The sequence below is a fragment of the Mytilus galloprovincialis genome, chromosome 8 (assembly GCF_965363235.1).
Source record: "Mytilus galloprovincialis chromosome 8, xbMytGall1.hap1.1, whole genome shotgun sequence".
Taxonomy (NCBI): Eukaryota; Metazoa; Mollusca; class Bivalvia; order Mytilida; family Mytilidae; genus Mytilus; species Mytilus galloprovincialis.
The window spans coordinates 45,578,439-45,722,617 of NC_134845.1; the positions used below are offsets into that span (position 1 = coordinate 45,578,439).

At 31.2% G+C, this 144,179-nt stretch overlaps 2 protein-coding genes across 10 annotated transcripts; one reads left to right on the forward strand and one right to left on the reverse strand.

Moving 5' to 3' along the window:
• Window positions 1-5,895: 5,895 nt before the first annotated feature.
• Window positions 5,896-87,699, reverse strand: LOC143042037 (transmembrane protein 131-like). Of its 6 annotated transcripts, XM_076214257.1 has the most exons (41): window positions 87,546-87,699; window positions 76,988-77,058; window positions 74,890-74,924; window positions 62,905-62,982; window positions 56,430-56,553; window positions 54,195-54,308; window positions 52,138-52,260; window positions 51,076-51,156; window positions 50,306-50,456; window positions 49,738-49,856; window positions 47,246-47,354; window positions 45,946-46,051; window positions 44,350-44,500; window positions 43,756-43,926; window positions 42,941-43,051; window positions 42,447-42,476; window positions 41,041-41,163; window positions 39,441-39,545; window positions 38,363-38,449; window positions 36,599-36,751; window positions 35,781-35,856; window positions 35,029-35,146; window positions 34,481-34,616; window positions 33,848-33,957; window positions 32,988-33,066; window positions 30,343-30,515; window positions 29,819-29,958; window positions 28,962-29,157; window positions 26,997-27,889; window positions 26,331-26,470; window positions 25,605-25,813; window positions 22,207-22,316; window positions 20,500-20,532; window positions 18,176-18,265; window positions 16,362-16,571; window positions 15,783-15,876; window positions 13,980-14,071; window positions 13,018-13,146; window positions 11,911-11,937; window positions 9,902-10,017; window positions 5,896-8,607 (listed from the first exon to the last, which is right to left on the reverse strand). In XM_076214257.1, exons 1-41 carry the CDS (start codon window positions 87,667-87,669, stop codon window positions 8,314-8,316), a joined length of 5,631 nt encoding a protein of 1,876 aa, XP_076070372.1. In that variant the 5' UTR covers window positions 87,670-87,699; the 3' UTR covers window positions 5,896-8,313. The 6 variants fall into 6 exon arrangements, with proteins under 6 accessions (XP_076070372.1, XP_076070374.1, XP_076070375.1 ...); XM_076214259.1 differs by lacking the exon at window positions 42,447-42,476; XM_076214260.1 differs by lacking the exon at window positions 20,500-20,532.
• Window positions 87,700-87,882: 183 nt separating this feature from the next.
• On the forward strand, window positions 87,883-108,794 carry LOC143042040 (ELMO domain-containing protein 2-like). Of its 4 annotated transcripts, none has more exons than XM_076214272.1 (8): window positions 87,883-87,970; window positions 92,129-92,302; window positions 92,816-92,942; window positions 93,973-94,102; window positions 97,380-97,513; window positions 98,437-98,505; window positions 100,307-100,440; window positions 104,465-108,794. In XM_076214272.1, exons 2-8 carry the CDS (start codon window positions 92,146-92,148, stop codon window positions 104,629-104,631), a joined length of 918 nt encoding a protein of 305 aa, XP_076070387.1. In that variant the 5' UTR covers window positions 87,883-87,970; window positions 92,129-92,145; the 3' UTR covers window positions 104,632-108,794. The 4 variants fall into 4 exon arrangements, with proteins under 4 accessions (XP_076070387.1, XP_076070386.1, XP_076070388.1 ...); XM_076214271.1 differs by lacking the exon at window positions 87,883-87,970 and adding an exon at window positions 88,129-88,202; XM_076214273.1 differs by lacking the exon at window positions 87,883-87,970 and adding an exon at window positions 88,210-88,230.
• Window positions 108,795-144,179: the final 35,385 nt, after the last annotated feature.

The following is a 144,179-nucleotide window of genomic DNA, read 5'->3' on the forward strand; positions in this document are numbered from 1 at the left end:
AAGTTTTATTGATATCCATATACTGGTAAGAAAATAAAAAATAATGTGTTTGTTGCTGCTTGAATTTCCTATACAAGAGGGCCAGCTTTTATTGGTGGAGGGAGACATAGTACCCTGAGACAACCACCCACCTTTGGAAAATAGTGTCTGCAAACACATGGTCTTCTAAATTGAACATGATTGAATTTATATTAAAGTGATACATAAACTATGTAATACTTTAATCAATTGATCCATTTAAATGAGGTTAAGGTACAATTGACCATGTTGGACAGAAATGCACACCTTGTTATAATTCTATAAACCAAATATGGTTTACCCTTTGCATATATAATCTGAAAACAAGACCTAATAAAAATACAAAGTATTGACCAATGAACTATGAAAATGAGGTCAAGGTCAGCTGAAGAACCTAGGCCTGTACACCTTGCAATTATTCAATATAGCTAAAATAGTTGACCTATTGCTTATAGTATATGAGAACTGAAATAACCACACTGAAAATCAGGTCAAGGTCAGATAAACCCTGCCAGACAGACATGTACAACTTGCAATCATTCCATACACCAAATATGGTTGACATTATGTTCATAGGAGTCTGAGATTGATGTCAAACAACTTATTCTGAACATTGAACAATGAACAATAAACATGAGTTTAAGGGAATATAAAACATACCAGATTGACATTTAGACCCAACTATTATTTCATACACAACATATAATGAACAGTTGTTTATGGTATATAAGATACAGATTTCATCAGACATCAGGAAACATTAACCTTGATTAATAAACCATGAGATCAAGGTCAGGTTAACTCAGCCTGAAAAACATGCAGGTTATTGCCATTATCAAATATAACAAAAATTGTTAACTTATAACAGATGAAAAATTCATGTGATATCAAGAAAGTGTCCATAGTACATGGATGCCCCACACGCATTATCATTTTCTATGTTCAGTGGACCTTGAAATTGACCTCAAAAATCTCATTTGGCATTTAAATTAGAAAGATCATATCATAGGGAACATGTGTACTAAGTTTCAACTTCAACTTTTTTAAAAACTACCTTGACCAAAAACTTTAACTTGAAGTGGGACAGACGAATGGACGAACGAACGGACGAACAGACGAACAGACCAGAAAACATAACTGAGTTCTTGGTATTTAGTAGCCATTTGCTAGATGAAAACTTCAGAACTCTGTTTGAATATTGCTTAAAATATATAAAATGATTCGTGGGTTCCTATTTAGCCCCATATTAACAATTTAACAATTTTTCATACATTTTAATGCATTGACTTTTACACCTAATAATGACGAAAGCTGACAAAATCTCTGGGTAATACTTCAATAAATGAGAGGTCACTGCACATCCAATTAGTCATGACAGTTATTAGGTGGTTAAAATAATACTGTAGGACTAAATTATCTCAAAATTCTAGTAGCATTCAAATTTTACAAATTCTTTAAATATCTTGTAAATTAAGGAATTACATGGGATCAAGTGCTGCATGAAACCCCTAAGTGAAGTTGTATGTAAAAATTATAGAACTAAAGGTGTGTTGTATATAAATTACATCACTTTAACACCAAAAACATTTTTCACCCCTTCTGGTGAAAGAATACAAGCACTTATATAATTAAATAACTGCATGAAGTTCAAAAGGTATTTGTAACAAATGGGCAAGTTCATATTCAACTAGAGGTACATCAGGTAAAGCTCACAAAATGATACACCCATCCACAAATAAAGCTATGACAAAGACAGATTTTCTTAGAAAAATTAACCCCAAGAATTATTCATATGAAAAAAAAATAAAGATAGAAGATGAACAAAACACACTTAGTATATCTAAGATTCTCTGAATGTTTCAATAACATTTTGATGGAATACAAGATCCAAAAGTAAAAAAAAATTCTGTCAAGCACGAAGGATCTGCTTACCCTTCCAGAGCACCTGATATCACCCCTAGTGTTTTGGTAGGGTTCATCTTGCTCATTCTTTAGTTTTCTATGTTTTGTCTTGTGTACTACAAAAATGTATTATTTGTCAGTGTCTTTCATTTTTAGCCATGGTGTTGTCAGTTTATTTTCAATCTATGAGTTTGATTGTCCCTGCGGTATCTTTCGCCCCTCTTCTAGCAGTAGTGGATACAATAGTGGGATGAAATGAGGAAGAGACACAAACCAAACCAATGTATACTAGGCTATATAAAAAAAAGTCAACCAAAGATTGATAGGCAGGAAAATGAGAATAGGTCATAAGGATTGTCATTGTAATTTGCTTGTAGAAAGTGAAGGAATCACATCCAACTATGATGGGAACTTTGCTTAACAGAGAAATCCTGCAAATAGTTATCTGTTCTACTCATACAATATACTGTTATACTCAATTACCATCTATGGACATATGTATCGGATTGTGAGGTAAACCTTTATCAAAAGCAGTACTATGCAAAGGGAAGCAACTCAACTTTCAATTTAGTATTTTTTATAATCCGAACCAATTTTACCATTCACACATATTTACAAATCCTTGTCTAATCAAATTGCAAACATTGCACTCAAAAGTATATATCATTCCATTGAATAACCATTACTTAACCCATTTCTAAAAGTTGTGTAATTTACTAGCTTTAACTGTTGCTTTGTAATCATGAAACAGTCTTACCTCATTCATCTACACAGGCACTTGTCTCAGAAAAAAAAATCTCCTATATACTTAACGTGTCATATTAAGGTATATAGGATTTTTTTGATTCTGAGACAAGTGCCTGTGGTCATCTATTATAAAGTTTACCCCATGGTACTTACTTTAAAAAAAAAAAAAATGAGAATGGAAATGGGGAATATGTTGAAGAGACAACACCAGACCATAAATAGACAACAACCGAAGGCCACCAATATATACTACAGGATTGTCAATTATTTTATATAGTGTCTATAACTTCAGGCAACCTAAGCTGATATTATTCAAATATTTTTAAGACTAGTTTTCCTGTCATTTAAAGAAAGGAAATCTTCAATATTATAAAAACTATAATGTCAAGTATGTCACACTGCAAATTACTATGTAACCCTTCATAAAAATTCTTTAAACAATTTACAAAGCTGATTTGAATAGGTTTTTTTTACCTATATTAAAACTTAAGTAAGCTAGAGTCTCTGTAGAATCTGTATGCATTTTCATGGCAATTAAATCTATCTTTCATACCTATTCAATCTTCTAAAGTACAAAAGCCTTTCTCCTTCCTTGACATATTTGTTTGTTTTTATAGCGATTATAACACAATGTACCCCAATTTTGGCTGGTTTGCTTTAGCACCAATTAGCATTTCATTTGGGCCAAAATAGAAAGAGACATTTCATAATAAAGATTTGGTTTGAATGATAATGAGACTATCCACCAAAGTTCAAATGGGGTGGTTGAAAGCAATTATTGTCAACCGTACGGTCTTCAAAAAAAACAAAAAAACTACACCTTATGGTCGGCTATAAACAGCTGACATGAACAATATGAAACAATCCAATTGAGAATGTTTCAGAATTGACAATGTCCATTTTGACACCTAAAACATGTGAATACTAGTTTTAAACCTAAGTGACTAATATTTAAATAAGAAACGAGTATGAACTTACTTAATTACCCAGGGGGAATACTCTTTAAAAAAACCATCTTGTCATAATGTAGCAATGACTATTTTTAAATTATTTGGTTTATATGTTACCTGTAAAATTGCATAAATGTAGTTTTCATTTCAGTTGACTGTCATGCAAGTGAGTGGTCTAGCTATCTATAAAACCAGGTTTAATCCACCATCGTCTACATGAAGAAATGCCTGTAACAAGTCTGTAATATGACTTGTTTTCCATTCATTTGATGTATTTCAGCTTTGAATTTTTCTTAGAGTTGGGTACTTTTGTTATTTTACTTTTTTTCAGAAATTTTTCTTAGCATTTTAATTAAGGAATGACTGTAATATTTTTTCTGTCTATGAAGAAATAGCATAAAAAATGTGGTGCACACTGAATAACGCGTGTAGCGGGTTATTTAACAGTGTGCACCACATTTTTTATGCTATTTCGAATAGACAGAAAAAATATTACAGTCATTCCTTAATTAAAATGCCAAGAAAAATTTCTGAAAAAAAAGTAAAATAACAAAACATTAACCAAGATAACTAAACAAAGACCAATGAACCTTGAAAATGAGGTCAAGGTCAGATGAACCATGCCAGGCAGACATGTACAGCTAACAATGCGTCTATACAACATATATAGTTGATCCATTACTTATAGTTTAAGAAAAATAGACCAAAACACAAAAACTTAACACTGTGCAATGAACCGTGAAATATAGTTGACCTATGGCATATAGTATTAGATAAAAAGACCAAAACTCAAACTCAACCTTGACCACTGAACCATGAAAATGAGGTCAAGGTCACATGACATCTGCTCGCTAGACATGTACACCTTACAATCATTCCATACAACAAATATAATAGACCTATTGCATTTAGTATGAGAAAAACAAACCAAAACACAAAAATTTAACTATAACCACTGAACCATGAAAATGAGGTCAAGGTCAGATGACACCTGCCAGTTGGACATGTACACCTTACAGTCCTTCTATACACCGAATATACTAGCCCTATTGCTTATAGTATCTGAGATATGGACTTGACCACCAAAACTTAACCTTGTTCACTGATACATGAAATGAGGTCGAGGTCAAGTGAAAACTGTCTGACAGACATGAGAACCTTGCAAGGTATGCACATATCAAATATAGTTATCCTATTACTTATAATAAGAGAGAATTCAACATTACAAAAAATTGGAACTTTTTTTTCAAGTGGTCACTGAACCATGAAAATGAGGTCAAGGACATTGGACATGTAACTGACGTAAACTTCGTAACATGAAGCATCTATATACAAAGTATGAAGCATCCAGGTCTTCCACCTTCTAAAATATAAAGCTTATAAGAAGTGAGCTAACGCCGCCGCCGATGCTGGATCACTATCCCTATGTCGAGATTTCTGCAACAAAAGTTGCAGGCTCGACAAAAATAACGTCAGCCAATCAGAAGACGCGTTACATCCAAAATTAAATTATATTCAGGATAGAGAGAAATTCTGGTTATGTTTTTCGGAGTGTCCTGTATTAAGCTGATTCAGACATGTGACAGAGTTGTCAAGCCACAACTGGAGATTTGGAAATTTTCAGCTGGAGTGATTGCACCATTGCTGCCATATTTGACCCAGTAGCAGGTTAAAATAAGAAAGCTTAGTCACATTCTAATTCATTACTTTTGAGCTACTGACCAAATAGGATATCATTCTGTTCAAAAAGCTTTGGAGAAATGCGAGATGATAAATCTTCAGTTCATTCAGTATATTGAAAAAATTCAAAGTATTGGCAAGCAGTTGACCAACAGATCAGAACATTGCTCACAGATAACAATTCATAAATTTCAAACTTATGATCAAATATAAAGTCATTCTGTTTAGGTGCATTCAGCAGTAATAGCAAAGACTGGATAGTGGAGTCAGAATAATGTGTCTGGGTAAGGTGACATGTCTTCCTGCCAACTGTTACCTGGTTAGCTAGCAAATTAAAAATAGGCTCAGCGATTCTGTCTAGTTTAAAGAAGGGTTAATCTTTATATTACATTAAAATGTTTTCGTCCTAAATATGTATATTAACTTGGCACTGGACTTTAAGCAGCCATCATCATTATCATTCTGTCTAGTAATTTGAGAAAAGTTCGAAAAAATATTTGTTAAACAAAGGGATGGAAAGACAAATGGACAACCAGTGTGATTTAAATATAACTCCAGTCCGTTAAAATTGGAAACATAATAAAATAAAAACAAGAAATTTTTCTGCAGATTTTTTAATTTTTCATGACAGTATAAAAGTGGTCTGTGAGAAAAGTAAAAAGAAAAACAATCCCACAGTTCCACAGTATCCTGGTATCAACTACCCTGACATAAAACGTTAGATAAAAGTCACATGACAACTCTAGGTTTCCATGACATGTTTCAAAATATCATTACCATGACAACATTATAAACATTCATTACATGACATCTCTGGTCTTATCAAAATCAAATTAGTAGAAAAAGAAAAATGACATCTTTTGTCCTGAAACTAGTCCATCTCAAATAATAATATTGTTGTTACAAACAGTACACTTGAAATTAAATCTTGATTATTCAAGGAAGAAGCAAAGTTTCTTTTTTAAGTACATTTTGCCTACAGCGGGACTGCTAAATCAGAGTTTCATTTCTAAGATCATAAAATTTTCTGTTATTTCCAAAACATACTTTGATGTTTTATTTTTTTTCTATTCATTTCTTAATTCAGTATTCCTGAAACCAGCTCATTAATCAGTTAAAAAACAGACCGAGGAATAAACCTGAATGTCTGAAAAAAGGCCTTTGTTTAAAAAAAAATATTTAGTAAAATACTGCATATTATAAATTTAAAGTATTTGGTATTTCTAAATGAAATCTCCGAATTGACACATGAGTTTTCTCCCTTGAATAATCACATAAAATATCCTTCCATAATAGATCCTACTCATATATAAAATATTTAAACTTAAGACTCTGGTCTTGTACATTCAACATAACTATACTAAAATCTCTTCTATCTTACACCTCTGTCCCTTAGCGTTGTTAGTAAAGTTTCCTTTTATGAAACACAACAGAAATTATTATAAAATAAACAAAAATTTCAGCTACTCGCTTCTACATAACTGAAAAGAAAAAAACGCTCATGTATGTACATTTTTCAATATCCAGTTGAAATTTCTTATCCTTGTAGTGAGGAGTTGCAACTCAACTCACGTTTCAAAAAGTCAAGTCCATGATTAGAGGAATTGTCATTAACACAACTCAACTCATAAAGTCTTAATCAGTATAATGAGTAAACAATGTTTAACTCGGTCATATTCGGGACTGTATGTCTATTCATACAATATATGATTCAATACTAAAACTATATCATTGTGATTTACTTGAAGGTTGCATTGTTAAACTGTCACAATCCATGTACCTTTTTATTGCTTTAAATTTACACCTTTTCAAACTGATATTTTTCTACTAATATTTTTAACATAGCATTATTGCTAAACATTATGAGGCCAGAAAAGGTACAGTTTAACAATGGAGCTCTACAACTAAATCAATGTATTTTTTTCACTCTACAATACACATTGCTAATCAGCTTGCCGTTATCAAAAATGAATTTAAAATATTTAATTTTGTAATGAAAACATAAACAAACTACTCACTCCTTAGCTTATAACAAATTCAATTCTGAAACCATAATTTTCAAAGCCAAAAAGTAACAGCTTATATTATAAAATGGCATAATTTTTTTGTTGATATATCAATATCCATTTTAAATTCATTCTGATATATTGAGACGCCTTTAACTAAATTTTAAGTCACACGGCTAGATTGTACACAATAACCTGAACTTCATACAATATCACAAAAATATAATAATTAAAAACTTGCACATCACACAGGGATATAAAAGAAAATAATTGGTGAAAAAATCATAATCTTAACACTACTGGCCCGTCTAAAAACATTTGCCACAAAAAAATGCGAACAGAAATAATCAATTTTCAAGCAAATTTTCAACAGTTAACAAAACAACTGCAATAAATATTAGGATTTCAGACTTTAAATTTTAGTTTTTAATGGCAAGTAATTTTACAGATTCATTTTGAAGTATACAAATAAACACAACGAAAATGAAAACTGTTGTATACCTTTTAAGATTCTGTAATTTTAAAAAGAAACTATTAAAGGGAACGGACATATTAAAATTCTTTTATTGTTTAAAACATTTAAAAACTGTTTCTGTAAATACAAGGGACCATAAAATTCACCATTCATAACAAAATTAAAATAAAAATAACAATTAAACATAGTAAGTTTGTGGTTTTATTTTAATAGAAAACTGCAAACAAAAACACAACAGATTATATACAATGATAAAAAAAAAAATCAACAATGAAATAAATACAGTTAAAAACAACTGATAAATAAAAAGAAGTTCAGGGTATTGTGTACTTTAAATCAAGGGAGATAATAAACATGATAATTATGTATTTTTCATAATTTCAATACATGTATAAATATATTTTTTTACAAATGCTTCAAAATGTATTTGATTTTTAAGTGTAAACAAATGATTTGTTAAAATTTTCCTGTTTGCTTTCTCATAAAAAAATAGATATAACAATGTATATTGTAGAGAGATACTTTAACAAGTCCTTTATTTTGAATCGGTAGTGTCAGTATTAGTTGGGATATTCCATCCAGAGGAGGAAATTGGAGCGTTAGGCCCCCAAATATTTGACATATTGTTGAAGGGACTGAAACTTTCAACAGACCCTGGGCTCCCTCCAATATTTGGTGCTTGTGCACTTCCAGATGGATCTGGGAAGATTCCACCATCAGCTTCAGAAAGGTTGGTTGCTGGGGTGTTAGATCCCCAACTGGAGGTCAAGGACACAAGAGAATTCCATCCACTGTTAGCGCCATTTGTAAGGGTACTCCACAGACTATTCTGAATCAGAAAAGAAAATCAGTCAATTCTGAAGTTAAGCAATGACTCATGTCAATTAACACCAAAATTTGGAAACTTTATCTAATCTGAATATTTTTCTCTATTGTTAAAATATGTTCTTGATGAGGACTGTTTAGGTCTAAATATTAGGTCTTAATCTTTAAAGGTGAAGTTTGTTTAATGGTTTGGTTGTTTCAACTTTCACAGGTATACACATTACACTTTTTTAACTTTTGTGTTCAATTTAATATCCATATCAATTTCAAGGCCAATATTTTTTTTCTTGATAAAAAACCATGTATTTTCTTTCAAATAAATAAGCCTAATATATAATTTTTCATGCATATTCACTATGAATACTGTAAATTCAGAGATTATTGTGAAGTGTTGTTTATGTAAATAATGCAAGTGGGTGAGTATTGCAATAACACGAACTCATTCTGAAATTCAATGCATATATCTGTCAGCAACTTTTCCAGAATTCACAAAAGTTAATCTAGCATTTGTGTTCACTTTTAAAAAATCACAACAATAAAGTGTGTTACTGTATATAATAAGTGGGGTTTCTTCATTGTATTGTAATGTATTGTACTTAAAACAAGCAGTTAGTTTTCTGGCTTGTGTTATTTTACATTTGTAATTTCAGAGACTTTTGTAGTTTCTTATAAGGTATGGGTTATGCTCATGGTTGAAGGTCATACAGCGACCTATAGTTCCTTATTTTCTATGTCATTTTGTCTCTGGTGGAGAGTTGCTTCATTTGGCAAACAAACCATATCTTCTAATTTATATACTGTAAGGGACGACATCAAAAGTTCAATGAAGGATAAAAAACTTAATTCACATAGTCTTTTCGCTGACCCCACAACCCCCTCTTAACTTAATTTGGGAAAAATAGATTGACCAATAGGGATATATGTAAAATCGATTTTAGATTAACAAAACTTGCAGCAATGTTGACCCCCCACCCCCAAACAATTTGATTTAAGTTTTTTATCCTACATCGATTTTTTGATGTCGACCCTAAATCAAGAAATAATTGTGATCTTTAAGGAAGAACAAAAATACCAGTTTTATTATTGTGATTTCAGGAATATCCTCATACAGATATATGTATCAGATATCAGTAGGGAGTTCCTATTATTGCCATTCTTTCCAAGCTGCACTGTTCACAATAATGAAACCTTGCAATCATTTCTGAATTGACAGCATATTCTTTTATTAATTGCTATCAATTCATTGAGGCTACAATATATCAATTGATGATGTGACATATCTGTTGATGAATACATACCCCTCCAGTTGGAGATGTGTCAGGACTTGTCCATCTGTTGCCTACAGGATTGTATTCAGAGTCCCACAGACTTTCACTTCTAACAGCTGGAACATCAAATCCGGGCCAATCTTCTCCTAAAAATAAAATAATACAGTTTGTACTATAAAATGGAGATATTTCTTTTTCTTAGTGAATTTCACCATCTATGGCAGAGTCTGATACAACATTTCTCATCTCTAGACAGTTGAATTTTTTAATTTTGAAACGCATGGCTTAGAATTTTATACTTAAAACCGTCAAGAAAGGTAACATAAGATTGCCCATGATCTAAAAGATTTTAAGAAGATATGTCAGAAACCATAACTGTATATCAATGATCTGCAAATAGATCTATGTGTCTTGCTTTGAATAAGTTATCAGTGGCAATTTTTCATGGCATCACAATAGCAAATTTGAGGATAGTCTCTTTATACAATTTTCACCAATTCCCTAGGTAACTAACTAATATGGAATTCAATGTTATTTTATGCCTTTATTTTATGTTTTAATTTTTCATGACCATTTAAAATGCATATTTCTTTTGTTGTAGGAATATCAAAGAAAATATGAAGCTGATATTTTTATCTTTTAACACAAATCCTTCAGAAAATTAAGAAAATTATTTAAAAAATCTTCTATTACAGTATTAAAATAAAAAAGAAAAGAACTCATGCATACTTGCTTTAGTTTTAAGAAGATAGTTCAAATGAAATGTTTTGATTCCTAGTAAAGTTTTGATATCATTCAAAGATTAAAGTTTATACAATTTCATACGAAAACATTACACATCTATCAACTTCTTCTTGTACAAGATCATGCAAAAATTACCCCTTGAATTTTAATGAAACAAGAATGCACAAGATGTCTTGCAAAGCAAACAACCCTTGTAATCTAAAGTATCTGAAAATAGGAAGTAATTGTCCTTGTAGATTCAAATACCACACACACATTACAACTTTTCATTGTTGAACTGCTGACTCAATATGGTGTCCATTTTGTTTAGTAGTACATTTGTAGTATAAAGTAAAATCACAAAAATACTGAACTCCAAGGAAAATTCAAAAAGGAAAGTCCCCAATATAAAAGATTGTGACAAAATATTTTTTGAGTTCAAGAAGTATATGTATCGGATGTGTTACAGATATCTTTGTAAAGTTTTTTATCAAATATGAAGTCAGTCTGTTTAGTACTTTCTAAAATAGCTTTTAAAGAACCAACAGACGAATGGATGAGGTGATTGCATTATAGAAAATATACCATGAGTATGGGTATAATTTTGAAAGGGTTGGGTAAACTCCAACACCTAGTTTTCAGCAGTAAATGCATCACATATACACTACATGAAGCTGCTAGCATGCTGTGAATGATAACTCCTGTTACCGGGAAACCACCAGTTCAAGTATTTTTCGTTGGCAATGGGCACAATTTCAGAACAACAAATTAAGTATTACTACAGTCAAAATTAAACCCAACCTATGTCTTATTAACCCTAAAATTTTTGCTTAATTTGAAATGTTTAATCCTGTGCTCACTCAACTTATTGTAAAATACTAAAAAAAAAAAATTCAGTTGTTTTCCAACTCTACAAAAGTTTTATTGTTTAAAACTTGATCTGAATCTGTTCTTAATTTTCCATTAGGAGATCCATAAATGTATTTTATTAATTCAACTGCCCAAGTTTTATGTTTCTGTCCTAGTCTGTTTTAATATGAGTTATAAACAGTTGTGATTTTAATATGAAACATATCACCAAGCGAAAACATGAAGTCATATTAGATAAAACATACATAGGTAGAAAAATATTATGTGAAGGGATTTCAATGAATAATGAAGCTTTTAGCTGATGATAAAGAGATCTTTGTAATGAGGAACATTCTCAATAGCGCAACCCTTGTGTCACGATGCAGGGAGTAAAGCTCTCCTAGACCAGCATGAAATTTAGATCAGACATAGACAGACAGTTAACAACATAATCTGTATCTACTGACCAACAGACAACTGTCTCGCTCGAAAAGCTGGAAAATTATTACAAATGATTGAAATAATGAAAAATTATCTAAAATTGTAATAAACAAGAATGCATGGTTGTTGTGCTTAGCATACGCCCTACACTTATTCAAATCAATCAGTAAACAGGAAGTAGGTGACTGACTGAATACACTCATTAATGCCAAACTTCTGACTAAAAATAAAGTCATTCTGCTCTGAATATCTTGAGAAAAGTGTGACGGTAATTTTTAAATTCTTTCAACATATCTAAAAATTTAAAGTATTGGCAGGTTTCTTGACAGCTCCAAAAAGGCGTTATAAGTTACAATTACAACTCAACACTGCAAGCTGCTTACCAAATATCAAGTCATTCTGTTCAGTTGTTCCTATGAAAATTGTGACACAAATATTTGTTGGACCAACTTACAAACAAGATAAATTCAATGAAGTGCCCCATTCAAAGAGTGCGGGTATATCAACATAAAAAAGTGAAAATATAAATAAAATATCTGTAACTTAAAAAAGAATAATAGCTATTATCTATATGGATTAAAACACAATAAATAAAAGTTTTAACTAAGATTGAAATGACAAAATAAATTATAAAATATATCTGATAATATAAATAATGCAATGTGAATCAAAGGTCTATATTCTATCTTTCAAATGCAATGTGAATCAAAGGTCTATTATCTATCTTCCAAATGCAATGTGAATCAAAGGTCTGTTTTCTATCTTTCAAATGCAATGTGAATCAAAGGTCTATTTTCTATCTTTCAAATGCAATGTGAATCAAAGGTCTATTTTCTATCTTTCAATGTGAATTAAAGGTCTATATTCTATCTTTCAATCTACTGTGAATTCACTTCATTCGTTGGATACCAACTGTTGTTTTCGTAGGTACAGTTAAACCATGGAATTAAATATTCCACAAATGACAAATTTTCTATAGGTTTGTATGCAGACTTCGGCAAACACCAAAATTAAATATCCATGAACATGTAAGTTTTCCTTAATCCATGAAACTTGGTACCCACTACCCACATAAATAAATAATTCCAGAATTCCAACTTTTGTAGGTGTTTATGTAAAAGTATTGTTTGTACCTTTCATGACTCTCATCTGGTGCTCTTGTATCTTCTTACGTCTGTCCATCTGTAATTTCTGCATCATAGTCAATGCTGGCTGTTGTTGGCTCTCAAATGGGGTATCATTTCCAAAGGCATAAACAGACTCTGTTTTTAGAATGTTGGTTTTTAATTATGATTTAAAGTAAATAAAAGATAAAAGTAGTAATTACATTTTTCTTACTACAAAAAAGAGAAAAGTTTTGAAGGCATGAATGGGTAATGCATTTGACTTATTGGTGTAATCTGTGTGTTTACTTGATTCCAATTAATTAAAATATGTGGTGAATTTGGGAGTAACAAGAATGTGTCCATAGTACACAAATGCCCCACTCGCACTATCATTTTCTATGTTCAGTGGACCGTGAAATTGGGATAAAAACTTTAATTTGGAATTAAAATTAGAAAGATCATATCATAGGGAACATTTGTACTAAGTTTCAAGTTAATGTAACTTTAACTTCATCAAAAACTACCTTGACCAAAAACTTTAACCTGAGCTTCGCACTGTCATTTTTTATGTTCAGTGGACCATGAAATTGGGGTCAAAACTATAATTTGGCATTAAAATTAGAAAGATCATATCATGGGGAACAAGTGTACTAAGTTTCAAGTTGATTGGACTTCAACTTCTTCAAAAACTACCTTGACCAAAAACTTTAACCTGAAGCGGACGGACGAACGGAGGCACAGACCAGAAAACATAATGCCCCTGTACTATCGTAGGTGGGGCATAAAAATGCTGATTTTCCATTTGTGTCAAAACTATTCAATCAAGATACATTAAACCAACCCTTTTAGTGATTGAATTAAATACAAATCACAAAAGCCAAATGTTTAACAATTAATCACATCATTTAATCATTAGGAACATAATCTAGGATTTCTTGTAAAAAATAAAATTAAAAATTTTAACATGGTACTTTACTATGTACACTTACCAAATGGAGCCTCTGGCGTGCCGAATGGGTCATTCTCTATGGTGGGGACTGGTCTGGATTCCTGGATAGTCTGTAGTCCAAAACTATTTCCACTAAAAAGAAATTAAAATTTTATAGTATGATTTTTTTCATGACAACCTTTATGTTAGTTATATATGTAGGACTCGGAGGTGCGATGGGGACGCTGAAGTGCGATGGTCATGCAATGGTCCACGCCGAAGTATGATGTCCATTCGCTGAAGTGCGATGGTTTTGCATGACGTTTGAATATTGTGACGATGTTATATACAACATGTATAACATTACATCAAATACAACATAGATTTGCAAGCAGGATTATAAACTGTAGATAAAAATTTCATGCGAACAAAAGAAATGAAAAATAATAAAGAAAGATTCAAGTCATGAACAGGTTTAAGCAATAGTGGCAGATATTACAAAAGTATTTAAAGCTATGTCAAAGTGACAAAAAGATGAACATGGTTTGTAGATGAGCTAATCAGTGTTCGGAAGAATGCAGCAAACATTTTGTACGACAAATAAAATGTATTGATCTAATTATTACTTTTAACTTCTCTTTAAGTATGCTTTACACGATTTTGTGTGGACAATTTAATGATGAAATCGCTTACTAGCATTAACAATATTTTTGCTATATCAAGTTGATTTGCAAGAATACCGTCAGTGTAGCCTTATTTATTGTGGTTACAGTGTTTAATTTAACTTCTACAACATGTTAGGCATTAACCTGACTGACCCATATGTGTACTTCCCTATATATTTTTTTTCTCCTCAGCGGCGAATCAACTAATTTCAGTTTTTGTGACTTAAGTACTATTCTCTAGACCTACACACTGTGATTATTATATTTTCTGACACCATATTACTGCGTATCTAATAATTGGCAAATTCAAAAATACATTAAAACAAAATGAAGACATTAAAAGTCTTTGGTTTGAATTGACAGAAATTAAAAAATATTTCAAATGCAAGGCTAGCAGCTACTTTGGACAAATCTGAATAATGATATTTCATTTAATCATCTTATGTACATTTTGCTTTTAACTCTATATCACAGACAGCTAGACCATAGCTCTTCAGCGTGACAGCCATCGCACTTCAGCGTTACCACCATCGCACTTCAGCGTATAGTTATCAACAAGTTAGCGTCATAATGTCACCATCGCACTTCAGCGTGACCATAGTGGTTCGGAGTACCATCACGGTTCTGAGTCCTACATATTCAATGCAGTAATCATACTCTTTCCCTTTTTTGGGTATTTTAAAATTGATATATTTAAACTAATCACAAGGTTTGTACTAACATGAGCAAAATGACAGGTGCCACATGGGGATAATTAATGATCTGCTTAACCCTCAGGAGCACCAAAGATCACCACCAGTGTTTTGTTCTCTATGTTGTGTTTTGTGTATTATTGTTTGTCTGCTGGTCTTATTCTTTTTTAGCCATGGTGATGATTGCGTTGTTGGTTTATTTTTTTAACTTGTGAGATTGAAAGTTCCTACTATATCCTTCACCTATCTTTTAAAGAAGTACTGTATCTATCTCTAATTACATAGGATCAGGAGTAGTAGGTGGGGTATTACTCCACACACTTCTGACCTTTCCACTTCCTACAGGGGGAGTGTGTACCTAAAGAAGTACTGTATCAGTATCTCTATATACTTACATTGGATCTGGAGTTGTAGGTGGGGTATTACTCCACACACTTCTGACCTTTCCACTTCCTACAGGAGCAGTGTGTTGACCTAAAGAAGTACTATGTATCTATCTATACTTACATAGGATCTGGAGTAGTAGGTGGGGTATTACTCCACACACTTCTGACCTTTCCACTTCCTACAGGGGGAGTCTTACACTTGGATCCAATAGTGCCTGGAAAATTAAACACAATTACTTTATTAAAATACCATAGATTGGCATAAAAGTATGTTTACTGGTTTTATATATCATAGATCTTCTACATGTTTGTTCATCCTAGTATGAAAGGAGAATTTGGAAAATCAAGACAATAAAAAAATTCTATAATTTCATTCTTATACAGACATTATATTTTTATGTCATTCAGACATTCTTGATTGACAGACAAAGCTATGAAATCATAATACACATACTGACACAGAACAAGATTATATACTATTGTGATTATAGTTATTTCTCACATGAACTACTTTTTATATTTGTGAAAATAAAAGCTGCTAAAAAATATATCATCCAAATCTATATTTTTCTTTTTCTTAACAAAAACACTAATCAAAGCTGTTATTAAGCTTTCTGCTTAAACTTTGCAAACCAACCTCAAGGTTTTCAATTTACATAAGTTAATAAACAAAGTTCTTGTATCTAATATATGAACAAACCTGGAGCTTCAGAATATGTCGGGAAAGGGGAGGTAAATCTCTTGTCATTCTTTGCCTTCTGGGTTTCATTACTACTGTTACTGACAATACTGCTGTAACTGCTAGAACGGCTACTACTGGTCAAGGTTTCTGGACTGAAGCTTCCGGTCACTGTCTTGTTAAACTTCTGTTCAAAGTTCGATGTCTGGATGGACAGTTCGCTTAAATCTCCTTAAACAGAAAATATCAACCTCACACTCTGAAGTCTTACATAAAGATCCAACTGGTGTCTTAAACATAAATCCATCTACTGTGGATTCATTAATATTCGTTGGATACCAATTTACGTGGGTTTCATGGGTACAGGTGAACCACAAATTCAAATGTTCAACAAATAACATATTTTAAATAGGCTTTGAATACAAAGATTGACAAAACCATGAAATCAAATATCCATGAATAAGCAAGTTTTCAGAATTCCAACGAAAATTGTTACCCACGAAAATAAAAATATCCACAGTAATTTGAAGACTGATTTACAACATTGAAAGTATTATTTAAAATTATTACCTCTGAAGATTCAGATATATGTTCTTTTGATCAATTAGCCTTGCACTGAAAACTAATATTACATCTAAATAGCCACCACTAGATAAAGACAAATGGCCTTCTAGCCTATATTGCAAGTTTAAATATTACCTTGAACTGTGTACAAAGTGATTATGACAAAAGATTGCTTCTGAATCAAAATGTGGGAAAACAAAAAATAAAACATTTTAACTGATTTCTTAGTGGAATTCACCTAAGCTTCCATTTTATCAGGAAATCCTTAACAATGTTATACTAGAGAACACTAGCAACTGACCTTAAGTACAGACTTCTTTTAACCTCAAGCATTTTAGGTTGAAAAGAAAATACTGTTGATAATGTAGTAGAAATTATTTGTTATACTTTATAGATTTATGCTTTAAAAAATTCTGGAAATTATTTTGTTGTTGTTGTTATCCCATCTCTGTTAATTGTATTCAGTATATCCACACCAAACAAGGGCAAGGTTAAAAAGCTATTTCGAATCAAGAAATATAGTGAAAACTTCTTTTAACAAAATTAAAGCAAGAGAATAAATGTTCCTCGGGTCATCATGCAGAATTGAATGTTAGTTAGGAATTAAAGGGAAATAACTTGTAATTCATGCAAAGGACGACATAGATAAGTTATAAATAAAACAAAACATACTATAAATTATAATTATTCTAGTGTGTATGGTGATCTATGTGTATTTATTGCAGAAAATATTCTATTTAGATTTATGTGTTTTATTAAAAGCAAAATTACCATAAGCATAGATGGGTTTGAACCTAGATTTATGGGGTTTAAAGTACGAATTTTAATTAAAACAGTTATTTCAAGACTGGGAAATATGAACTAAGGTACAACAAACCAATCTGTAAACACAGTGAACTTGTCATTTTTTATGCTCTTAATTCTAATATATTGTATTAAAGAAGTGTACCTGCAGTCAAGGTAAAAAAAAAAATCAAAATAATTTGACATTAAATTCAAAATAAAAGTGAAAGGCATCTTGTTTTCAGTTAAAGATAGCATTTTTTTCCACAGAAAAACAGAAACAAGTTTAATAAAAGCATTGAACCATTATCTGAACTAGGGCTAAAAATGTAGATATCCATTTAACAAAATTGCAATATACCTTTGAATTTCAGTTTTAAATAAAAGACGATTTTTTGGGGAGTAATATTATCAAACCCATCAAAGCTTTTAATTCTTATGTAGTGATTAACCATTATATGTGTGATTATAAGAATAGTAGAGCTAACCCGGTGATTCGTGACTCGGCATGTCCCAACTGGGCTGGGTGTCTTCCCGTTCACTCCCAGAAGAGCTGTCCTGTTGCCATTTGTTGACACCTATACACAAACACAATACATATAAAGCTTCCATGCCAAAAAAAAATATGAAAAGTTAAAAACTCAAAAATAAGAATAACAGGAAATTTGAAGATGAATAACAAAGGTTTAGCTACTGATGGCATTTGAAATGGAAAGTTATTTTTTTAAAATTCTAAAAATATAGACACATTTAGTGTCTAAATAATACCAAGTGCAATGACAGGTACCATTGGAACATCTGGACATAGAAAAGTTGAACAAGTGCAAATTAAAGACTTGAAACGTGAGTAATATATTTGACATGTTCCTTTGTGTTTCTTTGACTGTTTTTTTTATCAAACAAAACTTTTCTAGAAACTAACAATTATGCAATACAGCTCACAAACACTTAGAGAAATAATCAGGAATTATCTGGGGGGAATCTCTCCAAAAAAAACCAACCAAATTCTATTGAAAAGTGCAATTTTCAACCCCTTAGCTTTTCTATAGGCCATAAATTTTAACTTAAGAGCATATGCATTTAGTCTTGTTTGTATATTTTAGTTAAAATATTCTTCAATTCTGGGACATATGTTTTGTTGCAAGGTATATGTGTGGTGTGGTTACTAGGAGTGTGGGCAGGTGAGCAAAGGGTATATCAAGTTAAGATCTTCAACTCAGATAAAATATTGTAAATAGACAAATCCATCAGCAGCTAATAAACATTTATCCTTTCTTTTTTTAAACATTGACAATAATTTAATCTCTATAAAATTCAAGACATGCACACAAAAAAGATAGTACCGCCATAGGAAATTATATGAAATACATTAAACTTCAGATTACATTGAATATTTAGTATAAATAGGGGAGGAAGCAAAGCTAAGCAGAGATAGAGAACACAGTACAATCTAATTCTACTACAACCCTCCCCATTTCAATAATTCTACACTACTTGTATAATTTGCAAGTTTGCAAATTGCAATAAACAATAAAAGAAAATGAAGTGAAATAATTTTATATAGGTTTCAAAAATGTTTTTCAAGTTTTCAAGCATCTTATAAAGTGAAACATATAATTGATGATTTTGCAATATGCATTTAAAATTGTAAACACAATTTTTAAACACAATTTGATAGTTACTGCTTGCACAATGTGGGAGAAATTAAAGAATTGTAACTAAAGGCAAATATCTTGAGTAATATTCAAAAGCAGAACAAAAAAAAAGTTTTATCTCATATATTCTACTGAATATCCTTATGCTTTTACTTTTAAATGTAAGGACTTTTCAAGAAGATAAAAATACCACTCCAAAACTTGTGTCATATTTTGTTACTACATTGTAACCTGCCTAATCCGACACCTGTGTTTTCCAACATCTTGCTTTACCGACAAATTTTCATGGTCCCAAAATATGCTTATCTTTGCAGAAAAAACCTGAGTATTCCGACACCCTGCTTAATCCAACATTTTTTTCTGGTCCCCTTTAACCGACAAATTTTCATGGTCCCAAAATATGCCTATCTTTGCAGAAAAAACCTGAGTATTCCGACACCCTGCTTAATCCAACATTTTTTTCTGGTCCCCCAGTGTGTCTGATTAGGCAAGTTACACTATAAATCTTTTGGGACAATTATTTCTCATATCATATAAAGCTAATAATAGTATCAAATGTATCTAGAGAACAATGACTACCATCTAGAATTCAAGTCTCTAACTGGAAATGTTAATTCCTTTTTCATGTTGGACCTTATACATAAATAAACAGGCATACATTCCATAAGTTTTATTATTACTGTTTAAAAATCATGATGCCAGGAAGTAAAGTGACTTCACTTTTCCTGATGACCTCATTAAAAAAACAAAAAAAAGGCCCAAATTTGATTTACAGCAGAAGGCATTGAGTATGTAGGTAAAGGTAGAATCTTTGGTTAGCTTGCTTGCTAGCTGAACCCCAAAGTCATTATTAGGTTAGGAATACTACCCTCCTTTCTGAGTCTAGTCCTACAGACAAATATACCAGTTTATGTAGGACTAGTCTACTCTTAAAAGAGGATAGTTTAACTAACCTAATAATAACTTCATGGTTCAGCTAGCAAGCAAGCTAACCAAAGATATTACCTTTACCTTCACACTAAATGCATTCTGTTGTAACCTTTTCTAGTAGTTTCAGAGAAAGATTTGAGACACAGGTGTAGATCAAAGGTAACTGTGCATGAGTTTAGGACATGGAGAGTGCTTGTGTATATTTAGAGTGAAGTGTATGTTATTACCATCCAGTTTGTCAATATTTTCAAAACTTTTTTCTGAAAATTGGTAGAACGTTGTTATAAGTGTGCAGATAATAAACTGATTTTTTTCATGGAGCAAAATTTCCAATGTTATATTCATTTTATCGAATCATTTGCTATTTTGCATTGACAAAAACAAAACCACTTAAAAGATTATTGGATAACAAGCAGGAAAACTCATCTCTTTTGTTAATTTGTTGTTGTTAGGTTGCTGTCTAATTGATATAGACATAAGCTATACTTTCCTTCATAGAACTAGTTCAGAAGCTTATTTTAGAAATACCAGGAAATTCACTACTTCAGTTAAATTTTGCCCCAATTCAACACAACCTTATTCCAGTGGCAGTCCAAATTCATGTCCTTCATTCTGGACAACCTACCTGTTGTATTGTTAATTTGTTCTCCTGAATATTTATGGAGTATTTACCATTTGTCATTAAGCAAGCTATCAGTAATCAATTTATATGTATATAATCACTACTTCATATAATAATTGAGTTTGGATGTTGGAACACTTTATCTGTTATATTTGAAGTTTTTAATGTGAATTTGGAACCATTCTATTAATTGAAAAATGTATAAACATCCTCTTTTTCCTTGTTGAAATGTTTGCAAATTGAATGTATTTTACAGCACAAATTTACAGCTCTTCTACAAAAGTATGTTCAACAGCAATCTAGTTAGTTTGCAAGTTTCTTTGTTCGATCATGCATTAAAATTAAAATGAACACATCATTTGAATAATTCAAGCAAATCTTTCTTGAACATATAACTGTAGCATGGCTGTAAATCTTTACACTTCAAAACAAATAAAGAAAATCAACATCCAAACTCTTAGGCTATACTAGAAATCATTGTATTGAGAAAATCAAGGTGATAGATTGTGGTATAACATAATGAGAGGCTAGAGAAATAGCTCTACTTTCAGACAACAGACTTTTCGTTTATAAGAAGATAGCATGTCTATTTAGTAGCATATTCTTTGCTTTATAGTTAACTATAGGAAAAAGTTAAGGTGGTACCCAACACTTAAATTAAAATTAATTTGGCTCGTTTAATTTTCTTAAAATTTTGACAAAGTATTTACTATGACCCTTTAACAAAAATATAAAAAAATCAAAAAATTTGAACCAACAGTTTTATCAGAAAAATTACACTGGTTATATAGCAGTTTGACAAACACTTATTTTGATCATTGAGAAGCTTAATATTCCCTTCACAATACAACGTAATTAAATGTTAGCTGATTTTACAGAGTTATCTCCCTGTTGTGTTAGGTACCACCTTAATAAAACAACCAAAATCAGAAAAAGCATAAAGTTTATGACGGGATAATCCAACAGTTTGAAGGAGCTTCAAACTATTTCCAATTATTTCAGGGACAAGATCAAGAGCTGTTTTTTAATCAAAATTATTCATGAAGTGGTTCAAGAACAAAAAATTCATTTTGATTTGCCCACAAACTTTGTAAATTGGAAATATAATTCGGTACTGGTTTGTAACTGTACTAAAAGTTTTAAAAATTTGATTGTTGATTGAAAATCTACAATAAAAATGAACATATTGAAATTATTCTATAACCAAACATTGCTATAATCGACCAGACATTCCTATACAATCGTTTCTACTACTAGCCTTTAAAAAGATAAGGTAAATCTGCATTCTAGCTTGCCTAGCCCCTGCTCTTACCTTTCTTCTTGTTATTCTTATTTTTTGTCGATTTCTTGGATTTGTTGGCCATATCTAGGGCATTATTTTTCTCTTGTTTAGCATCGGGATTGTAATCCAACTCATATGTTCTGAAATAAAAACAAATCTTCCATATTAATATCAATTTTTTATTTAAAACAAAGTTATACTGGTGATTTATTTAAATGAATAATATCTGTTTAAAAAATTGTGATATATGAACATGATCTATGAAAACACATTTAGTATACAGTTTAATTCATGAAAACGACAGTGATAATTCACCTTGTTATCAGTTAAAATAAAAAACATGATGAGGTATCAAACAAATGAAGAATTCTGGAGTATAGAGTGATTAAGCTGTTGTTATATAACCTATAAAGGCCTCTGTTTTGAGAAAAAAGAAGCTCTTTCTTACAGTTTGCGTCCTAAAAATAATAATATTTAGTATCATACTGAATAGTTTATTTTGCAATACTTACACAATGTACTTTTTACTTAATTTTATGTATCTATTAGGGTAAAGACAGTCATTTGATTAATTTCTTGAATCTTCATGACCCAATGGAGCCAATAAGCAGGACATCATGTGCTTGTATAACAACAGTTCTAATACAAATTACAGCTCTTCTATAAAAGCATGCAAAGAAAACCTTTGATCAACTTGCTTGCTATGTTTGTTTGGATGTTTGTAAACAACAGGTAGGTAGTTTGTTTACTATATTCTGGAATTTAACTGAACAATTAACATTAACTTCATTTCATGTAAATTTTTATTTCCAATCAAATCCAAGTAAAAACAAGAGTGCACACACTGAAATGTCTCGCCTTCTTTACTAATCATTGATATTATGTTGATAGTCCTTAATATAAAGTAACTACAACTATCATATAAACTAAATATTAACCAAGAAAAAAAACATTGACCAATGAACCATGAAAATGAGGTCAAGGTCAGATGAACCATGCCAGTCAGACATGTACAGCTAACAATTCTTCCATACAATACATATAGTTAGTTGACCTATTGCTTATAGTTTAAGAAAAACAGACCAAAACACAAAAACTTAACACTGAGCAATGAACCATGAAATTGAGGTCAAGGTCAAATAAATCCTATGCTACTGACATATAGATCATTCCATACACCAAATATAGTTGATCTATTGCATATAGTATTAGAAAAAAAGACCAAAACTTAACTTTGACCATTGAACCATGAAAATGAGGTCAAGGTCAAATGACACCTGCCAGCTAGACAGGTACACCTTACAATCATTCCATACACCAAATATGTTAGACCTATTGCATACAGTGAAAGAAAAACAGACCAAAACACAAAAAACTTAACTATAACCACTGAACCATGAAAATGAGGTCAAGGTCAGATGACACCTGCCAGTTGCACATGTACACCTTACAGTCCTTCCATTCACTGAACATACTAGACCAACTGCTTATAGTATCTGAGATATGGACTTGACCACCAAAACTTAACCTTGTTCACTGATCCATGAAATGTGGTCGAGGTCAAGTGAAAACTGTCTGACGGGTATGAGGACCTTGCAAGGTACGCACATACCAAATATAGTTATCCTATTACTTATAATAAGAGAGAATTTAACATTACAAAAAATATTCACATTTTTTTCAAGTAGTCACTGAACCATGAAAATGAGGTCAAGGACATTGGACATGTGACTGACGGAAACTTCCTAACATGAGACATCTATATACAAAGTATGAAGCTTCCAGGTCTTCCACCTTCTGAAATATAAAGCTTTTAAGAAGTAAGGTAATGCCGCCGCCGCCCCCAGATCACTATCCCTATGTCAAGTTTTCTGCGACAAAAGTCACAGACTCGACAATAAAACAGACTGAAACTTCGCCTACCTATTGTTTGCAAACATCCAAGCAAACATAGCAAGCACGTTGATCAAAGGTTTGCTTTGCATGCTTTTATTGAAGAGCTGTAACAGTGCAAATTGCATAACTTTTAATAGCAATTTAGATGAAATAATGCAGAATTGAGTAAGAAATCAGTAATCCCCCCCTCCCCTGCAACCATCTGAATTTTTCATCAATTAGACTGTCATGCCTTAACATTGAGAAATGAAATGAAATGAATATTCTTAAACCATTTTTCAACTGACCACCTCAAGTTTTCTTTTTCTTCATGCATTCACTATCAGACAGAATGAACTTATCAAAACAAAGCTGCTTTAAAATACAGTTTCAACTTCAGGAATTATCATTTCACATTTACAAGTAAAGGCATCAAAAGTATAGAAATTGTGCAATCCATTAACATACATGGTCCCATATAAAGTGACCATTTTTGGCAGTTAAAAAATGAACAATGTTTTCATATGAAACAGAATAAAGCAAGGTGCGCTGAATAATTAACATCTAAATAAAAATGAACACTTTGGTTTTTTTAATTTATAAACCTGTGTAGTACAACAATTAACGTGGAACTGTATCCACCTTAGATAAGCAATAAGAAAATAAAATCCCACAGATAGATAGAAATGCCACTTTTACTTACAATAATATACCAAATTTGTTAATAATTTGTTCTACGCTGAAATAATACAATTTCATTTACAAATAAAACAACACAACAGAGTTCGACATTTTCTTGAACTGTTTTTACACACTAGAAGCAAACACATTATCTTAGGTTGAAATTTAAGTCAAGTAAAATCTGATAGCTTCTGGTACATAACATTAAATTTTGATTTTTATTGGGAATTAATTACTCAATACATTTGTTATATTCTGTGCTCAGAAGTGTTACTTTTTTTTGTTTAAAATTTGTATTCAACAGTTGAGATATTTCTTTTTTTTATGCTTTATGTATCTAAAAATTGATATGGTTGTATATCATCTTTTTTTGTCTTGTGGTGTCTTTCTTAAGTTTTCGGCATCCTTCACTATGTAATAATTGCAGCCAATTTTGTGCAATTGGTGGAGAAAGCTGGAGTGCCAAGAAGAAAACCAAATAAAAAATCAGTTTCAATTAAGATCCTAAGATCAGAGTTGTACACAACTCACATTGAGAAGTCTTGACTACTAACATCAAGAGTTGAAAGGCTAATGCATATAATGAACATGATAGATGAACAACTTAGACAACTTGCCAACAAGGCTCTGTATATTGTTAAATCTATTACCTTAAATTGGTTTAAATCTATTGAAAACTTACTAACTTCAAAGAAATTGTAAAGCAAAATATAAACAACATTTTCAATCATGCTAATTTAAACTTGATCTTTCTTTTATCACTTTTTCGTTGAAAATAACAAAAGAAATTTAAATTTTAAAAGTTACAAGTTATAAATAATCTGCAACAACACAGAAAATACAGAAAAGCCCAAAGTGTATTTGCTCCTTACCTAGGCTGTAAGATATTTCCACCATTACATGTAGCATCTTTAGTAGAGGATTTGATTCTGTTATAAGCCTTGGATTTAGATGTAAGTTCAAAGTCCTCATCATCGTCATCAATATGGCCGTGTGAATGGACTGGAGTCTTGGATTTTTTCTTTGATTTGGTTGGTTGAGGAGGAGGCGGTTCTGGTGTAGATTCTCTAGCACTTGAACTCTAGAAAAGTATCAAAATAAATCCAACATTTTATCTTTTTCGGCAAAGTTAAAAAAAGAGTATACAAGTTTTGGCATACAAATTATGTTGCTACTATAAATTCTGACATTACTGTATCTTTTATCGCAATAATAAAAACAGTGTTTTCAGTTAGGTCATCAGGTAAGGTTGAAAGTCTGATGTAAAATGAATTATAAAAATGTCAAAATGGCACAAACCTAAGTAGGGAAGCCTGCTCAGGACTTCAACGAACATGAATGCTGTCTATCTTATTTGTTTTCATCAAAATTGTTTAACATGTGTAATGTTTGGTTCTTTTATAGCAGACTAGACAGTATGAGTTTTGCTCATGGTTGGCTGTATAATGACCTACAGTTGCTTATATCTACATCATGTGAAATCTGTTGAAAATTTGTCTCATTGGCAATCATACCACATCTCCTTTTTTTTATAAAAATCTGAATAAATATTAATTCCAGACTCTAAAGACATAATCATAAGGTAAAAACCTAGATACCTTTTCATCCCCGTCACCATTAGACGATTCAGTGGTTGTAGAAGACGTATCGTCCTCCTGACTTATTCGGGAGACAAACACTGGTATATGTAAACTCAGTTCTGCCTTATTATTGTTCTTCTGTTTCTTCTTGGATTTTCCTACAAATTCAACATTCAAAATCAAGTAATTTATAAATAAATATATTTGAGACAGATAGATGATAGTTGTTGGTGTTTAAAGTCACTTTTATCATTATTGGCTATACATGTATAATGGAGGCCAGTAAGATAAATATAAAATATAAAATATAATATGTATGAATGTAAATAAGATTTTCCAGACTGTGAGACCCTATATCTAGCTTACCAGCTAATTAAGCTATTGCTCCACATTCGTAATTTTCAATTTTGGTCAAGTTGATGCTACAACAGTTTTTCACTTTTAATTTAAGTTAAGTACAGATAACAACAAAGAAACTCAGTGAAGACATTGCTTTGTAGATTAGTACATAAGAAAACTGTGAATGAAATCTTTGTTTGACAATCAAACAAACAAAGTGAATGCAATATAACCTCATTCTTAGAGTGGGTGCCTAGTATTGAATACTGCCATCATTTGTGGGATTATCTATTAGGAAATTTGCAAAAATTGATCATTTAAACATGAAATATAAGTAACACATACCTTCGTAACTGGATTGTTGTCTCAATTTTTCAGTTGTTTCTACATCTGTTGTCATGGTAACAGGTTGTTTATTTTTAGTATTGTTTTTGTTGTCATGGTTATTTAGTTTCGAGGAAACCTTTTTGTCAACATGGTTTAACTCCTTGCTAACTTTCCTGTCATGGGTAAGTTGAACCTCTTCAGCACTACTCTGACGTTTAGCTGCCTTTGTTCGCTTTGACTTCTGCTGCTCAATGGATTTCTCAGAAATTGGAGGGTCAACAGGTTTACTTCTATCGATAACACGTGTACTTTTGCTTTCGACATCTTTATCCCGAGAATTCTGACGGTTAATTTTAGGTCTGCCACGATTTGAAGGCTTCGGGGCAAAGAACCTTTTAGCAACTGTTAAAAATGTTGTGAAGAATGACTTCTCCTCTGTTAGCTGCTGTTTTTCTTCTGTAAATCTGTTTGTGTGTCCGTTTGATATTTCTTTGATTGGTAGAGTGATATCAGGTGGTTTAGTAGGAATTAAAACCTTCTTCGGTTGTACCGGAGTATTATTGTTATGATGTAATCCTGCGACTTGTTTTAAATCAAAAACTTTGGATTTATCGTAAGGATTTTGGTTAAGTGTACTATTTTTAACTTTTCGACGAATAATATCAGCAACAAAAATTCTATCAGCTTCAAAATAAGCAGCAACTAATATGCAGAATAAAAGGAAACCCATAACACAAGTTATTGAGTAATATAATACTGGTTCCCAGTTAGGTCTGGGTAAAGCAGCAGAACACTTGGACAGGGTATGAGGTGGAACGGTAGCTTGTAATGTATAATTAGCTGAACCACCCAGGCTTGTAAAAACTGTTAAACTCCGTCTTATTCTTGACATTGTAAAATCTGGAGTAAAACTGAAAAAGAAATAGATATACTTTAATTTATGTGTCAGGTAATTATTTTGCCTGATTAAATTACAACCTACAGAGTACTAAATCATTCTATAATAATCTGTGTGTTGTTGCCCATTGTGTTTCTTTTTTCTACATTAGCTAGAGGTATAAGGGGAAGGTTGAGATCTCACAAAACATGTTTAACCCTGCTGCAGAATTTTCTCACTGCATTGAAGACCAAGGGGTGGCCTTCAGTTATTATCCGCTCTTTGCTCTGGTTGTTGTCTCTCTGACATATACCACATTTCCATTTACAATTTTATTATCTAGAACATAAATAACTATGATAACATGCTTAACCCTTTCACCGATTGCTGCCCAGACAGAAGCTACTCTGAAACGATGGCTTCCCTGGCTACTGAAGTGGGAGATCTTCATAATAAATGTCAATAAAAACTTGTTTGTAGTTATTTGTGTATTTATTATCATTCACTGACACCATGTTCACAGTTTTGTTCATGTTTTGATAATTTTTTCTTCATAGAATATTCAAATTTTCGGCATAATCTAGGTGAAATTCTCAAAATTCTGCTCTTAGACCCCAAATTGTAATTTTTTAACCCAAAACGGCAAAATTTTGAAAAATTTTATGAGGCTGTACAAATTCATCACACTGAACGATGTCAATTCCAAGTGTTTTGTACATAAAACGACATTTAATGTCAAAAAAGTATACTAGTTTGGCTTCAATTCTTCCATATTCTTTCTAAAAAAAAGTTCCCTCATTTCAAATTCTCGTAAATTCCGTAAATTTCGTCAGATTTTGACACACAAACGGAAGCGCCATGTTTACACTTTCATCTGGGTATTCATCAAAGAAAGATAACTCATGTTTGCACGCTTTGAGCGGGAAATATAGAAGAGGTATTCCGATCCAGGTAAAACGGGACTCATCGTCAGCTGTCTGAAGTGTGAATCCTGGTAAACCGGGACTTATCGGCGAAAGGGTTAAGATGACCTAAAATTAAAGTCCTTGATAAAAGTTCCTGTTAATAGACAACTTCAAATTTGTTTTAACTCAAAGAATACTCACGCTATATCTATTTTTTTACTGGAATTCGGTAATAATTCAAAACCATCACAGTCTAAAACTTTATAACCATATCCTTCACAAGGAGAATTATTAATGGCATAACCATGCACATAAAATGGTAATTCTCCTGTATTTTTTAATGTAAATGATCTTCTTACTGTAAAATTAGGAATGGTATTTTTTGTTTGTTTCTTTCCTGAAATATAAAATGTAATTAAACATTTATGCTCTGTTTTGTTTTTTATTTAAACATCAACAGAAATTATATACAATCATAGAAAAGTCCATACATTTTTATGAAGAATATAAAATGTAGGGATCAAGTGATTCATTAACATAAAGAGGGTACCTATTCAATTATTAGAAAAATTTACAACAAATCTTTACACAATTTTTGTTGTCAAATCAATCTTTATCAACCATAGAGTGCTTGAGTAATTAATTGAAGATTATGTCACAGTAGGATTACCAACACCATGACATTAAATTGTTCATATACAATTCAAATGAGAGGAAAACGAATAAAACAAACATACGATAGATTTAATTGTTAAATCTTCAAACATCAATAAATATAGTTAACAACTAAAAGAGTTTGCCATCAATGATGATGTTTTAAAAGTAGTTTGTTTTAGAAATGAAAAGATTCTTTCTGTCCAGTGTTTTGTAGGATGCAGTTAGGAAACTGTTAGCAATCGAATGTCTTTTTTGTGGAATTTATTTATCGTTTTTATGTTCAACTGTGACAAGTGTAGAATAACTCTTTATATTGATCATACTTTTCAATACTACTGTCTGAAAACTTGAAATCATACTGGATGTTAAATTACAATGTAAAGTTTCCCTTAAAAACTTACGATCACAATTTTTTAAATGTTTTTCTGTCATATCAAACTGTAATGGTATTCCAGAGCCTGGTTTTTTATTACTAAGTTTCATTTCTCCTCTGCCACCCTGTCCTTGTACGACTATTGCATCTATTATTGTTAAATTATTTCTGAAAACAAAATATGAATTATCAAATTAGGCAGTTGACTAAAAAAACATATATAAGATATTCCAAAAATTAATTTTATACTGATGGGTTTAAAAAAAAAAACAACAATTTTCAAATTTATCAAATAATAAGATAAATCACATGTATTCCTTTTTATCATTTATAATAAATTCTGAAGTCCAATATTCTTGCAAGATATAATAATAAGATTTTTTCTATTATCTGTTCCCAAATACATAAATTTCACTTGTAACATAATTTCATGTTTGATATTTTATACCTCACATTCATACTTATAAGTCAAAGTAAATATGGATTTCTTTGAGAAAGATAAAATTCAGGAATATTGGTCATATTTTTTACCCTAATCTTTTAAATCCATACCTGATGAGTATTAAAGATGTCCTGGAGATGTCATCACGAGGCTGGAAACCAACTCTTACTTTGACTTTAACCCCAGGTTGTAGGACGGTAGTTATACTGTGTTTATGTGGTTTTACTCCTAGAGTACTTTCTATGTGTTTTCTAAAACCGGGAACAGGATTCTGTGGATTAGGCTAAAATGAAATTCATAAGGTGTTCATTTAATGATTTTCTAAAAAAAAAACTCTCTAGAGATAACTTCTTTTATGGGTGTCTTCTGAAAAACCTTCTTACAAAGTCCTTAGGCCAAATAAAAATATGTGTGTGGTTCCAGTAACCCTACCGTCCCTACTTTTTCATCTAAAAAATAGCTTACCCTAAAGATTTTATTGTCATTTTTCATTAAGCACTGTTAAAGTCAGAATGTTGCTCCCATAGACTCAATGTAAAAAAAAAAAAAAAAACATAAAATAAAAAAAAATCCCTACCTACCTACCCTAACTTTTTTTCAGATGTAACTGGAACCATTCATACTTTTTTATTTGGCCTTAAAGTGGGAAACTTCCTCTATTGTAAGCTCTTTTGAGAGAGGCCACACCACTTACAAATACTAAGTTTATAATGAACAATGTTCTAAAATAATTACTTTCAGGTAAGAAGCATTAACCGAATAAACTTTTTTCAAATTGGCAGTCACAAATAGATGTATTTACACTTGTATGCAAATCTGTTCGCCATAATGTAAAATCACACAAGTTCCAGTAAACTTTGACATCATAATTTTAAAAATTTGATGTCACAATTAAAAAGTGATTGTTGCTTGACATAAGGTTATTAGGAGTAGATCTAAGACAATACATATACCATCTAAAATGAAATATTGGTGTGGTTGGTCATACAAAATTTTGTTTTCTTATTTTGCCAAACCATCTTTGGCTGTTAAACTGATAAAAATTCCAATAAATCATGTCTTGAGGGAAATAATAACTCCTGTTTGGAATATTTCTCTATTTAGATAGTTAATAACAGTACATGATACTTAGAAAGAGTTAGAAGTGTATAGCTCTAATTAGCAAGATAGTTAACAGATTAATCAAATACTAGAATAACAGATTCTCCAATCTAGGCTTGAACCTTTACAACAGACCTGATAAACATATGCAATGTATATATCTGCAACCCAACAGTCCCTATAAGTGCACCTCTTTTCATAATAATATATCATCTTGTATAACTGGCAAGCAATAAAATATGTAAAAATCTAGCTTTTATTTTAATATTCGATAATAATACTAGAGTTTGTTTTTTACTATCTAGCTTTAAATCTGCTATGAAATTTTTTTTTCCCATGGATTTTACATGTTCCTTCTTAATCTACCACATCAGTAAGAAAAATGTTACATTTCTCTAAACAAATTTCTGTTCTCACACAAGTTTCAGAATTAAATGTTGAGAATGAGTAAATGTCATATTCCATGTGACACCCCTACATAATTTGTTTCTGAGATGATTTTTTTTATATATTTAATTGGTACCATTTTTTTGTGGATTTAAGAAATAAAAATTTTCATGGATTCTTGATTTCTTTGTTTGGACAAATTCTTAATACAAATGTGTCTGCATTTTGTATTTTGTATAACACTTTAATTTGTGGTTTTTCCTATTCCTAAATTAAGAATCCCACTAAGGGACAGTTCTACAACAACAAGGGGACCAAGGGAAGGCAAGGTTTTATTTGCAAATATGGGTTGGTTTGATATAAAATGCTGTACATATAACTTTTTAATGTGAGTATCCAAAATTTCTTTTATGGGTGGTCATTTAACTCTTTAATTGCCTTGTATTGGTACAGATTTTAAATGCAATACCCTAAAGCAGAATCTCATGAATAAAAGTAATTAATGTGTTGCAATAAACAGTAATGACATTTTACTATATGTTTAGAGGAATTGATTATAAAATAAGCACATTAATTTTTTATTTGAATCATGTTAACCCATGGAACATACTAAAATTTCATAGCTTTTCCCAGATAAAAGATTATAGCTTCTATCTGCCATAAACCAAATATAAGATCCTTTAAAATATGAGCACTTACTTTTTTCTTTCTATTCTATTTGAATTTAATGTCAAATCATTCAGTTAACAATAGTAGAAATTAATTATGTAATTCAAGATTTTTTTTTTATTATTACACATGCTAGAATTTCAAATGCATATTTCAAATATAACAGGTATTTCAGTTACACAATCAAACAAAGAGTCAAAAAAAAAAACAAAGCCTAAAGTTCAGAATAAATATTATCACTTTCAAAAAATTTGGAAAACAATTTCAAAGAAAGTTAACTGAGAATTGTTTCCAATTCAACCCAGACAACTATTTGTCAAACTGATTTTGTTTTGCAAAACATCTGACCCAAACGTTTTAAGTGATATTAACCAAATGTGTCTTAAGTCAAATCATTTTCTTGAAATATATTTCAAGTTTCATATTTGCCTTCATAAAATGAATTTCATTTAGAAATTAAGCCAATAGTTTCCTTGTCAGGGTTTGAGAATGTTTCAAGCAGTATAGTTGCTTTCAAAAACAGACTTCCATTTTCATATTCTTTTTTGTTCCTGAAATTATATACATCCACAAATAACTGTCTAAATATGATACTTACATTATATTGTTCTAAATCTGGGAGTGTAAAGATGTCTAAATCATCTGTTTCTATCATATCTGATATATCTGATGTTAATCTGAAATTGTCATTATTGAAATTAAGCATCTCATATGATTCTTCCTGTTCATGGCACTAGTGAAGGAGAATCTGCTTTCTCTTCCACAGTACCTAATATCATGAATATTAACAATTATTGTCTGTGGGTTTGGATAAAGAGATATTTATATATGTAACATACCTTTGACTAAGTATTTCTATTATTGTCTGTGGGTTTGGATAAAGAGACATTTATATATGTAACATACCTTTGACTAAGTAATTCTATTATTGTCTGTGGGTTTGGATAAAGAGATATTTATATGTAACATACCTTTGACTTAGTAATTCTATAATTGTCTGTGGGTTTGGATAAAGAGATATTTATATGTAACATACCTTTGACTAAGTAATTCTATTATTGTCTGTGGGTTTGGATAAAGAGATATTTATATGTCTGTGGGTTTGGATAAAGAGATATTTATATGTAACATACCTTTGACTAAGTAATTCTATTATTGTCTGTGGGTTTGGATAAAGAGATATTTATATGTAACATACCTTTGACTAAGTAATTCTATTATTGTCTGTGGGTTTGGATAAAGAGATATTTATATGTAACATACCTTTGACTAAGTAATTCTATTATTGTCTGTGGGTTTGGATAAAGAGATATTTATATGTAACATACCTTTGACTAAGTAATTCTATTATTGTCTGTGGGTTTGGATAAAGAGATATTTATATGTAACATAACTTTGACTAAGTAATTCTATTATTGTCTGTGGGTTTGAATAAAGAGATATTTATATGTAACATACCTTTGACTAAGTAATTCTATTATTGTCTGTGGGTTTGGATACAGAGATAGCGGGAGTATCTGTATTAAAACTGGAACATTCCCAGGATTTTCTACTATAAAATCTGACACCTATAAAAATAAAATATTTCATACAGAATATATAAGCATGAAGTGCTACCTTACATTTAAATATAACTAGCAGTTTATTAAGAAGTCTTCTCAGTAGAGGGAACTTCTCTTTTTAAGAAATTCTGTTGAAATAAGTAACATAGTAAGTGCTATATTTTATCTTTAAAGCATGAATCCAGCTGTCATACCCTTTATACTTGAAATAATGTAGTTTTAGAAAGCAGCTAGGTTCAAGTTGGGTTTCTTAATTTTGACAAATGGCGCAAAATTCTTGAACAATGCAATGTACTATAATGAATTCTGGAAAAAGTTCTATCTTTGTTACAAATGTTAAATGGCATGTAAGTGAAGACCCATTGGTGGCCTTCAGCTATTATCTGCTCTTTGGTCAGGTTGTCATCTCTTTAACATTTTCCCCATTTCCATTCTCAATTTAATGATTTTGACATTTAAGCATGTCAAACAAAAATGATTATGTTTATGAAAGTCTTACAAACAGACATTGAGTATAAAGAATACTTACAGAAGTATTACCAATCTGTGTCAGAGGGAATTTTATTTTCTGTTTTCTGAAGAGGGACGGCCAATGTAAATGTGATTGAGCTGAGAATAAAAAACCTCTCACTTCACTGGTATCTATTTCTATTGTAACATTGGCTCTGTAAAGACAAAAAAATATTGCCACTTTCTTTAAAGTTAACTTTGTCACGAAACATAGACAAAATCCTCTTACACTAGACAATACGAAAATATCTGTCTACATTTAATGATGGAAAAAGCTACAAAATCTTAAGATAAAAAACAAATAAAAAATCTGTTCTTTTTTTCATGATCAGAGTTTTATTTCAATTAAATTTTCAAGTATTCCACTGTTTTTAGGTAGTATGAGACTAAACATAGCCCCTTCATTTAACATACATGTTTTTCTACTAATTTTTCATACATTAAATGAAAGAAAAAAAAAGACCATATATGACCCAAAATAAATATTTCCTCCCTACCCTTTAACCTTTACTTTAATGCAATTTTCCGTTAGTTAAACTTTGTCATTTTAAAGTTTAGTATACTTACGTATTTTGCTCAGATTTTTCTAATTTATCCCACTTCTGTTGAAGTCTGGTAAAAAGATATTGATCTGTATCCGCTACTTCTTTATCTAAACCCAGGCCAGACAACCACTGCTGACCAGCTTAAAAATTATAATGGCAAATATTGTACAAATGCAGTAACCACTACAAAAATATGTAGAAATAAAGTATTACAACTTGCATGTAAATTGCATACATTATCCCATTCATAACAAGTAAAACATCTTGAATTCATAAGCATTTACTTATCATCACTATTTGCAAGTGAATGTGTTTGTTGTGTACAAACACTTGACAATAATCATAGGTGTGACTATTTTTAATTTCAGTTTCTTATACTGCTCTATACCAGATATGTCATATGGACATTTTTTTTTGCCTAATAAGTTTTAGGCTTAAAGCTATAACTATTAAGTTTGACATTTTTTTGTATGTTACTTGAAAATTAATTCATCTAGCGATTTTTTTTAGAGTGCATCTATATATATGCGCCTAACTATGTGAAAAATGTCCATCACTTCTTAGTCATTTGGTTTGTGGTAGAGGGTTTTCTCATAGCATTGACAACCACACCATTTTTTCTTATTTTTATAGGTTATTTTAAGCTTTATTGTTTTTCAAAAAGGACAATTGTAAAACTTCTTTTAACAAACAGAGAAAATTTAGTCCAGTACATGACTCCTTTTCTTTTCCTACACAGAGATCAAACCCTTTCTTTTAAACATCCTATCTTACCAGGTGTATTTGTCTGTAACCCAACATAACAATCTTCTTTACACTCCCTTTTGGAATCAAAATAAATATTTCCAACCTGAAAGAAAAAAATACATATTCTTGTTTAAATAGAAGATTAATTGAGTTTTCTGTGCTGATTTTCAAATTCATCTGTAACATTGTTTAAAATAATATAAAGATTTAACATAAATTTCTGTAAATCCAATTAGTCATGTACTTGTAAAAGAAGTTACAAGTTACTTTTTCCATATCATATACTGTAAATCAACATATTTTCGCGGATACTTAATTTCGCGTTTACACCTTTTTACTACACTTCACATCAATTTATTTTTATGATTTTCTTATATACTTGATGTATTTGATAAGTTATACATATTTTGCAATGATTTAAATATGCGTTATTTTTCTATCACGAAAGTCGCGAAAATAAAACATTCGTGAAAATTGATTGGTGTACAGTACATCTGAAGGAGGTAATTTCCCTTAAAATATTTGATCCACTCTGACCTGTTAACTTATCATTTATAATTGCTTATATACTTCACTAAAATCTGACAAGAAATACAGGCATGAGAGGGTTTACTAGATCAGACATATTGCTTTTAATATCTTATGTTTCAAGCTGTGCAGTTCAGATAGGGACAATACTGTTCCCTTGCTTTTATTAAGTGCATATCCAATCTTTTTCATTTACTTTTCACACAAGGTTTCCAAATATTGTGTAAATACCATTGAAGAGAACAAACATTGTCAGGGAAGTTCACTGATGTCAAATGATACTCAGTAAAATGAAGCAAAGTAACATATTTACTTACTATATTGTTTTTAAAAGGTTCTAATAAAATTCTTTCATTATTTGGTGGTTCAAAATAAAATCTTGTGTCTGATGGTTGAAATGAAACACTGGTAACTTCCATAAAATCTCTGAAAGAACTATAAATCTGCAGCACTTTATACGGATTTTTCCCCTGAAAAGAAAAATATCAATATTCATTCACATTGGTTGAAGCATTTCTTGCAAATACATAACTGTTATAAACTTTTAATAAAACAAAAGTTAAAGCTACACTATAGATATGAGTGCTATGAAATCATTTCAAAATTTATATCATTCTGTTCTTGTCAGCTTTGCTTGCTAATCATATTCTAACTCAATTTTGTTGACTTTATTTTGTAGTTCATCAAGAGGTACAACTAAAATGTGGCAAAAATGTGTTTTGAACAGATAAATGCATTGATGGAAGGTCAGTGATAGACCAGGGCTTCCAAAAAATATTTGAGCCAGCCGGACATTTCATATCTGATCCCGATTTCAATCCCTTAAGTCTTTAATAGTCACAAAAGGCAATTATGGTAATCAGATGGCCATTCCAATGATTGACATTACGTTAAAAATAAAAACGATTTTAAACTTTACTTTGATATGATATGAATTTGATGTTAGGATGTTACTGTTAAATTGGCAGTGCATCATTCAAAGTGTGCACATCAGCGTGCTCCTATCTGCCTTAGACTTTTTATTTGTGCAAAATGACATTGTCAAAAACTTTACTTTCGTTTTCAACCGGATGTTGACTTTACAATGGTAAAACATGGACCATAAACGATACGTAAAATCCGTGTACGTTTACAAAGCAAGATTGAGAGAAGAAGCTCTTTCCACGTTATTTCTTCAAAACAATACTTGAATTGAACGTTAGATACAGGTATCAATGATAATTTTAGCATTTTTAAAGAAATGTAGGATGCATTATTAAATTTCCCACCTGTGCACATGCGCACACGTGTTCCAGTTCATACCACGTAGTTCTGACGATTTTTTATTTAAAACCTTTTTAAATTTTTCATCAAATCATGTTGATAAACTAATTTCTAATAATTTTAATCTTTTGGACTAAATCAATTAGATACAAACTGCTGAAACGTAAGAAAATAATTGTGAATAAACCGATCAATTTATACGATGTCCGGTACTGAACATAGTTCACCTGTCACCTGAACAGGTAGATTTAACCTGTTCAACTACTAATTAGCCTTGATTAAAATGAGAATGTATTGAAGTAGGTGTTGTTTTGATAGTAATTAATCATCATGTCACATTTATGACAGGAAATGTGTTGATGTTAAAGGCAAAAGGTTGGGTCAAAAAAGATCGTGAATTATGTAAAAATGACCGAAAAAGCTTTGAAAACTAAAAATTATATGACCGTTTCATGCTTTGCTCAGCCGGACTTTTACTGGACTTTATACAAATGACCGGAATATATGACCGTTTTGGAAGCCATGTGATAGACCAGTATAAACTTCTTTAAAATCCAGGTTGTTTAGAAGGGTGAATATTGTAAGATCACATTGGAAACAAGTATATGGTATTTGAGATTCCAATTACTTTTCTTCCATAAAGCAAATACTTTAATAAATGTGTCTAAGAGCAAAGTCAAATCCAACCTCACTCCTATCAAGACACATGCAGAATCATTTTCAAGATCATCTTCTGAGACAGACTTTGCTAATCAAATTTGACTGATACATGTTCATAAATATGAATTAAAACTTTATAGACTGGACATCATACTTACAGGAAAAACTCTTTCAAAAATAAGTTTTTCAGGAATAGTATTTAAGCTACCATCTGAAGTTCTGAGGGTTACTGGAATCCAGATATCCTAAAACAGAAGAAAATATTTGAATAGGAAATATAAAGTGATGTAAGGTATATGATTGGTTTATATCTAATACTCTGGTAATATTAATTCGTATTGCATTCAATTATTTGTTCACAATATTCATCAATTGCAAACATTTCTAAATTATTTTTCTAGGCTTGCAAACCTGAACATTTTTTATTCTTTTCTGACAATGCAGGACATTTTTTCAAGAATCAATCAAAAGAAAGTTAACAACAAGAATGTGTCCATAGTACACGAATGCCCCACACCCACTATCATTTTCTATGTTCAGTGGACCGTGAAATTGGGGTCAAAACTTTAATTTGGAATTAAAATTAGAAAGATCATATCATAGGGAACATGTGTACTAAGTTTCAAGTTGATGTAACTTTAACTTCATCAAAAACTACCTTGACCAAAAACTTTAACCTGAACTTTGCACTATCATTTTCTATGTTCATTGGACCATGAAACTGGGGTCAAAACTATAATTTGGCATTAAAATTAGAAAGATCATATCATGGGGAACATGTGTATTAAGTTTCAAGTTGATTGGACTTCAGCTTCATCAAAAACTACCTCGACCAAAAACTTTAACCGGATGGACAAACGGAGGCACAGACCAGAAAACATAATGCCCCTCTACTATCGTAGGTGGGGCATAATAAAATGTAAGCAACTAAATAAATATATAATTATTCTTAATGGGTATGGATTATATATAGAAATACTTAAACTGAGTTATTTATTTAACCAAATTTTTATAAATATTCTACAACTTTCAACATTTCAAAATTCAGTAGTTTAACCCTTTGCTTTCAATGTTAGTACATGGCATCATCACTTAATAAATATGAAAAATCAAACAAGCCAGACATCCTTAAATGCTTAAATCCTCTTTATTTGAATACTTGTCTCAAAGGCAATCATACCACGTCTCCTAATTTTATATATTTTTGTCCTGGTTTCCCAGAAACAAAATAAATACCTCAAACTGTGTAGTTATGAGCATATCTGAAGCAAATATCCCCTCATAATCAGGAGCTGTTAAATTGACACTAAAAACAGCAAAATGGTATGGTGATATTTTTAACTGAAAAGTAAAGAAAAATATGACAGGCTTAACAAATTTATATCAATGCTGTTACTAAATTGCTACACATGCACCTACTGTGTAATACAATAAAAAAAATTAATGTTTAGTAAATACATGATTCCTATGTCATGTGTATGTATCATCCTCCTATCTATAACATATAATCAACATCATATTATTAAGGTGGCTTGTTTACACCTATCAAATTATAATCAACATCTTTTAAAGTGTATTAAACCTATAATCAACATCTTTTAAAGTGTATTAAAACTACCAACATCTCGTACAGTGTATTCTCTAGGTAAAACTTATCCAATTCCCAAAATTCTTTGCTTTTTTTTATTTTTGATCTGAGTTGTTTTTCATGCAATCTTCAAAATTATATTCTTTAAAGTGTCTCATTGGCAATTATACCACATCTCCATATTTTATGTTCTGTCATTGAATATCATGGGATTGGTCATTTTCCTATATGGAGTATGTAAATATTCTTGAAATAACACTGACGATCTTTACAAATACCATCCAATTACAATCAATATTATAGGGTTATTGCATGAATATTGGGGAATATTGTCCCGAGTAGAATTCTATATTGCACGAGCTTGCGAGTGCAATATATGTTCTGCGAGGGACAATATTCCACAATATTCATGCAATAACCCTATTATTGTATAGCAATACCATAGATGCCAACCCCCTTTTGACACAATCAGTAACAAACTATCAAATTTTCCGTATTTTTGAAAAGTTTTCAGTAATCATTTATAAACGTGCATTTACCAATCAAAATTACTGACGAGTGGTTGCAAAGTGATGTACACTAAAATTTGTCATTTAACATGTTGTCTGTAGTATGTATTCCATTCATTAATTGTTCAGATGTTCTCGACTCAAACATGTTTGTTTTGTCAAGGAGAGGTAGAGAAAGGGAAAAAGCTACTTAATAAAATGCAAGTTTGACTCTTCGGAGGTCAATTAGTTACCCAACAATAGGTTGATATCTCCCGAGAAACCGGAAGCATTAGATTGGCGTTTCCTAAATACTGGACCCGGACGGAAAAGTAATGATAAAAATTCGTGTTTTACAAAATTGAACGTCGATGATTGGGAATCCGTAATTATTCGACTTTGACCGTAATAGCGTAGTTTATATCGCAAAATCGGAAAAACTAAGGAATAATCGTAATAGTTGGCATCTATGCAATACATTTTTGAAAGTAAAACTTAGTTTAAACTAAGATTTTGTCGTTGATGACGATATGAATTTTAAAGATTTATAGCACTAGTGCAATATTAGAATTTATTGCACGCTAACTTTGTTTACTTTGTATGGGAAATATTATATTACTATGCAATAAAGGAAGGTATTGCACACAATTGTTTATACATAGATATAAAAAGATGTGGTATGAGTGCAAATGTGACAACTTCCATCCAAGTCACAACTTGTAAAAGTAAATCATTAAAGGTCAACTAAAGGTTAACATACCCAATTATAATCTACGTCTGATGTATTATGTTCTCTAGTTAACATTGTACCATTCCCTTTCTCCATTCCTAAAAAAGTCACTGTAGTACCATTCATGTCTGGTGTTATCTCCCCTATATGAACCTACAATAAAAGTTTAATTAGAATGGTACATAAAATCATCATCAATGAATTTGTACTTAATAAGTAAGACAATGGGTGTCAAAAGAGGAGCAGGAACTGCTTGTCCTTTCCGAGCAGCTGAGATCACTCCCATATTTTGATGGGTTTGGGTTGCTGGCTTTAGTGTTTAATAAAATGTTTTGTGTACTTGTTAGTCTATTCTGTTGTCTGTCCTTTTTTGACATTTTTCCTGCATCTTAATGTCACAACCTCATTATTTTGTGTAAATAATTCATTGTGTTTTGATAATGAGTTGAGCAAACAGTAACACATAATTTTCAATACAAAATTTTGTGATAAAAATTTCATTTTAAAAGATTAAATATTTTACGATGTGCTTGCATTGCTTAAAAACAAAATTTAGTAACCACACTGGGGAATTACAGTATTACGTAAGTTACTCACTGCCCAAATTTTACTTTGTCTGCAAGTTTTGGTACTTAGCATTGTGCACAAGTTTTATAAAATTTGGATGAGGAAAACATAAGTTATAGTGTGGAAACAAAATAGGATGGAGAGTAAAAAATAACACTTAATTCCACCCATTGACTATGGTGGGGCATTAAAGATACACTTTTGTTAAATAAGAAAACTGGTTGATATCACACATGTATCTGAACATTGTCTTCCCAAAATTCAATCCCACCATTCAGAATTTGTTTTGTACAAGTCTCTCTAACAGTATTCCTTTGGAAATTGTGTTAGCTATATTTATAATAAATGCACTTTGTCATAAAAAAAAAATCTTCAGATAATAAAAGATATAAACTAGACATTATTCCTATAGCATAAGCAGTGTTGTGTACTAAAAAAAAAGTCCTCATATAATACCTCACACCAATATAAAATATGTTAGAATACGTAGTGTACATTTTTATTTATTACAAGTATATACTCAAAGATGGCCTAGTATAAGCTTAAATAAATCACCACTTTGTCAAAAACAAAAAACAAATAATAAATGTTATAATTTCACTACAAAAGTTTAAAACTGTGAAATAAACTTCTAATGCAACTTTATAGGTCATTATTTCAATATACATTTTTTAAATAAATATATGTAATTTGTTCTGATGATAATTTTTGATAAATTGAAAACACTTTAAAATGTTTTTGTGATGTATTGTTTTTTTAATTTTTGAAAAACAATTTATTAAAATTAGGTGATAAAAATAATATTGTGTTTTGTCGCATTAGAAAGATATAATGTTAGTATGATGAGAACAGCAGAATGCAAAAAGTACCTCTGCTGAAGCATTTATTCTCACTTTCACCTGTAAAGGATACATCATTACATGCTTGGTGGGTTAATAAAAAAATAGTTTTATTTTGTATTCAACTGACAAAATGACAGAAAAAAGTATTATTTCATGCCCGTTTCATACATCTTCATCAGGAATACAGAATTCCCAAGAACAACAACCATATTTTGTTGGAGACTCAAGATCAGTAAAAATGCTTAATTGGCAGGGTTGGGGGATCATAGATATTTGAGGTATATTTTCTATATCATTTTAAAAATTATTTAACTAAGATTAATGAAAACATTTTTTTGACAGGAAAAGGCCTTATCAAAATTTTTGCAAATTTGTCATCTTTCAGAGGATAAATAAATTGCTACCAAAATAATGTGTGAAAACAGATAAAGATTATACGTCAAAATAATCCAAAGTAGCATTTCCATTATAAAGTACAATAATTATGGGTAATATTAATTTCTTTACTTATAACTACTTACATCCACAGGATTATCATTTCTGAGAGTAAACGTCATACATCGAGTTTCTGACATCCCCATCGTACCAAAGTCAAACTGACCTTTATATTTTTCTGGTCTATGTGGTATTACCTGAAATAAAGGCAGAATTATTGTTTACTTGCTATAAATAAACTCATCATAGATACCAGGACTAAATTTTATATATACGCCAGACGCGCATTTCGTCTACAAAAGACTCATCAGTGACGCTCAAATCCAAAAAAGTTAAAAAGGGCAAATAAAGTACGAAGTTGAAGAGCATTGAGGACCAAAATTCCTAAAAGTTTTGCCAAATACAGCTAAGGTAATCTATGCCTGAGGTAGAAAAGCCTTAAAAATTTTGTAAACAGTTAATTTATAAATATAACAATATCAATGATAATTCATGTCAGCACAAACAGTGCTGACTACTGGGCTTATGATACCCTCGGGGAAATAAATCTCCACCAGCAGTGGCATCACAATTTTAGACACATGAAGGCATGAAAAATTTCTACAAGATAATCCATTAGTATAATCAATATTCAAATAATTTTAAATAATTTTCGCAAAACAAATTCTTGCTGCCATGAAAACCAATTGCTTAACTTCCGCTGTTATCTGTTCTTTGATTGGGTTGTCATCTCTTTGACATATACCCGTTTCCATTCTCAATTTTATTGTTCAAAGGAACGATTTTTTAAAAATGCATATTGAAGTGATTTAAATTCTTTCCCAGTCATAAAATAATAATTAACACTTTGCATGTACTGAGTCACATTTGAAATTATAAGAAAGAATGTAGTTACACTTACTTGTAATAGACCATTGTATACTACTATAGGTATAACAAACTGTGAAGCGTTGGTATATAACGTCAAGTAGGTTGTAAAGTGGAGCTGTGTATCATTTGGATGAAATTTTAGTAAAAAAGCAGTTAATGTCTGTCTAGATTCAATACTGACAGGCTTGGTAAAATTTAAAATCTGAAAATAAAAAAGTTATTTGAATTCATTTTTTAAAAATACATTACATAAATACACAACAAATGACAATTTCTGGGGTTGTTAATTCCTATGTTTATGCATTATGCTTAATTTGGCAGATACAATTAATTGATAAAAAGTAATGAGTTGTTCCTCATTTAGGGTTGTCTTGAACTTGCAGTGAAGTACAAGATTTTGCTCTTTCATGAAAGCCTTGGTATTGCTTTGTTTTAGTAAAACCTAAAAATTGCATTCACCAAAACAAGAAGAATATATACTTAAGCCATCTAAAAGAGACTTGAAAGATGGCTATAACATTTTAATACCACTTTTCAGGTATTTCACAGTCACCTAATTCATAGTTTCTTTACTATATTTGCAATATCAAAGAAAATGAGAGTATGATGAAATAGTTATACTTACAGAAAAATACTGTTTGACAAGTGAAGGTATTGACACATTATAAACCACCACAGTAAAATTAAATGTGTTGGTAAACGTCATAAAACGTGTGTAATTCCATCTGTCTCTAGCACTAAAAAAATGGGTATTGTTGGCATTATATGCTAATGACCTGAAATAAGAAATTCAATATAAATTAATACCAGTGTTTCTGAAAACATTTTATTGAATATAAAATTAGTTCAATAAAAACATGCCTTATAATTTTTATTGTTTGTTCTTATGGTGTGCTGTTAGGCCACTGTCCTAGGTCAAGAGGAGGGTTAGACACCCACAAAGATATTTAATACTACTACACTTTTTATGTGCCTGTCCCAATTCAAAATCCTGTAATTCAATGATTGTAATCTATTGCTGTTAATCATAGGTGTTCTTGTTTATAGTTTTGTACATAAAATCAGCTCTTAGTTTTCTTGTATGAATTGTTTTACATCTGTCATCTGGGGACCTTATATAGCTTGCTCTTTGTTGAAGGTGGTACAGTGACCTATAGTTGCTAACTTCTATGTCATTGGGTCTCTGGGGGGAAGTTGTCTCATTGGCAATCATATTCCATCTTCTTGCTTCAAGCTGGTTTGTTTCTGGCCACAGATAAATTGTTAAAATGTGTGCTGTTTCTTTTCTTTATAATTAACTTGTTTAAAAAATTATTATATATATCACAATATAGTCAGTTTTTTGTTCATAATCCTACTATAATTACAAAATCATAAATGATGCAAAGATTTTACAACAACCATTGAATAGATGAATTAAAAGACTTCTTAGATCTAAAAAGCTGAATCTAAAAACTTCTTAGATCTTTTATAATATCAAATATTCTTTTTAGCAGCAATAAGCCAATATGGATTTTTTTCTTCAAATTAACCTCATCCTTATAAGCAAATGAAATACTGAAGAAAACTTTACTCTTTGCAGGATATATGTAAAATGGTAAAATAGTTTTTCTTCTAGTCAATTAAATTAGTAAATATTTGTTTTTTTAAACAGCAGAAATAAAACCTACTGCATACAGTGAAAACAATGTGTCACACTGAACAAAATTTAAGGGGGGGGGGGGGGGTCATATTTTCTTTTTGTAAAAAAGGACTAATATATACATACAAGCTTGATAGATTTCAATTTTAACATACTTTTTATTCAAGGAATACAATTAATTTACAGTAATTTTAACCACCTAAAGATGAAATGGTTAATTGAATATAAAGTCATTACATGAGGCAACCAAGCATGGATATGATTTTATGTGTTTTCCTTGATAAAAAGTATCTTAGATGGCATAAGTCGAACATTATCATAGGCATCGATTGACAATATATGAAATCAATTATTGATATGCCTTCATGTATATTGATCGACAACTAATTACTTTGAAGGCTTTAAAAAATTATATCTTGGAAGATTTTTTTTTATACATTAACATATACATAAAGTGGTATCTCATAAATTTCACCAATTTTTTGTAGAAAAAAAATTCTAATGGTGGTAACCCAAACAAAGATTGAAGTTCAGAAGCCTAATGCAACTTTTCCTCAGTTCATATAAAGACAAACTTACCCATGATAAACTGTTGCTTGGTATGGAATTATTATTTTTTGTTCACCATTTTTAGATTTTACTATAATTTTCCCCAACATCTGTTTTGGATGTAAGGCTTTTGATGCTAAAATATAAAAAGTTTTATCATGATATCTTTCCAAGTTGTCATATTAATTTGACCAAATAAACATATCTAAAGCAGCAAATTGACTCAAGGCCTTTTATATCTTACAATTTGGCCATTGATGAAAGCAGTACAGTGACATCCATGTATTTTGATCTTTAGTAGATAGTTGTCACATTGGAAATTTCCGGGCATCTCCTTATTTTCATGTATTGTAATTTCATTATACTTGATGCAAAATATCAAGGACAACTTGCTTAGACTTTAAAGGTGAAATAAGTGCCTCACTTTCCCATCCTCTAAATCTATTTTTAGCATCTAGTACTGTAGTATTCAAAGCAATCCTTACCTAGATAATTAGAGATTAGTTTTTTTTCTTCATTTAATGATGTAATACTCAACATCTTCCTGGTTAATTTGAATACTTTAGTAACACATGTTTAACCTAAATTTTATGTACAAATTACAAATATTTTTAATAGCTAAATCATAACAGAACAACAAGATCAATGGAAAACTGTTTAAATTACTAATTTGATTTGTACTTTTGATACGGTATTAATAACATAGTGTAGACAATCATACAACTTAATATGTGATAAAAATATGTCTATGTACCCATTATCAGGTTGTTAGCTTGTTGATATCGTAAAATATCAGTTGCCAGACATAATATGAAGCTTTTTGTTGAGTGAGAGAAGTGAACGAGATCAAAAAGCCTTCATATTGTGTCAAGTTGTATAAAAACTTTCATATTGTGTCGAGCAGCTGTATAAAAACTTTCATATTGTGTCGAGCAGCTGTATAAAAACTTTCATTTCGAATTTGAGAACATCTTTTTGCAAAATTGTATGTAGCATTCCCTGATATTGTAATAACTAAATTTGTCAACACTAGAATTGGCATATGCACACAAAACATTACTGAATCACAGTCAGTTAATGTGGTGACATGTTAGGTTATATGTGTACCTATAGGTCAACCTCTGATGTCCACTACATGTGTTTCAATGTATTTTTTATAGCAGTTGAAGGGACGCTTTCTTGAAGATTTGTTGTCAAATATTTAGGAAAAACCTTCAAGAAACTCAATTTCCCATAAAAAGATACCCTTTATAAACTCTTTTCATTGATCTCTTTACTCAAATCTAACTTATAAGTCTAAATATGGCTTCCATTCTGTGAAACGCTTTACCTTTGAATGTGACATGTGCTATCGTTGTATGCCGCACTATGTCTGGCTGTAATTTTGTTGGTCTAAACTCTATATTGATAGCATCGTTTGGTGGTGAAACTGATACACTCTGAAATTCAAAATTAACAACAAATTTAAAAAAAAAAAAATTCTTATCAAAGATTCCTCCTTTGAGCAATACATTTTTCATTGTTTTCTTGTAATATTTTCAGGTTTTTCAAGTTTTGTAAAAATTTTACAAATTATAAATTAATGTGCAATATGTATGCCTGAATGAATATGACAATAATATTAATTAAGATTGTAAATATAGTATCAATAATATATTACAAATGTCAACATATAGAACAACTTATCTAATATAGCTTCTGGACAAATAATTGCCTGCTGTCAAAAAGCCAGGAGTCTGTTATCAAGTTGCTGTCTTTTGTGCTGTCTGTCTCATTCATGTGTCATTTGCTTTTCGTTGCTCATTTTGTTATAAATAAGATTTTCTTGTTTGAATTGTATTTCATTTTGTTATGTCTAGGCTTTTTATAGCTGACTTTACTATATGGGTTTTACTCATTGTTGAAGACTGTATGACACCTTCTTGGCAGATAGCTGTCTCATTAGCATTTATACCACATCTCTTTTTGATCTTGTACAAAATTGTTATCTCAAAAGAATAATTGATTTTCATTTTTTGAAATTATATAAGTATTCATATGTAGACAAAGACAACATTTTGAAGTGCAATAATGACTATGTAGTAATATTATGACATTAAAACTTTATATTTTATTAACTAAAGATCAAGGAAAAACTTAAAAAATTATGATCATAAGATTAGCCATCTGCTCAAAATGATGAGAATTATATGAAAATCAGATAAATAAGTAGGAAATTTTAAGGATATAGGAAATCACCAATTTATGACAAGTGGGTGATTTTTTTAAAATAAAATTTATAGAAATTATGTGTTTTCATAACAAAAGAACTCATAACGCCAGAAATCTTAGGTTAAAACATTTAATTATTGTTTTTATATTTCACTGTATTATATAATATTTTGTGAAAAACACATGTCACTATAATAAACAATTTACTTACTTACTTACTTACTTAAAAAAAAAACCAACCAATTTTATGGCCACTTTACACATTAGTATATAATTTGAAAAATGAAATACATAACAGAGAGGAGGATGTGAAAAGAGCTGTCCATGAAGTCATTTTTGTCACTGTGACATCATAAACATGTTTTCCTCAAATTGTAATTTTTTAAATACATGAAGATTTACGACTTACAAATTGCGTATAATTTTTCCCTATATACAAACATTTGAAGGTAAATGGCACAAATATGACTCCAAGCTAAATTAATAAATACTGAAATCTGACTACGCAATGTCTTGTTAACATTAGAAGGATTTGAGTGGATAAATTTTTGTTGTTAATAAAGTGGTCTTAAAGTGGTAAGGGTGAGGGTTGGGATCCCGCTAACATGTTTAACCCCGCCACATTATTTATGTATGTGCCTGTCCCAAGTCAGGAGCCTGTAATTCAGTGGTTGTCGTTTGTTATGTGTAACATCTTTGTTTTTCGTTCTTTTTTTACATAAATAAGGCCGTTAGTTTTCTCGTTTGAATTGTTTTACATTGTCTTATCAGGGCTTTTTATAGCTGACTATGCGGTATGGGCTTTGCTCATTGTTGAAGGCCGTACGGTGACCTATAGTTGTTGATGTCTGTGTCATTTTGGTCTTTTGTGGATAGTTGTCTCATTGGCAATAATATAGGGTTATTGCATGAATATTGGGGAATATTGTCCTGAGTAGAATTTTATATTGCACGAGCTTGCGAGTGCAATATATTTTCTACGAGGGACAATATTCCCCAATATTCATGCAATAACCATTTTATTGTATAGCAATATAATATTTGAAAGTAAAAATTGGTTTAAACTATGATTTTAACATTGATGACGTCATGAATTTTGAAGATTTATTGCACTAGTGCAATATTAGAATTTATTGCACGCTAACTTTTGGTTACGTTCTGTGGGAAATATTATATTGCTATACAATAATACCACATCTTCTTTTTTATATTACCATATCTTTGTCATGCAACAGAGTTTCATGTGATCACATTTAATAGAAAGATATACAACAAGAATGTGTCCTCAGTACACGAATGCCCCACTCGCACTATCATTTTCTAAGTTCAGTGGACCGTGAAATTCGGGTAAAATCTCTAATTTGGCATTAAAATTAGAAAGATCATATCATAGGGAACATGTGTACCAAGTTTGAAGTCAGTTGAAGTCAAGTCGATTGGACTTCAACTTCATCAAAAACTACCTTGACCAAAAACTTTAACCTGAAGCGGGACAGACGGACGAACGAACGGACGAACGAACGAACGGACGAACGGACGCACAGACCAGAAAACATAATGCCCCTCTATTATCGTAGGTGGGGCATAAAAATATCAGTAGTCTTTACTTACAACAATATGCATGGGTTTAGACCCTGTATTCATAAGCTTTAACTGTACTGTGGCAGGATCATCTAACGTTCTCATAATACCAAAATCTATCATTTCTGAGGGAGAATATATACCAGGAGCTACAAATATATATAAGATTTATCATAAAACAATGATCATATACATAAATAAAAACATTTTTTTATGTCATTAACTTTCAACCAGATACAGTTCTGAAAGGTACACAGTAGACTGAAGAATGATTGGTCACTGATATTTATAGAAGAGATGAATTCAAATAAAAAGTTATACAGGTCATATATATTGGAGAAATGTGTGATTTAAAAAAAAGTATAATCAACAAATTGAAAGAAAAATATATCCATCTACAGGAAGTAGAGGTTAAACAGATCTGAAAAGTACAGAAAGGTTACAAGGTGTCACTGTCACAGCTGGGGACCAAAATATGATTCTTTCTTCTGCAGTACTTTATGAGAAAAATGTGACGAAAATATTTGTTACAGGAATGGAAAAACAAGGTGATTGCAATGCAGTCAAAACTCCTAGAGGGGGTATATAAACATCTTACATGATGAAACTTCTACTTCCACTGGTAATATTAAAAGGTGACTTCTCTGTTCTTGATTTGTTTTTATTCTTATGAAGGCTGTATGATTATTGACTACCCTCCCTACGAAGTTTGCCTTCATTACTGCTTTTGTTTCGTAAGGAGGGATCTCCTGAAATAAGATATATTAGTGTAAATAGAATCATACTCATTAGCATTATATACAGTTAAACATGTTGTGTAGCATATTTTTTTTAGTTCTTTATTTTGTATATAAATCAGGCCATTGTTTTCTCTTTTGAAGGTGTTTTAAATTTGTCATTTCAGGGCCTTTTACAGCTGACTATGCGGTATTATAAGATTTGCTCATTTTTCAAGGCCATATGGTGATCTATAGTTGTTTAAAATTTCTGAGACAATTTTATATTTATAGTGGTCTCATTGGCAATCATACCACATCTTCTTTTTATATTTAAACACCAGACACTTGTCTAGTCAGAATTCTTGTCCAATGACTTTTTCAGATTTTTGTCAATAAGCTGACATCTGTATTATTTCATATTATGCTTATGGTCCAGAGAAAATGGACTATTAAAACAAATTTCAAAAAGCAGTTTGGTTAGGACAGTCAGAGGATTCCTAATTATGATAATCAAATAAGAATTAAAATCTGTGTTCTCAATGGCATAAATTCAGTCATATCATGGTTTTTTTATTCAAAAATATTATCAATTTTAGTTCCAAACATATCACATGTACATGTATCAAACATGGGTTTGTTATGTACTTACCCATAAATTTTTAGGTGCATCTAAATCACCTGTTGGTAATTCCAGGTGTAAATCACCTTCACTTGCAAACATTTCTAAAATCTACAATTACAAAATAATGACATTAAAGATAAGAGAAATGTGCATTAATTCTAGCTATAATCCTTCAGTTGTAATAGTTCTTTTACCGGTAGTTTGAAAAACAAACTTTTATACAAGTACTTTTACAAATGTGTTACCATATATACATTATGCTCCATTTATAGTCATTTTGTTTTTCAGTATGTATGCATGTTAATTTTCTCGTTTAAATTGTTTTACATTTGAGATTTCCAGGCCATTTACAGCTGACTATGCAGTATTATAGAAGGCTTATTGTTGAAGGCCATAGTGACTTATAGCTGATAATTTCTGTGTCATTTGGTAGCTTGCAGAGTTGTCTCATTGGCAATCACACTACATCTTCTTTTTACATATTTATAAGTGCATTTTATTATTATCATCCTGCACTTACAGATCAACCCAAATATGAAAACTGTGTAAGAAATAAAACTCCAATGTAGTTTTAATACATTTTGTATAATACAAAAATTCAAATGATGATGAATATGATCAATCGCTGTTACACACATTTTTGTACTTCATAGGGTAACAGTTTACAGGAAGAATTGTCCCCCTATTCTGAATCTAGGCAGACAGTCTCTGCTCTTTTTCTAAATGATGGGTGCTCATTAGAGTAGCAGCAAATATATATTTTTAAGTCTGGTTTGAAATGACTAGTGATCAAACACATGACATCCAGCACTCAAGGCAAGCATACTACCACCAAACCATGAGGCAGAAAAGATCGAAAAAGAAAATAATTTTAACAACAGAATAGTCACTCTGTCGAGAAAAAAAAAATGGATCTACTATCACTTTATGCAGCAACTCATTTTTTTATGATTTATCCTTTATCTTTATTTGTCAAATATGAGTACATAATTTGAACTTTTAAATATGATAGTAATATTTTTTATTTGATATTTGCACTCTATGTAAAAGATATATAAGCTTTCATGAATTATTATGCAGTAAACTTACCTGTAAAGTTGATCCATGCGGATTATGGATCTTTATTAAAGGTGAATAACTACTATTTAATGGAACTTTTGCTCCTAAATACGGCCGGAGCCTATAAGGATTTGGAATACCGACTCCAAAAACCTGAAAAATACAACAATAATTATTAATTCTAATAATACATCTACAGTTCTTGTATTTAACTGCAGGCAGAGCATTTTATCATATTATTTCTTCTTTATTTCAATCTTTTTCAAGGTAAAAACTATGCCTAGATTTTGATATCACAATATGTTAATAATTGATTGATTGTTTGTTGCTTAGTGTCCAGTGGCAATTATTTCATGCATATTCATGACAATAAAATGTTTAAGAAAATAACTTAAAAACTTTTTTAAATTAAAATAAATGGGATCCTTAAATTAAGTGCTTCCAAATACTTTCTTTGTCAAAACGTTTTAGGCATTGAACTATGTATAGCACTGTTATGTTTCAGACTATCTTGAAGTGGTACTTTCAAATTATAATGCATGCAACATGCTTAAAGAACTTCTAGGGTAACTTCCCAATTTGCAAAGTACTTTTCCTTTAAAGAAAATATATTGTTATGGAACTGTCCACAATATTTACCAGAATAAGAATAATGTAATTCACAAAATTCACAACCATAATTAATAGACATAATTTCATAAGGTTGTTCATTATTTCAATGAATGGAAAGTGAAAGGTGGAGAGGCACAAAAGGGGGCATCAATATGAAACATTTTTTTATCTATTGGTAAACAAGATTCAATCAGAGTGTTGTTCATTGGTAAAAAATATACGTTTTAACAGTCAGTGTTCACACACATCCAACTAAAGCTACGATTTCACTCAGATATAATCTCAAGATATTTATCTATTTTTACATAATTACTACCCCTTAAAGTTATGCTAATGCTTTCCTGTCTATACTTGTTGTTCAAGTGCTTAAAATAATACAAATCATTAAACTTCCTGCTCAAAGTATATACATATATCAAAATTATTCATTTATCATATATAGATATATATGCACATTTTCTTCCTTCTTCCGACAGGTCATGTTTCACATCAATTCAACATCCATCTCCAGATGTTAATTAATTTTTAGTCATTTTTTATATACCAATGTAAAAAAGAAGATGTGGTATGATTGTCAATGAAACAACTCTCCACAAGAGACCAAATTACACATAAATTAACAAGACTGTTTAAATAAAAAATATAACATTTGTTTTAAGACTTGGTTCAATAGACCTCTGAGTGTAGTCATTTTCTGCAGTTCAATTAATGTATCGTTAATTAGTAAATAGCCTCCCCTTCTTTAAAAGGTACTAAGGTATTAACATATGATGTTTCACATAAATCAGTGTATATAATGTGGTAAAGATTTAACCTTTAACGCAAATTAGTATCCTATGTGGTTCCGGTTTAAAAGTAAAATTGAAGAGGTATTAAATGCATTGTTCTCATTTGCTTCGTAAACAATAGACGGAATAACTCTTTGACACAAAAATGGGTTGAAATATCTTTTACATATTATATTATTGACTTAAATAGAGGTTTCCATCAGTTCATGGCTGATTTAACCTTGGCTGATTCACCAACAAATTAAATAATGTCTGTTGCACTTTATATAAACTTTAAGAATGAAAGGCCTAGTTTACATTCAAGAATGGAATTTATTGATTTGTGATGTTTTCAATGATCAACAAATTAGTCACATTTTTCAAATACAAATCTTCTTTTTGACACCTTCAAGTTGGACCAAGAAAATAAAGTTTTTAAGAACAATTTTAAATTTGAATATAATGTTTGGAAATGCAAAACAAAAAAAGATTTACATTTACATTTTTGAAGTTATGACATCACAATTACATCATAAAATGCATTGTGTTAATGAAAACAAGGTATACTGCTCCAAACTATCTTAACTGGTCTAAATATCAAATCATAATGTAACGAATCATTTAAAAAGAATGCCAAGAGTCAACAAATCCATGACAGGCTATTTTTTCGTAAGCACACATATTTTGATATAACTTTTTTTTACTTACATGAAATGTAAAGGAGCCATGTGATGTATGTATATATAAAGTATTTTCTACATTGCCCTCCTGTCTCGCTAAAAACACAACATCAAATGTCGTATTCCCACCAGGTGGAACCATCTGAAATAAAAATACAAAAACTGTTTTATATATTCCTAACTTAATTCCAATTTTACATGTCCTGTGATACTAATTTTCAAGGATTTCGTGGGAAAAGGTAAACCTCATATTGAAAGCACCGACTTTCTGACTTGTACGCAAACTTTGACAAAATCTTATTTAAAAAAAAAAAAAAATCAAATATGAAAGATCAAGGAAAATAGAAATTTTCTTAATTTATGAAAATCTGTTCATCATGAAAACAAATGAATATACTGTATGTGCAATGAGACTCTTAGTCGTCTAATAACAATAGACAACTTTCGAGTTCAATGCATTTTCGTCAAAAACTTCGGTTTTAGTGAACGTTACTCATGTGTTTAGGGGCATCGTCACTTGCGTTCCAATGTTGAGCGAGTGGTTGGAAAACTATAAAGCTATATTGCACGAATAATTCGGCAAATTAAATTCTCATAATTTATAATCAGCACCGCTGTCATTAGGGAATTGTGATTAAGTACCTTAGCAGAACAAACATTATTTCTAGTTTATCCTGCACAACGACAATCACTTAGACGCTTGATGAACATTCATAGTGCAGGGATACAGGCGATCCCCTGTGGTAAATGACGTCACAAAGGCGTGCATAATTGACGAATTTTTTTCCGGTGACGGATGAACTCAAAAGTGGTCTATTAAACATCAGGCATGGCAACTAAAGGGAAGGAACTCTTGCTCAAACTCAATTGAAACCTTTTTATATTGCTTTTAATATCTATACTAGAAATCACCTTGAAGTACTTTTCTCTTGATGATCTAACATTGACATTATAAGTTTGGAACTGTGGGAGAGTATCATAATAAAACAAATATCAGGAGCAAACTTTGCAAAATATTTAATACTTTTTTTAAGGATTTGTTAAATATGTGATACTGGTAAATAGATAATTGTTAACATGTCATTTCCATATTAGCCATGGTCTCATCCATTGACCAATTAGAGTCTTTTAACTTGCACCTTGAGCTGAAAAGAGTCTCCTGATGTTACCTATATGTAAAGGGTGAGTTATAATAATTAATCTTAAAGCAAAAAATTGAGTGTTACTATCTTGCTATTGATAAAAGATCATATATAATTTTAATCAAATAATTAGATAACCTTTTAATCCTTTATTTCTACCTACTAACTTGCTAGCAGCAAAGTTATCTGACAAGGAAATTAACTTCTGTTAAAGCCAGAATTTACTGATTAAAAAATTTCCACTATGCATGATTGGTTTAAAAAATGACCATACAAATGTATCAAATTTGGTTATGAATGGCATAATCGATTATATATTTCAATCTTAAATTTCCTTCGTGTATTCCACTCAACTTGAATATCAAAGTATTGAATTATTTTGTACTTTTCCAATGACTATCTCAATATGAGACAATCAAAATGTAATGGGAAATATTCAATTTACGTTATAATTTTGATATTTTAATTTGTAGAAGCAATCACAGGTTTCAGATTTTTTTTTCAATCAACAAGAAATGTAAATTACTATCTGTCTGGCAGTTTAGTAAAATTAAACAATTATTTTATAATTAATATGCCTTTGTTATCGTTAAAAGTGGCAATACAATTTCTCTAAATATTCTGATTCTGTAGCCCTTCCATTTCAAATTGCTAAAATGAATAGTTCATACATAATGAGAGAGGTACAGGAATAAAAGTAGTAAAGGTTCAAGTAACCTCAAGTCTGATAATCATTTCTTTAGGTTATCCTTTTCATATTGTTAAAATAAATAACCAGCTTTGTATATAAATACTGCAGATCAAAACAGTGTATTTCAGACTTTGAATTGGTACATTAACCTGACGGGTGCCACAAGTGAAGCAGGATCTGTTTACCCTTCAGATGATACCTGAATTCACCCTAAATTTTTGGTTGGGTTCATGAATTTCTGTCTTCAGTTTTCTATGTTGTTTTTTGGTCATAGCCTTGTTAGTTTATTTTCAACTTCTGTGTTTGAATGTCTCGTCGGTATCTTTCGCCTCTTTTTAAAAGGATATTTAGTAGGCTTCAAGTTTTGAGTAACACAGTTACAGTTATAAGAAAGTATAAGAACAACAAACTTCATGTATTGCATACTTACTTTTTCTTGAAAAAATGAGCAATGGAAATGAACAGTACTGCCCGATATGGACAGTAAATGTAAATTATTTTTAGTATCTGTGTTTTGTACTAAAACTTGCTGCATTATTGGCATTCCAACTGGTCTGAAATGGACAAGAAATATACATGAAAAGATGTTCACATCTATACCCATTTCAATATCAATGACATTAACAGTAAATTCCAACTCCAGTGGACATAATAAGTGTCAAATCATAATTGAAATCAATTATAACATTAAATTTTATAGTCAGTCACATATGGACCATAATTTGCTTAGTATTGGGTTCGTTTCCTATAACGATAGAAAAGTGATAAAAATCTGTATTACTGTAAGAAAAGTTGTAACTACATTTAAAGATGCCTTTATTTTTATCAACATACAAGTGTTTGCTACTCTTCCCTAGAAAAAAATTGAAATTAACAAATTTCAAAGATTATACGACCATATTTTTATGTCGTTTCTCGCGTTACTTTTCGCTTCCGAAGTGCATAACGCTGACTGATTTATAGATAATCGTCACCGGCAAATTCGTAACTTTTGCTTTCAAATAATAAAGAACATCGACCAATAAGAATAGTCAGAAGAAAATGCCGAGTATTTCTGTAGCAGGTGTAAGAACACTAGCGTTACTAAATTAAAATTGGTTTCCGATTTCGTAACGCAAATTTTAGATGATGTAATCTGCTTTGTTGTAATAGAATTCTTTATAACAATATGTAAATATGAACTCTCGCGAGATGTTCAAACAGGTAAATCAGAAATGATTTACATTCTAGTTTTGTTCTTCGTAATAATTAAGTAAGAAAATGACGTTATTGTTATGCGTTACATTTCACACGAAACAGAAGTCGAGTTATTTCCTTTTTTTTTTATTAAAATTGTTTTTGTCGTTAAGTTCTAATCATTTCCGGTCATACGTGAAACATGTGACTAACATGTGATCACGCCCTTACGGCCGGATAGATGAAATACTAGGTATAAACATTGTTTTTGTTTCAAACGGGATGTTAGCAAACATAATCTGTAGACTTGTTTCGTCTTGTTTATAAAAGGAAAATACATTTTTTCAAAGAGATTGCGACGGGGGCCTATTATTTTTCCTATGTGCATAATGTTACATACCATCTTGTGTGAAAATAAATGCCCAATGACTTGACAAAATCAATTTCAGATTTGACAGACGTTATAACACACTTTGTTTCCAGATAACGATGTAAAGGGTCCTTGGAAAATTCAATCGACATATACGTCTCTTATCATTGTGCCGATGCTCGTTGGATTGAGTTTGCTTCAGCAGTAAATATTACTGGATATTTTAGGTGAATAAAGATAATTTAATAAAAAAATACATGTTAATATACTTTTACACTTGGAATGTACAAAGTTGGTATCTTTGTCACAATTTTTAATTATTTTTTTTTATTCATGTTCTGCTAACACTTTTCAGAAACGCAATAAACTTGTCAAAGGAGAAGAAAACTTTTACCATGCATGACTTGAAAGGAAGTACTTTATTGATTTTAGCCCACTAAAGTAGGTTAAAATGTGGAAACCATGTAGATGGTGTACAGGTCACAAATATCACATGGTGCCTAATTACAAGTTAAAAGTTTTTTTCTTTACTGGATTTAAAGAATTTTACATTGCCAATGATTTGGAATAAATTGTATATAACTGGAATTTCAAAACCAAATATAAATACATTTTTTTGGCAAAAACATCAAGATACAACGATTATGGTATCCTGTATCAATGAAGAAAATATGGAAATTTCTGAATAAATTGTACTAATTCTTTTCAAAACAAGCACATATTTAGGAGTTTTATAATACTGTTACATTTAAGATGGATTTTAAGAAAAAGTATACTGTTCAGATTATTTTGAGCAGATTTTGCAATAAAATAAAACTAAAAAAATGCTTTTGGTTTCTTATGGTTTCCTGTCGCGTTTAAAAAAAACTTTCATTTAACATTGAAAATAGATTTTAAATATTAACATGAAGCAAGTAACACTAGTAATGGTGTTCATTTATGTCTTTTGAAATATATTGTGCAAAATAAAGAAAATAAAGATTGGTTTCCTGTCACGTAAACGGTGAATCAAAATGTATTAATTTTTTCTTGAAAAACTCAATTGTTCCATTAATACTATTCTAACACCAACACAACACACAGAATAAAAGTTAAAAGTTTTAGAACTTATAAAAAAGGATACAAATAGAAACCAAAGGTCGAATACCAAATTATGGTCCATATTTGTAATGTTGGTCCTCATATTAGTCACAATATTCTAATATCGCATTAAAGCCATAAATTGTCACTTTCAATGCCGAACATCTATACAACTTGTGTAATGTTCAATTTAAAATGAAAACTATTTTGTCAATGCAAAGTTCACTTTCGAAATCAGTAGTATCCAGGCATGGATCCAGCCATTTTAAAAAATGGGGGTTCCTAAACCAGAGTAAAAAGGGGGGGGGGGGGTTACCATACCAGAGTAAAAGGGGGTGGGTTCCAACTATATGCTCCCATTCAAATGCATTGATCGGCCAAAAAAAGGGGGTTCTAGCCCCCAGAACCCCCCCCCCCCCCCTGGATCCGTCACTGGCATTAATAGTATGCCTTATTTTCAATGTACTCACATTTAGAGAAACTCATCAGCATACATGTAACACTGTTTTTTTTTTAATCAATGCTATTTTTTTAATTAAACTGAAACACTCAAAACCAAATTAAAAAAATTTACTAACAAAAACTTTTAAATTTCAACAATTTATTACAACTTAATTATAATGAGACAATGTTTAACCTTTAGAACAATGGATAGTTTGCTTTGGAATATTGGAAACACAATGTGTTTTCCCCTGATTATTAAAAATGATTATAAATCTCTCAAAAAAAGATATTTTTTTTTTGGTTCTGTGCAAAACAAAAACCAGACCAATCAAGGTAAATTGGATAAAAGTTATAACTTGTTATCTATTGACTTTAACAGCATTTCAATTGATCCTTAATTCATTTTAAGTCCAAAAATAAAAACATAGTTTGTTGACTTTAATACCTAACCAAGAAAGTTATTGATTTGATACATTGTCCTTAAATCTATAAATAGATTATGATTTACATAGTAAAGTTAAACCTTTCCTATGTATTTGTTATAAAAAAAAAATCAGTATTATACTTAACATTCTAAACAGCAAACTTAATTCCAGGTTCAAACTTCTCATTCTTATTGGAGTAATACATAATAGCATGTTGAACCTCCTGAGTAGTTTATGCTGAGAAATGAATGCATAGAAAAAATGACCCAACAAAAACCATGATGAGCGATGAATAATTAACTGATATTACTAAAGATTTGCCATCAAAACCGAGTTCTTTAAAAGACATAAACACTGGAATTTAGCACAATTATTACCATACATGCAGCCGAGTTCAGATGATTTCTTTTTTAAAGTATTGACTTCTTTACAATCCAATGGTAAATGAGAATTTTTTTCAATATAAACTAAAAGATGAAGTCAAAAGATGAATACACCTATTATAAAATCATCAAGTCAAAAAGAAATGAAACCTTACTGGTGAAATGTATGACCAACTGTTTTTATGTAGTTTTGTTGTTTGTTTTTTAAATATTGATCAACCTTTAACTGTTTAATATGAGATGTGTTAACTTCACTTTTCTTCATACAAAGAAGGCCTTTTCAGAAGAAACTTCTGAAATAAAAGATTATTGAAGATTCAGTTATATTAAGTGACAGTTCTACAGCAAGTGAATATTGTAAAAAAAAATTGATAAAAATGTAAGAATGTTGATAGGAGGAACAATAGAATATTGCTAAATAAAAAAATCTTTAAATTAAGATAGGACACAAAATGTAAAAGCGATTTTCATAAATAACAAGAAGCCAAATGTTATTTTTACACAGGTTTCAAAACTTCTAAAAACTTACGAACTTAGAAATTTCATCTGAGTCAATATGGGACCCATGCCACAGCTAATTTTTTAGCCTATCATTTTATTGTACAGTATTCCAAGATTGCAGTGATGTCCTTTAAAATTCAGACTAATGATTCAGATACCTTTTGCATTTATATTTTTAATATTTTTAAAAATGTCTAGATACTTAATAAAGAATTTCCAAAAATATGTTAAAAGTATGAATTGAAATCTAAAATAGATAGGTCACAACAAGAAACACAACTTTATTTTGTTTTGGCCTAAAAAGACTTCCTTCAATTACCTTGAAAGGTGACAGATATATGCATTTTTAAAGGGGTAGTTGAGGTGTTCAGAAAAGCTTAATTTATTATGTAACATCAGACATGTACAAGACATGCATCCTGATCATATTACAAGGAGAGATAACCTATTGGGGTTATCAAATTATTTAAAGCCAAACATTCTAATTATAGTAACAATCTCTACATTAGTAAAGATTAGGTGTAAGATTTACAATTAGTCCATTAATCACGGGAGACAGTTACTAATCAATGGAATCCTAGAAAGCTACAAAGTTCCTAAAATAATTTAATTGATGGTCTTTAATTGGAAATCTGTGCTATGATATTATTATTATACAAAGCAAAATTGTCAATCAAAATTTAGTGAGGTTCCTACAATCACAGTGGAAACAAAGGCGAGCCAAGTATAAGCTTTAATGGTATTCAACTGACCACCAGTTAGACATTACTTATGTGTCTGCAACCCTTCATTTAAAACATCTGTTTCAATATTACTCATTACAGGCTCAATTGTAGTGAATATTAAACCATACTACTGTTGTATTTATGATGATTTTGTAGGTAGACAGGCAGTCAAATACAAATATGCTGTACAATTAGAATTTCTGTGAAGCCAAAATGGAAAATGATTACAGGGGGAACTTTATCAACTTGTTTAAATATGAAGGACATCACATTGCACAGTCATGTTTAAAACATTCTTTAGACTGCTATAAATATAATTGGTTTTAAAACTGATTTTTTGTTGTTGAAAATTTATTAGACCAGCAATGTCTTCTTTAAAGACCTTAAATTAAGTTTAAATGACTTTTCTCTCCTATAAGTTAATGTCATTTTTTCTGGTACAATTCAAATTTAATAAAATATTAATAAATTGCTTCACTGAGAGCAGCCTGATACGACAGCAGATGTTAAACCCTGAACAGTTGGGGCAAATTTGGACACAATATTCAAGCTTGATACTGTCTGAATTTGGATCAAACTTTTTAGAGTATAGGTTTCTGACAAAATATATGTCAAGATCTTACAAATCTATTGCGCAATACTTTGCAGTTAAAGATTCTTCTTGTAAATTTTCAAAAATTTGAAATTTGAAAAATATTGAAAAAAAATTTTGAACCCCTTAAAAAAATTAGACCCCCCCCCCAAATTTTTGAATCCCCCCTTGGAGCAATTACCTCCACACTGAAACCCACCCTTTCCTTTGTAGTATGGAACCTTGAAGTACAATTTCAGAGAGATCCACACTCTTAAACACAAGTTATTGTCTAGAAACTAGAAAAATGCTAGTTTTTTGCCCTTTTTTTTACCCCTAATTCCTGCATGAAATGGTCAATTACCCCCAAACTCAATCCCAGCCTTCCTTTTGTGATATGGAACCTTGTTGTACATTGTCAGAGAGATCCATAAACTTACACACAAGTTATTGTCCAGAAACTACAAAAATGCTTGCTTTTGGCCCCTTTTTGGTCATTAATTCCTAAACTGTTGGCACCATAACCCCCAAAATGAATCTAAACCTTCTACTTGTGGTATCAAACAATGTGGTACACTTTCAGAGCAATTGAAATACTTATACACAAGTTATTAACCTGAAAGTAGAAAAATGCCTTATTTGGCCCCTTTTTTCCTAAACAATTGGAACCATCATCCCGAAATCAATCCCAACCTTCCTTTTGTAGTATTGATTTTTCTTCATAAGTCCATATACATAAACTTAAGTTATTGTCCGGAAACCAAATGTGTCTTTAGACAACAACGACGACGCAGACGACGACATCATACCATCATACCATTCCAAATACTTTTTTGCGGTCGTATAAAAACTGCTATTCCCAAAATTAATTCCCAAAGGTAATTTTATTACTGACATTTCTTCCGAAGAAGAGTTTGTTTTGATCATGCAAAATTAAGTCACCATACAGTTCATGATCAAATTTTAATCAATTTGTATTTTTTTTTTGGCTCATTTGTTATAAAAGCTGAAACTGAGACAAAAACAAATTCCAAGCAATTTGCCCCCTCTTGATGAACATGTGGATTAAAAAGCAGCTGTGCCAAATTTCTCAGGATTCCTATTTTTACTGAAGAAAAAATCAAGCTCACAAAAAAAAAAAAAAGCCACCCCAATAGAATGATAAATATAGGTATACAACAGAGGGTATGACGAAATATATGTATGTGTAAACTTATAAATCATACTCACTGTTGTTGGAAATCTAACCATGATGGTTCAAATTTTACTGTATTACTTTTAAAAATATCTTTATTTTCTTGTTCTATTCTGTAAAGATACAAAAATAACAAAATATAAGCACAATTTAACGTATCAATCACAATAAATTCTTGTTTCTGTTGTTATATATTGTTTCATGCATCTAGTATTCCAAAAAACAACTGAAATTTTAAATTAAAATACAATAAATGCTTCGATTAAATTAATTTTCTTAACTTCAAAACAGAATATCAACTAAAACTAGACCTTAAGAACCTTACAAAAATCAAGCTATTTCCAACCTCCCAGTCTTCACGACGAGTGGCAGCCCAGGCAGGTAAAATTGCTCTAGGGCCTGTAAAAATCAGACCTACAGGCCAACAGAATCTAACTAAAAATTTTCAAAAATTGAGCTGCGGGCCTGTAGATTTAGCAGTTCAGCGTGAAGACTGACCTCCTCTCTCTGAATATGGGATTTCATTTCACTATTATGCCCAAGATAACATTAAGAACAAGAGTGAGACAGGGTTTTATATTGGCTGTACCTTTCATCTTCCTTAATGTGTTTGTGGAAAACATACAACTAAGAAGGAGCCAATGACAACATACAAATCAGGTGTAGCCATTTCCAAAAAGACTGATGTTCTTTGAAGGACCTTTTTAAGACTGCACCCTTCTGTTTTTATTTTTTTTAACCTATCATTTAGAAAAATCTGGAAATTTCTATATATATATGCACGAAGTTTTGTGTCATTTTAAAGTTGGTGTCATCATTTGCAATATAAATTTTGAACACAATTGATCTTATACTCAAAGAAAATTTAATTTAATTCTATACTCCTTTTTTTCCAATTTCAATCTACTTAACATTTCATTTTCAGTATTAATTTGATGTGAGATAAAATGATGCTAAATGTAAGCATTTTTAAATATTTAACAGACCTTATCAGCTAAAACATGACTAAATTGGAACAGTATGAACTATCATGGCATAAAACTGGCTGTTGGGTTTTCTTGTCTCAGTTGTTACACATTTTGTGACCTTTTATAGCTTAATATTATTGTATGGCTTTTGTATTTTGTTGAAGGTAGTTTTATAAGTTAACCTTGAGTTGCTACATCCAGGTAGGCAATATAGGAAAGGTATACTGACATTAGTGGTCTCTAAACATATTAACTCCAAATGGAGCTTTCGTTAGTAGAAGCCATATAAACTATGTGTATCAGTGAGAAAAATGTAAAAGCATAAAAATATAGTATATATACCAATACACATAATTAACAGCGCCTGGTCATGTTTCATAGCCTGACTACATCCAGGTACTTTGGTCTCAGGTGGGTAGTTATCTCATTGGCAATTATATCACATCACCTTAATTTTATCTACTACTGGTAGCCTTCACAATTTTAAATATTTAGTTTATAAGAAATTGATAATAAAATGTAATAAATAGTGAGCTGCACAGTAGCATTAACAAGAAGTTAGTTTCTCTTTACATACATGTAATACATTTTTGGTATCAAATTGTATGTAACATAGATAATATATAAAACGATTCAGATCAAGATTCAATTTGTCACATGTTAAGTATTTTTCTATGACATAAAAAAACAATTATTCTAAACCATATCTACTTAAAATTTAGAGTAGTATAAAATGAGCTCTTCATCTTTTTTTATTAACAATTTGCAATTGAATGGCTATCAGTATCATGCAAATTGAATTAAATGTGTATGTCTGATTTAGTGCAAGTAATTTTTTATGAATCGAGGTAATTATTGAATTTTCAGAATTCCCAAGTTATTTTTTCTACTACTATTTAGTTCAAATCTGAATTAGCTCAAGAACCTCAAGAACTTCATTATACAGAACATGACCAATTACAAAAAAATTTCCAGCACTAAAATCCATACAAGGTTAATTTGTTTATGTTTTACTGAACAGATGTTGAATATAAATTTTTAACAGTTTAGTGTAGTTTTAACTGAATGTATCATTCATCTGTTGTTAATTTAACAAACCCTAAGGATGAAAATCTATAAACACCCATTAATATACTTAAATTAATTAATAATTAACTAATCCAGGTAAAAATCACCAATATCAAGGAACACTTGATATGACAATGCAGGAACCAATCAATTCATTGTTTATTTTGTGTGTAAAGGCTTCTGAAACCTTTCTATTCTATGTGTTAATGTGTTTTTAATGTGGAAAAAAAAAATAATGTTTGCCTTGGTTAATAAAACTGACATTAAAAAATAGGTTTTGAAGTTTACTAACAAATTCAAATGAAATCAGGAAAACTTTGGAAATTTTCCTTCAGCAGGAAATTTTTACTTAAAGCAAATCAATAATAAATATTCTCATTTGGAAAAGTTTATTACAGAGACAACAATCAGTGATCTTTAACTGCTTGTGGTATTGGGTCAAAGATAAAATAAAGAGCAGGTGTACTAGGCAGAGTTCAGGAAAAGTGGTGGTCAAAAAAGGACCGACACAATTTTGGTATTTTGTTATAGAAATAGTAGTGAGAACCAGCAGTTTTTCTTCAGGGACCTGACACCAGACATTATTTTATTCTTAGAGAACTCTGGTGCTTGGTTGCCTATTATTGCTAACATGCACTTCATTTGAATTTTGGTGGATAGTTGTCTCATTGGCAATCATACCACATCTCATTATTTTTATATAAGAAGTAGGTTTTAATAGACCCAGTTTAAAGGTGAACATCCTCCTCCTCCTCCTCCTCCTCCTCCTCCTCCTCCTCCTCCTCCTCCTCCTCCTCCTCCTCCTCCTCCTCCTCCTCCTCCTCCTCCTCCTCCTCCTCCTCCTCCTCCTCCTCCTCCTCCTCCTCCTCCTCCTCCTCCTCCTCCTCCTCCTCCTCCTCCTCCTCCTCCTCCTCCTCCTCCTCCTCCTCCTCCTCCTCATCATCATCCTCATCATCATCATCATCATCATCATCATCATCATCATCATCATCATCATCATCATCATCATCATCATCATCATCATCATCATCATCATCATCATCATCATCATCATCATCATCATCATCATCATCATCATCCATCATTCAAAAGGTTCATAGAAAAATTTGAACAAATCAAATCAACAGATACAATATGACTTCTACATCCTTCAATCACCAGGAACATTAATACCTATGGAGTATGACAACACATTTGTTAAGGAAAATGCTCCAATCATTATACTTCCCAGGTCATAGCTATCAGAAAATATTCTAGGTTATACTCAAGAAATTGACTGAAGCAAGTACACACTTGCTCATTGTAATTTAACGAGTTTGGTTTGAGTTACTACGTGATTGTTATTTCCTGTGACATGAAAATAAATTTCAGAATAAAGTGTAAGCCATTATTTCCTCCTACAACAAGATTTTATGGCTAACGATTGATCTTAGCTAATTTGTTACATTTTGTTCCGATAATGGCCTCAACATTACACAATTGGGATTCTACATTCTACAATTACTGGTGATGCAAATATTGATATTTATCTTGACCTTCCATCAATAATTGTTGATCTCCTATTTATCATTTTCCCTGTTCTTTATTATGGTAGTTATACTTTGGTGTAAAGTGATGATTTACAATCAGAACTGTATGCACCGTCAATGGGTGCAAATTTTGCTTCGAACACACAACTATATCCTTATCAAACTTGATTTCTCAGTTCATCATGAACATTGACTATTTTAGCATTTTTGTACATGTTTCTCAAAATTAAGCCTTTGATTAAAGTTTGTTACTGTCATGTCTTGAACTGATGCTGGCATTTTCAACTATAACTTATATTTAAGCAATTCAAACATGTATACATGTTTCCTGTCCAATGTCAGACAACAAGGTAGGTTAAGGAAGCTAAAATCATTTGCTTTTGCCATTAAAAATATTTTATGACTCTTGCGAGATCTTCTGGAATTAAACAGTGCTTGACCAAAAATGTTGATAAAATGTCTTAAGATAAGCAAGAAAATTTAAAGTAGGTTCTGAGAGGCAGGACATATTACCATATTTGTTTTAGTCTTATATCATTTTCTTATCCATTCATTGGCAGATACAGGGGGGTTCCTGGGGTTGGAACCCCCCTTTTTTTTGGACGATCAATGCATTTGAATGAGGACATATAATTGGAACCCCCCTTTGTCCTGGGTTGGGAACACCCCCCCCCTTTTTTTTAAATGGTTGGATCCGCCCCTGCCATTTATACACATTATCATTCTGATGTCTTAATGGCCAATGCTTTAGACAAAGCTATAATGATATAACCTTTGTCAATATGTAAGTTAGACCTAATTACAGGGTAAATAGAGACCAAGAGAAAAGCCATATAACCAAGGAAGAAAGACCCCTCATATATACTGGTACCTTTATGTGGGAAATGACACACCACCTGAGCTCTTAAAATACATTATGCAACCTTTCACAATCAAGCTTCTATCACAGCAAATATAAGTTCCAAAAACAAACCTTTATATTATACATAGATTGATTTTTACTTTTTAAAATAAAATTTAATATCCAATATTTAAAACACATTATCTAAGCTTTATGATGTGTAGTATCAATACTTCAAAATGCATTTTACTGAAAGTTAAATAGAAAGTTACATGTTAAAAACAATCTGACATAATGAAAGACTCTATAAAAATCTACTTGTGAAAACTGCCATACTGACAAGAAATATTTTATGCAATGCTGATTACATTGCTATTCTATTCTACATCAACAGATCTCTTGTTGTGGGCCTAATCCATAATTTTATACGATAAGGAGAAAATCTTTGATACATCATGTAGAATTGAAATATTTACATGGAGATTAATCTTTTATATATCATTGTTAACTATGTGCATTCCCGAGGATTACATTCTCACTTTAACATTGTTTTTTTAGTTCTTTTTTTTTTTTATCTTTTAATCACATTTCATTGAATTTTTAGAATGTTTGATAATAAAAATTGAAAGTATAAAAGTGAAAAAATGTCCTAGAAGATTATGAAAAGTGATCCAGAAGCCAATTTATGGAGCCGTCTGCCAGTATCATATTGACATAGTGAGAATATTAGAACCTGATCATTAAACAACATGAAAAGCACTTGATAATGTGTATGTATAATCAATACTGGCATAACTGACAAGGATTCTACCTATAAAACTAACATGGTCCTATACCAAGTAACTGATCTAGATGATTCCATCTTTGGTTATAGGTTAATCAGGTTGTTGATTCCAACAAATATCACACAAGGGACATAATTTGGCTTTATTAAAGGAAAATAGTCTTCACTAAATTCTGTTATTCAAATTCTACATAGGAAAATTTATCTGTAATTTAATTCTTGTCTGTAGCATGGATTTTCTTTGTTACTGAATTGAAAGAAATTCTTTTCAAAAGCTTCTTAAATGTTTTTAACTCTGTTCAGGTTAACTTATTAAAGACTACTTATTTTTTTTTAAATGCTGCTTGAATTGATGCATGAATCCATCATATTTTTTTTTATATACATGTATATACATATCCTCCTTATGATATATGCAGATTTACTATATCCTGATAGAGTTGCCATATAATAATAGGTTTCATTTTCATGATGCACCTAGGCCTGCAATCAGTGAGCAACCTGAGGTCAATATAACCTAATGACATCTAGAGGGCAACATGACCAAAAGACATCTAGAGGGCAACATGACCAAAAGACAACTTGAGGGCTACATGACCAAAAGACATCTAGAGGGCTACATGCACCATAAAGACAACTTTGGGGCAACATAAACTAGTAGAAACCAAGACGTCAACATACTCTAAAAGATATCTAGAGAGCTACATGTACTGAAAGGACAACTTGAGGGCAAAATAAACTAATAGACACTTAGAAGTCAACATACACCATAAGACATTTAAAGTGCAACATATCCTTCCTCTTTGACATGTAGCTACTCAAACCAAGACTTTAACAATCAATTTTGCATTAAATGTAGGTCAAAGTGACTCAGTTTTGCATCAACTTCCTCAACATTTCAAGATCTGTACACTCAGAAATATAAATAACTTTTAACTAGTAGTTCCTTAGATCTAGAATTTCAAAGCAATATGGAAGGAATAACAAGCCTATTAAAGAACAGACAAACACAGACAGTATTACATGTATTATTCAAAAGATGTTGGTCAAAGAGATGATATATGACCATCAGTCCAGTGCAACTAGAGAAAAGCTCAAGAAACAGGCAGAAAGGAATTTACCTTTACTATTTGTAGATAAAGATCCTACCCTCATTTTCAAACATAGGCTAACAATGCTTCATCCATGGTTACTATAACTGTATAATGTGTCATTAAGGCCACAATTAAAAATATTTTGGTTTGCCCAAATCCTACCCAAGGTTGAGACAGTGGGTAGGTAGGTAGGCATTTTCTTTTTTTTTTTTTTTTTAAAGAAATTGAAGTATCAGATGTTTATTAGCCTTCATGCCTATATGATTAAAAAAAAAACTTCTTCAAATCAGGACAATAAAAGAATTTGAGTAGGCAGCTTTTTTCTGGGTAGGTAGGGTTTGGGCAAACAAACCTATTCTTTTTTATGGCTTAACTTACATCAAAATTGCTCTTTTATCACTGCTTGGACTTGTGTTTTATAGTTGCTGATACATGAAATAAATCTTGCAAAAGTGCATTTTCTGAACAGACAGACAGATTTTCATTTAAACTATCAAATAAAAAATCTCAGGAACTAAATAAACAAGTTATGCAAGAGCAGCTAAAGTGAAAGTAGCATGTATCATGGGTCAGGACATTTTGTCTACATGTGTTACAATCTAAGATTCAAATTTTCCTTTCAGACAGATCAACAAAAGAAGAAACCTGGGTACTACTTGTTATGTTAAACCTGTTTTATAAGTCTCTTCTATAATCATTACATTATATTCGAAAAAAACCTTTGCTTAAGAATTTACATGCCACAAAAAAATCTATTTTAATTGATCCTAGATTATATCAGACAACAAAAAATAAATTAAACAGGTAGAAAATGTTTATAATTTCTGATTCCCTGTATTTAATTGACTACGTAATTAGGTTTCACTGTAAAATATTGTAGCTGTACATTCAGTATTATTCAGTAACATGTAAATGTAATTTTCACAACATTGATTCCTTTTCAGTCTGTCTGCTTTAGACATGCATGCTGCTGCTTCTATCATACTCAGCTTAATGAAAATTTACACATATCTATCGATTAAACCAGTTTTAAACTTGATACGGTTGGTTTGACATCTTATCTGTTATTTTGTTCTATTGATTACAGTTAATTTGTCCTGAAAATTATGAAATTAATACCTATTTGTGTCAGAACTGATAAAAACAAAAATCTAATTATTCTAAGTGAAGTTCAAATTCATACTTCTTTATTTAGAGTCTTACATTTCCATCATTGTATGAAATTTCATAAAGTCAAACAATTCAAGGATGTCTAAACATTTGGTTAAAATCAACCAAAACAAACATTAATTATTCACCGACATGTAAAATTGACTGTTTTTAACTCAACTGATAGTCCTACATTGTATTTCTATTATTTGAAATGAAGGTTATAATTCTCTATGAATCCATACATGATTGGGTTAAATAAGATTCTTTTATAGCAAACTTGAGAAGCAAATAAACCCTCTTTATGCTGAGTTGGCAAACTGTAAAACTTATATCTACCAAAAAAAGCAATGGCAAAAATCTATTATTTGCTAAGGGAAACATAAAACCATTGGTTTGGATAAAAAAATCAACAAGAATGTGTCCAAAGTACACGGATGCCCTATCCGCACTGTCATTTCTTTGTTCAGTGGAGCGTGAAAATGGGAAAAAATCTGTAATTTGGCATTAAAATTAGAAAAATGATATCATAGGGAACATGTTTACTAAGTTTTAAGTTGATTGGACTTCCAACTTCATCAAAAACTACCTCAACCAAAATCTTTAAACTGAAGTGGGACAGACGAACGGACAAATGGACAAACGAACAAACAAACGGACAAATGGACGGACGAACAAACGAACGAACAAACAGATGCACAGGCCTGAAAACATAATGCCCATAAATGGGACATAAAAAAAGAAAGTTTACTAATTATAGCATTATAATTTATATGGTTAAGGTTGTATGAAGTTTTAATGTATTCTGATAAGTTTAAGAAATGGGAATACTAAATAGGTACCCCAAAGAAAGAAATAGAAGAGCGCATGACTTGCTCAAGGGAACTCCAAAATTTAATTCTAATAAAAAAGCAAAATAGGAGGTGCACAACAACATCATATATCAGTTCAATTCATCACATTTACTTGTACTTTCAAAATTCTGGTGAGGATAAACTGAGAATTCTTATAATAAGGTTTAGTAGAATAAATAGAAAAACAAATACATTTTTTGTTCACAGATATGACAAAGTCTATTGCATGCCAAATTAATCCATAAAACTAATTTGAATAAGGACATGAAATAGGAGGTGCAAAAGAAAGTCATGTGAGTAAAATTCTGTGAAAGTATCACACACTTCTGTCAAGCCATTTTGGAGCACCCTCAACACTATATTACCAGCTTAAAAAAATCCAAGGCTTAAAAAAATATTATGAGCCACTCAACTCACAATGTATTTGGATAATATAAAACGCAACATCAAACGAAATAAACGAAATGAAATTACGTCTAAAATATAACTGATAGACGAAAATATCATAAAAAGCTCCCACTTAATTCTATTCTCATTGTACTACTTGCTATCTGTACTCAAATCACAACTGTAAAAGCCCATCAAATGAAGAAATCTAAATGTGATAGTATTCCCGATGCTAGTACAATAACCCTTGTGTTAGAAAACCAATACAATAGAACTGAATGGTAATCTACCAGAGAGCTGTTACACAGCCAGTGAATCAACACTTTATAAAGGGCAATACAGGAAAATGAACACTTCATTATAATGAATATGTTAGAAATTTTCTGTATCATATTTGAAAGCTATAGAAAACAGTTCAAGGCTATATATTCTAATTCAGGTTTTTTTTTCTAGAAAAAATCCTTCTGACAGTGGCTTATTTTGATTGTTAAAATGATCTGCTCTTTTTTTCAAAGTTAGAGAGAAGCAAGGGGCAAATCATTTGAATCTGCAAATAATTTACAATTATACATGTGACAAAGGACATCTATAAAGGATTTTGGGATTCCAGAAGTTCATACAATAGCAAAAATATTTGCAACTGCAGGCTCACAAATAATATATGTCACAAATTAAATTGAATATAATCTCACCACTCAAACATAAAGTCATTCCTCTAAAGGGGAAAGGGATATGGAAAGGTTGTATAAGAGCAAAAACATTTGCAACTGCAGTCTAACAATTAAATATGTTACAAATTTTCATTGAATATATTCCTACCACTCAAAACCATTAAGTAATTCCTCTACAGGGAAAATGGATTTGGAAAGGTAACACAAGAGCAGAAATATTTGCAACATCAAGTTCACAACTAAATACATGTATGTCACAAATTTCCTTTAAGGAGTTAAACATAACATACAATGTATATACATGCAATATAACAATTGACTACTGGTAACTAATATTAAAGGTTTTGCCATAAAAAATTCATAAACATAAAAAAAAAAGAAAAAAAAGAGCGAAATTTTGGACATTTAGAATTGCACCAAATGAATCCTAAATTTTAATTAGTCATCCACTGGTCATAAATTCAGTGATTGTTGTTGTTGGCTATCTTTCATGTTTGTTTATTTATTTATTTAATATTTAGTGGATAAATCAGGTTGATAGTTTTCTCTCTATGTCAGTCCTTTTATAGTCTCCTATACAGTATAGGTTATGTTCATTGTTGGTTACATTTACATCACATAGTCTCTGGTGAACAGTGGTCTCATTGGTAATCACACTACATCTAATAATTATTATGTAATTATCTATATTCAATATAGTTAGGTAGCCTGTAAGCAAACTTAACAGCTTATTTTAATACAAGTTAATTCAATATAGATAACTTTATCATCTATTTACTCTTTACATATAACTTGTTATGACAAATATTCTTTACATTTGAATAATTGTCTAACATTATATATAAACCTGTATGTGTTGGGAGGAAGTAGAATACTAATAACAATAGGATATTTTTGTATGTCACAACAAACAGCAAAAGGCATTGTGCCAAATTAATATTGATTTCAAAGCTTATATTATGTAATTTGTTAACTAAAATATATAAATATGTAATTCCTAGAAATGACAAGTTGTTTTAAAATTAGTGAAATCATATATATAATTCTAAGGCATCCTAAAACTGTACAAAGTTTTCTAATCTGAATCAATAAACCTAGCTATGCTAAAATGTCCATATTTTTCTTGAGATACCTGTTTATATGATCATTATTATTATTATTATTTCACAATGTGAAAGAACTTAATAATTTAGGTAAATTTTTGTTTAATATTGAAAAAATTCGTAATATGTAGTTGTATTAATTATTTATCATATGAATTTATTTTCATTCTCCGCCACACATGTATTGTGTATAATTATTGTATTTATATTTCACTGATGCATTCAAAAAAATATTGTAAAATTGTATATTCTATAAGCTGTATTGCTTCTGAATAAAGTATTATTATTATTATTAACTTTAGAAGACACTACAATGCTTTTTTTCAAAACAAAAACACCAAGAACAGAATAGCTTTTGTCACATTTTTAAGTTGATTTGACCACAGTCATTATGATATTTTTAAGTTGATTTGACCACTGTCATAATGATATTTTTAAGTTGATTTTACCACAGTCATAATGAACATGTGTACAAGGTCTTAAGTTGATTTGACCATAATTTCATGGTCAGCTAGCTACCTTAAAACTTTTTTTTTTAACTTTTAACCAATACTTCATATCTAGTGCAATAATGAATAAAAGGATCAGAAAAAATCATGTCACTTTACTATCATATGGATCTAAATTTAAGGAAATGTTGGGTATGCATTAACGAAACAGTAAAGTTGTAACAGCAACCATGTCTGCATACCATTTCAAATTGGCCTATTTTCATTTTATTGGGTTTTTTTTATTTGTGAAGGTAATACCGAATATTCACTCTAAAAAGTCAGTCTATAGCTATTTATATAATATCCATTTACACACTTTCTTTTTCTTTATAACAATACATTGTCAAAAATTCAACTATGATGCTGAATAGATTATAGTAAATTTTTGTAACAATTTACAGCCAGGTAGTGTGAAAACTTCATACACATGTGTGGTAATATCTGAAGAGAGTCACCTTGAGTCATTGTGACATTGACTTTGTCTGTCGAAAAGCTCAGATACTCAGCTGGAAACAGAGAATTGAAAACTGACTGTATGCTTTTGACATTTTAATAAAATCAATTGTACAGCTTTTAAATTAAAATGTCATGAATTAATTCAGGCTTGCAAATGATGATCACCTTTTAAAAATCAATAAGTCATTGTCCTTACAACTGTGGAACCCTGGTTATTTAAAGGAACTTATGCCAAATTTGTAATAACCATTTATATAAGATTGGTGACCTCAGTTCAAATTGTAATCTAATTATAGAATACACATAATACATCTTTTATCAAAAAGTTAACAATAGGACAGATATCTTTGGCCTGTAGGACCAAATAACCTAAACAAGTGTTGAAGCAAACCCATCAACAGTGAAGAGTTAAACAAAGAAAATAAATCACAATAAATCTGGATTCCCTTCCCTTTTCCCCCAGAGTTCCAAAGCACAAAATGATTGTACATGTACTTCAAACCAAAACTGACATGGGATGCACTGACAGAAGGAAGCAATGACCAGAAAATATAATGTTCCTTACTAAAGGAGGTGTTACCAAAATTATATAATAAGAATGATTTCTCGCATTTTAAACACTTACCTTGATATTAAATTAATTGGTTCACCAGGTATTACCTACAAAATACAAATAACAATAAATATATAAAACAAGACATTTGGTTCTGATCAGTATGGACTGATGAAAAGTTAAAATGTGATAAACTATTAAATTTTCCCATCATCATACATTGGAATTTCAGAGTTTTCTGTTTGAGAGCATCATTTTGTAAATCTAGGATCACTTAATTTTTGTACTTATATCTGTACAAAAAGACTGTCAAAAGTACCCCATAATTCCTGCCCCTACCTCAGGCAGGGGCATTAAAAATGTAAAAATTAAACTTGGCAACAAAAATTAAGTTAAGAAAGCAGGAATTCAGGTTATTAGAACTGGTACATCACCATTTCCTCAATATCTTTTAACTGATTTTTGTCTGAAGTTCAGACATAGGGACAGACCAGAAAACATATAAATGATGTCTTTAACTATCTTTGTAATTATAAGGTAAAGCATAAAAATTCAAGTAATCTTTAACTTCAATATTGATTTAGCATTCTTATGGTTTTGATTCAATTGCAAGTGCCACCGATGTTGTATGCAGACATGTTTTTTCGCACATAAAACGTTTTTGTAGTTTATTGTTTCAGTCCTTAATAATGACCTTATTATTGACTAAGCAACATTTCTATGATTTTATTGAAGTGTTAATTAAAGCTGTTTGATTGGATGATGCCATCAAACCCCTAAAAATGTTGTTTCTAAAAACAGGAAAGAACTTATGTTTTATTTCATCCACTTCTCATTATCCAGGAAGTTAACGTTTCCGTGTTATTGTTTAAAATACCAAACAGTTCATTAATTTGTCTCTCTTCTCTCGTAGGATTGCAATTTAGTAAAGGTTATGAAACAATAATAAATCTGGAAATTAAATTTGTTCTACAGCTTGAAAATTATAAGTTGTTTATAAATAAATTTTACTATTTATATTATAATTAAAACAAGTAATTTATAACATGGGTGATCTTCAAAGTTCGACTTTTTTTTGCATATCTCCTTTACAGGCTCTTTGTTTCATTTTCCAATATTTGCCACTGGACATTAAGAAACCAACCATCAATAATTTCATTCTTTTTCCATCTTTGCTCATAACCAGATCACAGACACCTTATTTTACATTAATGAATCAAAATCAGCTCCAGATTTGCAAGAATTACAACAATAGTACTGACATGAAATTTTCTTTAACATCCTATTTCAAAATCCAAATGTCAGTAACCAAAATGGAATTCAAATTCTATCTTGTCATCATTTTATAAAATAAAATTGACAATGGAAATAATGAATGTATTCAAGAGACAACAACTTGACCAAAGATCAGACAACAGCCAAAGGCCACCAATGGGTCTTCAATGCAGTGAGAAACTCCCACATCCAGAGGCGTGCTTCAGCTGGCCCCTAAACAAAAATGTATACTAGTTAAATGATAATGAACGTCATACTAAACTCCGAAACATACCAAAAGTCATTTATATTATGGAATTATGTGTATGACAAAAAATCTATCAAATACAAGCTTAATTTCAGAATGAACAGCACTTTCTACCCTATCCACTTAGTATTTTAGGCTTAAAAAATCAGAGGCCTAAGGTCAAAAAGTGTGATACTATTTTACCCTACTCCATGACATAATACTCTATATAAATTGTCCTTTTAATATCATGTTTATGCACTACAGAATCTATATTTGATTGTAATACTTAACATTATAATTCATGAAAGACTAGAGAACTTCCAAATGAATGTACTTTGAACTACATTCTTGAACTAAATAATTGTACTTTCAGTTCACACAAGGTTATTCAGTTAAAATCACTAGTAATGTAAACAAGAGATTTTTAAGACTATGAATATTCACCAAATTACCGTATTCATCTTTGCGTTCGTACGTACATATATCATACATGTACCATATTCTTTCTTTTGTACTCTAGATAAGTTGGCATTTTCTTAAATGTTTTTGTCAGGAAATGTTAATTTTGGTTCATAGCATTGAAAAAATACAATCAGCAAGCTCCTGAATTTTTGTTTGTTTGTTGTAAAAACAATGGAAGTCATAAAACTACAAATCTGTGCCTACCTCAACTGGTATTCCATTAAAATCCCTACCATCTCCTATATATGTTAAATGATTGTCTGTTTGTATAAAAGCTGAAAATAGAAAAAAATAAACAATGTAAAATAAAACCTCGATCCTATATTCTGTTCTAGTGTTCATGGTGTTTCGTATGTTATACATGTTATATGCGTCTCTGTAAATGGTCTTTTATAAAAGGCCTTAAGACTTCTCTGATTTCAATTACTATAAATTTTCAATCTTTTTGTTTCAGTGCTGATAATAGGTATGATACGCTCCTCCCCCCCCCCCTTTTTTTTAATGCACCTATTTGAAGAATAAAAATTTGCAGCAAATGATTACAGGCTTCAAATTGGATAAATTCAAATGTAAGCAGACAATGATGTTTATTTTTTATAATTGAACTGGATGCAATTCTTATAATTGTAATCAGGGGTACCACATCAACAAAAAAATCAAGAAAACATCATAACATATAAATATGTATGACCTTATGTCACCTCGATTATCTTAAACTATGTCAAAACTACACATACATGTACAAATATACATATAATATATCATATATGGTTACACAAAATGATAAAAGTACAACTTTGACCTACATACTAAAATTTGTATTAATGCTCCTTAGATTATAAGGGAGCTACCATTTGATTTTTATGGGGGGCTAGGATGAAATTTGAAAAAAATAGGCAGGACAGGAGTTTTCAGTAAAAAAAAAGGCAGGATGTGACACTTGCAAAAAAAAAAGTCAGGACGACAATTTTGGTAAAAAAAAGTCAGGATAAACTAAAAAAAAAAAAAGGCAGGACCGATTAGAGTGAAAAATAAAAAGGCAGGACAGAGATTACAGCTAAAAAAAAAATGCAGGACAAAATTTTTCATCCTAGCCCCCCTATAAAAATCAAATGGTAGCTCCCTAAGGTTTAAAAGATAATACAATTTTTTCATCTGGTTCAAATTTTTGTGTGATGCTATAGGTTTTTTTTATTGTCATTATATTGAATACACAATTTTTATTCAAGAACATGAACAAATGTATGATGTAACTTTTTGCAATCGGCCAATATTTTGGAACCTTTTTAAATAATGTTTTGTACACAACTTTAATTTTTTTTAAATCAAAATTGAATATATATATAAAAATCATTTAAATAAAATATTCACAATTGAAATTACTCATATTACTAGGTATACATAAATAGTACTCTGAAAGGCATTGTTTTTGGATACTCTTCCGAGTCAATGCACATTTCCTGTGTACGTTTCATTTTTCAAAGAACCTATGATATTTCTGATAAACATACAACCTAAATGGAGATATCAATTTTCATATCAAAACAAGTTTTGATTACGAGGAAGTGTTTTTGACCAATGATATAATATACTCTAGATCTACGTACATATCACTAGTTGTAAGATAAATTAAGACAGATCTTCTTACTATAAAATCTTCCATATAGTAAAACAAATAGGTCATCAGTATACTGGTAAACAAGTTCATTGATCAAATTGTGTTGACGATAAAGTTTCAAATTTTCTATGTACAATATTGACTTTAATTTCAGAAGAAATCATTGATTTTAGTTTAAATTTAAACATATTTAATAAATAACAACACTTTTGTACTTTAAAAATTTATAAATCCCATTTTTTCTGATTCTCATTTCTAAATTCTATTTATGTTTATTATGTTTTGTTCCAAATCAAATATCTAAAGATAATAAAATTTTAAATTGTAATCAATAATAAGTCATTGACCTTTTTCAAATGTCTACAAGACCACAGGTAGTAAAATTACCTTTTTGAAGCTAACTTTCACATGTTTTAGAACATTTTTCATGAAAACGAACAGATTGTAATGTACATGTGTCCTCAAAATTGGATTTTTCAAAATTACTTCACAATATTAACATCTTTCAAAAAAAATATTTGTTTCTACCATACTAACAAACAAGAATGTGTCCACAGTACACGGATGCCCCACTCGCACTATCATTTTCCATGTTTAGTGGACCTTGAAATTGGAATAAATTCTCTAATTTGGCATTAAAATTAGAATGATCTTATCAAAGGGAACATGTATACTAAGTTTCAAGTTGATTGGACTTCTATTTTATCAAAAACTACCTTGACCAAAAACTTTAACCTGAAATTTGCACTATCATTTTCTGTGTTCAGTGAACCGTAAAATTGGGGTAAAATCTCTAATTTGGCATTAAAATTCAGGGGCGGATCCAGCCATTTTAAAAAGGGGGGGTTCCAAACCCAGGACAAAGGGGGGGTTCCAACTATATGTCCCCATTCAAATGCATTGATCTGCCAAAAAAAAGGGGGGTTCCAACCCCCGGAACCCCCCCCCCCCCCTGGATCCGCCAATGAAATTAGAAAGATCATATCATAGGGCACATGTATACGAAGTTTCAAGTTGATTGGACTTCAACTTCATCAAAAACTACCTTGACCAAAAACTTTAACCTGAAGCACGACAGACAGAAGAACAGTACGACAGACGAACGGTACGACGGACGAATGGTACAACGGACGGACGAACGGACGCACAGACCAGAAAACATAATGCCCCTCTACTATCGTAGGTGGGGCATAAAAATACATTATACATAAATATAATAATCATATACTTTTAAAGTCATTTAAACAAGAATGCAGAAACTAGAAAATTGTCAATAAATTTAATTGAATTTTTGTATTTTAAGTTTTTTAAACTTTCATCACATTATAAATTTGAATTGCTCTTCAGGACGATGTATGAAATTAATAATGCAAGAAATTAAGCTTGAGCTGAGCTATTGATTTATATAGATATATTTTTTATGCCATTTAAATTGATTTGAAATACCATTTTTTACCCAGTACTTAATCTCATTGTAAACAATGTATATTGAATTAATTCTTATAAACAAACAGCAACTGCATAACATGGATATGTTTATACTTTTGAAGATCATTTGAATAAAGAGAAGAGATTTACAGTCTCAGGTCAAAAGTATAGGCAATGTTTCCAACAAAATTTAACAGTTTATTTTAAAGCTCAACACATTATCAAATTAAGTGATTTGATTAGAAGTTTTTAGAATGCACTTAGTAGCTTGGTGATATGGAATTGTTAGGTTAAAATGGGAGTGTGGAGATCTTAAAAAGCATAAGCAAACAAAAACTGATTCTTAATAACTTTGGGGAGGGGGAACACATGTTTTCTGAAACATCATTGATCATTAATTGTATTTCAACTATTTGTATTTATATTGTTTGTTTCTCTGTAAACTTGTATTTACTAGTTTTTAGAGAATAAAGTAATTATCTATATATCTAAATAACGGATGACAAACAATGGACAAACAATGGTATTTCAATGGTATCTGGTGACAATTCAGAGAATTCATCTGACATTCACTGATGTTATACACCTCCGAAATCAATAGAATAAAATCAAAACTCAACTCAAGAACATGAGCACTGCTGCAGCACTTAAATCGGAGTTGAAACTTCTATTTTACTCCACATTATGAGAGTTTTGTCTGTGGTTTATACGTCATCTGGAAGGTGCTCCATCACAGGAGAAGTGTTACATATATGCAGAACAGAAAATAAAATCACTTAAAATATGTGTTATACAATGTAGTTAAAAAAATAACAAGAGGCTGTCACAACGACAGCAAACCGGATTTATTAATATTTATTTGTGTCCTGGCAATATCACAAGAACCATTACTGATGAATGGTGAAAGTGAAAATCGTCAATATCAAATTTGACCACCATTTTGTCATCAGTATCAAAATATTAAAATTTGAAAAGCTTAGATTGAATTGTTCATGAGTAAATGCAACAACGTGAATGGAAACGCCATTTTACAATCTTTCAAGAACCATAACGCCTGAACGGTAAGAGTCAAAATCGTCATTATTGAACTTGACCTCTATTTTGTCATCAGTAACAACGTATAAAAATTTCAAAAGCTTTGGTTGAATGGTTCATGAGAAAATGCACGGACACGACTGGAAACACCATTTTTCAATCTTTCAAGAACCATAACTCCTGAACGGTAAAAGTCAAAATTGTCATTATTTAACTTGACCTCTATTTTGTCATCAGTTACAACATATTAAAATTTGGGAAGCTTTGGTAGAACAGTTCATGCGTAAATGCACGGACACAACTGGAAACTCCATTTTTCAATCTTTCAAGAACCATAACTCCTGAACGGTAAAGGTCAAAATCGTCATTATTGAACTTGACCTCCATTTTGTCATCAGTAACAACATATTAAAATTTGGGAAGCTTTGGTAGAACAGTTCATGCGTAAATGCACGGACACGACTGAAAACTCTATTTTACAATCTTTCAAGAACCATAACTCCTGAACGGTAAAAGTCAAAATCGCCATTATTGGACCTTCATTTAGTTGTCAGTAACAACATATTAAAATTTTAAAAGCTTTGGCTGAACGGTTCATGAGTTAATGCACGGACAACATTTGATTGCCGCCCGCCCGACCGCCCGGCGTACATCCCCAAATCAATAACCGACATTTTTGTCACAAAAATCCGGTTAAAAACTGCAAGCATCATTGATCTTTACACTGTCAACAATCAAACAGGTTTTAACTGCTTTATAAAAAATACAATTAGCAAATTTTCACTAACTTATTTTTAGGGAGTACATACAAATGTATCAACTGAACCTTGTGAAAATAACCTTACAACTGAAGACCTTGTTATCTGATACTGTTGTGGGTTGATAAAGGTAGAAAACGGCTGCAGTATTCTTTTAACAAAAAATTTACTGTTCAACATTTTTGGAATACTTTTATTCAATTCATCTTAATCTTTATATTCTGAGTAGATTTTAGTCTTATTATTGCATGAATATGTATGTATAGTAAAGGCACACGACTGGAAAATGTGCATGCTGCAGGTCTTTGCATTTTTAAGAAACTGTTCTAACAAATCACATTAGGCTTTAGGTATTTTAACCCTGTTATAAGACTCAGTGTGACTATCACAATCACACACTTTCTGATAATTTATCAAATCCTTTTCAAAACCTTAGTGCATCTCAGGAGTCGATACATAATATTATACAACATGTTTTATTCTAAATATATGCATACTGCAAGACTGGCAAACTCTGGGAACCATAAAGTATGGTTTCAATCATCAATGATTCAGATAAACCTCACTGATAGCATGAAATCTTCCTCTTGGGTGTCTGAGATTGAAAAGCATTGCACACTCAACTTATTCTCATACAAATAACATATTAAATTTACTCAGTGATCAAATTTAATAGATTTAAACCGATTAAAGAATTGTAACTTTGTTATTCTCAATTTTAAAAAGTAAATGTACGTTTGATTTACATACCCATAAAACATTAAGTTTTATACCTTATTGCTTCATGATTTCAAATGACAACATAGCTTAAAATAGATATTCTCATTGTTATTGACAAGTCTTTAGAACTTTATGTAAATAAACATTTAAATCAAAATATAAATAACAAAATATTTTCTAAAAAAGCATTTAAATGTCATAATTCTAAAGCATTTAAATGTAAAATAATAAATTTTCTACACAACATAGTGAGATACTACAATAAGTAGGAGTTATTATCACAGGCACTTGTTTCTATCCATTGGAAGAACCACTATCAACGTATATTTACGAGTATACGTTGATAGTGGTTCTTCCAATGGATAGAAACAAGTGCCTGTGGTTATTATATGGTATTTTATGTAGTTCCAGAAACGGCATGGTATTTCTTTTATCAAATAATCTTGATAATCAATGTTATGAAAAATATTTGCAATGATAGAGTTTTTCAAAAGAGTACTGAATGGTATATATGCATTGTTTATTACTATTGACAGTTTTCACCTCCATTTGTACAGAAGTTCATAAAGGGTCAAGAAACATAGAGGTCTTCCATTAGATTATTACTGATATTCAAAATATTGGTACCAGTAGATGTAATTATAATTTGTCGGAAACATCAACTTCTAAATGTCTAATGTCAATTTTGTTCTACTGTTTTAGTTGTAGAGGGTGATCTTTAAACAGAAGCAGCAACCAAAATTTATCAGAATTTTAGAATTTTTCTAAGTGTGAATGAATACTGGTGTATGAAATCTGTGGTATAAAAGGGAGATCTCAGTACAATAAACATGCAACACTGAACTGTAAAAGGACTTGACTATGAAAGTTTGTAGATATATTTATATGATCTCAAACCAGGAACTTCTAGTTGTTGAAGGATGTGATGTATTTCACTTTACAATTATATATCAAAGATAATTGATATTAAAGGTACAAATTAGCTTTTCACTTACTACAGATGTACATGTATCATTGCAAGCAAATCAACCTGATTAAAGAATTCTATACTACTTGGTCTCCTTATTACTGATTATTTGCATTATATAAATCAAATGCCAATTATATGAAATATAGGTTATAATTTGTAGGTGTTTTTTTTTCAATTTGTATAGCTAAAATGTAATATAGATCATGTCATATCAAAGCAACTTTGGTGTGGTCCAGTAAATTTAACAGCGGGTTATATTCAAAGCAACTTTGTTTTGGTCCAGTAAATTAAACAACGGGTCATATTCAAAGCTGCTTTGGTGTGGTCCAGTTAATTTAACAGCAGGTTATATTCCATTTGATTTTTGGTGTGTAACACCACTTTTAAGCACCACATTTAGGCTATTTCGTGGTGGCCAGTTTTTACTGGTGGAGGATGCAGGAATGCTAGACAACCACCGACCTTCAATCAGAAAAGTGACAATCCTAGTCAATTAAGATTGGAGTGGAGTGCGACCCGAATGAGCAGGGTTCAAACTCACAACCTCAGTGTTGACTGGCTAGTGATTTCATTAGTCACTACTTGGACCACTCGGCCACTGAGGTCCCAACAGTAGGTTATATGAAAATAGTCTATTGTTAAGTAATACTATACAGTCAAATCAGCTTATCATAAGATGAATGCAGTCTAATATTCTTGTTTATAGGTAAAAATCTCTTGAGCTGTGTTCATAAACTTAATTTGAGAATGTTCAAAATCAGATCAAGATAGTCCTTGTTGCTTCAATGTCACAATGTCATAGCTCATTGTCACCACTGCTAAATGTATTGAAAGATTGAAAATTGACAAATTTTGGATTATCTTTCTAATCAGGAAAATAGGCTGTTTCTCAATTGTGTCATTGGTTGATATAGTGACTGTCTATCATTTGATTTTGTCTGAATTTATGGACTTTTCTCTTCTTGAATTTACCTTGGAGTTCAGTATTATTGTTTTTAACCATTCAGACATCTAAAATATTCAATTTCCAAATCAGAGTGATACATGTATAACTCTCCATGGAAAATAGAAAATCACTATTGTGTATGAGGTCAGTAGGTTAAAGATCATTGTCAAAGTGAAAATATAATGTTTTGAGTCTGAACAATATTCTTTTAGACATCAACCAGATCTTTCCCATTGTGATTTGAAAACATTACTTTAATTTTTGGGGTCACTAAATAAAATGTCACACCAATAAATTTGAGTTTCCACATTAAATACTTTGAATCATCATGATCATATATATGTCCAACGGTTGAACCTTTACCTAACTTAACTTCAAAGTGAGCAAATCATCTAATAATTTTGGGGTCAATAGGTCAAGTTCACTGTCATGACTGTGCTTCTTCAAATTTAAAAAAAATAAAAATTGAACAATCTCCTTGGAGCCATGAATACAAAATGTAAGAAACAAACTTCATTTGAACTCGGTTTGCTAATTCGATATGGTGTATTGTAATAAGGATCCCTTGTGATTTTGAGGACACTTGTCAATTTTCTGGTACCTGATACAGCAGTATTAAATAAACAAACTAATATTGGTTGAACTTTCTGCTTCTGGATAAATATGTTTTTAACAATACATGCAATTGTATTAAAGTCTGAAACTCTGCTTATGCAACCATGTTGCCACTGAAATTTTCAAATGTTGTTGTTTTGGTGAATAATTCCCCTGTCGCAGTTTCTATGTACATGTATCTACATTTATAAATATTTTGATATGAGTGTCACTGATGAGTCTTATGAGTTATGTAGACGAAATGTGCGTCTGGCGTACTAAATTATAATCCTGGTACCTTTGATAACTATTTGTATTACAGTTTTCAAAGACATTATGTTAAAGTTAGTTGAAATTGATTTAGAAGCTTCTAAAGGATTCATACATTTTTTATTTGCAGTTTGATTGATATTTTTTTTTTGATTATTTATCAGAAAATGGGTATTCAAAACATTATCAACTAAGGCAAATAATTACTTGATCGTGTATTACCAAGGAGTCTGACAATTACATATAATGGTTTCAGTCATATGGACATTTTTCTATCCTCTGTTTTGCTGATTAAAAAGATGCTGTTTTCTCTCTGTGTATCTACATGTACATGTATTACACACATTTTTTTCAAATAGTAATAAGTCATTTTTGTAAGTATACATGAACAAACACATTATAAAATGTTTTAAGAAAAATGATGGGAAATAACTCTGAAAAGTCAACAGATACTTTCAGTCATATTGATATTTTTTTTTCTTGTGGCTATTGTTTATGTTCATGATAAATACATGTACATGTAGTTACTGCCTGTTGTGTCTGAATATCATAGTTCTCCAGAAAATAGTCCAAAAATTTTATAAATGGTTAAAATTGTCATTAATATTTAAAAGCAATGACTTCTTATTACTGTACATCCTGAAAGAATCAATTGAGGGTTTCTGTTGTATATTGGCAGGTCAATATATATATATCTTGTAGTGTTGCTGATTACAGATTCTGTCTTTGTTTAATTATTATTTAAATGATGATTGCTTTAATGGCAACAACCACATAATTATATACATTTTTTACATGTAATGTATTAGTGGTTAATTGATCATTCATTCTAACTGAAACTCCCATTTTTGAAGATCCTGTATTTCAGACTGTTTTTGTTATTTACATTTTAGTCTTTATTTTTGGGATTTTAAAACAGCTCAGTAAAATGGATATATAATTATTCATCATAAATATTCATTTAGGCAAAATTTTTTAGAAGATAATTATCTAGGCAATCAATTTTAATGGGTTCAGTATGATAGGCTTTTTTGTAAATCATGTAAATTACTTTTTTACAGTACTTGCCTGTCTGAAGTTCAAGGAATAGTTTTCAACATAATCATGATAATAGGAAAAACATGAAAATTATTGAGATAATCACAATTCAAGGGAAATTACTCTACCAAGGATAAATAAGGAGTTATATGATACATTTGTTCTTTAAGTGGATTTGAATAATACTGACTAGGTACAACAACAAATATAGATCTTGGACTGGACAATCTTACTTTGTCATTATCATTTCAACTAATTGTTGAAGACTGTACAGTAAACTGCTACTGTTTACATCTTTTTACATGGTCTACGGATATTTTCATACCAAATCTCCTTATTTCTGTAAACATTTGTACTACATTTATCATTGGGATTTGTGTCCATATAGTATAACCCTGTAGACTTCAACTTCTCTTTAAAAACTTTTTTTGTTTCTCTCAGGAATTTTTGTTAACCATCCTTGATAAAGGAGTGTACAATTTCTCAAAAATGTGTATATCATTAATAATTTTTAAAGAGTAATCAGATATATAGACATCAAATAAAATTCTTCCATTCCATCCAACCACCAGTTGCCTACAGGAGCCCAACAAGTACCACATGCATGCCTTGAATTATCTATCTGTACTGTAGGCAAATTACAGAGGCTTAATTTGTCTTTAATAGGCTTCAGTGACGCTTGTTACAGAGAACGATGCAAACTGTTCTATTTTCTCTCCAATATTATTCTAAGAAATATAGACTTAAAAGATAAAATTTGACAGTCTGGCAGGTAGTTTTGTAGTATGCTACGAGATATTTGCTTTATATGTTTTGTTTTATTTTAAATTGTTTTATTTTAAACTTCAAATTAAATCTACAGGTCTTCCTTTTAAATGTCATCCCTAAATTTCATGAAATAATTGATTTATAATAGAAACATGATTTTGGTAAAGGGAGAGTTCAGAGTTCAAATCTTTAATTATTTGGTTACCAAAATAGTTTTGAAATCTGAATTTAACTAAGGATTATATATTATCTGCTAAGAACTACATACAATATCAGATTTATTGAGAAAAATTAATTATAAATATATCATAAAGTACATACATATGTATCCCTATATTTTACACACACGAGAATGTATAAACATCAACACCATGTCAACCACTTTCAAATGACCATGAACATTCATATTGTAACTTTTTGTTTTAATCAAAATATATACCAAATAACGATTTATGTTCAATATTGTCACTGTGTTGAAATTATTTATCTATTATATCTTCACAACTGTTTATGCATGAATTATTTGTAAACACAAACAATTTTCCTGTCAGATTGCATTTTAAATCACGAAACCCACTGTTATTTTTAGGAGTTGTGTATTCAATGTGATATCTTACCTTGATTATGACTTTCTATTGCTGATGTGAGTGAAAAATTCTGTAAAAATGTGTGTAATAAGATAACAAAATGAAACCATTCTTTTGACATCTTTTCTCGATTATGACAAGTACCTCGCGCCATGATGTTTCCACTGTGTGACCTGATTTTCGACAAGAGAAATTAATGATGAAACGCATGTATCTCAGACTATTGGACATAAAAAATAGATTACAGGTGGATGGGCCTTTGTTTTTATTCTATATTTCAAGATCTTTTTATTTCTTAATGATATGTATGTAGTAAATGCGAAACTAAAGTTTTGCTTTACTAAGTCTTTCCCCGACCTCTTTCTAAGAAGAGTTTTCATTGGCCGGTCCATAGTAACAGAGTTCAATCCTTATTTACCATTCATAAGATACAGTATTGATTACGCGGAGAATAGGTATTTCTTTTTAACTAAGTAGACATTAAACAATCTGATATCTAGAAATGTAAATAGGGGTCAGCTCAAATTTGGGATACTTTTCCTTTTAGGGTACTTTTATTGATTAGTGAACAAACCAATCAAAAATCGCCGTGTATGACTTAATATTTAGAATTTTTCTGCCACCTGGTGGAGGTTTGTAAGTGTAAACAATAACTCACATGTGCCTGTCAAAAATACACTAAATAAGGTTAAGCATTAAATACAAACACTCTTAGGTATCAAGCAAATTGAAATCAGAAATCATGCATCTTTAGATCAAGACTAGCAAAACATTGACATTACTTAATTTTTAAACTAAAAATCATTTTCTTTCTTTTTTAGGTAAACATGAGAATTTACTCATACTGTTGATTTATATATATATATGAGGTAGTAATGGGGTAACTTCATGACGAATGATGGTGAAAATTCTTTCCTAATGATGTTAGAGTGGGGTGGTCATTTTCGCCGGGGACACAATTTCGCCGTTTAAGGATTTTGAGGTGTAAAAACTTCAAAGGATGGGTGAAATGGAAGAAATGTACCCGTAAATTATATTTTCATAACAAATATAATATTTTTTTAAACTGAGACAAAACTGCGGCTCCTACCGAAAATGACCGAAAAACGGACAACGATTTTCGGACAATTTCCTGAATAAAAAACACGATTTCAAAGAAGTATTTCTAAGTAAATATTTGACTGAATGCCCTAATTTTGAATTTTTTATACCTTTGAAATGTCTGCTATTCATCTATAATGCAATTGATTTGATAAAAATTGTTAAAAGCTGCGGTTATTTGGTTTTAAATAGATGTGTAAAAACGGCGAATATGTGTCCCCCATTGACAAAACATCCGGAAATTTCAAACACCCTTTAATCTAACTTTTCAGATGATTTTCTTAAAACAAACCGGTTTTCAAGCTTAAGTATATTTTGCATTTGAAGTTATCTTCATATAGAAATATCAGTATACTTCAAAAACATTTAGACCTCAACATTAACTGTAGAAAACATGGAAAGATGTGGCGAAAATGAGCACCCCACTCTAACAGTAATTTTTGGTGCTGACAATAAAATGTACACTTTCTATAGTTTTAGACGATAAAACAATGGACTGATTTTGACGCAGCACCTTAATTTTTTTCTAAAACTGATGCTTAAGATAATTATTTGAGACCGACTCAGATCCGACTAATCACAGTAAAATTTTAACCAATTTGACGCTAATGGTAGCCATTTGTTTGATGTCTGACGGTAAAGGGCATTACCACCCTCATACATGTGTGGTCTAACAAAATGCTGCTGTTTTGATATGTACAAGTATGAAAAAAGAAAAAGAATAAAAATTTAAGGCCAAATACAAACTATGATCTGAAAAACAGTCAACACAGTTGGGGATGGGGACATAACCTAAAGAAAAAGTGCTTCAATGAGTTGAAAGATTGAACAACTGACAAGGCAATTGCTAAAATATGAAAAGACCAACAAACAAACAATAGTACCGGTAATCAAAACTTGGGATACTAAAGACTGAGCAACACAAACCCCACCAAAAACTGCGGGTGATCTCAGATTAAGGTGCTCCAGAAAGATGTGTTGTTGCTCTAGCCTCTAATGTCCTTAGATAGTAGAATGAGAGACAATAATTATTAGCCTAAGTTATGAAAAGAATATAGATAATTTCATGCCTCCCTACCTATACTTCATGTACTTGTAATATAAATTTCATGCCTACTCTTGACACTTTTTATGAACATTTTTGGTTAATTAAAAAGATCTGTTAAAGTCAGACAATTTTGGTGAAGAACTGTTTAAAGTCCTGAATACTTTCCACACTACGTCTTAATATAAGATATTTAATTAAGATTTATTGACCTACATTTGTAACTATCTATCATAGTTTTTTTGGGTCCCTTAGGTTTAAAATAAGTAAGTGTACATGTCTGATGATACTTTATATGATATTTTGTATGAATAAACATGTGTTCATGTATCTGAAATATCTTACTTGACCTTCAGAGTTCATTGAACTTTACAATAATTCAAATACCGGTATTGCTTCAGGCAAGATGTCAAAGTTGACCCAATCCTTTTCAACAAGGATAACTGAGAATGTTATGCCTATTTTTTTCTATAATTATAACTTAAAGAGAAGTTCAAATAATTATGTTATGATATTGAAAGAAACTATGGGGTATGGGTTTTGCTTATTGTTGAAGGCCTATAGGTGTTTACTACTACAACAATTTGTCTCTGTTTGAGAGTTGTCTCATGTGCAATCATAGATGCCACATTCACTTATTTTCAATTTATGAAAGATACTTTCCTCAGAAATTACACGGTCAGCTGTTTCTGATTTCAGATATCAACTTGGGTAGCTACATGTTTTGAGATTGCCATGTACTTTTCATGTTGATGTATTATTTTTCGGGTCCTCCCGGGGCACCTGTCAGGCAAAAGTTCTGATCCTACCCAACTTTCTGTTTTAAAGACCTTTTTGATACCACCTCCAAAACTTTGTGAGAATAGACTTCATTGGTAACAAGATAGGTGTAATATCAACAGAAGTGGATTCAAATATGGGAACAGAAGGATCTGCTTATGAAGCTACATATTTATATATATGTAATTCATGCATATCCTTTTTGCAAGCATCAGTTCCTCATGTTGGCTAACTTGCTACATGTATAGGCTGCTGCTTTTCAAAATCCTTGATCCACACTTGATCAATCAGAACAGACATTGGAAAGAAGTGTTATCAGCTTATTGTACATGAAGCTTTGACACAGATCTAGATTTCAATTAGATTGCCCTTTTTCAATTGGGCTTAGTTTAAACAATATTTTATTTTCAAAAGTGTACAAAATACAATTATTATACAATTGGGCTTACATTTGTACATGGCTTAGCTGCATAATTTCGAAAATCTTTGATTTTTTTGCAATTTACATGATTTATATGTCACTGTTTATTTATATAACAAAACAATCAAAATTGATAATAGTATAACAATAGTTTATCAGATAAAAATTGATTGCTATAGATGTATAAAGACATTTATTAAATATTTATTGAATTATTGATTTTTAATGGCAGCACTGTTTACATGTATTTCTCTTACAAGATATAATTTTTGAAAATACTAGAAGTGGGTTAGTAACTTATATTTGTAACACATCTTTTATTGTAAGTAAATAAGTAATTTTATTATGTACAATTGGCAGGAATTTTACTTTCTATTTTGTTCCTTCTTGGGAGTTCAATTTTTTGGCAGCAATAGAATTTTTGTTACAGTATTAATTTGTATAATTTCACCTTATTTGCTAATGTGCAATTTTACCCTAAACTTTGGTACACATTCATTGCAGTTAATTTTTAGGGGACCACATGTACAGCCTGTGGGGAAATATTAGGAGTAAACAACTGATATTTGTCTATCTTATATGTACATGTATCAAGGAAATTTTGTATTTAACAGTTCTTATGCTAAAAATACAGTTTCTTAATAATGTTAATAGAGGTTTTGGTCAAAGGCCCTCTTAATTTCAAAATGTTCTTCTTCACTTATAAAATGAGACACATATCGCTTATTCACAGACATTTAAAATTGTTTGTGTCTTGCTTATGTATTACAAAAGGGTCTATATTAACAAATTTAATTACATGACTTGGTTGTAAGCATTACTGTGGGTAGCTTTACAGCTTTCAACATCCAGCAAAAAATGTGTCAGAGGGACAACAAAGAGTAAAACAGTACAAAGCCACCAATGGGTCTAAAACACCGTGAGAAAATCCCCCAAAGGCAGGCTTCAGCAGGCCCCTAAACAAAAAATGTGCACTAGTTAGTTAAATCAGATGTGACACGTAACTCCAAAATATTTGAATAAACTAAAACTAAAAACCACACAAAACTTACTTATGTTACATGTACAATGACAATATATTTATGTTTATGTTCTCTGTCATCCCAGATAAGCTACTTGTGACTTTATTATGCACTTAAAATCACCAACTCTTAAGAACACAAACTACACAAGAAGATGTCTTGCAAGATCTTTCTTCTGTAGTAAGCTTCTATCTCAAACTATTCAAACAAGCTTAAGAATAATTAAATGTTCTTTGTTTTGCAGATTGACAATTTGACTTCATGTGGAAGGGGTATTTACATCAAACGTGGGTTTCCTTTTACTTCAGCGTTCTTTGGCCAATGTGGAAGTGGATTCTCAGAAAATGGACAGGAAAATGTGAACTTCTAAGAATAACTTCTGAGAACCCAAAAGGGGCTAAAAGAACAAAGGCAATTGGTATGCAATATTTAAAATTTCCTTGCTACATTTGACTATTACATGTGATATTTGTGCCCTTAAAACATGTACAATACTACAAATGTATTATAAAAAATTAGGGGATTGATTGATTGATTGATTAGTGTTTGCTTTACGCCACATGAGTGCAAAAAGGCCATAACGTGGTGATTAGAAATTAGAAGAGGAGTTCAATTACATATTTGTAATAATTTCATGAGTTTTAACATCAGTCGTCTGAAACTACAACTTTTATGTTTTTAAGAATTTATTGTTATTGTTGGGTCATGTGGGTTGCTATCATATGATATTTAGGTGTGTAACTCAAATCTTCATTTTATTTCAAATATGGATTTCATTCTTTAGTATTAATACATGTAATAAGTATGGTAAGTTACAGATTTTTCAAAAATGCAATGTTGGTTAAAAATGGATTGTTTTGCTTCCAATTTATTATTTACAAATTGTACATGTTGACAGCTGATGCATTTTTCTAAATCTTTTCATGTACAGAAAGATCTTTGAAACATTCAAATATTGCCATCCTGAAACAGCTGAGTAAAGATGAAATTATTGATGTTATACCTGCATCAGAGGAAGTCATGAAGATAAAAGATGTAATAGCTGAAATCCATCCTCAGTAAGCTTTGTAGTATAGTAATACAGGGGGAGGGGCAACATCAGATTGGTTTGTAAAATAGAGGCAGATACAAAAGCCTTCAGCAGACCTCAGATTTATTGCTTTTAAATGTAATCGATTGACCGGTGAAAAATAATGTTCTTCCAATTCTTGAACCAATGCATACAAACATCATAAACTTAGTCTTCTGTGCACGAATTTATAATTTTTTTCTTGTAAATTTTGTAAAATCGTTAATTTTTTTTCAATCTGTCAGTGTTGTTGTGAAAATATGGCAGGTAATTAAAGTTCGTGGTTTGAAGCCGAAGTTTAACGATTGTCACCTGTTTGTCAACAATCGACAAAAAATCAACAAAAAAGTATGGAAATTGAGCACATGTTTAACATGTAAATTCAGATAATAGTTTATTTTAAGGACATCCATGCGTATTGTGATCACCGGATTTTTACGAGATGGGTCACACTGAGGTCACTTTGTATACAGAAAATATGTCCGGGGAATTGCTTCCTGGAAGGAAGCAATTAAAATAAAGTAAACTTCTTCTAAATATGAATAAATTAAAGAATTTTCTTCAGAAAAAAGTATTTGTACATAAGTTTTATAATGAAAACTATCCATTGAGTTATTAAAAAACGTATGCATTATTTTTTTTGATTTGAGGTTTCTTATGACTTTAACAGTAATAAAAACTGGAAAAAAATACCGTTTGATGACCATTTTATCCATTTTTGGTTTATTGAGTTTCAGGATAAAACGGCAGGGTGCCCAAGAAACTGCAGTAAAAAGGCAAAGGTGACACAAAAAAGGGCACAGGTGTCAATAAAAAAGGGGTGGGTGCTGCGCCTTGTTCAAGTTGGTAGCTAGAACACTGATGACCTTTAGCTATCTTTTTTTTTGGTTTGATGATCTCTTGGTTTCTATTTAAGGTTTTACAACTAGTTTGTGGTGCTTGGTCTTAGTGATGCTCATCCCATAGATCTGCCTTATTCATATGTAATGTACATGTGTTTTTTGTTTAAATTTTTCCAGATTTGCATACTGTTTCCAAGTATGTTTATGTCAGATATCTGGATACAAGCGACTGTTTGCAGAAGTAGAAGAAATGAGGAAGACACAGTATTCTTCTGAAAATCCAGATCATGAAGAAAAACTTATGCAGGTAATAAAAAACAGAATTATTAGCACAACTGTAGATTTATTATTATACATGGGTTACCAATTTTTGGTGGATTTCTTGTGAATAGGTTTACCACCATTGACCACAAACTTTTGAATGCTTTGATAGTCTTGTATGCAAACTTTAACAAAACCATGCATGAAATTTAAAAGTATGCTTGAAAATAGAATTTTTCCTTTATCAACAAAAACTGGAACGACTATGAATTAAAAGAAAATAGAATGATTGTATCCAACCATATTTATTGAACTAATATATTTAGGCATGCATACAATAATAGGCCATGATTAAACTTATGGATATAAATGAAACATATCAAATCGTTTAACATTGTTTCTATTGATAAACTAACCAAACCGTTTCTAAATATATAAAAGATACTGTGGATTCATTTATTTTTGTGGGTATCAATTTTCATGGATAGAGAAAAAAAGACGTTTCGTGGTATACGTAAATTCGTGGATCGCTGATTACAAAAAAAAAAATTCAGATACGTAATTCGTGGATTTCTTTTTGATTTAGGAGATCATATAACCTCCTTGGTTTGGTCAATAATGAAACAAACTAAAAAGAAGGAATTCATTGAAAAAGTTTTGAATTGTCAAAATCCTCGCTTGGTCATTCTAGGTTAAAGTGTTCATTGATAACTGCTATTACAATAATGGACAGAGACAACTAATTATTTGTTTGTTTTACAATTTATAAATTCTTGTCGGAATTCTATAAGGCATTCAAAACTTTATGATTGAAAGCTCATTTCCCTAATCACGATATAATAAACAGTCATATAAGTATAAGGTGTGAAAATAAATGTTCCTGTCATAAACAATATTACCTACGGGCAATATCCCCGTACTTAATCCTATTGATTTTAAATCACTAGTAACCAAACTATGACACAGTAATTAACAACTTGCAGTTATTTTCCATGAACAGTGTTAATCAATTTTAGGAAGTAAATTATCACTGATATTCGCTATATTTATGGCCAATTAAAATTAATTGATAGATTTTCATCCCCGCCCGCCCCTCTGAAATCGTCCCGCCCCGATTTTTTTTATTTTGCAAAATTTACGATTTCCGGATTTTGTTCATTTCCGTTACCGGTAACCGTCAATAATTTCGTTTCATTCGAACTTCCTGTTTATAAAATTTCGGTTTTCATATTTCTTGTTTCGAGTACTTTAAAACGGTTATGTTGACAAAATCTGCTGCTCAATGATGACAGTATCATCTACGGAGAATATAGAAAGATTACCAGAAGGGCATGAAATATTCGGGTTACGAGTATTAAATACGCTGTGTCCAACGCAAATCGCGGTATGTCACAAATTGGAAATTTCTTTCATCAGAAAATTGTGGATTCATTTAATAATACATTGACTTTGTGTAAGCAAATTTGGGCTGTGAATGATTTCCAAAGAGCAAGAATCGTGGAACAAATTGGTAGAAAAAAAAGAGTTCAAAAAGTCGGCAAACATACACAATTGTGTACTAGAAAACCCTTAGATTTACCTATGGCTTTTGTTTTTGTTTAAAAACACAAAATACCATTTATAATGTAATTATATATGTGTCACTTCTTGCATAACTTGAGAATCTTAAAAGCGCCAACTTTACTATTCCTGGAAACACTTGTTTGAGTGTTCATTTCATTCATAATACTTGTGCTGCATACCACTGCATTTGCATAAGTTTATGGGGACTACAAACCATCGCTTAGAGAGCAAAATAAATTTGGAGTTGATAGTCAAATGAATAGAGAATTTCTCCATGGTTTTACTGTTTGCTGAAAATATGTTTCTAAAGTAGCAATTGCATGTAGAACAGTCCGCGTTTCAAATCAGAGATGTTTATTCAAGAATTATGTACGATTCTTTATACATGTTTAAACATTTACATGGTATAAGCTAAATTTTGTAATTATAACACTTGCATATATATGAAGTTCACGCCACAAGAAGGTTTCAAATTGAATAAAATTTTAAAAATAAAATCCTCCCACCCGCCCCATTTTTTTCAAAACTTTGGATGAAAATCTACTAATTAATTTTAGTTGGCCTATTATTGATTTAATTAAAATATTTGTATCTTCTTTCAAAAAAAAACACGTGTTATGTTACAATGTTTATCGCTAGTCAAAACTATACTAGAACTGCATAACATAACCGGAAATAAACATCCGACTCCATACACATTTCTCGGGATTATTCTTCGTTGAATTCTTAAATTCGTGGTTCGCTGTGACCCACGAAACCCACGAAAATTGGTATACCACGAATAAAAATGAATCCACAGTATGTGGTATGATAGACAATGTCAATGAGACAACTCTTCACAAGATACTAAATGACACAGAAATTAACAGCTATAGGTCTCTGTACTGGCCTCAAAAATGAGCATAAGTCTGTGATAATATAGAGTCAAACATAATAGTATTAATATGATATGCCGTGAGATTCATCAGAGGCTATTTCAGTTTTCACTTTGTTCCTGTCTCTATCTTATCTTCTGTCCATCACACCTGTTTGTCATGAAATGTGTTCATTGTTGAAGGCCACAAATTAAAGTTGCCTATAATAACATCCACTTCATTTAAACTTTGATGGATAGTTGGCAATCATACCTAATTTTATAAATCAATTGTTCCAAAGTTTTTGAACACAAATTGTAGATTTTTTCCAGTAGTATATTTTGAATGTAATAAAATTTGACACAGGTGTTATATAAGTTAACTATGATGTGATGATGGGCGTATCTTTCTTGTTGACTTTTAATTATTTTAGTGATATCTTTACATTGACTGGGTTTATCTGGTCTCAAACTTATTGGTTGACTGACTTTTCTTAAAATGTTAATAAAAAGTTGCAAATGATGACATTTGGAATGGAAAAGAAAAGTGTAGTATTCTTGAAAGAATAGAATTTTTTTTTAGACCCATTTATGGGCATTATGTTTTTTGGTCTGTGGGTCCGTTCATTCATCAGTTCGTCCTGTTTCAGGTTAAAGTTTTTGGTCGATGTAGTTTTTGATGAAGTTAAAGTCCAATCAACTTGAAACTTAGTACACATATTCCTTATGATATGATCTTTTTATTTTAATGCCAAATCAGAGATTTCCCCCCATTTTCATGGTCCATTGAGCATAGAAAATGACAAGGCGGATGGGGCATCCTTGTACTATGAACACATTCTTGTTATATACATGTTTCCATCCATTCAGCTTGGGTATATTTGTGTATTGATTTGGTTTATTTCAGCTTTGGGGCTTCTTGATGCCAGATATAAAGTTGGAGACAAGACTCAGTAAACAGTGGACAGATATAGGATTTCAAGGAGAAGATCCTAAAACAGACTTTAGAGGGATGGGAATGCTTGGATTAAACCAGTTACTGTAAGATATTTTACAATGGATAGAAGAGATGATTTCAGCTTTCCAATTGTGAACTTTCCATTTCTAAGTAGCAACATTCAAGCAGCACCTGCATACGGTTTATATATTTCCCAATTGATACGATATTTCTGTGCTTGCACTTCCTATCATGATTTTCTTGATAGAGGGTTGTTGCTCACAAGGAAGCTATTAAATCAAGAGTTCCAAATGGTGAAGTTGAAATCATCTCTTAGTAAATTTTACGGACACCATCACGAGTTGGTTGACCGTTATGGAATAACTGTTTTCACAAATGATATCGGATATGTTTCTTACGTCATAACTACAATCCCCTTCCCTTTCGTAAATGTGACCTACCGAATTAGACTATTTACCGGATTTGTTATCTCATAAGCAACACGACAGGTGCCACATGTGGAGCAGGATCTGCTTGAACTTCCGGAGCACCTGAAATCACCCCTAGTTTATGTTGGGGTTCGTGTTGTTATTCTTTAGTTTTCTATGTTGTGTCATGTGTACTACTGTTTGTCTGCTTGTCCTTTTCATTTTTAACCATGGCGTTGTCAGTTTTTTTTTTCGATTTAAGAGTTTGACTGTCCCTCTTTTATCATTAGGAAGTAACTATATGCATTATTAACCCTATCATTTGAATGTTTACCAGACAGATATATGGCAAAACAACTGTGTTTTATCTTATTTTTTTATGAAGGAATTGTAGTGTTGATATTTTTTTTTTTTGGGGGGGGGAGGGGGGCAAAGCTGAATATAACTATAACATCTTCATTCAGATTTCAGCATTGTTCATATGACTTTATCATGTATTTTATCAATTAGCAAAGAGACAAAAATTTACATTTGATCAATTATGTTGTGTTATTTTCTACTTGATTTATTCGTATTCATTATGTTTGATTTATTTTCAGATATATTTCATCAAAATACACAGCATTATCACGGCAGATTTTGTCAAAATCTCACCATCCAACATTAGGGTAGGTTTAACTTATTTCACTACAGTCAACAGCCTTCTTAAATTAAAAAAGAAAATTCTTCTTGAAATAAGTTATTATTATTTAATGTTAAATTTTGATCTACCTGCCATTTAAGTCAAAACTATCAGACAACTTCTTATATAGGAGTATTTGTTCTATATGTCAATATTTACCTTTTTACCCCCATTTATGGTCATTATGTTTTGTGGTTTGTGCGTCCCTATGTCCGCTCGTCTGTTGTACCGTTCGTTTGTCCTGTCTGTCCCGCTTCAGGTTAATTTATCCGTTTGTCCTGTTTCAAGTTTTTGGTCAAGGTAGTTTTTGATGAAGTTGAAGTCCAATCAACTTTAAACTTATTACACATGTTCCCTATGATATAATCTTTCAAATTTTAATGCCAAATAAGTTTTTAATCCATTTCCACAGTCCACTGAACATAGAAAATGATAGTGCCGATGGGCATCCGTGTACTAGGGACACATTCTTGTTATTTTCCAATTGGGGATATCATTGTCAGGTTATCTATCAGGAGGAATTAAAATTGGGTATTAGAATTAAAAATTACATATATTGATATTTGAAATAAACAGCTTAATACCCAAATTATAGATATGTATTTTTTCATATTTATACCCCACGCAACGGGAAATTGCGATTCAATTTTTTTTCTAGGAGTTACGCCCCTTTGAACTTATTTACTTTAATGTACTACTGCAACAGTTTGTCATCGCAACTCCTCTCAAACCAGACAAATGAATTTCACGAAATCTTTTCAGATAATAAGGACATACTATGAAGTTGTGCATATCGACGGGAAATTGCAATTCAATTTTTTTTCTAGGAGTTACGCGATTTGAACTTATTTACTTTAATGTACTACTGCAACAGTTTGTCATCGCAACTCCTCTCAAACCACACAACAGAATTTCACGAAACCTTTTCAGATAATAAGGACATACTATGTAGTTGTGCATATCGACGGGAATTTGCGATTTAATTTTTTTTCTAGGAGTTATGCCCCTTTGAACTTATTTACTTTAATGTACTACTGCAACAGTTTGTCATCGCAACTCCTCTCAAACCACACAACAGAATTTCATGAAACTTTGTAGATAATAAGGACATACTATGTAGATGTGCATATCAACAGGAAATTACGGTTCAATTTTTTTTCTAGGAGTTATGCCCTTTGAACTTATTTGCTTCAATGTACTTCTACAACAGTTTGTCATCTCAACTCCTCTGAAAACACACAACAGAATTTCATGAAATTTTGTAGATAATAAGGACATACTATGTTTATTGACAGGAAATTATTATTCAATATTTTTTCTTATACAATTTTTTTTTCTTATACTTATTTAATTTCTCCAATGACAATGTGGGGACGTGGGGTATGTGAGCGTGCTCACTAAGGTTCTTTAATTTTCAAATTAAAAGAGATGAATATACTGTGTTCTTGTTAACTTACAAAGGTGAAAATCATTTTGGTAGCTATATAAGATCTAGAATACATCAAAACACACATTACCAATTATTCATGTCTGTATACCTGTCTGGGATACTTAAAATGCAACTTTTTACCAATTTGTTTTTGTTCATGATCAAAATCAGTTTATATTGATCTCTCTTGGACACATGTAATTTTCACTGAAGTTTATTTAATTATACTTTCACAAAACACCCATAAAATTCAATATTCAGTTGTGTTAAAAAGTAATTTAGACCAATTTGTGTTATATTAATATAAATAGATTCATTATCATTGATTTAATACATGATTTGTTTATCTGTTCTTTAGGTTCTCGTATGCCATAGTAGGAATAAATCTGACAAGTGTTCTATATGAACTATTAAAAAAGCAAACATTACGGACACATTTCTATAACATTAAAGATGACAAACCATCTCTACATGATTTCCATGAATTGTATTGTAAGTACACAATATAGTATATGAAATTTATTCATAATCATTGTTTCTGTGAACTTCCAGTGGCAACTATTTCATACATGTTCAGACGATAGTATACAGTTGTGGGTTGAATATATATAAACACTGAAGTATGCAGTCATTTATTCTTAATTTGATGTAGTTTTACAGTGTACTTTTGGTGTAATTGGTGTAACATATTTATTTTGAAAACAGTTCAAAAGTTAATTGTATGATATAAACCTTTAATATACAAATGATAGTAAAAACAAGCAATTGTATGAGTAATACAGTCAATGGCAATTGTCCTGTACCAGTTTTCAAGGATGATATTGAATGCAGTAAATGTATCAATTTTCTGACGACTTTATCAACCCTTCATCTGTATGCATCATGATGTTGTTAGCAGTCACAAAGTTGCAAAGGTGTTATCAAACAATTTATCTGTATGAGGTTCTGTAGTATGATTGATATCAAGTCACAGTTACAAAGGTTTTATCAACCAATTTATCTGTATGAGGTTCTGTAGTATGATTGATATCAGTCACAGTTACAAAGGTTTTATCAACCAATTTATCTGTATGAGGTTCTGTAGTATGATTGATATCAGTCACAGTTACAAAGGTGTTATCAACCAATTTATCTGTATGAGGTTCTGTAGTATGATTGATATCAGTCACAGTTACAAAGGTGTTATCAACCAATTTATCTGTTTGAGATTCTGTAGTGTGATTGATATCAGTCACAAAGTTACAAAGGTGTTATCAACCAATTTATCTGTATGAGGTTCTGTAGTATGATTGATATCAGTCACAGTTACAAAGGTGTTATCAACCAATTTATCTGTTTGAGATTCTGTAGTATGATTGATATCAGTCACAAAGTTACAAAGGTGTTATCAACCAATTTATCTGTATGAGGTTCTGTAGTATGATTGATATCAGTCACAGTTACAAAGGTGTTATCAACCAATTTATCTGTTTGAGATTCTGTAGTATGATTGATATCAGTCACAAAGTTACAAAGGTGTTATCAACCAATTTATCTGTATGAGGTTCTGTAGTATGATTGATATCAGTCACAGTTACAAAGGTGTTATCAACCAATTTATCTGTTTGAGATTCTGTAGTATGATTGATATCAGTCACAAAGTTACAAAGGTGTTATCAACCAATTTATCTGTATGAGGTTCTGTAGTATGATTGATATCAGTCACAGTTACAAAGGTGTTATCAACCAATTTATCTGTATGAGGTTCTGTAGTATGATTGATATCAGTCACAGTTACAAAGGTGTTATCAACCAATTTATCTGTATGAGGTTCTGTAGTATGATTGATATCAGTCACAAAGTTACAAAGGTGTTATCAAACAATTTATCTGTATGAGGTTCTGTAGTATGATTGATATCAGTCACAGTTACAAAGGTGTTATCAACCAATTTATCTGTATGAGGTTCTGTAGTATGATTGATATCAGTCACAGTTACAAAGGTGTTATCAACCAATTAATCTGTATGAGGTTCTGTAGTATGATTGATATCAGTCACAGTTACAAAGGTGTTATCAACCAATTTATCTGTATGAGGTTCTGTAGTATGATTGATATCAGTCACAAAGTTACAAAGGTGTTATCAAACAATTTATCTGTATGAGGTTCTGTAGTATGATTGATATCAGTCACAGTTACAAAGGTGTTATCAACCGATTTATCTGTATGAGGTTCTGCAGTATGATTGATATCAGTCACAGTTACAAAGGTGTTATCAACCAATTTATCTGTATGAGGTTCTGTAGTATGATTGATATCAGTCACAGTTACAAAGGTGTTATCAACCAATTTATCTGTATGAGGTTCTGTAGTATGATTGATATCAGTCACAGTTACAAAGGTGTTATCAACCAATTTATATGTATGAGGTTCTGTAGTATGATTGATATCAGTCACAGTTACAAAGGTGTTATCAACCAATTTATCTGTATGAGGTTCTGTAGTATGATTGATATCAGTCACAGTTATAAAGGTTTTATCAACCAATTTATCTGTATGAGGTTCTGTAGTATGATTGATATCAGTCACAGTTACAAAGGTGTTATCAACCAATTTATCTGTTTGAGATTCTGTAGTATGATTGATATCAGTCACAAAGTTACAAAGGTGTTATCAACCAATTTATCTGTATGAGGTTCTGTAGTATGATTGATATCAGTCACAGTTACAAAGGTGTTATCAACCAATTTATCTGTATGAGGTTCTGTAGTATGATTGATATCAGTCACAAAGTTACAAAGGTGTTATCAACCAATTTATCTGTATGAGGTTCTGTAGTATGATTGATATCAGTCACAGTTACAAAGGTGTTATCAACCAATTTATCTGTATGAGGTTCTGTAGTATGATTGATATCAGTCACAGTTACAAAGGTGTTATCAACCAATTTATCTGTATGAGGTTCTGTAGTATGATTGATATCAGTCACAAAGTTACAAAGGTGTTATCAAACAATTTATCTGTATGAGGTTCTGTAGTATGATTGATATCAGTCACAGTTACAAAGGTGTTATCAACCAATTTATCTGTATGAGGTTCTGTAGTATGATTGATATCAGTCACAGTTACAAAGGTGTTATCAACCAATTTATCTGTATGAGGTTCTGTAGTATGATTGATATCAGTCACAGTTACAAAGGTGTTATCAACCAATTTATCTGTATGAGGTTCTGTAGTATGATTGATATCAGTCACAAAGTTACAAAGGTGTTATCAACCAATTTATCTGTATGAGGTTCTGTAGTATGATTGATATCAGTCACAGTTACAAAGGTGTTATCAACCAATTTATCTGTATGAGGTTCTGCAGTATGATTGATATCAGTCACAGTTACAAAGGTGTTATCAACCAATTTATCTGTATGAGGTTCTGTAGTATGATTGATATCAGTCACAGTTACAAAGGTGTTATCAACCAATTTATCTGTATGAGGTTCTGTAGTATGATTGATATCAGTCACAGTTACAAAGGTGTTATCAACCAATTTATCTGTATGAGGTTCTGTAGTATGATTGATATCAGTCACAGTTACAAAGGTGTTATCAACCAATTTATCTGTATGAGGTTCTGTAGTATGATTGATATCAGTCACAGTTACAAAGGTGTTATCAACCAATTTATCTGTATGAGGTTCTGTAGTATGATTGATATCAGTCACAGTTACAAAGGTGTTATCAACCAATTTATCTGTTTGAGATTCTGTAGTATGATTGATATCAATCACAGTTACAAAGGTGTTATCAACCAATTTATCTGTATGAGGTTCTGTAGTATGATTGATATCAGTCACAGTTACAAAGGTTTTATCAACCAATTTATCTGTATGAGGTTCTGTAGTATGATTGATATCAGTCACAGTTACAAAGGTGTTATCAACCAATTTATCTGTATGAGGTTCTGTAGTATGATTGATATCAGTCACAGTTACAAAGGTGTTATCAAACAATTTATCTGTATGAGGTTCTGTAGTATGATTGATATCAGTCACAGTTACAAAGGTGTTATCAACCAATTTATCTGTATGAGGTTCTGTAGTATGATTGATATCAGTCACATGCACGATTGCAAAGAAAACCCCCTAATCTGTATTGCAGTGGATTCAGGTATTGTCCTGGTTATCAGTTTTTGTAGAAGGAGAAAAATGTTTCATGGGTTGCTGAAATAGAAATATTTCAAATACATACATTTTTAATAATTAAAATAAAAGAAAAAATCATTGAAAATGTCTTAAAATGTCAAAATTCTCACTTGGCAATTCAAGTTCAAGTGTTCATTTCACATGAAAAAATTCTACATTTGTTGTACTTCAGGTTCAAGTATATATGATAAAATGTATATCTTTAACACATTATTGTCAACTCTAAACCAATAGAATCCTACAAACAGAACTCTTGGAATTATATTGGTATTTAGTGCTCTTATGGGTGTAATATTGAAAAAACTATTACTATTCTCTGTTTACATTTTATTTTTATAGGTTACATGTTTAAAGAATTTGTTACATTCTGGTTCAGTGAGAAGCCAAAAGATATAATGGAGTTTGGAAGAGTGAGAGACAAGTTTAGAAAGAAAATTAAACAAAAACTTAAGGAGGATTTAACAACTATACTAAAATTTGATGCAGATGAGGAATTAGCTGTCTGATAGAAGAATTTGATATTAGCTTTTTAACCAATTGCATTTATAATTTATACCTATTTATTATTATGTTGTTATGCTTATATATACAGTTTAAAAGACAAATTATGTATCCACTGATTGTGAGAACATACTACAGTTTTGTACTGTCTAAAAATGAATAAATTTACTCCATGAATTGTTATCAGTTTATGGCAAACGTTTTGATCAGTTTTGAAGGCAGCACTAAGAGCTATGTTATTATATTTAGCCTTTAAAAGAAGTGAAACCTATATATCAATAAAAAATCAATGATACTATTCCACATCTACCAAACTGTTTCTTTTTTAATGACACAGTATATAGTCTCTATATAGTTAGTGAAAGATGGTAAACCCAGTACCAAATCATGTACTGTTAAATAATGATAAAGTGATTGGTCATATGATAAGGTTAGATTGTTATAATTTATGCATTTATTGTACTAATGAAAAATATATGGCTTGGTGAACTAGAAAAACTTACATTTTTTTGCAGGTTGATATTTGTATTTAAGCAGCAAATTATTTGACTTTTAATGTTTTGCAAGTTTTGTTAATTAAAAAATAATGTGAATACAAATAATTTCATCTTATCACTATGTAACTGGAAGGTTGATATTTGAAATTTCTTATACCTACAATGTGTTATTTTTAGTTATAAAATTATTGTACAACTTATTACTGTTTTCTTCTTATTTTCTTTCTAGTGTAGATGGGTAATTGTTATAAAATCATGTCTAAAATTGTAGACTTTCTAAAGATTTTGAAATATATCCAGTTCTTGAAGTGTTCAAGTTTACCGTTATACACACCTTTTTTTGTCATAACATTTAAATGCATTATGCATGTTAATTGTTGTTAGTAATGGAGAAAATAACAAAAACATTAAGTGATATTTTTTTTTTAACTTTAGTCAAAATGAAATGTGGATTTTTTTTCCTAAATAAATACTTGCAAGTTATGTAAATAACAATGTAATTAAAAATTTTAACCAAAAGAAGTAACATTGATATGCTTTACAAATTCAGTGGTATACATACCAATAATAATGTTATGGAAATGGGTATTATGTTATGTAGGATTGTGATTATAATGTTGATTGCTGCTTATTTTATAAAATCATAATTTTCTTTCAACATACAACATATTATATTTTTTTGGTGACAGAGTTTTAATGTTAAGTTTGGTGTTGATGTCCATTCCAAAAATTGTTGATTTCATATAATCATAGTTAAAATTTGGTATAAAATTTCATCACTGTCTATGCATTGCAAATGCATGCAATATCTGAAGGTCCTTTTCCATTGCCTTTAAAACTTAAGTTTTTGGATTTAGTGGGCTTTATAAATATTTCTTAAATGCCATATGCTGTTGCATTTGAAACCATCATCTTCAGCCTAGTTATATTCATGGGGTCTATAAAATATCAACTACTCTACTAGAGTTAAAAAAAAACTTTTATATATACATTGTTGAACAACATGCAACTCTCACTGGATAACCCTTAGAAGTACTGAAAAGGCAATGTCTAGTTTCTTTATATAAAATAAGTTACCATGTTTGAGTTATCTGCAAAAAGGTAAACTATATCTATATTTTCAGTTAGCAGAAATTGTTTTTATATCATTCTTTTCAGTTTAAATAAGGAGTGGTAGTTAATCTGATGAATCTTTTGTAGACGAAAGGCACGTCTGGCAGAAATAAAAAAATCAATCCTGATATCTATGATGAGTTTAATCATATATAAAAGATACATTTTGATGTAGAGGATGTGACAAGTAGACATTTTAATATAGAATGTATAAATATATGGTAGCATTTTTTGTTGGACTTATCCCCTTTTGAGTCATTCAAAGTGAATTTCATACATTTTATAAACTAGAAAATTAAAAAATGGTCATGCTTTATCTATCAGTTCACATTCCATGCCATTTGTACTGATGAAGTCAGGAAAAATTAACAATAAGTCTTAATAAGATTTCTGAAATTGGCTGTATTTATTGTTTATTATTTTTGGGCAACTGACTGAATGATAGATAAGATATAGCTTGAATTACAAATTAGATATTAAAAATGTCCACTGGCATAATAACTATATGTTTGTCCCTATTTATCCCTATTTTATTTTTGATGTACAGAAATGCTTTAAGATTAAATGTACTCGTTAACACAAAACAGATGTCTTATGTCTACAATGCTGTTGTTGACTGTTTTGTAAATAGAAGTCTGTATGGATTGTTTGTCCAGAGAAAATTCTAGTCTGTACAGTGTACATTTACTTTCTTAATAGTAAATGAACTTGATCTTGATGTTAGCCAACCTTAAACTAAAGAGAAAATTGATTTTTAATTATGATTTGTTGTGCATAAAATTTATGTACAAGTTGGAAAAAAATCATTACTACTGTAATTAGGCAAATAAATTTATTCTAAATATAATTCGTGTACATTTATATGTAATAAGAATGTCAGTTTTCATCTACTCTTGTATATTTAAAGATGTTTGATACAATGTTATTCCATATTCACCCTTGTTTTTCCTACAAGCTGTCATTAGGGCTGTATCAGTCCAAAAACATGTGAGGTAAGCAGTTTAAGTTGGAGGTTTTATAAGGTATAATATGCTGTGTTAAAGTGTCCTTTTTTTCCATGTTGTAGGTCCATCAGCTGAATAAAGAAGAATTTTTCCTTACACCATGCAAGCAAAGATTCTGGTTATCAATTTCACAACAGCTATATCAATTGTTCAAAGTAAATGAAACAAACAGTAGTGATATAAATTTCCCTACACTAAATGTTGATGTAATGTAATAGGGAACATGGAGTTAATAAGGGAAAAAAATCCTTTAGTAGGGAAAGTCTATTTTACCTCGAAAATCAAACAAAATTTAGAAAAGGAGAAGGTACACAATGTTTCAATTATTTTTGTGTTTATAAGGTATTTTTAATGATTACTGTAGTATGTTCAATGATTTTCTGATGATTTTTCAGGTCCATTTTTGACATTTTATGATAAAAATGGATGTTTTTTTAAAAAAGTGCCTTCAGACATCAGATTTTGAAAGAATTCATGCTCCTTTACATTAATTATTCATTTATTATAGTGGATTGTCCAACAGCTAGGTACAGATATTCCAAGCAATAACAAATGATTAATACAGTAAGTAGGTAGAGTTTATTTCAAAATTTTCTACAAAAGAAAATGCCTTTTCCAAGTCTGGAATATGGCAATTGTTGTCTGTTGGTTTGATGTTTAAGCTTTTGATTTTGCCATTTAATAAGGGACTTTCCGTTTTGAATTTTCCTAGGAGTTCAGTATTTTGTTGATTTTATGTTTTGCTAAGTTGTAGTAAGAATGGTTTGTGTGAATTTACGACTTTTTTTTGTATTTGCCAAAACCATTTTGAATTTTGGGTCCTCAATACTCTTCAATTGCATAGTTTCTTTGGCCTTTTCATATTTGTTTTACTTGCACGTCATTGATGGGTATTTTTGTAGATGAAACATTATGTGTAGTTAACATTATACAAGCCTGGTATCTTTGATGAGTAATATTTTTTCGGGGAAAATGTTGGAGTGACAATAAAATGTCAGCACCATGACCTATAGAACCCTTCAAGTGTCTTAAACATGAAGAGAGTATAGCAACATTCCAACATTAGACATTGATTTAGTGTCCCTATTTTGACTTGATGTGGCAGTGTATTTATACATCCATTGCTACCAAACTGAACTTTAGTATGTGTTTTACAGCAAGACATTGTCCAAAATTATTTACCCCTGTCTACGAAGTCAATGTTAATACTTACCAGGCTGCAATGAAGGGATGAATAGTTGTGGATACCTTTGTCTTAATTTTTGTTGATAGTGTGAAATGCATTATACAATTTATTTTATCATAAACATGTGAAAGGGTTCATTTACAATTTTCAGACTGATCTTTAATAATACATTCTAATGTTAAAATTTTTATCTTGTCAATCAACAGGCGCCTTTCAAACACATTCAGAAAAAAATCTTGAATTGGCCTTTCATACAGCATGTATTGTAATATTATTATCATACGTTTACCGTACGACCCGATTGTTACTGCTATATTTTGCTTTTGTTTATGTTAATGCAAATAAATATAAAACAATAAGTACTAGTACTAGCAGTATCTTTTCTTTTTTATTGCCTCTTACAAACCTGAAAGGGTCTATAAATTGGTTATCAAAGGTACCAGGATTATAATTTAGTACGCCAGACGCGCGTTTCGTCTACATCAGTGACGCTCAAACTGTCTTTGCAGTTCTCTATCAGTACGCCCTTCAATCCCTGTTGAAATAAGAGAACACTTGCACAAAAAACAAACATAAACAGTAATGGTAGTTGTTTGGACATTGGACTGTTATTCAAAATGATTTACAAATAATGCTTCTGTTGTCTGACTTTATGTAAATGTTTGGTCTAATCTGTTTTTATACGACTGCAAACATTGAAAAACAATTTGTCGTATATTGGTATCACTTTGGCATCGTCGTCGTTGTCGTCGAGGAATATATCAGGCATTGCAGCGATGGTTTACTCAAAGTCCTGGTGATAATTCTGATACTAAATATATCTTGCTCACTGCTCCAACTGGGAAGGCAGCCTATCTTATTAAAGGTAGTACAATTCATTCTGCATTCAAGATACCTGCTACCCATAATTTGGCGTACAAATCCCTTACTTCAGATACGCTAAATAAACTAAGATGTAAGACTATGATTAAGTATATTAACTTTAGACTTCAAGATATCATGTCTATACACAAACCATTCGGTGGAGTCAATATCCTGGCTGTAGGTGACTAGTTTCAACTTCAACCAGTCAAGGATAGATGGATTTTTCTACACTGTAAGAAGGATTATGGCCTCTTAGCTTCTAATGTATGGAAAGATAAATTCAAAATTTTTGAATTCACACAAATAATGAGGCAAAAAGTTGATCAACAATTTGCAGAATTTTTAAAAACAGAATGCACGAAGGAAAGCAGACTGAAAACGATATAAAAAATTTAAAAGCGAGAACTATAAATACAGCTGACCAAAATTACTCATATATATATTACACATATTATATACAACAACCACAATGTTAATAGTTACAATGACAAAATGTTTGATCTTTCTGAGTTCACCAAAGTTACTAGTCCTGCTCTTTTTTCGCCTGTCCCAAGTCTGGAGTCTCTTGCCTTTGTTAGTCTTGTATTATTTTATTTTTAGTTTCTTGTGTACAATTTGAAGTTTAGTATGGCGTTCATTATCACTGAACTAGTATATATTTTTGTTATAGGGCCAGCTGAAGGACGTCTCCGGGTGCGGGAATTTCTCGCTGCATTGAAGACCTGTTGGTGACCTTCTACTGTTGTCTGTTCTATGGTCGTGTTGTTGTCTCTTTGACACATTCCCCATTTCCATTCTCAATTTTATTCAGATACTGTGATAGGAGATGTACACGATAGCATAAAACATGACATACTGACCAGAGCCCCTCATAAGGCAGGAGATGCAATGGGATTAGGAAAAGTTTTTAAAAGTTTCACTGAAAAATGAATTGACCATAAATCCAGATGTTTCAGATGGATTAGTTAATGGAGGCTCATTTTCAACCAAATACATTGAAAAAGGAATTATATGGGTCCAATTTGACAATGTAGATTGTGGCAGACAACTTAAACTATCAAGCAGACATTTAATCAAAATAAATATTTTACAAACTTGGATTCCAATTAAAAGGGTAAAAAGAGAATTTTCATTGGGATGATAGAAGAATGCAAAAGTCAGCAGATATCAATATCCTCTATAAATGGCATGTGCTTATAGTGCATAGATCTCAAGAAGATACCATGCAATCTGCGGTCCTTCAATTACCTTGCACATCTTCATTATGTAGCATTTAGTCGATTAACTGCACTACAGAATATTCATATACTTGGAAGACTAGATCCATCTAAAATTGCTGTATCACAAGATGTAAAATCTAAAATGTACAGATTGAGAACAGATACACAATTACAACTATGCTATAGTCCACTTTATAATTAAGACAACTGTAAAATGAAAATATACTTTCAGAATTATCAGTCTATACATTGACATATAGAAGACATAAAAACAGATCATCTATATCAGCATCTGATGTATACTCGTTTGTGGAAACTGAATTATGTGCAAGTGACAAAAATAATCTTTATGAAATGATTATCACAACAACAAGACAGCATATGGATCATCTGTGTATATTAAATAACATATACTGCTGATGTTATTCCTTTCAATAGCCAGAATATTGAACTAACTGTAGTACAGATTAAAGAACTTTTCAATTCACAATCATTTGTGTATACTGTAGACCAGATGAAAATGAATTGAATATCATCTTTGGATAAATTAAAGGAACGCATTCAGTCAACTCATCCTGTTATAATCATACTAGGTGATTTTAATGCAAATATGACACCACAATTAATGAAATACTTAAAAATTGAAAAACATATGTTGAACAATGGATTTTATAAAATGATCTAAGAACAAACAACTGATGGAAAAGCAACAATTGACCTAATTTTTACAAATGTGGAAAAAGACAGTCTGTGTTGTTGATCTCCAGAATCATACTTTAGCTACCATTAACCATTTTAAGTCTTTTAATATTATAAAAACTGAAAACACGATTACTTCATTTATATGTTTTACATATCTTGATTTTATTTTTCACTAATCAAATTAGAAAAACTATATTCAGAATTCAGTATTTTTATGATTTTACTCTTAAAAAACTTAAAATTGTCCTATGTTGTAAAATCCAACATAAAGGTACATTTATACGACATTTGATAAAACATTTTCACATTATATATATATGATATAAATATTACATTTTTCAAATAAAAGAAAATAACATTTTCTTTTATTAATGTTAATATATAAATTGATAAATGTATTTACAATGTTAAAGGATAGCATGATTACCAAACAAAATATATCTTCCAATGCATAAGCAGTCAGCTTGTAGTTATAGTGTGTAGTCTACTATCAAGATATTTGATACAGAACATTTTTTTTATCAAATTTTATAATGCTGTTATGATAATTTTAATTGTACACAATACAATAGTATGCAACATCTATCATCTTGCAGTATTTAAATATTTGCAGAAAGATAATCAAAATCAATACATTTATCTTACTTATAATATATTTCTAATATATTTATCCTTGTGGCATACAAATAATGTTATTATATATATTAAATTTTCTATTACCTGTATTTTTATATGGTTATAGTCTGTCGTCATACTTCCTTACTTTTTCTTATATTTTGCTTATTTTTACATATAGCAATCTCCTTTATACTACAACTCAATTACCATAAAAATCTTTCAAATCAAATTATCATAAAACAACATTGACTACACAAATGAATACTTTTATTTAAAAGGATGAACTCATTCACTATGATTTATCTGGAACATCATAAGGAATATCAATGTATAAGTAACCTAAAGAATATTTTTATTCTACATCGAAAATAAGTAATTCAATCAATATCCATTTTATTTATATAATGCTGCTTAAGGGTTAGTTATATCTAAATTGGTAACCTCCTTCCATTTGTTTTTTTTTTCTATCGATTTATAAGTTTCGAACAGCGGTGTACTACTGTTGCCTATATTCCATACTTGAGTAAATGACTTCTTTACTTTTGATATTTTACCCATTTTCTGTAAGAAATGAATTGTATGTATATCATGAAAGAGGATACGACCATTTCAAAGTTGAGAGGAAAAACCCAAAGTACATTGCTGCCAAAAAAATGACAGCAATACAAACCCAAACCAGAAAATGTAAGGCATCAGCATAGTCTTTTTCTACAAAACTAAGAGGTCTTCTAATATAACCTAGATGTGACTCTTAATTTATTACAGATTACTCTAGATTAATTTAAAGAAGCACAAACCTCCTTGTTGGTTCCCACCATCCAAAGCAATCTTGAACAATTGGAGTCATTTGGAACTCATTTACCAAGCTTATTAGATAAACTAAGCATTGTAGAAAATATACTTTTATCTTCTTCTTCTTCTTCTTCTTCTTCTTCTTCTTCTTCTGATGATGATGATGATGATGATGATGATGATAAAAATGATGTTCCATCAACATAAAAGGCATGATATTTTTTTTCTTCAAGGCTTTACATTGATGTACAAGATAAATCATACCTTTATTCTTATGTATGTCTTTCTTCATGCTGCAACAAATATTTGTATGCCACAAAAACATTATGCATGCATTAATTTCATTTTAACAGATATTACAGTCCCTATAAAGAAGTCCTACTACCAACTCTAGAATCACAGGAAGGAAGTGCCAAGGCACGCATACTTTTATTTATTTCTTTATAGTCACTTACAGTTTTGACATTAAATATCATTACATTCAATCATCTTTTTATAATATTTTCTTTTTCTCTTTTATCAATTTCTTTTCTCTTATCATTTCAATTTCGAATCCTTTTCTATTACTATCCCTTTCTAATTTATATTGTATAATTTTGTAGACACAAGCAGATTTCTCAACTGATGATGATGATGACGATTTACAGGCAATATTCTCACTAAATGAAGAAAATTAACGGGCAATATTCCAAATTACCTTTGTCATGTATATTCTAATAAAAAACAAATTCTCAGGTAAACCGATACAGTCGTGACAGTAACAACATTTATTACCTATTCTCCATTTTCTATTCATTTTAGATAATGGAAACATCATAGACTTATGCATCAAAGTCATGTTTTATAACTAACATATTTTATTTCCTAATTTTTTATTCTTTCAGGTTGTTTGTAAATGGCACATCCACAAATTATTTACTACTTTTATTTAGGGCAACTCAATTCCTGATAAATAACATCTTGCAATAATACATTTTTAATTTATATTCATATGTATGTCACCTGGCCTTAAACATTTTATTCTAATTCACTCTATACTCATTGAAAATGTAGTCTATGAGAAAAAATGCATATTTCCTATAACCGACAATTTTCTTGTTTGCAAATATATTCTACTTTTTTAATTTAGGGATAAATCATCAAGCAATTTAAAATTTGTCTTCTTAAACATTTTTTCATTCAATAAATTCATTCGAAATAATTTTTTATTTATTCAAGGATCGGACGTAAAAGGTATTTTTGCAAAGCAACCATTCAACAGTAATGTGTTAGTGTTGGTATTTTTTTTTACTACTTAGTAATTTAGATGATTATCCATTTGGATACACTTATATATGTGTACGGCATGTCACATAGGTTGAAATGTTTACTTGTGAACATTATAATTGTTCTGTGGCTTAATATACAGTAGTATGATGGACTATGCATGAACTTTCATGAGCTATATTGCACAGTGTTGCACATTGAAACATAAAAAAATCACACAGTGTGGTTAGAAGTTGATGTATGTAGATATGAGATGTATATATGTAGAGTAGTTTCATATTTATCTAATTAAGATGCATATTGACACCGTATGTTTGTGGCATAACATCGTGGCCACAAGTTAAATTTTTTTTCTGTTTAGTATTAAATTTATATTAAGATCCATTTTGTTACATCTTGTGATCAATTTTATTTGGCAATCGCCAATGGCAGTCAACAGGGTTAAAACCCTTGCCGTTTTTGGCACAACCTTTTTGATCTTTTGCTCCTCGATGCTGTTCAACTTTGTACTCGTTTCGGCTTTCAAACTTTTGTATCTGGGCGTCACACGTAGGTCTTGTGTGGACAAAATACACTTCTGGCGTATTAAAATTTTGAACTTGTTGCCTTTTGTTGGCTGTTGTTCGTGTGATTCTTTGTCAATTGTGTTCTCCAATTTATTTATATTGTAGTCCTGTGTTGTCATTTTGATGTTATATTTCACATGGCCATAAAAGTGCGAGGTTTGGCATGCCACAAAACCAGGTTCAACCCACCATTTTTTCCTTTAAAAATACCCTGTACCAAGTCAGGAATATGGTCATTGTTATATTATAGTTCATTTCTGTGTGTATTACATTATAACGTTGTGTCGTTTGTTTTCTCTTATTTTTGAGTGTAAATTCACATTGCGATAAGACGTGTCACGGTACTTGTCTATCCCAAATTCATGTATTTGGTTTTGATGTTATATATATATGTTATTTTTGTTATTCTCGTGGGATTTTGTCTATGTGTGTTACGTTTTGGTGTTGTGTCGTTGTTCTCCTCTTGTATTTTGTGCGTTTCCCTCGGTTTTGGTTTGTTGCCCCGGTTTTGTTTTTTGTCCATGGATTTATGGGTTTTGAACAGCGGTATACTACTGTTGCCTTTATTTAAAGAACATCAGTTGTTCGACCTGTTAGTCAAATGCGTTTTGTTTAAATATACTTTTTCACTTTTTTGGTCTTTTGGAAAATGTTGTTTGTGCTGTTTTTAGACCCTTCTACAACGAAATTTGTTTTACATGCACACATATAAAAATTGCGGTTTTTATCCAACGCAATCATAGGTTTGAACGTAGTTTTCAATTTAGACTCGTTTATATATATATAAGTACGTCTGAGTCAGTGACAACTCTACAACAGATTTATCCATCGGATCACTAGCTATGATGGTGATACATGGCTGTGCACATTATGTATATACAACTCGTCTATACATCAACCCAACAATGTTAGATCTGTTAATTTGCTTTCACACATTTTTTGTTCTTCCCTCGCCGGGATTTTTAGAATTCAGAATTGAATTTAGAATAGAATTATTGATTATTTTGGCAACACTGTGCCTGAAGGCATTTCTTTACAAAGTAACAAAACTTGACAAAAGCATAAGGAAAAGAAATCTACTAACACTAATACAGTTCAAACACTATTGTCAGTCAGAAGGGATTTAGATAACAAAAAAGCTAGAACACGACCTTAATTACCCAAAAGAACTCATTTAGAGTTATCTAGTGAGTCAGACAATAGCATGGATACTAGTGGATTAAATAGTCTACAAAAAGAGTTTAAAGAAATCAATACAACAATTCAGGGGGAAACCGAAAAGATGATTTTGACATACTAACAAAAATATTGAAAGAACCCATAATTTGGAAATGATTGTTTCTCTATTGTGACCAAACTTTTTCAAAGATTTGAATCAACTATGGATAAGAAATTTAACACTAAGTTAAAATATAGTACAGAAAGAAATGCAAGAGATGTAAAACAAGTTTGTAGCCTTATCAACAAAGAGCGAAGAACTCAGAAAACAAATTGACCAAACCAGAGATGCAGTTATAAAAAAAAAAGAAACTGTGAAAAGGGATCTAAGTGTTTACCTAGAAGAAAGGGATGTTGTTGCAATCAACCGATTGCCATCAAACCTGGACCAAAACCAATGATTGTAAGTCTATGCAATAGTGATGTTAAAAGAAAAGTGATGGTAAATAGAAAAAAAACTTAAATAACAGTGTTAGCATTAATGACGACGTTACCTGGAGAAACATGCAGCTTATTAGTTAACTGAGAGAAATGAACTGTTTTGAATCTGTATGGTTTTACAGCTCTGGAGTATATGGTAGATTGTAGATGGTATACAACTGAAGTTTAACTTATTTGATAATAAAAGGACAAGGTTACAACACAGAAAACAGACAAAATGTTTGGAAATTCTTGTTTTTAACTGAAATTAACAGAAACAAGTACCCATTTTGACATCTCAACTAGTTACTATAAAATTATACAAATTTATATCTAGAAATAATTTAACTACTTATATTGAAAGTGACTCAATGTTTTCTTCTTTTTTTTTATTATTATCTCCCTTGAATCAATATGACCAATTATTTCTGTCATAGAATTTTTTTATACAGGACTATTTTATAATGATCAGAAATGTTGATGACAATTTATATTATATAGAAACTTTACGGTAAAATTAGTATACTAGTACTTAGAATCAGAGTATACAATCATGAGATTTGTAATGTTAAGGTGACTTAACTTGTATTTTTTGTTATCTCCCTTGCGTCCCTTATTTCTATTATTCTTATAATTGAACATGTAAATACATACTTCTCACACTTACAATTATAAGTGACACTTATGGCAAATGTTAATGGTTAATGTAAAGATACTATTCTGTATAAACTGAAAAAATGTGGACATTGTCATAATTATGTAAATACTTTATCACAATGTCATATTCAATAGATATTCTTGTAGAAAATAGAAAGATAACTTTGTATGTCTATACGGACCAAATACATACAATACATATTTTTCCCAATATTATGTCTGTTTTTGATGATTTTGAAAGTGAATCTCTGTTATTTGTGGTGATTTTATTGTTGTCCAAAACCCATGTAGAGTTTATTGTAACTATGTGAATACGAACAACCCGAAAGCTAGAAAAAAGTTCTTAAATTTATTGAAGAAAGACATTTGATAGACCCATATTGTGATTTTTTTGACAGATGTACAGCGATACACTTTTTCGTCTCCCTGAAAAAAATCAAACAGTCTATAAAAAGAAAATGATTTTAAAAAATCCTTAATATTCTACTTTGGAAAAAAACTACAATAAAACTGTAAGGGCAGATCCAAAATGTATCACTTTGAACAAGCCTACAAGTAAACGAGAAAGGCAGATCCAAAATTTATTCAGCCTACAACAAAACCAGAAGTCCAGATCCTAAATATGTTCAGTATGAACAACACATCATCAAAATAAGAAGGGCAGATCCAAAATTAATCACTTTGAACAAGCCTACAACTTAACAAGAAGGGCAGATCCAAAATGTATTCACTTTGAAAAAGCCTACAACAAAACTAGAAGGACAGATCTTAAATATGTTCAGTAATAACAACACATCAACATAACCAGAAAGGAAGATCCAAAATGTGTTAGATTTGAACTGAACCATACAAGAAAAAGAAGGTTAAAACCAGCATATTGTAAAGCTAAAGCAGATTGCATAAAAATCAGAAGATTGAACTCTGAATACAAGAAATAGGAACAGTCCCATGATATCCACAGTATATTTCAGCCATACATTCATCTTTAAAGGAGACACACATATTTTTGAAAAGAGATCCCAGTTGTATACGTGTAAATGGATATAACAATACTGTATTCAGAGCTTGGAAGGCAAATATGGACATACAGTTCATAACAAATGCGTATGCTTGCTTTATGTACACAGTGAACTATGTTAGTAAAGGACAGAGAGGAATCAGCGAACTTCTTCAGGAAACATTTAAGGCAGCAAAAAAGGGAAATTTTGACAACAAGAAACAAATTGCAGTTATTGGCAACAATTTCCTTAAGCATCAGAAAATTTCAGCTCAAGAAGCTGTTTATATATGCTTACATATGCGATTGAAAAACTTAAGTTGTGGTCATATCTTTATTAACACATCACCTTCAGATGAAAGACCATTCATTGTAAAATCAATAGAAGAGTTGGAAAATTACCAGAAAATAGAACAGATATCTTTTTGTCGTACTTTTCAGGTTTAAGATGCTAAACATAAATATTTCTAAATTTTACTTTAAATTTATATTGTGTCAAATGAAATAATATAAATCCTAACAAATTAACTTATCATAGATACCAGGATTAAATTTTGTATTTACGCCAGACACGCGTTTCGTCTATAAAAGACTCATCAGTGACTTTAGCATCCCAAAAAATCAAAAAGGCCAAATAAAGTACGAAGTTGAAGAGCACTGAGGATCAAAATTCATAAAAGTTGTAAGGTAGACTATTCCTGAGGTAGACATGGTAGAAAAGCCTTAGTATTTCAAATATTCAAAATTTTTGTAAACAGTTAATTTATAAATTTGACCATATCAATGATAATTCATGTCAGCACAGAAGTGCTGACTACTAGACTGGTGATATCCTCGGGGAATTAAAACTCCACCAGTAGTGTCATCGACCCAGTGGTTATAAATAATCTAATCATATATACATGGATAATTTTGTATTTACGCCAGACGATCATTTCGTCTACAAAAGACTCATCAGTGAGATATATTCTAATAGTTAAAAAGGTCAAATAAAGTACGAGGTTCTTGCTATACGATATTTAAAGAAAGGACAACAGCTTAGAATACAAAATGTATTGTATTGAAGTTGTTTCACATTAAAAAAATATAAATAGTTCAACATAATTTATAAATAATGCTTGAGTTGCCTCTCTTTATGTCGATCTTGTCTGATAGTCACACTACTTATACTGCTATGCAAATGTTCTAAAGGGTTTCGGCATCAGGACAAAACTCAGTTTGGCCTTCTTTTAGATATATAATTTAAATTTATGTTAAACAAAATCATTGAAACATTCATACCTTCTCCGATATGAGGGAGGTCAGCTGGTTATTAGCTGTCTGTGTTTTCGTCAATGCAATATAAGTATGGTTTTATTTTTCTTAGGTATTACAAATCTATCAAGTTTCATGTACACTTCTGTACTGTTTTTTTTTCTTTTATTTTTCGATTATTTAATCATCCACTTTCTGTTTAATGTATATATGTATATTCCTAAACATAGCGACGATGCCAATTTCAGAAACTACAAATCGGAGCTTAAATTCTAATTCGTAAACTCAAACGAACATAAAATATTTATCAAATAACCACAAACTTTCACATGGGAGACGCCACATGCAGAGACAAGCGCACATTTTATTATAAATATGAGTATAATAGTGTGGAAAATTCGTATAATAACACCGGTAATGAACAGCTGGTAATGGTTTCCCCATACTAGTGGTCCACAAATCTGAAAATAAATAATATAATTAATAATATTATTTACTTGGCAAAATGCTACTGTACACTTCGACTGAAAAAATGGCTCAAATATCTTTAAACTACCCGAGTTTACTCGTGCATGAACTCAATATCCCAATCGAACCGACCTTACTATATTCAACTAAACACGTGTCAACTATAAAAAAAAACAACATTTTTACATGTTCGACTTTTGTACAACTTTAATAAATACATTTTATGAAATTGGTAATTAGTTGTCAAAATTACCAGGATTATAATTTAATACGCCGAGCGCGCTTTTCGTCTACATACGACTCATTAGTGACGCTCAGATCAAAATAGTTATAAATCCAAAGAAGTATAGGTTGAAGAGTATTGAGGTAATGGCATATTGGTAACAGTCTACAAGCTATACTGTTTGACTTATTTACATTCGCAGGGCTCACCAACTTCCTGTTTACAGAGAATGCTTGTGAATGCTTCTATAAGAGCTAAGGTTATTTCATTTAATTCAACTGTGTTACAACCACTGCTGGAGGACTGTTAGTTCCCAAAGGTATTATCAGATCTGCAGTCTGTGTGCGTTACTGACATGAGTAATAGCATGTTGTCCATAATTTCCGTTGATGAATATTTTGAAAAACTTAGGTTCCAACTCCTTCGTGAAAATTGACCTTTAATGAATTTAGCTTCTCTTTTGATGTTATTGTGTGATATGGTTTCACGGTTTTATGTCTTATACATCATTGGCTTTCAAATTTGGACTTTTTGAAAGTTGGAATTTATCTCCATGTTAGAATGCTATATTGTGAAATGCGTTTTAACTTTATCAGTTGTTCACAATCGATCTAGTTATTATAATGTTGAAATGGATTGTCTGCAAGAAAAAGCTTCACTCCTTAAATATGTATATGTCGTATAAAAGTTGCAATTTTGTAGAGCTTATAACATGTACACACATATTGTACATGTTATAATTTGCACAATGCCAAAATACAAGTTTTTTTACAAAAGTACCTCGTACATGTTATAACATGTACAAAATATTGCTTGAAAATGGTTTTAACCTGTATAAAATTTAAAAATAATATTAAAGCAGAATATACATTTACGATTGAAATTGATCAACTAATAAAGAAAATAATCTAATGCAAAAGAAGGTGCATTATTTACACTATGCATATAATACATCATTTTCATACATTTAAGAAATAAGTTGTTTTACTTGTTGCTACAAGACAGCTTGAGACACGTGACACCTTTTAGTTGCAAAGAACTTTCATTCTTCTACATTTTCTCACACTGACAATGCATAAAACTTTACCCTCCACTTAATGATATCTTACGCACCATCTCTCTCAAACTCATATCACTCATTTGGGACTTTAGACACATTTAAAGTTGCATTTGAAAGAAATTGAACCTGGTTTCTACTCAAGTGTCCCTTTAATTGTCCAACTAAGTCTTCAGTTCCAATTTTATAGCCGCCATGTACATTCACATTTTTACCATGCCTGTTATGTTTTTCTCATCGACAGGGCCCATATCAATGGACGGGATAGGAATGATAACGTTATTACATTGGAAGAGAACAGTTTATCTAGATTTTTTTAAAGTTTTTTGCCAAGGCCTCAGCTTGCACCTGCTTGCCAGATGGGACCCTCTTTCGTGCACGCTTGATGCCAATATCTAAAATTTAAGACAAACCGTCACTGGTATTGACAGCAGGAATATTCCCACCAGAGAGTTCCTTCTTTCTAGGAAGTATACCAGAAGCTGGCATGATGATACTTCATCACCAACCATTTTAGCGTCACTTCATTCAATTACAATTGTTTCTGTTTCTAACTCAATAGTTTGTTCATTGTTGTCTGCTGAACCATGACCATTCAATTCACCATCACATTCACAGAACTTGCTTCAAATTTTTATTGACTGCATTTGTATTTTAGAAGTCTTTAAGGTATTAAGTAATTATAAAACTATTAAACTGTATCAAAAAGGTATAACACTTACATCAATGGACAATGACAAAAAATTGATGAAAATATTATTTCGGTTAATGGCATTTGTTGTATTAATAGAAACATATTTTTATTTTCAAATTTTGTACAAGTAAAAAAACATTTTTAAGCAATATTTTGTACATGTTTAACATGTATGAGGTACTTTTGTACATATTATAACTTGTATTTTGGCATTGTACAAATTGTAACATGTACAAAAATTGTGTACATGTTATAACCTGTGCAAAATCGCAACTTGTAAATGAGATATATATAGATAAAATGTTGTATTCAGAGGTAAGATTGGTCCCCCCTACTTGAAATGCCTTTCGAAAAGGACATTTTGATAAAATCTAAGGTGTAAATACATTGGTGACTTTTGGTTTTTGTTGATTTCGTTTTTCTACAGTTTATGTTACAGTTTCACTGGTGTTAAACTGATAACCGTAACTGGAATTACGACGATCCCAATATGGCAATGGCAGAAATAGGTAAAATCTTTACAGTCATTTTTCTCAAATGTAGCATGTTTTTTGTCAATAGTTACTCAGCTGCACGGTAAATCTACCTGACGCCTGACGCGTCCGGACGCGTTCAAAATTTGTACACCGAATGTTCAATATTTTAACGTCATATGTTCATGCTTAGAGACGTGTTCAAAGTTTTAACGTTTGTGTTTAAAATATTAACATGTGTGTTCAGACACAGTGTACACCGGTGTTCAAATTCTGATCTGAAAAAGAGGATAGTTGTTTGTCCGATTTTCTATATTTCTAATTGGCAAATTTACAAAGAAATTCATTTAAAAATATGAATGTACACGCAGGATGATGATCTTTGACAAATAATTTAGTAATTGTGAAATATTAAACTTCCAAGCTGGCATACGTGTATAGTTTATGAACTTATTTTATTATTATTACTAGTTTTACTTATAAGTGACATAATTATGCATATTAATGAGGCCTGTTATGATAATATCGTAATAAAAATATGTCGATGTTTATCTTATTTCATGATCCGTTCAGTTTATTAACATTACATGTTCAATCAGTGTTCAAATTGCTCTAAATTTTGAACACATCGTGTTAAAAAAATATACCAGGGTACCAAATACCGGAAACAGATATCGGCTGGTGATTTAGGCGGTTAAACGAAGAAAGGATACACATAAGGTAGAGAACTGGAGAATGGACTTCTATCCCACATGAACACGAAAGAAGTGAGTAACAAGTTAGGATAATCTCCATAGGTAGTTCGAAAGCTTCCTTGTTATTTTCTCATGTCAGATATATATTTGTCAAATATTCATAACTGTTGTATCCAAATTTTCAATATTCAACATAAAAGACGAACTAAAGAACAGTATTTAACGTAAATAACTGTCAGCTTTGTTCTGATGATTTTCTAAACTGCTGAATAGCCAGTCTGTGATCGTCTGTCTGTTATATAGAATAAATGATGATTTTTGACATCCACGTATATTAGTGAACACTAAGTGTTAAGAACTCTTACATCAAGTGTTCAAAAATGAAACACAAAGGCATTAAAAAATGAACACCACACAATCAATTGATGAACACAAAGTGTTAAGAACTCTAACATCAAGCGTTCAAAAATGTAACACAAAGGCATTAAAAACTGAACACCACATATTCAATTGATGAACACTAAGTGTTAAATAACTCTAACATCAAGTGTTCAAAAGTGAAACACAAAGGCATTAAAAACTGAACACCACACATTCAATTGATGAACACTAGTGCAAACACAAGGAACACCATTTTTGACTTAGAAAATTCACTTTTTTTTTATTTTGCAGGAATCGTTAGATTGGAATGTTTGAATTAAAGAACCGGTAGCAAATAAGCCCACGAAGGCCATTTCTGCATGCTATAATGTGTTGGAAAAAGAAAGATGTCAAAAAGGTATGACAATATATGTATATTAATAGCTTATGTAGGTGTATCTTTTCTATATCTGTATACCTTTGGTCAAGAAATCGACTTATGTAATTTATAATGTCAAAACTTGCATTTCATTGCCATAGAATATCAATTTGTACTCTAGTATATATCGAAATTCCAATTAAAGCCTAACAACTATTGCATAATTTGATGCTTCATGAACAACTCTCTTCTATTAATTTTAAATTTTATTTTGCAGGATATATAGACGCATAGACATTACTTGTTGTGGAGGATTTTGACATTAGAAGTTGATGATAACACATAAAATGCCAAGTTGAACCAGTTGATAGCTTCTAGTGAAGATGCACTGAAAAGTTGAGCGTACATTGTGTGTGATCGTACTAGAACTGTTGGAATTTGAAAACTTTTAAACTTTCATTGTGACAAATATCTATATCATAAACTATCTACTTATTACATTGACATGCTTTTTTGGTTAGGATACACATGATGTAGCAACTATATCTTGTCATGTAGAAGAAAATGATTATTTGTGATATATTTAAGTCGGTAAGCATTATGTATGTGATTTCACTGACTGTTACTTGTGATATCATATGGTATTCTTGTGCACTTTTCTTACATATATGCTCATTTGATTATATAAAGAATTACTTGTTAAAATATGTTTTACTGTTGTATTTTGCCTGATTCAATATAGTTTTTATAACAGTTTAATTAAGTTTAGTACTTATGGCAAATTATGTACGCTTAACAATAGAACATGTTCCACATTTGAACACCATCAATTTGAACACCTATGTCAACTGTTCTGAATGTTAACGTCTGGTGTTCTGAATCTTAACATTTTGGTTTTTAAACATGTTCTGTGTGTTCAAAAAGTGTTACATGGCTGTTGAAAACGCGTCGACGTATTAAGATTTTGAACATTCGGAAACGTTAAATCGTTGAACACTAATGTTAATGTCTTTAACATCAAGTGTTCAAAAATGAAACACAAAGGCATTAAAAACTGAACACCACACATTCAATTGATGAACACTAGTGTAAACATTTGGAACACCATTACACGTTCAAAAAGTGTTACAAAAAAGCGTTCAAGCAGTGTTCTATTTATTAACACTTAGATTTACAGTGTGTAAGGTTTTTTTCTATACCGTACGGTGCACTTTAATTGTCTAAGCGCTTAGAAAATTGCCGTTGAAACATTCGGGATGATACTCGAAAAAAAGATAATCGTAATTAAGGTATCAAAAAATGAGAAGATAATCGTAACTGGATAGTGCTTGATTGATGATGACACTATAAATGTCAATCTGATAGCATATGATGAAATTATGGTTATGAATAAATCACAAAAACGTTCCAACATCTTATGAAATTTCTTTTTGTGCACATATGATGTGTAGTTCTAAAAAAACAGCTACATACTAGTATATCATAAAATTGGAAGGGGGAACAAGCTTCAAGAAATTTGGAAATGGGGAAAACACGAACTATGTTAAAATACAGAAAACTGCAGGAACTAGGAATGTCACTAAATATGTGAAAAGGTGAAGAGGCAATTTTAAAAAAAGTTATGATATATGACAATAATTATCGGGCGAAACGCATGTGTCACCCGACATAAGATTTGTGATAAAGACTGTTAAAAACATTGATTTATCCTAAATAAAAACGTAGTGAAATGTCAGTATTCACCTCAGAAGCTAACAAAACCTTAAAATAGACTTATTAAGAAGGGACATAGTTACGATACTGTTGTCAGGTTATTAAAGATTGCATATTTTGGCGTTAATATTTATTCACTTTTAGGGTCTTTGCATCGGAACTAAACACATTTATTTCAAAACCAGTTGTTGGCATGACACGGGTTATGTTCTTCTCATATATGTTATGATGGTATGATACTAAACCCCTAATGTGAAGGATTGTACCTGATATTCATATGACGAAGACATAATCTTTCAATGAGTTTAATTAAAGTCTGGAGCTGGCATGTCAGTTACCTGCTAGTAGTCTGTTGTTATTTATGTATTATTGTCATTTTGTTTATTTTCTTTGGTTACATCTTCTGACATCAGACTCGGACTTCTCTTGAACTGATCTTTAATGTGCGTATTGGTATGCGTTTACTTTTCTACATTGGCTAGAGATATAGGGGAAGGGATGAGATCTCATAAACATGTTAAACCCCGCCGCATTTTTGCGCCTGTCCCAAGTCTGGAGCCTCTGGCCTTTGTTAGTCTTGTATTATTTTTAATTTTAGTTTCTTGTGTACAATTTGGAGTTTAGTATGGCGTTCATTATCACTGAACTAGTATATATATTTGTTTAGGGGTCAGCAGATGGACGCCCCCGGGTGTGGGAATTTCTCGCTGCATTGAAGTAGTTATCAAAGGTACCAGGATTATAATTTAGTACGCCAGACGCGCGTTTCGTCTACATAAGACTCATCAGTGACGCTCATATCAAAATATTTATAAAGCCAATCAAGTACAAAGTTGAAGAGCATTGAGGATCCAAAATTCCGAAAAGTTGTGCCAAATACGTCTAAGGTAATCTATGCCTGGGATAAGAAAATCCTTAATTTTTCGAAAAATTCAAAGTTTTGTAAACAGGAAATTTATAAAAATGACCACATAACATTATTGATATTGATATTGGTGACCTTCTGCTGTTGTCTGTTCTAATGGTCGGGTTGTTGTCTCTTTGATTTCCATTCTCAATTTTATAGTAAATATAGTAACTATTGATTTAATTCATTTATTGCAGGTGGCTATATGTGCTAATTCTGCTCCCGGGAAGCCACTGGTGATTCAAACCTAATCCATACCCTATTATGCCATAATGAAGAAGGAAAAACGTTTAGAGACAGTTTGACGAGAAATAAGGAACTACAGTTTTCATTCCCTTCATTTTTTCTTGGTTTATTTCACAACTTAAAAGTTATGAAGAACAAGGGACGACTTTACAAATAAACACAACCGACAAAAAATTACTTTCAAACGAAAACAGGTTGACGCCCACACACAAGAATGTAACAAAAGAAGCGGTTTAACTGAAACAAGAATAAATGATGAATCCAGTCAGACATTTTTACTTGATACTGATTTATACAATTTACTGCAAAATGCTGTTTCCGTTTTAAAAGAAAGGGATCGTTATGAATATTTTCTCTGTTTTGAGGTGTATAGCAGATAAAACTTTGATTGATAACATTGCATTGCATCTACTCCTTGATGTAGACAACTTTTATTCCACAAACTGTATACAGGGATTACGTTATAGTGAAGAAACTATTACTTTTTGGGTTACAGTAAAAAAAAGTTGTTTAAAGGGAAAGGAATAAACTATTTCCGCGGTTTTAAAGCTCAGGGGTTAGAGAAAGATAATGTGTGCATTCAGTCCAGAAGACTGTCAAATAAATTTTGCTGTCCCATCAAATCCCATGTTAGATTAAGATTCCACTAAATATACAGTTGGACTAGAAAATCCTGGAATTTTAGATACACCATATGATGCTTTTGCCGAATTTGTTTTAGACAAAGATATTTAAATTTCAATAGACGGAATGGAACTTGCTTTAGGTTTTGGTAAAACTGGTGACGAAAATTTGGATGGATTTGAGAGTTCTCCTTCTCTTAAAGAGCGTCAAGAACGATTGGCAAATGAACAAAAAACTGCAAGAAACACTACAGACCAATTCGAAAAAAAAAAACCGATTTAGATAGGGACAAATGAAAACGGCAATATGAACACTCATATCCACCGAGTTATTAATGGAAAAATTTGTTCATTTGTGCAGAAATTTAGTATAAACGTTATATTGGAGGCAAAACATATGGTATATTAAAATGTGGTATACGGGACTTTCGTTTGGAGCAATGAATTGAAAGGATTGCACTTTTGGGATATGAGATATAGCTAATACCCCCCTTTTTTTCCAAAAAAAAAACAAAAAACAAAAAAAAAAAAAAAAAAACAAACTTAAACACGCACACAACATTGAAACTTTGAAAGAAATTAAAATATCTACTTACAACAATAACTGACTCGACAGCTGCTTAAATTCATTTTCCATATCTTTAACAGGTACATTTATATATTAAAAGGTTAAGCATATAGATAAACTCACCATAGAGACCAGAATTAAATTTAATATTTACGCCAGACGCGCGTTTCGTCTACAAAAGACTCATCAGTGACGCTCGAATCCAAAAAAGTTGAAAAGGCCAAATAAAGTACGAAGTTGAAGAGCATTGAGGACCAAAATTCCTAAAAGTTTTGCCAAATACAGCTAAGGTAATCTATGCCTGAGGTAGAAAAGCCTTAGTATTTCAAATAAACAGCTGCGCCATTAGCGCATGATACGCCCGACGCTTTGTGTGGCAGTTTTATGCAATAATCATAAATAGTTTCTGAGAAAGTTTTAAGCTATAATCATAAATTGTTTTTTGAGTTGATACGGCGGGACATGTGAAACCCCCCCCCCCTCTTTTTTTTTACAAAAATACTAAATATCACTAAAATGATTTTTTTAATTAAAACCAAAAAATATACAGATCTTTAGATTGATATAATAAAGAAGTGTGTAAAGTTTTAAGCAATAATCATAAATTGTTTTTGAGTTACGGTGTGACATGTAAAAAAAACCCTCCCCCTTTTTTACAAAATACTCAATAACTCAAAAATAAAATTTTGAATTATCACCAAAAAGTATACAGATCTTCAGATTAATATAACAAAGAAGTGTGTAAAGTTTTAAGCAATAATCATAAATCCTTTTTGAGATACAGTGCGATATGTGAAAAAAAAAAAAACACACCCCTGTTTTAGGTACAAAGTGCCGTAACTCAAAAAGTTTTAATCCTATTTTCACCAAAAAGTATACAAATCATTTGAACATCATAAGAAACAACTATAATAAGTTTCATGAAATTTGGATAAGTCGTTCTCAAGTTACAGTGCGACATGTTTACGCCGGACAGACAGACGGACGGACGCAGGACATTTGTATACCATAATACGTCAAGTCAAAAATTTGACGGGCGTATAAAAATTCAATATTTTGTTAACAGTAAGTTTATGAATATAACCATATCAATGACAATTGCATATTGTTGTCAGTTATAAATCGAGATATATAAATATATACTGACTGGCTTTAAAAACGCAACACTCATTTTGTAGATTTTTTTCACCAAATAATGTTTGATCCTCATACAACTACTATTCATGCTCATCATATGTCTTTCCCTTTCGAAAAATAAACATCTGACTTACCTGTGGTTATTGAACATACCAGATTTTTTAGATCGCACGAAATTTCAGAAAGAGAAATTTCGAGCCAATAAAAGATTTTTTCCGTTTTTTTTTTCTTTGTGAAACAAATCGTTCAATCCTTGGACACACTTTAATCATTTAAAAAATGTTGCATCTCCATATTGCCAAAACTCAGGAATGAAAAGCTGAATCAACTCATTAGAATTCTGCAAACAGGAAAACGTGAAAGTGCTGCAACACAAAAAAATGACGTCAGAAAGTCGTCTTACTGTCCTTCCGACAATGATACCGGTAGACTGGATTTGTTGAAGACCATCAAAAACTAGATCAACATGTAGTGACAATGCAACGTCAATAGAATTTGATTAGACAACGTCATTTGTGAGACAGATCTACGGCCGCAACGTCAACTGCTAACCAAATTGATGAATGAAATTTTGCACAGATTAATGCCATAAATGTTTCCCATTAACTGAACTGGCAAAGAATCGACTGCAGAAAAACATTTAGAGCCTTAAAGTTTAAACCGCATAATTGCCAAAACCCATTGTAATGGGTGGAACAACGGCAAAATCAGAAGGTGCAAAACAGAAACCAAAACATGCCGAACAGAAATGGTTGACCTTTCTGACAATCATTTTGGCGTTTGTCACAGGCAGTCATTGCTTTTGACGGTGACACGTTCATTGGTAAGGGGAAAACCAGGGTTTCAGTGTATACCACAATATTTGAACATCGAAAATGACGTAATCAATTCAACTTTCGAACTGCATTTTTTTCTTCAAACATTTAAGTAATGACAGAACTTTCTATTCATAAGTTTGTTTACAAAAAAATGCATAATTAAAAATGAAAATTGAAAAGAATAATCTAGTGTTGCGTTTCTAAAGCCGGTCAGTATATATGTCATCGTAAAACTGGACATGTGCGTTTTTACACACAAAATACCATTGAAATGCATTGAAGACACATTTTCATACGCCCGTCAAAATTTTTACGGGACGTACTATGGTATACAAATGTCCGGCGTCCGTCTGTCCGTCTATCCGTCTGTCTATCCGGCGTAAACATGTCGCACTGTAACTTGAGAATGACTTATCTAAATTTCATAAAACTTAATACAGTTGTTCCTTATGATAGTTAAACGATCTGTATACTTTTTGGTGAAAATAAGATTGAAACTCTTTGAGTTACGGGACTTTGTAACTAAAACAAGGGTGTGTTTTTTTGTTTTTTTAAAATGTCGCACCGTATCTCAAAAATGATTTATAATAATTGCTTAAAACTTTACACACTTCTTAGTTATATTTATCTTAAGATCTGTATAATTTTTGGTGATGATTCAAAATTTTGCAATTGAATTATTGAGTATTCTGTAAAAATTGGAGATGGAGTTTTTACATGTCGCGCCATATCTCAATAACGATTTATGATTATTGCTTAAAACTTTACACACGCTATATTAATCTAAAGATCTGTATACTTTTTGATTTTGATTCAAAATTCTATTTTAGAAATATTGAGTTTTTTGTAAAAAAATGGGGGGCTTTCACATGTCACGCTGTATCTCAAAAAATAATTATGATTATTGCTTAAGACTTTACACACTTCTTAGTTATATTTATCTTTAGATCTGTATACTTTTTGTGATGATTCAAAATTTTGTTTTAGAGTTATTATTGAGTTTTTTGTTAAAAAAAGTGGGTTTTCACATGTCACGCTGTATCTCAGAAACTATTTATGATTATTGCACACAAGACGACGGGCGTATCATGCGCTCATAGTGCAGCTGTTTATTTATTTTTCAGTTACAAGATTGATCGTTTATATAAATATACAGTGTTAATTTCTATTGTTTAACGCCAGCGTACATTTTAGATAAATATATTGAATGAAAACTACGGTTCCTTATTTGTGCATTGAGATTAAAAATTCGTATGTATTATTACTTTCATTTGTTTACAACTCAGTCTCGTATTGTTCTGGTCGTACTATTGCAAATATTAAATTTCATGACTGTATCATGTTTTTCCATCAGTTTACAATATAACTATCACATGGTTAGGTTTGAAATTAATGGTAAACCCTAGTTTTTAGTGCTTACCGTTTAAATATATTGATATAACTGCACGAAACTTTTGTGAAAGACGGTTTTAATTTTGCAGTGTTGGGAGAGTTTATGTTCTATTTTGAAGGCAATTGTAGTGACCTGCAATACAAGTACCGTTCCATTTGAGTTTAATTATATGTCTTGTGTTTCTGTCTCTGACCTAGGTTTTCTGTATTTGGCATGTGTAGTGCATCATGACATAAGACATTGTTACGTGTACCATGATGAACTTTCGTGCATGACTGCTGTGTATATTTTTGACATGGAACTATTGACCAGAATATGACTTTTTTGACTCTTGACCTATGCACATTGGGTGTGTCATCGGGATACAGTGTGTATATTACCTTGACCTCAAAATATAATTTTCAATTGACCTTGCTTCTGAATATGTAGCATGTAGATGTATTGTCATAAGATGGTGCATGAGTCTAGTGGCAATAAAAACTTCATATGAGCTTGACCGTTGGCCTCAATGTACAACTTGTATATTTTGTTTGAATTAAATGAGGAATTGTCTGATTGGCACTCATACCACATCTTATATCTATTTTAGATATATAAAGATATATTTGTTAGTTTTGTGTAGCACGATTACCCTTTCCTCAAAATCTGCTTTGAGTTTTTTTTTTATAAGGAACTCTTGACCAGACTATGGCTTTTTGACTCTTGACCTCTGCATATTGGGTGTGTCTCTTGGTATGATTACCTTGACGACAAGTCAGGAGTCTCTGTTTTTGTTGATCTTGTATGTTTTTAATTGTAAATTCAGTTTCATGTTTTGGAGTTTGAACTAGTACACACTTTGTTTAGGGGCCATCTGAAGCCCGCCTCCGGTCGAGGGCTTTTCACGCTTTGTTGAAGACCCATTTGTGGCCTTCGACTGCTTTCTGCTCTTTTTTCATGTTACTGTCTCTTTGACACCTTCCACATTTTCATTCTCAATTTTTAAGAATGTTAGGTTAAAATGAAAACTAAATCCTTTAATTTCCGTGAAAAATTTGAGTGGGTCTCATTGGGGTCTAAGCGTGATTTTTGTAAGCGTTACACGTGAAAGTCAAATTATTGTGCCGTGAAAACGGGAATTGAATTCTAGCGGGACACGGGAATTTACAAAAAAAAAAATAGAATTGCTTACGTACATAGTGTAAGCGGGATACGGGAATCTGACAAAACAGTTTGCGGGATCCAGGATCAGAACCCCAAACGAGACCCCCATTAGAGAGACCATTTACTGCTTAAGTAGCACCATGTGCTGCCAGTTGTGATAGATAATGCAAAATGTTTTAATTTACCTTAGATTTCATTTAATTTCATGGACATGCAGATATGGATAGTCTGTTTTTACATCTTAAACATTCACACAGAAGGTATACGCATATCAATAAACTGAACTCAATGCAAAGAAACTTTAAAGTACACTTAGACAGAGAGCTCAATCTAGTGAAACACTTTGTTATGCTGTTCACATGTAACTTGAAATATCATTGTCTGTTACCAAACTGCACCGAGATCCTGAAAAAAATATGCAGTTAATTCTAGAAGTAGAATTCAATGGAAGTAATTAAGCTGTTTACTTAAATAAATGTAATATATGTCAATGGGCCACAGATGCCCCTGCTTGTGAAAAAACATCAGTAAACTTCCACATATAGATGCAGGATTCACGTTATTTTGACCGTTTTGTGACCATATGCATTATGTATAAGTTTCAAAATATTTGGTTAAGGCAAACTGAAGTTGAAGAACGGTAACAATAGATTTAACATTTTTCCTATCTTAAGGCTCCGTGTTGACATTTGTATCATTGGTACTCGTACCACATCTTCTTACATCTAATGACTCATGAACAGTAAAGGTGACGCCACCCAATATCGAACTTCATATATCTGTGTTATGGGGTAATACGCATTGCGTATAAAGTTAAACTTATTTAAGAGAACGGAAACGAAAAAAATCAGCATTTTCTATGTTTTTATAGGGACACGAATTCTCATAAACGGTAAAAGTGACGCTACCAAATTTCAAATTTTATTTTATGTTGTGTGGTATTAAGTATTGTCACAGGTTAGGGGGATGGTGGGGATCCCGCCTTATTCGGTATGTATGTGACTGTCGCATGTCAGAAACCTGTAATTCAGTGTTTGTCGTTTGTTTATGTGTTACATATTTGTTTTTCGTTCATTTTTTGTTCATAAATGTCCGTTTCTATTCTCGTTTGAATTGTTTTACATTTGTCATTTCGGTGCCTTTTATGGGTGACTATGAGGTATGACCTTTGCTCATGGTTGAAGACCATATTGTGACCTATAGTTGTTAATTCCTGTGTCATCTGATCTCTTCTGGAGAGTTCTCATTGGCACTCAAGCCATATTAGGTAAAGGGTGGGGATCCCGTTAACAAATTAACACCGCCTTATTCTGTATGTATGTGCCTATCTCAAGTCAGGAGCCTTTAATTCAGTGATTGTCATTTGTTTATGTGTTACATATTTGTTTTTTATGTAACAAACTAAAGCCAACATAAATTGGGCCGTTAGTTCTCTCGTTTGAATTGTTTTACATTGCCATTTCGTAGCCTTTTATAGCTGACTATTGTGTATGGACTTTGCTCATTGTTGAAGGCCGTATGGTGACCTACAATGTATAGTCGTTAATTTCTGAGTCATTTTGGTCTCTTGTGGAGAGTTCTCATTGACACTCATGCCACATTTTTTTTTTATATTGTGTACAAGTGTGGACACATATGAGTGTGGATAGTATGGTTGGATGTTTGACAGTGTCTTATGACAAAAGGAGTTCTATGTTTTTCCTATATGGTGTTATTAGTTGTGTTGCACGATGACAAACAATCTGAGCATTAGGAGTGTTGTTTATTTATTATTTAGAATTTATGTTCAAGACGGGCACGGAAGAGACATTAATTGCATTAGTTACCAAATGATTATGATAGAATATGTTCCACATCTTTGATTTTGGATACATTTTGTAGCTAGGAGAGCAACACATAATACATTTTTCTAGGTTCATATTTTCATGTGTTTTTTTTTGTAAATGGGAGATGATATCTAGATTTGAGAACATGATATAAGGAGCCTGTAATTCAGTGGTTGTCGTTTGTTTATGTGTTACATATTCGTTTTCATTTATTTTTTTGTACATAAATAAGGCTGTTAGTCTTCCGTTTAAATTGTTTTACATTGTCATTTCAGGGCCTTTTATAGATGATTATGCGGAATTGGCTTTGCTCATTGTTGATGGCCTTACGGTGACCTGTAGTTGTTAATTTCTGTGTCATTTTGGTCTCTTGTGGAGAATTATCTCATTGGCAATCATAACACATCTTTTTTATATGTATTTGCTTACTATTTGTATGGTTCTATTTATATTACTTTGTGGAAGATCGTCAGTATCATTAGTAAAAAAAATTGTTAAAAGGTCAAATTGTTCCTCAGATTAGAATACATTTATTGGTTTTTAGTAATGACAATGCCTGACAAGATGCTAGGGGCTAGATGAGATAGGAAGTAAACTTCTGTGCTGATTTTTATCAATTCTTTGATAATATTTCCTCCAAAGCTGGTCGAAGCAAAAAAAATTGACAAATATGAAAATGATTTCACCAAAAGAACTTTTTTGAGCATGCTTTAAAGACTCAAAACTGCTCCAAAAGTAATCTAATAGAATTTCAAGCATGTCAAGTGGATATTATCAACATCTACTTAATAAGTCTTAATATGTCTAAATATCTAAAAAGTTATAGTATTCAAAAGGTATTGCAAAATTATTCTCTTTTCATTTTTGTTTGTTATATAGATACAAATATAAGTGATACATGTACCACAAATACATGTACAGTATTTGTTGTGGTATGAAAGTGTATACGTAGTAATTAACATTTACTGTTACAATGTTAATTCACACAAATTTATTAGAAATAAACAATTGAATGAAAAATGTTGAACATGTACAATGAAACATAGTTTTAGAAATCAATTAGGCCAGATAGGCCTTATAATTTTTTTTAAACATAATCGAATGACCATTTACACTCAGGACCAAGTCATCAGTAGGCAGTACAGATGTATTAAAACAACCTAGCATCATATTGCTAGTAGCGGGAGTAGCATTGTCGGGTAAATTTGTTCTTTTTATAAAATTTGGTCAAAGGACATATAATGGTTTGGTTCTTTTTATCTCCCTATTACTTACATTGAAGAAAGAGGTGATACTACTTTGACAAATCCTTGTACATGAGAGTTGTCTGTCAAATCTTTATTTCACAAAGAATGAATTGCATAAAAATGAACTGAGCTCAAAGCAAAGTACTTAAATAATACACTTAGACAAAGAGCTAAATCCAGTGATATACTTTGTACTGGCTGCAGGTTCTTCATGAACATCCATTGACCAAAACCATATCTCAATAAAATGCCATACTACATGGTTGGATCAGAAGTCCTAAAAAAGATGGGTTTTTTTTTATCGTATTTTAAGTATGCACAGGTTAAAACTTTCTTGTGGTATAATCATTCAGTATCTAGCAACTATCAATTTGCTTCATGCACAAATTGATATAGGTTGAGCGCTCCTCTGTTGGAAATAAGAACACACCTCCTGGCTCCACCTAATTCAAGTCAACTGATGAAGAAACATTCAAAACTATAAAATGTTATCCAAGACTTTTCATTGTCTATTTACCATTGCCACTGAAACAGTGACATATTTGTACACATATATACATGCAAGACTAAAATTTTAAAGTACTACATATATAAGACCAAAACTGATATTCGGTCTTTACTACATCTTCATTCCCCAAGTCATTTTCAAATTTTCCAAATTTAGCTATATTTAAGCTAACTACTCCTCACACACATGTATAGATTATCAGTTTTTCTACACATGAGTATCGTAAGATATTTGCCAGTGAGCCGCAATGAATATTTTTAGCGAGTGAGCCTAGCTAATGAGCTAAAATGAATCAAATTGTGTACTCAGTCAGAGTTGTTGATATTTTAAGGTATCTTTACACAGAAAACCTGCAAATCTCAGTGGCAATTCAGCACTTTTCATAAAGGGGTGGCCTCTGACTTTCCAAAGGGCTGCCCACTCCTGTCAAGCTTTGATGATTTCCTATATAATCAACTAAATTTTTCCCACCAATAGGAGGATCTAGGGGGCAGACCCCTCCCCCCCTTTTCGTTGGAAAAATTTTGTTGATTATATAGGGAATCACTGAAGCATGACTGGAGTGGGCCCCACCTTATGAAAAGTTCTGGATCCGCCACTGCCACCCCCTGGGTCTGTCTATGCATCTGTTTATGGTTCTGCGTAATAGTACCAACACTGTTTTTTTTTTCACCTTCCTTACTTGGCCCTAGACAGTTGCTTATCTGGTCAAGGTTCTATCACTAGCTATTTTAGACTAGAGATTTCATGCGTACAAATTAAACCGGACCTCAAACGCATGTACTACAGACGAAAAGAGACAAATAATTTTATATATAACCTTGAGTTTACTTCGACTACTGAATACAAATAATTATGTCACGTGATCACTCACTGACGTCACAATTTGCATCGATCTTGCAGTACACTAGACAGTTCGCTCAAACAGTACCCATTATCATGCAACGCAAATGTGATTGGTTATCAAATAATACAGAAATAATGCATGTTTATTTTTAGAAGAAATTAGTTCATCAAAAAGATTAGATTTTCACTTTTGACACGAATAGGTCGGGTTGACATTTCTGTCATCGGGGATAATATTGAGATAAATGGGATTAAACTGACTGTCAAAGATGTCTAGAGAAGCACATCTGGAGAACTTTAACATAAATAAGCCATACTTACCAAAATTACTCTATATTAATAAACCCTATGTCAGTGAAATTTCACAATGATTACGATAAACAATTTTGATACTGACGATGATGCTGGCCACGGTTAAATTGGCGCAAAAAATATTCTTACTCCTATTGCTTTATGTAATAAAGTTTGTATAGAATTGAATTTGACTGAAGTTCAGCATACAAAAAAACCTGGATATGCAGAAGCATGACAATATATTACTGATAAAGTGTGTATATATTTTTGTTAACGAAGTTGCCTGTATACAGCTGTACTTCACTTGAGCGAAAGGATATCTCTATTTGTGAATCGGTTTATTAACCCTTTGAACCCAGGGTCGAAGTTGAAGATGTTAACATATTAACGAAAATTTTTTGGGTTGCTTTTACATCATTGAGGCGACCTATTTTCATTGCGGGGTTTCACATATTTCAAATGGAATTATAGAAAAAATAGAATGTTGTTAGCAGAATTAAAACAGAAAATGATGAACACTTGATTATTTTTAGCAATACATAAATTGGATTGAGGGTCTGTGTATTCACATTATTTGTAACACTCTCCTCAATTATTCCTGTGAAGCGTGTGCTTTATATCGAGGCTTGCTATGCTTTACATCGGCACCACAGTGCTTCAACCAATCAGGGAATGTTTATTTGGGGCATTCGACCTATTCTAACTCAGATTTTTGCACATTTTAATCCAAATTATAGAAAAATGGAATATTGTTAGTACATATAAAATAGAAAATGATGAATACTTTTAGTTAAAGATGAATTGGATGGGGGTTCCGTGTATTTACATTATTTGTACAACTCTCCTTACTGATGCCATATTTTGGAATTTCCGTGACCTACATGTAAATGGTTTGCGAAAATTAATATTTTTATATAGTATAGTAATTAAACTTCAAAAAGTAAATCAGTTCGATTGAAGTATTATACGGCGGCTTCACTGGTGTGCCTTTAAAATACACCTATACTGCACGTACAAACTATGCTGGAGGAAAAACGATGATTTTCCAGTGTTATTTTCAACCCTTTTCAGATGCATAAAGCATTATATTTAGGACTTTTTGGAAATGCCCTTAAATTGTATGATGATCAAGAATAACTGTATTTACCAATTTCATTCACAAATTATTTCTAGAACGGGTTTGTTGTGACGCCTCCGGGTGTGTGAGCTTCTCGCTGCATTGAAGACCCATTGGTGGCCTTCAGCTGTTGTCTCCTCTATGGTCGGGTTGTAATGGGTCTTTCCCGCATAAGCAATTTCACACAGCAAAATATAATGAACATGTTTACTTTTATACAAGTTTCTTTAATAAGGAAGTTTATTAGTAAATTGAGTTGTTTTCGCATCACTTAAGTAATTACATGTAACGAACTAACATAGGTCCAAGTAATGTGCAGTGGCTGATCCAGGGGAGGGTTTTCAGTTGGAACCGCCCCTTTTTTGGGGTGATCAATGCATTTGAATGGGCACATGGTTGGACCCCCCCTTTTCACAAAATGGCTGGATCCACCACTGATGTGTTTCAGTTTAGATTAGAGTAACTGAGACAGATCCAACCATTTTTTTAAAGGGGGGCCTCACCCAGGATAAGCAGAGGCGGATTTAGTATTTTTTCAAAAAGGGGGACCTAATGTAAATTGAGTTTTTTCGCATCACTCACTAAATAACATAGGTCCGAGTAGTGTGCAGTGGCGGATCCAGCAGGAGGGTTCCCGGTTGGAATCGCCCCTTTTGTGGGGTGATCAATGCATTTGAAAGGGGACATGGTTGGACCCCCTTTCAAAATGGCTAGATCTGCCATTAATGTGTTTCGGTTCTGACTTGACTAGCTGAGACAGATCCAGCCATTTTTAAAAGGGGATCCTAACCCAGGATAAAGGGTCAGTTCCAACTGATATCCCTATCCAAATGAATTGATCGTCAACAAAAAAGGGAGATTCAACCTCCGGAATCCCCCCTCCCCTAGATCCGCCACTGACCAGAGACTTAATATGTACAAACCTGACGTAAAATTATGTACTATTGAATAATAAATAATATCACATTACCTCCAAAAATCACATGTTTCAATAATCCAAAAACGATGTTTATGTAAGAAGTTCCCGCGCAAATGTCATGTGTTACCGAAACGGGAAACGCACAAAAGAATTGTAGGTGCATGGTGTCATTCGCATTCCGATTAATTTACACAGTTCAATAAAATATATATGTTAACATTATCTATATTGGTTTTGAATTTAGTTACTAGATCAGAAAAATGATTTGTTTCTCGCAGACAACACAAAATAATATACATATTAACTCGACACTTAATCTAAACATCCCTACAACAAAATGGGACGACCAAACAGATTTCCTAATTTTGATAAACAGCTCACATTGGGATTCAAAGAGACAGTAGAGATACAACTGCAAGTACCATCGAAGAGAACCTGAAAAAAGCCAGAAGGACACTATACAGCCTAATGCATCAAGGACTGCATGGAGAAAATGGACTGGATCCTATTACCTCTGTTAGCCTTCTACAAACCTTCGTCTTTCCAGTAATGTTTTATGGTTTAGAAGTGTTGTTACCTAATGGCAAAAATTTGGACTCAATAACAAAGCAATACAAGAAAATTATAAAACAAATTCTGTCACTACCAGTAAATGTTGCAGATCCAGCAATATATATAATTTCTGGCCTACTCCCGGCAGAGGCAATAATACACAAAAAAGCATTAATCCTATTTGGAAGCATTTGCAGAGCAGACTGTAATGCAACTGAATGGAAAATTGCAGAAAGACAACTTGGTTTAAAAACATTTAAAAGTAACAGCTGGTTTATTGTTCTTAAAACAATATTTTTAAAATATGGAATTCAAGACCCTTATACATCTTTATTTGACCAAACTATAACTAAATTAAAATGAAAACACATGATTAACCAAAAAGTCAACACTTACTGGACTGAACGAATACAACAAGACTCTTTAATGTTCAGCTCTCTACAATACCTTGGTGGAATGTATCGCATAGGAAAATGTCATCCAACCGCATCTACTTGCTCTGCAAATATTCGAGATATATCAAGAATCCCAATCCGTTTAAAGATCCTAACCGGTAGCTATATACTGCAAACAAAAAGAGCTGTATTCAACATCACTAATCCTGATCCGACCTGCATGTTATGTGGAAAAAGTGATGAAACACTGAGTCATTTTCTTCTTGTGTGTACTGAGTTGGAAAATATACGAATGACACTAATTCGTGAAATTATTGAAGTGTGCAGTGTGCTTTTTGCAAAATACAAGCTCAATATTAAATTTGATCTGCTTACAATTCTCATCAACCCATATTATTATTGTGGAGAACAATGGAATTCTAGGAATCTTATATCAGACATTGATCAATTGCTGGAACCTCTCTGTAGATGCTTATGCTACAAGCTTCATGCTAAAAGATATCAACTTTTAGACATTCAAACTAAACCTAGAACTGTTAGAAAGCTTGCAAAGTAGAATGTTCGCATCTTGGTACTGCCCACAATCCCATTTTTTATACTTTTAGATCTTAAAATATACCTACTAATTTCATATTTTCTAGCCCTGCTTAAAGTTAAAGTGTAAATAATTATATCCTTCTAAAGAGACATTAATCTTAAGTTAGTGGATACAGTGTGTTGTAATTATATCCTACTAAAGAGACATTAATCTAGTGGATACAGTGTGTTGTATATATATTTTTTTTCTTTTATTGGTGGAGGACTTTAGAACAGATATATATTATTTATTTTTATTTTTTTTATATAAATTAGATATCCGTGTATATATATTCTTGGTGGAGGATAACCATATTATTACTCCCAATAAGTGGAGGTGTGCCTTTATTGGCAGAAGTTAGACAGATACAGATACAGATAAAGGTGAAATATGTAGAATAAGAATTGTGCACTCTGGAATAAGATCATAAATAAAGCCCTATATAGAGTGTAAACAAAAAAAAATAATGTATGAAATCATTGTTTATTACATCTGCTTGCATAATAATATTGAAGTTGAAACTAACAACGATCACGTGTATCCTGTCAACCCCTGAAACACATAATATTGTCTTCTTGACTACTTCCGCAAACCGTGGTCTGGTAAAATGATATATTGTTATAGTGTATGTTAATAAGTTTTGTAGTATTTCCCGATATTGGTTGAGGCAAACTAAAGTTAGGAGAACGGGACTCATGTTTTTGGATGTTTGGGAAGGACGGACTAGGACTAACACCTTATGCCTCTCCACTATGGCACCAACACACAATTTTATTATCGTTTTTGTAATATTTTATAGCTTATTTTTCAACTAATTAATGCTTACAAACTTAAATTGATTTAAAATATTACAAAAATGTATATGTACAATAAATTTGTCAAATTTGAGACTCCTTGTGAAGGGGATGTATAAAATCATTCGGCGGCCAAAAAAAAAAGAAATCAAAAATTAAGATTAAATATTTATATAATAAAATTGTGAGAGATCTTTTTATATGTCTTTTAACATTTGTTTTGAACAAAACAATTTGTATTTCTATCAAATCTGGCATTATTACAAAACCAATTAAATAAAATTCAGTCGAACTTGAAATAACAAGTGAAACTGTGAACTTCTGCTCACTGATGATACCCCCGTCCAAATGTTCGGTAAGCAGGAAGTTGTCGAGTGATGAATCTGAAAACGCATCACACAGTATAGCTGACTTATATCAAGCCTGAAACCAAATTTCAGAAATCCTTGTAGTGTAGTTCCTGAGAAAAATGTGACGAAAAATATTCATGGGACGGACGGACTGACTGACATACAGACGGACTGATGGACTGATGGACTGACGGACTGACGGAAGGACAGACAGACAGACAGAGGTAAAACAGTATACCCCCCTTTTTTCAAAGCAAGGGGATACATATGCAATCATTCAAATATATATGCAAGTCGTTAACTGGTCAAGTGGCTAGATGCACATATCGTCGGCAAATTGAACGACATGTCGTTTTAAAACTTCTAGAAATATTAACGGAAATAAGGGATGAGTAAAGAAAAATAAATGAAAACAGAACGACTGAATTAAATAAAAGGATGTTCGATATACTGTATATTTCGGTTTATTTTTAAAATCTATACGATGCTTTATTTTTATCTAGTTTCCTAATGAAAATAATTAAAAGAGAAGATAAATACCTTGCAGCTTCCTTTACCGCCGATGCTGAAATGTTTAATGTTATAAAACAATTTTAGCGTCTTTGACCTACTTTATCTTTTTATTCGGATACTTGCGGTTATCTTCTCCAAGTTCAACGGATAGAAACTAATTGCATTCAGAATTCTCATGACTTTTTATACCTTCAACGTATTTTCCAAATCATTTATTTATTATATATAATTATATATATTAAAAGAGAAGATAAATACCTTGCAGCTTCCTTTACCGCCGATGCTGAAATGTTTAATGTTATAAAACAATTTTAGCGTCTTTGACCTACTTTATCTTTTTATTCGGATACTTGCGGTTATCTTCTCCAAGTTCAACGGATAGAAACTAATTGCATTCAGAATTCTCATGACTTTTTATACCTTCAACGTATTTTCCAAATCATTTATTTATTATATATAATTATATATAACTATTATCCGATAAGGAAATTACGATATCAAACAAGAAAAATGCCATAGAGTAACGATTATCATCCCGACTTTTTCGACGGCAATTTCCTAAGCGCTTAGCCAACTACAGTGCACCGTTACGATTCAAATATGATGTATGGTATAGGAAAACCCTGCAGCTGAGTAACTATTGACAAAAACACATGCTACATTTCAGAAAAAAAATGACTGTAAAGATTTTACCCTTTTCACCATATTGGGATCGTCGTAATTCCAGTTACGGTTCTCAGTTTAACACCTGTGAGTTTATTATGACAGTGATAACGACAAATCAGAAGAATTCATTAAGCAAAAAACAGTTCAGATACAGTAAGGAGAGATTGTTTCGTGATATATTTTTCAAAGCGAAGTATCGGAAGTTAGGAATGACAAGCAAGTTTTTCATTCAATTGAAAGCTTATATATTTACATGAAGTAGTGGAGGTCATAGATCTACGATATTTAAAAATGATGATCCGCTTAGAAATAACATTGAAAAATCGGAAACACGAATAGTTATGAAAAATCCAGATTGATTATTATTAACAGGATTCTTACCGAAAATTAACTCTGATATAAAATGTCCCTCCCAAATGTTTAACCTGGATTGATGCTATATATAACTTTAATTTGTCCTCTATTGACCAACGTCTTTAAAACTCTATTCGTGACTCCTCATCGTGGTGTAACGTAGTAGTTAGCAATTTGACAATTGAATAATTTATAAAATTCTCTCTGACCAAAATGCGTGTGCAACTATTGGTAGACTTTTAATTAAGGTATTCAACATGAATGCTCAAATTTTGATAACTGGGGAATTTAACTTGAAAGTATTCAGTGGCGTAGCTTACATGTATGCTCAGATGCTCAAGCATCCACATCATTTTGACAAAAAAAAAAATAAAATAACATAATATATATATATATATATATATATATATATATATATATATATATATATATATATATATATAATTGCATATGTTGTGTCTGAATGTAAGGGTGAGGATATGTGAACATCGTGCAATCATTTCCAAAGCAGTATACGTGGTCTTTCCTTTAAGATCATTTATAGTTTATAATCGCAGAAAAGTGCTGTCAACTTTTTCTACGTAAAAAGTCTACGTCTTAGCGCGTCGTCGGCAACGGCAAGCGCAGAGGATGATAATACGACCTGCAGACATGTTTGGTCTGAGATTGAACCAAGCGGAGCGATGACATAGCAACGTTACTAGTTAACAACGAACACATCATTGCCTGATATCGTTTCCTGTGACATTAAATACGACTGGTATTTATTATGGAGTGTGATTATTTCTGGGCTAATAAATACCCGTTTCAAACTTGGTACAATATTAATTTTATTTTCAAAAAAAGAGTTCAAAAGTCCCCGTAGTGCACATATTTTATCTATTCTAATATACAAGGGCAGTTACTAAAAAAAAAAGCATTTTCTTTCTTTTTTTTTTAATTTAATATCTAAAAAGAAATAAAAGCTTCAGGCCAAATGCAATGGTATATCAATTATGATTTATATTTCCAGTGATATTTTTTGCCTTAAATTACTGGAGAATAAAGGCTTTTTCCACCGGAGAAGAATCCCAATTTGAAAAAAATGACTTAAAATTATTCCAAAAAAGACAACTTTTTTCTCAAACAGTGCAGTCAAGTAGTAATTGTGCATGAATACAAACTGAAAAACATGCCTAAAATGACTATATGTGCAGATTTGAAGGTCTATTTATGTATCATCACTGACAGATACATGGCCTTCATCGTTAAGCATCTTATACTCCTTTTTCAATACTATAAGCATCACTAATGTGGATAAATTTTATCCTGGAGTAGCAGCCTA

Coding starts and splice junctions, on each gene's coding strand:
- LOC143042037 (XM_076214257.1), bottom strand. CDS start 87,669: ATGGCGCGAGGTACTTGTCATAATCGAGAAAAGATGTCAAAAGAATGG. Junction 22,317..25,604: donor GGAAATATCTTACAGCCTAG/GTAAGGAGCAAA, acceptor TTTTTATTTCAG/AACATATGAGTTGGATTACA. Junction 18,266..20,499: donor AAATATTGACAAACTGGATG/GTAATAACATAC, acceptor GTTTGTGTATAG/GTGTCAACAAATGGCAACAG.
- LOC143042040 (XM_076214272.1), top strand. CDS start 92,146: ATGTGGAAGGGGTATTTACATCAAACGTGGGTTTCCTTTTACTTCAGC. Junction 97,514..98,436: donor CTTGGATTAAACCAGTTACT/GTAAGATATTTT, acceptor ATTTATTTTCAG/ATATATTTCATCAAAATACA. Junction 98,506..100,306: donor TCTCACCATCCAACATTAGG/GTAGGTTTAACT, acceptor TCTGTTCTTTAG/GTTCTCGTATGCCATAGTAG.